At 42.2% G+C, this 135423-nt stretch overlaps 1 long non-coding RNA gene across 1 annotated transcript; it reads left to right on the top strand.

Moving 5' to 3' along the window:
* The first annotated feature begins 14889 nt into the window (after nucleotides 1-14889).
* Nucleotides 14890-75236, top strand: LOC308102564. Its single transcript, XR_013934669.1, has 3 exons — nucleotides 14890-14994; nucleotides 21073-21173; nucleotides 75122-75236. It is a non-coding gene; the product is annotated as an uncharacterized lncRNA (long non-coding RNA).
* Nucleotides 75237-135423: the final 60187 nt, after the last annotated feature.

The raw sequence follows: 135423 nt of genomic DNA, 5'->3' as shown, positions 1-135423 counted from the left end.
GGCATCACTAACCTTTCTGAGATGTGCTCTTGGAGACCGCTCAGTGGAATGTGTCAGTCCCCAGAGTAGAGGTCCTAATTAACAAGTCCCTCTTTTACGACTGCAATAACTCTTGCAGGGAGAACACGATCTTGCTGCTACTACAATATATCTGCTTCATCTAACCTTGTTAGGAGAGCAGAAGTGGAACTTGGCTCTGGGTCCCCTATGCTACAGTAACTGTGCAAACACATGCATAGTAATCTAGCACGAACTGTTCCTTGCTGAATTCACCTGATATCCACAATAACAAGAGGGACTTGTTTGGTGTGGTGATATGGTGGTGGATGCTATATGATGCATTTATGTCCGAGATGATTTGTGATATACTGTAATAGCAAAGCCAGAGGATATGATTTTCACTTGGCTTTGTATTTATTGACTGTATCTGAGTCTCTCCTAGAAAATGCTGATTTTTCCCCTTCGACCAGACACATCTTTTTTTGGGCAATCCTGTCAGAGCCTGAACAGTTCCATCCTCTGCTGTCTCATCTACACAACAGTAAACAGAGCCTGAACAGTTCTATCCTCTGCTGTCTCATCTACACAACAGTAAACAGAGCCTGAACAGTTCTATCCTTTGCTGTCCCATCTACACAACGGTAAACGATGTCAAAACACAAGGAAAATCTTTCGAGACCTACAGTATTATGGAAATAATTCACTGCTTTGGGAGACAGTTTGCAGTAGATCAACTGGCCCTGTCAGTGATAAAATAACCATGAAGAACGTTTCGACATAAAGAGATGTCTGCTTTTATGCTTAGGATTCATTGCACTTCAAAAGGACTTCAAACACTGTGTGACAGTGCGTCGTAGCCTTGAGGTGGTGACACATTTTGTACTTCAAAATACTAGACAACTAAATAGCTTGTACCCATGGAGAAAGTTTAGCACATCTACAAGCTCACAACATTGCGATGTGTTTGAGCGCTTATAGATCAGCTATTTTCGGCAATTAGATTTGGTGTAGGCGGGGAAAAGGAGGAGACCAAGTATACACCCTGGGGGACCCCAGTCAACTATTTTTTATACAGTTTAAGTGGTTATGGTCTCTCTTTCTGGGTGCCTCCTATCTAATCATAATACATAACAAGAACCTGTCTTTTCTGGACACTAATAATAACCCCCCATTCATGCATACTGTAGTTCATTTTCTCTTTACTTCAGTTCTGGGACAAACTCCTATAAAACTTCATTCCAAAGTGACCATAAAACTCTGGCCCCTTTCGTTCCCAGGTTGTAGAAGTCTGTTGTCAATCTGAAAATTATTACATGATAGACTGTTGCCATAACAACCAGGAGTCATTCTTTGCAGCCCTCTGGCGTCTAACCAATTTATACCTCCTCCTCCGCGGGGGTCTTACTGAGAAATAGTGGCAAAAGAATCCCTCTTCATGGTGCTTTGGCATGGCCCCAAAAGCAGCGGAATCCTGAATGGAAATGTCTTGTGTCTGCGGTGAGCTTTATATGGCACTGCCTCTCTGCTGTGGGAGACAGCGGGGGTCATGTTTGTGTGGATATCAACAGGATTTACTGCACAATAGCAGTCAAGACCTCTGCTTTGATCCTCAATGTGTGACACAGGGAGCACGTTGAATTTGTTTCTGCCTGACTCCCCGCTGCTTTTGTCATCTCTCTTTTGTGCGGGAGGGAGGGGGGAGAAATAATTTTGACTTGTAGCCAAGTGAAAGGGGTCATTTACTGGATGTTTTTATGTTTCTTTTTTCATTATCATGACTCAGGAACAGCTCTTAAAATATATCACTCCCCAGTGTAGCCTATCGTTATGTTGCAAAGAGCTCCCGTGCAACAGTTTTTCCTCATAATTAGCATTTAATGCCTGTGATAATGCAACATTTCATAGTAATGCAATTGTGTACTTATCTTTTATGTTCTTGGATAGTAGCAACATTATCAGATATTTTATTATATTATTATTTTCATTCTTAGGACACCAAAATATTGAAAATAACTCAAATAAACATTAAGCATCAATTTATTTAGCTTTTCACAGAAACACATATTTGACTTGATGAAAATAGTTTCGTTTTTCTGTAAATGTCATAAACTTCAGGTTAAGTTGGTCAGAATATGGATTTTTTTTGTTCCTCTCATCTAATCCATGCTGTTAATTCTACTTTCAGTGGTAGTGGAAAACAAAAGAAATAAAGATTTTATTAAAATGTACATGAGCACTGCACTGTTACACATGGCTGGGTGAAGCCTTGAATATACACTCACATGCACACCTCCTGTGGGTGTAGTGTGTCTTCTCTCACTCTCTCTCTCTCTCACTCACTCACTCACACACACACACACACACACACACACACACACACACACACACACACACACACACACACACACACACACACACACACACACACACACTCACTCACTCACTCACTCACTCACTCACTCACTCACTCACTCACTCACTCACTCACTCACTCACTCACTCACTCACTCACTCACTCACTCTCATATTCTCTCTCTCTCTTGCTCTCACCTGCATTTATTTTACCCATCATCAGGTTAAAAGGAGAGTGGAAGAGTACTGCAGGACAGAGATGCAACCAAAAAGACGCAGCAACAGTGTGGTGGGAACTTCTGTGGTTTCCCCTCTTTGTTTTTCTTGCTTTTCCTTTTCGTTTTGTTATTTTATTTTCAGGTGTGAGATCTTTGCAGTTTTTGTTTTAGTAGTTTCAGTTTTAGTTTGGTAGATTAGATTTGTTTCAGTTGTGGTAGGTTCAATTTGTTTCCATTTTGGAAGGTTTTTGGCTTGGATAAATAATTTTTCCTCTTTTGCTTTAAATAAAAGCACATTTTGCTGCTGTCTCAGTTGAGCCTGTTAAATGGAGCAGCCATAACAAGCACAGTCTTTACCCTTTACCCTGGGAATCCATGTGTGCATGAAACCCACTTTGTTGTCTGCTGGGTACTGGAAACTGTACTGTAGGTGATCATTTGCATGTTGTATAAGGCTACTGATGATTGCATGCGCAAATGACCCTCTGAGATACCACGGATACAGCCATCAGTTTTTTTGTTTTTAGATTGTTTCGGGGCTTTTTATGCCTTTATTTAGAAAGGGATAGGGAAAGTAGGCTGACTGGAAATGGGGAGAGAGATGGGGGGGGGGGTGATACGAAGCAAAGGTCGTTGGGAACGGGAGTCGAACCCGCGACACGCTGTCAGGCTGGCATTGCGGCCTAGCGTGCCTGGACCGTCACGCTACAGCCCAGGCCACATGCCATCAGTTTTGACCTTGACTTAGGCACACTATTGTACGTTTGTACATATTTGGCTAGAAGGTTGAATACTGTATTCCTCACACAAAGTACAATTTCAGTTCCTGTATTCTGTGTCATTTTTGTCTGCCCATAGTGATTGAGAGAAATAAATAAATCATCTACCGTAAGGAATCAATAATGAAAGTTCTACTTTAAGACAGGTGCTTTTCTTAACCCAGAGTCAGAAGCGGCAAGGTTTTTATGCACTGCATATCTGGAACAAACTCCCAGAAAACTGCAAGTCTGCAACAACTCTATTCTTTAAAATCAAAGCTGAAGACTTTTATGTTTGCCACTGGCTTTTATTGAGGCTCTTGATTCATCTCTTGCACTGCACTGTAACTTTATTCTTGTAATTTTATCGGTTTTATTTTAGCTTGTTCTTATGTTCTATTTTTGTAACTCTTTAATAATTTTTTTTTATTGTATTCAAATATCCTTTTGCACATGGTCTTAATGCTATTAATGCTTTATATAAAGCACTTAATTGTCTAAATGGTGTCAAAATGTGCTATGCAGTACAATTAGACTTGCCTTTCATGCCTTACTATTGATACAGTAGCTTATTAGTATTATTAGACTATGTCATATTGATCTAGCCCACCTAGACATATTTATTTTATTTTAGCTCTAGTTTGTTCTACAGCCAGTCAATTTCTTATCACACATTTATACAATATCCATCCATATATAAAATGTTCTCTATGGTTTGCGTTGCATTTATTCCATTTGCTAGCTGGGCTGGTTACGAAAATGGCACAGGTTTTCACAGCTAATACAGTATGTCTCACAGCTAAACTCTGCCACCCAAGAACATTAAGTGATAGCTATCACAACAATAACATCTGTACAGAGACAAAGGGAAACCTAATTTTTTAGTGAAAAGCTATACACATACAATTCTACATAGTAAATGGTATGTAAAAAAATAGTTTTTTTTTCTCTGAGATTTGAAATTGCTTATTTGTACAGGAGTTACAAATGGATAAATCAATACTAAGGATTTTACTGTGCAGACCTACATCTTATTCTCCATTGCTGTCTGATGCAATTTTCTTCTTAGGGCTTTCTGAGGTGAGGTGTTTTCCCTACAAAGCAGAGATAGTAAACATCAGTATTTGCTCACAGAGCGTGACCCTCTTTCATACCAATAACATTTCTCTCCTATGACTCCCTATGGCCGTGGAATGAAATAATCCTGAAATCTCACGTTTCCACAGGTGTTTCACGCTGTCTCGATACACATCAGATAGGGCCTTTTCCTCTTTGCTCTCCTGCATCTGATATAGCGTAATCCCTGTGAAAGACTGAAGGAATGCCTATTGAATCAGAAGCAATGAAGACATGCTGAGATAATATCTCTTATTATGATTATTATTAACACAGTCCTGGGTATCATATCGGGTTATCCAGTAGCTCACAGATGAGATGCCAGCACAAAAATACTTCATGGCTTAAACGGTATTGTTTTTCAAGCTTCACTGGCACCATCCATTGTCACCCTGCGATGATGAAAATAAGGACTGGATTAATGACCATAAACCTTTAGATGATAATCGGAGTGTAGAGATTAACACATTTATTGGACTGTTTATCTCTTTATGCATTTTTTTACCCAGACTGACTAGTACAGGTGACCCAGGGTAAATCCATCACTATTACATTGTCAGGTTTTTTGCATTATGCTCTTCCACTGGCCCATTCACTCGACTGTAATCTAAATCTAAGTAAGTCTCATTTTGGTTTAAAAAGCCCCTCCAGAAAATATGAATCAATTTACTGTATACACACCAAGGTATCACTATATCTCGTCTGCTTGAACACTTTAAAACCTAGGTATATATTTAAATAGACAATCTACAAGCTTGTAGATCGGCTATTTTTGCCAAATGTTTGGCACCACGCTAGGGTTCATGTGGTTAAACATCTTATATTGAGGAATGGGAAGCCAATGTTGCACTTGTGCACAAGCTGTGCATGTTTGATTTGAGTAAAGCTTCTCCCTGACATTTCTTGTCTGCGGCTTTTGATCATTCAAACTGTATTCAAAGCAAGGGTGCAGCTTCCTGGTCTGAAATTGAGTCCATGTAGGAAGTGAGTTCAAGTGACAGTTCATATGAATGGCCTGTAGTTTTGCTGTTTTACCCCTGCTGGTGTCTGAAAGAATTTCTCTCAATGCAAGTGGGTGGGTTTTTGAAGAACTTTAGACTTGATTTTCTTACCTTGATAAACATTGTCATAAATACTATATGCTTCCAGTTGCTAGTTTAAAGTCTTCTTTCAATCATCATGATATGCGTTTTGGTAAATTATGGTCCCATTTATTTTAAAATTGACGATAAAGTATGCTCTAGGAGGGGCGGGATGATTTGATTGACAAGCTACCCAACCAATAGCATTCATTTAGCGATTGATTTCCGGTTGCTTTTTTGTATATATTAAAGATAGGCTTAATTTACGGTCTGTAGAGTCTGGGGGTGTGACTTTGTCCATCTCTTTTATACAGCCTATGATTCAAAACTATCTGTTTCACTGAAAATTATTTAGGCAGCTTTTGTCAAGTTACCCAGCTACTGTACATACATGGTGAAATAAAATACCGTAATTACTTGAAAGCTACATCATTCTGAAAGTAGTGAAGCTACCAGAAAGCTACTGAGAAATGTAGTTAAGCTTGTAGCTTAACAGCTAAGCTGGTGCCCAAGACTGGTGGCTGAAGGTGTAGTTAAAATTTTATGAACTCTTACGATATGTCTTTTCAACTGAGCCTTTTTTGTGTGGTAACGTTCACCGTTGCATGGAAATGATTAGTCAAGCCATTGTGCAATAAAATTAATTGACATTAATGCACAGAGGTTGTCATCTGTTGAGTTCAAAGCATAATAACGATTGTAAAATCTGTTCAACTTCCAGGGGCATCAAAGAAAGAAACTGCCTAGGATCAAGCTGTAAAGCCTGATGTATACTTAGTTGCGCGCCTGTGTCGTGCATCAAAAAGAGCAGATCTATAAGCTCACAACGTGTCGCATCACATTGCATTATGAGCTTGTAGATTGGCTATTCGTGGTGCGCGAAGTATAAATCGGGCGTAATCTATTGCACATGTGGTTTTACCAGCATCCCAGGCACGGTAAGGCCTGCACTCCAGCAGCCTTTGTAGAGTTGAGCTACAGCGTGGCCAAAACAGGAACCCGACACACAAGGCTCATAAAAACTCACTACCCGTGGCTATAGTCATGGCAACAATGAAACAAAAATACTATCAGCGGCCATTTCTCACACAATGTGCCTGCTAATTTTACACTTCCACAGTACCGCTTTGACATCCTGTTGAAAGAAATCATGGTCCAAATGTCAGTGTTTTAGATGGAAATAATATATTTGAGATAATTTGAGAGGACTCGGTTTCTTTTCACTGTGTGTGTGTGTGTGGGGGTGTGTGTGTGTGTGTGTGTGTGTGTGTGTGTGTGTGTGTGTGTGTGTGTGTGTGTGTGTGTGTGTGTGTGTGTGTGTGTGTGTGTGTGTGTGTGTGTGTGTGTGTGTGTGTGTGTGTGTGTGTGTGTGTGTGTGTGAGACAGGGCAGGCTAAAGTCCAAGTATTATGACACTTATTAACAATGGGGAATTCCACTTACCAGCAGAACACTCAAGGGGGGTAATAGCTGTGTCCCGGTGGGGGTTACAGATTACAGAAATAAGGACTTGCTGTGCTAAACCAGTCAATGTTGAATCCCTGTGATTTAGTGCCATGCCTTCGGCCATATTATTGAACAGTATATATGCAGGTAAGCCTATTCCCTCCAACCTGCCATTTACACCGCAGGTGGATAAGCCCTCCAAGTATGTGAAGTATTTGTCACAGAGATTGGGCATGTAAAGACTAAAAAATATTTAAAACAATATCAACCGAAGCTGACAAAAGAACTAAAGGTTTTGGCACCCCTCAAATCCTGTTTATGTATGTACAGACATGGAGTGTGTGTGGGTGCACGTGTGTGTGTGCTTGCGCGCGCGCTTGCTCGTGTGTATGTGTGCGTGCGTGCGAGTGTGCATGAATGCACATGTTTATTATTTCACAGATTAATTGCATTATGTGTTACCTCTTACAACAGTGTGTGACTATAGTCCAGCACTAGCAAGGATAATGTGAGTAAAATTTATATCAGGGAAACTAGAAATACTGCATCGCAGTTGTATTCCTTCGCCAACCATTTGCCGTTTACATCCATGTCTGTCCAGACTCATATAGTATAGGTAGTGAATACTTTGAAGGAATTTAACGAATGTGTTTGTAAGATCACAGTCACCTTGACCTTTAACCTTTGACCACTTACTTATAATCCGTTCAAGTCCAAGATTATATTTGTGCCAAATGTCACCAAATTCCCTCAAGGCACTCCCGAGATATTGCTTTCACACGGTTGGGACGTACAGTAAGGCAAGGCAAGTTTATTTTTGTAGAGCACATTTCAACAGCAAAGGCAATTCAAACCTTAAGCAAAGGAAACACATTATAAAAGGACATTTGAATTTAGTAAAAACGAAGAAGAAACAAAAAAAAGAACAACTAGAAAATGTGCTCCTCGGAGCACAAGTCTCCGCCAGCGGACTTGTGCTATTTTAATCAAATGAAATCACCTACCTTATCTCTAACCATAGTTCTTTAGGAATGTTCTAATTTTTACGTAAAATAGAACATGTTACTATATCATAGCAATTATATTATCATAATACAGACTACAGACTCTTCTACTTTTTCTTCCAGAGATTGTAGCAATCTTTGCTGTGTCATATTGTCAGCATTTATGGCTAGTCTTCGTCTTTTGTCATTTAGCGATTCTTTGTCTCTGATTAATTTCATTCTTTCTCTATGTTTCTTAGCTCTGTTTAATTTCATTCCTTTTCTCTGTTTCTTAGCTTTGGCCTTCTGCGCCTTTGCGTCTTCATCAGGTTTCAGATGCTCATTTGCTGCTTCTTTAGTTTGCATAATGGGAGTTAGTTACATTGTGTGATCTCAGCCTCCTATTTATATATTTATATTACATATTATGATGTTACGTAAAACTGACCAATGTTAGGTGTTCTCAGAGGAACACACACACGCACGGACGGATGTTTACCACAGCATTTATTGCAATGTTGTCGGCCCAATCGTTTTTGCGTATCTTTTCAATGATCAATTTCATTTCTTGCTGCTGTTGGAATATGAACTCAGGTGAATCAATTGGATGTTCTTCAGCATTGGGCAATGCGAGAAATTGCATATAGTCTTTCTGGATCTCTGGGTTTTCTAGAAAGGTAACCAATTGTGTGCGCATGTCAGCACCTGTGATAGTTTGTATACCTGCTATCTCAAGGGTACACACACATGGTGTAGCAGTGAGTTGTGGTGGACTAAATCTAGTTAGGATAAATCCAATGTTATATTTATTAAATCATGGTCTGAATAATAGGTGTCTAGAACATGTGTGGAGACCTTCTGGTGTCTGTTAACATAAACATGGTCTAGGAGTGAGCCATCATCTGTAGTTGCTGTAGTGACAAATTGATAAAAGCCATACTTTAGCATGATGTGTAGAATTTCGTGTTGTGGGTCAGTGATGAGGTTGTAGTTGAAGTCACCTACAATTACTGTCAAGGTGTTTTTTTCCAGTGATTCTAGGAATGCACAAATATTCTCAATGAATCTTGAGGACTTTAATTTCGGTGGTTTATATAGTGTAATCAGGTTGATTCTAGTTGCACATTTGGAGAGTGTTAGTGCTATGTGTTCCACGTTGTTAAGTGACTTATTTAATGGTGTTGGAAAAAGGTGATTTGATACTATTGTCACGATCCCGCCTCCTTTTTCTGTTTCTCTGTCAGTTCTGAAGCACGTGGAGTTTGGTAGGATGAGGTCATCTGGATCTAAGCTGTGCTGTGATTTCAGAAATGTTTCCACGAAACATAACACATGAAATTCTGTCAGTGTTGGGTCATTTTTGAGGTCAGGTAAATGTTGCAAGTGTGATCTGATATTCAGCATGGCGATAGTTAGGGTGGAGTCATTTGGAGGAAGTGGGATCTGTTGGGATACTTGTAGTTGTGTCTTGCGTAGTCGAGTCATTTCTTCGAGTACAGCAGGGTGAGTTTTGATTTGTTTGTCATGAAAGTTGAGGAGGTACAGGCCTTGTAGTGATGTTACTCTGCTGAGTGCAACATAGACCTGACCTGGGTTAAAGATGCCCTTTTCATCTACGGTGACTACGATCTTGTCCAATGTTCTTCCTTGGACTTTATGAATTGTGCATGCCCATGCCAGAGTAAGTGGGAATTGTACTCGTATTGCTTCTACAGTGTTTTTGTTACCTGTGTAGAATTGCGCAGTGTGCCTTTGTATGGGTACTGCTTCAGGAAAGTGTTCTTTGTACTGACTGTTGATCTTTAGGTCCCCGTTTGACCAACTTGGAGGACGGGGGCAACTTCGCTGCTACAGACCTCTTCCTGCTGCTCACTGGCTCCTCTTCCTCAGCTGACGATTCTTCCTCTGAGGAGGAGGACGAATCGGAGGAAGAGGAGGAGTCCTCCTCCTTCTCCTCAGATTCCTCCTCCTCGTCTTCATCCACCTCATCAGTAGTGGAGAACTTACGGGAGGACACGGGACGGACAGAGCGCTGCTTGGGACGACAGCTTGGACAGAACCAGTCTCCTTCCAGGACAGACTTCAGTCTGGGTCTCAAACACTGCAAATGATGTCCTCGGTCACATCCCTCACACAGTAACATAGTCTCTGCGTCTCCTTTCCGTCTGCACAGTTTACAGCGAGCGTTGAAGAGAGACTTTGCCCAAATGATGCTCTTTTCCAAAGTGGACAGATGGACAAACACTTGGGAAAGACTGGAGCAGGACTGCAGAGATTCTCTCCAACGTTCCAAAACCATCTTACCACTGGCACTGCCATTGTCACTGTCACTGGACGGGTCGTCATTTTTTCTTCCTGTTTTTACCGTTCTTCTTGTCTTTCTTGGACTCCTCGCCGCCCAGAGGAACTTGGAGGAACCTGCGTTCGATTTCCTGTTCTATCTGAAACAGGGCATGAGCAAGGCAGTGGACGGTACTGTTCACTGGCTGAGAGTCATCCACCTCCATCTCCTCTCCACCATTCATCTCTCCGTTCTTTCTGCCATCAGCAGCCAGCAGTTCATATTGTCCTCTCTCCAATGCTGATCTCCATGTCTCTCTCTCCGTTATCTTCAGCGTTTCCAGATTTCCTTCGTAGATTCTTTCCTCAATGTCCAACAGCATATCTCTGAGTCGGCTCTCCACGAAACTCTCAGCTGTAGCAAGGGATTCTGGGGCCTTGGTTTTATAATTATATTTGACAGCAACAGTGTTGTTCAGTATCTGTGTGATTCTGTCTTTCTCCTGGTGTAGCGTATCCTTGAGGCTGCTCTCTCTGTGACCTCGCGGGTTCAATGCCTCCATCAGCTGCTCCACCTCCTCCACCGAGCTGTAGAAGGCCCATTGGTTGGGGCGTATGACTGGCAGGCAACTGGCAGGGATACAGGTGTGGCTATGTATGGTGTCCATCTGTGTGTCCTGCTGTCCTTCATCCTCCATCTGTTCATCCTGTAGAGATGCAGGGTGGGGTTCCAGCATGTCCTCCGTCAGCCCAAAGTAATCATTCTCCACAAACAGAGCACAGGTGGAAGGGAAAAACCAGTATTGTTTGTAGATTCTGTCTCTGCCCAGAGGAACGAGCGACGTACGACGGAAAGCCTTCTGTATACGATTCTTCTTCTTCTTGAACCTTCTGCTGTTCCTCCTCCAGCTCTTCAGCTGTGAGGCTGACAGGGGCAACTGTGGAGGAGACTGCCTGATGTCCCTGTTGTAGATGAGTATGCTTTCTTAGCTTTGGCCTTCTGCGCCTTTGCTTGACCAATGTTAGGTGTTCTCAGAGGGACACACACACGCACGGACGGGTGATTTGGACTGAAAGGTACTGTTCCAATCAAGACTGATTGATCCTGTCTTACCTCACTTCAAAAAGTAAGTCTTTTTGAAGTGACACACCTATTTATAGAATTTTATTTTGTCATGCGTCCCTCTAGCCAATCAAAGGCATTGGTGTCAACATATTGACACGTGTCACGTGGAGCTTGACCAATGTTAGCTTGGCTAACAATGTTTGCTCACACACGGCGGGACGAAGCGAAAACATATTCTCCACCTACGGCGGAGACAATAAACACCTATTCAGGACACCGAGCAGTACGGACATGTGGACGGATGTATGTACGTACATACCTACACATTATAGTGGCGACCTTCAGTCTCGAGGGGCCATGGCACATAGTGCGCACTTGGATTAGATCAGGTGGTGCTAAGGGAGCAGTGATTAGTATGGTTGTAAAGTCTCACTCGCGAACGACAGTCTCTCTGGTAGCGATTGGATTGCACTTGAATGCGCTGTTGCCTGCTGAGGCTGATTGAGGTGCTTTTTGCTGCGCTCTCCTTTCTGCTTGACTCAGCAGAGTTTCACTGTGTGCACACAATGTGTAAAAAATACAAATGAATGGCGATGGAGAATTCTCTCTTTTATGTGATGTTTCAAACTGCACTCAAAACGTATCTGCAATTTTATGTTGATGTGCCACTGAAAATGTAGATGCTTTTGTCAAGCTACCCAGCTAGTAGGCTTAGGCTTAGTTAGGCTTATTGATTCATTTGGAAAGTAGTGAAGCTACTGGGAAATGTAGAGAAGCTAGTAAACTATACTGGCCAACATTAGAGATTGGTTCTTGTGGTCTGGGATTACTAGTGAACTCTAGTGCAACACAGAGTGTGAATTCGTGTCTTGGAACAGGACCCAGAATAAGGGCTTTTGCTATGAATAGAAATATGAGTCACATTAATATTTAAAGGGATATTTCACTTTTTTTTTTATTGGCTAATTGTATCATCTACTCAGGCTTTTGTGAGCCCCCAGACAGTTTTTAAGTTGCTTGATTCAGTATTTAGATATTTGATATTCATTTTATCAGACACGCCCCCTTCCTATACAAACCCATTGTAACTTCAAACTCCATTTTTAACATGTTAGATTCATCAAAAACACCCGTCCTTGGTTCTGGTGACTCATCCTACCCTCCTAATACTTGAGTGGCCGTGTTTTCTTGATTACTTAAAAAAAAAAAAAAAATGTATTTATTATAATTTCCCCCCCCAAAAAAATATATAAAATAAATGAAAAAAGTAATTGAAAACGTATTACGTATTAGAAGGACAATATCAGTCACCAGTGTTTCCGATTAATCTAACATGGTTAAAATGAAGTTTGAAGTTACAATGGGTCTGTATAGGAAGGGGGCGTGTCTGATAAAATGAATATCAAATATCTAAATACTGAATCAAGCAACTTAAAAACTGTCCGGGGTGCTCCCAAAAGCCTGAGTAGACGATAAAATGACAAAACATTTTTTGAAGAGAAATATCCCTTTAACTATAGGCTGCATTAATCTGTCAGTTTGTTAGAGACGCCACATCAATTATCCTAATGTGTTTATTGTATCCTGATTTTGATTGGTTATTGCCAATCGTTAGTTCACTCTGATCACAGACGCTCGTCATTGTCATTAAGCTAGTCTACCAGCTGTTACTGATTGACGGTTTTCCAGTTTTGACCTGGCTGGGAGTTTGTTTCTCTCTTCAGTTTATGTAGGACGATGCACAAAGCTGAGTGTTTGTTATTGTGGACTACTAGGTATTACAGTGTTTGTTTGGTATTATGTGTAGAGTTTATAGCCTTGTTTGTATGTTATGAGCAATTTGTTTGTTACTTATCTTACAGTCCTTGGTTTCATATACAGTATGCATGCACAATATTTAGTTATTTACCATATTAATCTGATTTTTGTTTTATCATTGTTAAATTGTTGTGTCTTTATTTGCATCATTGTACATTATTTTGTTTACAGTCCTTATCAATATAGGCATATTCAGTAATATACATGCTGGATGTATGTTGTTTCAAACCACAGCTTTATATAAAGCTCCTCCATTTGGAAAATGTGTTTCTTCCGTGTCCTACACACACCCATACTGTACATACAACTCTAAGCTCCTTTTCGGAGTTCATTATTCTATTCCATTCTATTCATGATGGGTTCACATTTTCTGGACAGTGAAGCCACTAGCTAATAGTTGAAGATAATAAAGTTGTTGTTTGTGCAATTTAGCTCTAGCATTAATTCTTTTTGAAAGGTAGGCCAAGAAGAATAGTGTTTAGAGTAGGCAGCCACAGTAAGTGACAGATACAAAAACATAGATCAAATGGTTTATTCGTAGATTGGCTATTAGCTTTGGCCGTGCACAAATGTATCTTTTTACACGTTTGTGTCACAGTCAGACTTTGCCTGTCTTGTCTAGAACTAGTTCTTGTTCTAGTTTTCATGGTTCTATGTTCATGTCTTCCACAGGTGTTTCTCATGTGTAATCAGCCCTCGTGTGTATATTAGTCTTGTTCCCCAATGAGTTTTTGTCCAGTTCTTCTTTGGTGTCACATCATGTTAAGTGTTGAATCTTGTTAATTTGTGATTGTGACGTTTTCCCTGTTATTAAATCCTGCCTGCGTTTGGGTCTTCACCACACCACCAGATCGTGACAGTTTGTTGTTTTTAATTTCTTCCCCAATTTAGTAATTGCCAGTTGCCCCGTGTGTGCTGTGGTCCCTGCAGCTGACAACCTACACTGTATAGTCCTTTGGAGATTGTAGACCAGTGGTTCCCAAACGGTACGTGTGCCAAGGCGAGGCACACTGGGCTATGCTGTGGAACAAGTCCAGGTAAGCATTTGGGATTTTACATTATTATTGCCATATACTGTATATATACAACTATACAAAAAGTTGTGAATTTAGTTTTTGCTCTACAATGTATACTTTGTGCACACTAATTTCCCAATATCAGGCAATTTCTATACCATAACAAACAAATATTGTAACCACTTTCAACCTAGCCTGGAGTGGAAACCATATGAATCTGCCTGTGCAAAAAAAATAAAAAATAGCCCTCGGCAGATTAGTCTGGCCCCGCTCGGTTGTGATTGGATTTCACTGCCCCCGAAGTTGTGGGGCATTAATCATGAACCAGTATGCAAATTTGGGGCAGGTTTATCACCAGAATATTTTTTTTATCCGCCCCTTGGAAGTGCAGGTTCCACACAGAGATTCCAGACTAATATCTACGCAGTGATATTGTTCTGGCCATGCCAGGCTACTTTCAACATTGGCTATGATTTTTTTTTTGTTGCTATCAATACAGGTGTGCCTTGATATTTTCACTTGCCCATTTGTGTGCTTTGGGCACAAAAAGATAGAAAACCACTGACAACCACATGTCTGCTCCGATACACATGGAGTCCGCATGCTCCATGTGTATCCTCTTTTCAGAGTTTCACCGGAACAGCCTAATGCATTATGGATGTTTACACTATCTTCCCAGTTCTTCTCCCTGCTGAATGGGTGCCCTGACAAATCAGTAGGAGTCACTAGTGCAGCGACCAGGACACAGCCCTCTACCGGCTTCCCACCTGACAGCACTGCCAACTGTGTTCATTAGAGCGCACCGCCCAAGCTGAAGGCAACACTTCTGGGAAACAAACCCGGGTCTCTGCGGTTAGTGGGTGAGTGTTTTGTCTGTACGCCCAGTTTTTTAATGCCGTCCGTTCGCTGTGGAGCTGGGTCTGCTTTTGAAGGTCATTAGAGACACTTGAGCAGCCCATTAGGATAGGGACAAAGAACGAAAGGGCGGGGGAGAGGGAAAGAAAGGGAGAAAGAACAGCCGAGAACATGTGGTTCATGTATGTCCTCCAGCCACAGCTCCTTGTTGTGTGTGGATTTGCATACAGAGCGGCACATGAAAGCCACAGTGCAGACAAACACAGGACAGATGCCTCAGTGGAAACTCGAGGGTGCTGTTGTAGGAAGTGAGAGGAGAAAAAACATGTGCCAGTTTGAACACCCCCAACGGTGTTTACTGGAAGGAGGTGGGAATGCAAAGAATGTCTGCTGTCTGACTTTGTCCCTGAAATGAATGGTCCTTTTAAAATGTGTCCCAGCAATAATTTTGAGACAGTGTTCATTTCACTCTGTGGACGCTGGGAATTCCCATCTACAGTATCTATATTCCTTTCCATATGAAATGAAATATGTGATACATTGAGCGCATTGCTTGCATGAGACATAGAATGTAGATCAAAAAAGTACCACACATACGGGCGGATGGAAAAACTCAACTTCACCCTGACTGTGGCAATAAATTATACAATTTGTCACCTATGACCTGATGATTAAGGGCAGGTTCACAGGGGAGGAGTAGATAACGACTGGCTTAACCTAATACACGCTAAATCCGTATGGTTTAACCCTTGTGTTCGCCCCTGGTCTGGTCTCAAATTACCAGACCTCCATGTTTGAAACCTTAGGCTCACCGACACCTGGCAGAGCCAAGGCATGCCTTGGCACTGCTTATTTTATAACTCAAACGTTAGCTGTAATCTTTAGACCAAGCAAGCACTGATAAAAGCACTCACCGACATGCATCATAAGCCAAATTAAACACTTAAACACAATATAATTTATGATTTGCCCTTTCAAAGATTTTCGAAAATGTTCACTAACATTTTCTCGTGACATAGGGCTTAAGTGGTTAAGTATTGGTTAAGTATTGAGCAAAATGATGGGTCATGACTTGTTATGAAGGTTAAGGGAAGATTGTCTGTGACATCCATCATTGTATTCCAGTCTCTTACATTAGTTGAAATGCAGTTTGTCCGCGGGGGCAGGAGAGGTCCCTTGCACCGTAAATTTTCGCTTTGCTTGTATGGCGAGCCGAACTCGCTGAACCCAAGCCTAGCTCATCTTTCCCTCGTTTGTTCAGAGTCAGCCTCCCTGAAATACCTTCTGCCTGCAGCTTGTAACGGGTGGCCCCCTCATACTCACTTCATATTGTCTTTAGTTTTCATAAGCCGCTGTCCCCATTTGCCCCCCCCCTCCTCCAAAATCTTGCTTGGGATACAGTCTGATCTAAGAGATGTCGAAGAAGACACAACCACCAGACCTTACACATTCAAAAAGTCTGTTTTAAGCTTGACTTTAGGATTGTGTCATACATGTATTCTTTATTTTAAGATTTGTTAAAACTGCAATCTGTAATATATTATGTCTTACCCAGGATTCTAACTCTGGTCTCCCACAAGACCATAAAACATTCCACTGCTGAGCAGGGCATATATTATGCTTTGAGCTTATGAACAAGTAGTGGTCCTATACCGACCACCAGATCTATATTTCTCAATAGAAGAGCAGAGAAGCCCTCTCCAACCACCACATTTGTGTTAGTTTAACTCTACCATACAGGTTGGTCAAAAATAAAATGTTATTCACTTAAAAAACTTGGATTGCAGCTTTAAGTTGTGTGAACATGTGAGTAATATATATCAGACTTGCATGTTATTACATCATTTGTTAGTAATAACTACAGGGGAAGCATTAACAACCAACAGGATATTAGCCTAAGGCACAGACAGATGCTGTTGTTTCCCTTACTTTTAAATTGATTTAGCGGAAACCTCTGCAGTGATTGAGTTCAGCACGGGGAATTTAGAGATTTAGTTAAGTTACTGTATAAAGATGTTTTTCAGTCTGTTTTTTTAAATTAGTCTTTGTTCTGGAAAAGAGAAACGCATGCTCATTGCTCAACCGATTATCTTGGTTATATGTTAAAATATTTGTATTTAGGGCTGTCGTGATCATGAAATTATACTTACAAAAAAATGCGAATAACGTCAAACTCGAGTTTGAAGTCGGTTGGTCCCATACATGGCATGCCCATATACAGTATGGGCATAGCGGTCGGATTGGTGGTTCTGGACAACCGCCTATCCGACCAACTCGACCACGCGCACGGCACTCCCTCGGGTCGTCCACGATGCGCGCGGCGAGTTCGATGTTAGCCGGTTACAATCGGACGGTTCTCGAGATAACTGAGCTAGAGACGGACAGACACGAGCAGAGATTTCACGTGTCGCATAACAACATGTTTATCTGCTATTTCCAAACATTTTTATTGTATCATTAAAATGTTTGAAACATGTGAACATTTTTCAACAGATTAATTTATAGTATAAATATATATATATATATAAATTTTATACATATGAATGGTGACAATTCTGACGATAATGCGAAAATAATTGTGATTATCTCAAATAATTGCGATCAGGCGATTATGAGATTATGCGATTTGTGGCTTAGTTGTATAATGTCCTGGCCAGAGGCCGTTTCACTGCTGGGTGGTGGCAAAATATTAAACAAGGTGTGACATTGGGTCAAACTATTCAATGGCCTCAACGGCAATTCCTCTTATTTTTGCTGCATGTGAAATAGAAACATCACAGCCATGGTTTAACCACTCATTCAAACGCAAGGAAAATGAGCCATTATTACTTCACTTTCACTATTTCCTTTTTCTGATTTTAAAGGCTTGTTCCGTGCAATCCACCATGCCAGGGCGAGCGGTGCACACAGCTACTTTACAAGAGTTGGAGCACAATTAGCATCAAACCAGCTCTATGCAGCTGTAACAGTTCTCAGATGTGTCAGGGAATTTCATTACGCTGGGAACAGTACTAAAGGTAAAGAGAATTGACAGAAATATGTAATAAGTTAAACAGAGAAGGATACAATGATAAAGAGGGAAGAATATTAAGGGAGAGAGAGGGAAACTAGAAGCAGAGTTTACTGTTGATGGATCTTATTTGTTATGAGCGGTAGACAGAATAAAATAAAATGGACCATCTTAGGGCAAGAGCTTTGACCCTACTGTATTTCCCCCCCGGAATAACTCTCTTGCTTCTTGAAATTCGCAACATTCTCAAACTAATCAGGTATTGTGGAGATAAGAGGGGATTTAAATTATATGGGATCGTAACTTTGCGATCCCCTCCTTGGCGGGACTGCCATGTAAACAGAAAGCCATTCACCACGTTGTCTTGTTGAAGCTACATTCTCTCAAACAAAAACAAACTCAGTCAGGCCCTCAGTCTGCCTAATCCACCGACCACTGCCATCGCCATTCATCTTATGGAAGTTTTAGAACCAGCACAAACAGACACAGACTGTCTGTGTAGAAGACAAACTAGGGTTAGGGTGTTCTGCACTTCTCCTAACCGCCTGTGAGCTCTCATTTTGGGCATGACAGCCACCCCATAGATGGGGTTCTCCACAAATAGGGGCCAGAAAGCAGCACTCTTAAGATCAGGAACGCATTTTTCTAGTTTGAGATGGAGTTGTATTTGAGGTTGGGTGATGCACTGCAGCTCGATAGCTCTAGCTGACTCTAATCGCACACAGTCTAATCAGCTGTGTTTCACTCAAAGCTGTTTTGCCCCCTGAATGGGTGAACACCCAGTGATGTTTGTAAACAAGAAACAAAACAAGAAACCAGAGATCTATAGGGTGCCTGGAAGTCAGCCTACTGCGTATGCTATTGCTCAAACAAAAATGGTGTAACTGTAGAATGATGCCCTGAGGCATTGAACAGAAAAAACACAGTTTTGATCCAAAAGGTAGATCGCAACATAGATGGTTAAAGCCTCAAAGGGAAAGTCCGTAACACTATATATATATATATATATATATATATATATATATATATATATATAGTATATATGTATACACTGTGTGTGTGTTTGTGTGTGTGTGTGTGTGTGTGTGTGTGTGTGTGTGTGTGTGTGTGTGTGTGTGTGTGTGTGTCAAGTATCAATGCAATGCAAATAGTCAAAAAAAGTCAATCATACTGTAAGTACTCATAATGCAATCATAAAGCATTATAAAGCCTATTAGAATGACTTATAAGGTCAAGTATCATACTACTTCATAATTACTAGTCACTCACTGACTTTTTCTTTTTAATACTTTTTTTGATATACTGTTTCTCATTCTGAAATAGATTACCAGAGCTTTCTATAGTTCTGACAAGTCTGTGACATGTTAAAAAAACTAAGTTTGGCATGGATTTTGTTTTGACATGAAGTCATGAAGACACACACAGACCATTGTGTGAGTTGCGATGGGTAAAGGCAGGTGTGAAAAGGTCATTTTTCTTCACCAAACTCTTTATACTCATTTTCACCAATAGCAGGATTGAGGAAAGGGAAAGAAATTCCAGTGCACTAGCGTCCACCAGCTTTCTACTGGCCCAGGCAGGTACCCACTAAGACAGTTTCACAGCCTTAAATGATTAGCAACCCTCCCATCGCTGCTGTTAGCATCAAGTCGGAGCTGATGCTTGAGGCTCCACCATCACTCAGTCTACCAAGGCGATTAACACCGTCTACTGTACTGTCTCTCCCGCAGCTCCACATCACCGTGATGGCAGACGCCCGAGGGTTCTGACATACTGTAATCCCTATAGGTCACCTTGACGGAACAGATGTTCAGAACACAAGTGTGAGCTGATTTAGGGGCCATAACATACACGTGAGAGGAGGTACAGTACACCCTCTCTTAATTTGATGGGTTAAGGAGTGCTATTGAGGGTAATAGCCTGATTTAGGAGGGATAGGGAATGTTGACACCCCCTCATTCACAACCTAAACATGAGTTTGATGCATAGTTCTTTGTCTGGGTGGCTGCTTTCGACTCACACAGATTAGAGTTATGTTAGGGGATGCCTGGTGGGTCAGTAGGCTAAATTTATGTCTACTGACCTACATTTTGTTTGAAATGCGAAAACATGCCTGTCTTCTTTCATATTTCATAACTGTGAGGAATCCTCGTTCCTACTCTCACCTATGGTCATGAAGTGTGGGGTCATGACCGAAATAATACGATTGCGGATACAAGCTGCCGAAATGAGTTTTCTCAGACGGGTGGCCGGCCTCTCCCTTAGAGATATCGTGAGAAATTCAGTCACCCGCTGATCCCGGGCTCCTCCAGAGTTGCGGTCAAAGTGTCCTTGAGCAAGACGCCCCTAATTGCTCCCGATGAGCAGGTTGGTGCCTTGCATGGTTTCCTCCGCCATCGGTGTATGAATGTGTGTGTGAATGGGTGAATGTAACACACAATCTACAGTATGTAAAGCGCTTTGGATAAAAGCGCTATATAAATGCACCATTTACAATATAAATGCACCCAAAAATGCCATGAACTAGCTGGGCTCAGTTCAGACAAAATCAGAAGCTGACATTCTACCTCAGCTCGCTCTGAACAGCATCCTTAACAATCAGATTGTGGAGACTGAGCCACACCTCTAGGCCCTGTTTTCTTAAACTCAGTGCAGTATTGATGTATTATGTTTGGCAAGTTGGAGTTTCTGTGTTTTCCTTGCATTTTTAAAGTTGAATTCCGTAAGTTTTATGTCCTCGCCTGATGGAGAAAGGTAATTGCTACTGTCAAACCCAGGATTTAAACCCAGGTCTCCTGCGTGGGAGACCAAACATCTATCACTCATCCAAGAAGGAATCCCTGCTTGGCCAGGGGATATATGGTCAACCATTAGGTATCCTACTTGACACCCGGGGTCAAGATTTCTCAATGGAAGAGTAGGGAGTCGACCTCCAACCTCTGCAGATGTGCTAGTTACATTGTATTAACAATACAGATAGGTTAGAATAAGGGTTTATTAATTAAAATAAGTTCTGGATTGCAGCTTTAATGCCCTTTCTCCCCCTACTCCTCATTCATCCCTTGACTTCCAGGATTCTGGGGATAACCGGTTTAAGGAAACCATGCAGGGGCCAAAACAGTCTCCAAGCCGCCTGATCTGACAACTAGAGCAACATCCCATCAACTACATACTGTAAGTTGCTGCAGCCGCTGCTGCCTTTCAGACGTTTACCACTAATGACAGAGAGGGCTACCACTTTTATAATTCTGCTTGCGTTAAAGTTACAGCTTGCGTGCCTCTAGAGCATTGGATCGCCAGCTCTACATGGCTCCAGAAAAAATAGGGAAGCCACAGGAAAGTTATACGCAAACACGTTGATATGAACCAATGTATGAATGTTTTGACATGTCACTCATTTCCTTCCATTCCTTTTTTTCTTTTAACTTATTTTTGGTGCGTGGGATGTATCATTCTGTTTAAAGTTGTCGATCAAGAATTACCAGCTGTAGCTGCTGAGGTTTAAGTCTCAACTTCTGGCCTCATTTTGGTTTGCTGTGTTGTGACACAGCTGCCAGACCGCTGCGCAATTACTTCCATAAACACAAGGGTTTTAGTGATCATCTACTGCCTGAATAAGGATAGAACGTCTAAATCTAATGTGTACTATAATAGTTTGAGATTTTTTTCACTATTTATACCTTCCTCTTCCCATCATTTGGGGGGGATCAGCGAATTGACCAGGGTCAGTAGCGTTCGCTAGGGGCAATGAGGTCTGATTGTTGACATGTTGTTTATCTGTGTACAGTCAAAATGTATATTATCCATCCACGCTGTTTCGCCCCCCTTTGACTTTCTTTCTCCTCCTCTCTCCATCACTGTCCACGTCCAACAGGACAACCCTTTCTCACCCAACTCTCCCCCTCCGTTCCTCCTCTCATGTCTCTCCCCCTTCTGACAATGTGTGAGCACTGCTCAGTGCTTCTGAGATGAAAGGGCCAGTCCTTGGGTCTGGGGGTGGGGGGCAGCATTAATGTGTCTGATGATGGCGTGCCACAAGTCTGTTTACAACATGCACTCAATAACAGGAAGCCAGGAGAAATGACTTCTCCCATAATTATGCTGGGTTTCTTTTTTACGCCTTCTTCCACATGCAGAATTCTGGGGGTAAACTAACTAGCACTGAGATCAAAGGCTGGAATGTTGAATCTCTTCATCTTATATCAAGAGAGGTTTTGCAGAGCAGTCCCAAATTATTTTTTCTTTTCATAAACCCTGTTCATGAATGTGGCCCTACGTGGTCCAAATCTGGGGTCTGCTTCTCATGGACTGAAGGAGAGGACTTCACAGCACAAAGATCAGTCTGTATAGGAGCACCCGCTAAGGCGAGTGTAGGGCACGTAAACAATGTAAGCATTGATGTATATAAGCTGTTGGACAGTGTTGTGAAAATGTTGGGCAGTGTGTTGAGAGAAGCAAGCGACGTATACACACGATAGCCTAAACAGTCACACGTGACACTTATGTGTGTGGATGGATGGGTGCGCACACATTCGTGCGCACACACATCACCTCCTCAGGCATGTGCTCCAGAGGTGCTATAATCCAAGCCATCTTGTGTGTGTGTGGTCTATTAATCACTGAAACTATAACAAATAATAAATCCTATACATTTGCATGGGTGACAGTCTAATCCGATCGCAGTTATTGATTAAGGTGTCACAGTTGAATTTGAAATTGCCATCAAACTAAGTCACGTGAGCTGCCTGAGTGACATGCTGAGAGAGACCGATTTAAGGAATTGGATCCAGCTGGTTGATATGATTGGCAGAACATGCAAGTTTTAGTGCTGAAAGAGACCGCAGAATTTGTTTGGGGCTGTGGCCGTGACAAAGCAGGATTATTAACCCTTTCTCCCTTTCCATGGGGTAATGCGTATTTTAAGTTTTGTCTGAAAACTGAACTATCAACAAGAGATAGTTGATAGTTGATAACTAGAGGTTTGGGCCCCTGCGCGGCCCTCACATCTAGAATTCAGGCCGCTATGCGGCCCTCACACCTACTGTACATCGCACTGCCGATCTGACTGATATGCCCATATATGGAGATCTCTGTATCTGCCAGTCCATGTCCCTTTTATGCCCATAAATGGAGATCCCTGATGTCATCAGTATATGCCCAATTGCCCATAACCATTAACACATTGGGTGCCAAAACCGTATATATACGGTTTTGCGCATACTAACGTTGAGTGCCAAAACCGTATATATACGGTTTTTGAAAAAAAAAATTTTTTTTTTTTTTTTTTTTTCCTTCACAGCAACAGGAAATATCACTCCTACAAGATTTAGACTCCAATCCACCTCCTGGTTAACTTATGACTTCAAAAACCTGTATCTCGGCTCCTGTGCACTTTTTTTTTTTACAATGTTAATTTAACTATTTTCAACTGGCTGCAACTATGGAATGGATTTCCGAATGTTTTAAATTTTTTCCCCCCGATTGTACGAGACCTGTATGTGTGTAATGAGGGGATCACCGTGAGGACGGTGATCACTGAAAATATTTTGTGACTACTTGAAAAAGGTTCAAAATGTTTAAAAAGTCCTGGCACTCAAAGTACAATATTTTAATAAACCTCTGGCACCCAATGTGTTAATATGGGTGGGCAATATGGCAAAAATATGATTTTCTTTCAACATTAATTAATTTTTCATGTTGTTTTTTAGGATTATTTTATTATGATAATTAATATTATTATAAGATTATATATACATATATATATTCACAGACAGACAGATAATCTATTCGTTTTTATGCTGCTGTTCTGTCATGTGACACACACACACACACACACACACACACACAGACAACAGGGAAAATGAACATAGGAATGAGCGTATATCTGGACCACTGATATTGCAAATCAGTGGTCCAGTGTGACTTGTTAAGGAGGCATAGCTTTACTCAGATTGAATGCAAGGATGAACGTTTAGATATCATGAAAGAGTAATGAATGAAGTAAGTTTACAGAGCTTTGCGAGGTAAATGGAGAAATCCTTGGTACTGTAGAGATGACAACACTATACAGCATCACCATTATGCAAGTGAAGATAGCAAAATGCGAGATATATATACATCGAGTTATTAATTAATTGGTGAACACATTTAATATGGTATTGAAATGGTTGGCCATGTGTGTGCGTGAGCGGCAGTGTGTGCGCGTGCTGGACATGCCACTGGCATGTGTGTGTGTGCTTGAATTGCCACTGGCCACATTCCAAAAGGCGGCAGTAGACGCTTGCAAAGGCACAGACAACATGCAATTGAAGACACAAAAATGCGCTATATATTGTGGGTTATGAATGAACGGGCATACATATTTAGGAGATAATTTCAATCGTGGAGTGTGTCCGTGTGCTTGATGTGTGGTGTGGGTCTGCAAAGTAAAAAAAAACGGCAGTACACCAGCGCGTGCAGTACACACACACACGCGGCGTGTAGAGGGGGCGGAACCGTCATTTTCCACAAACAGACAGTGGGAGGACGGGAGTGGCGCAGAATTAAGTAGTGCAGTAGCTATACTATTATTACAAATGTTGTGCTCAGTGAAACACATGGCTACATGTTATTAAATGACAAATGGTAATCATATTTGGCAGAGCAGAGCATCTCTATACACACACACACACACACACACACACACACACACACACACACACACACACACACACACACACACACACACACACACATTCGCTTCCGTGCCCCACGTAGTGAAGTCCATTTTCTTCAAGGCATAATAACTGTCGTGGCGTTCCTTGCATATCTTCTGTACTTAAATTGTGTGTTGACTGGGCAACTACTACTGGCTGAGTGTTGCTCTGCCGCATGTGCTGTGTGAGTCCGGCGCGTGCGCAGTAGAAGGCGTGTTTACAATCCCCTCGGTGGCAAAATGAAAACCTGTAAACCTGTTTGCGCATGCGTGCCGCCTACAGAGTAAAATATGGGGATAATGGCAAACATTTTGTGATTATGAGAAGTGGAGACACATGTAAAGGTGGAAAAGTAAATGAAGTCACGTGAGCTGCCTGAGTGACATGCTGAGAGAGACCGATTTAAGGAATTGGATCCAGCTGGTTGATATGATTAGCAGAACATATGAGTTTTAGTGCTGAAAGAGACCGCAGAATTTGTTTGGGGCTGTGGCCGTGACAAAGCAGGATTATGAACCCTTTCTCCCTTTCCATGGGGTAATGCATATTTTAAGTTTTGTCTGAAAACGGAACTATCAACAAGAGCACAGTGCCAGAGGCCTAGCCAAGACGGACAGACGCCGCTAAGGGTGAAGAACGCTGGAGCTTGGGTGCAAGTGACGCTGTGAGAAACACATATTTGCCCACATATACTGTACATAGTATGGCTGTATCTGATTCTGTGTTCTGTGTTTACAGTCGAGCGCATTAACCGAAGCATTGCCAAGTACTGATTATTAAGATATTCCACTGTGGCATGAATGGGGGCAGATTTGTGGCATAAATTCGGTGTGGTGCCCAAGTGCATGGAGCTTACGGGAGTGCAGTGCCTGGTGTCTAGTCCGTCCAAGTATCGCAGAGGACCCGAAGGTGTGATGCGACGGAAGTGGGTCGGATCAGTCTCGGAAAAATATTGATAAATCCCATATACACAAATCCACGGAGCGCTGCCCAGGGCGCAGCCATTGCTGCGGTGTCAACGCTCCGCGGACGTGACACCGCAGCAATGGCCGCCTACAGGCAGCTACAGGCAGCGCGTCTGTGGATTCGTCTATATGGAGTACCCTGATGTCATCATCAATATGACGTCATTGTACTGACATCATAGACTGGCCTAGACTCCATATTTTGGCATGCCTGACACAGAACTGCCTGACACAGAACTCCATATATGGGCATAAAAGGGACAGATACAATCAGAACTCTGACAATGGGTACAATGGGTATAGCATACATAGCTGGGCGGGGATGAATTCCCAACTTGAATCGCTCTTGACTTGCATCGTTCCTGAGAAGGCCGGTGACCAACGGGGAACAGAACTGAAAGAGGGTAGTGTCTGGTTATTTTCTCATGGTTTTGGGAATAGCAGAGCTGTAGTTAGTTAGTGTGGTTGCCCGAATGGGCAACCAGACTATTGTTATAGATAAACTTTATTCTTTCTTTATAGATAAACAATATTTCTACTTGCATCACAGCCCACAGTTTATTTTTCCCAATTTAGTGCCATATGTCAAAATGACCGGCTTCACCGGGAATCGTGTGCTTGTATTTTGCTAGGAGATTGGTTGCATAGTTTTATTGATATCGATTTATTAGTGCATTAAATTTCCCCATCCACTTTAATGAAAAAGTGAAAAAACTCAAATTCAAGTATTTTTTTCTCTGAAACCGTAAGAGCTAGAGTTACCAGATTTGGTGGGGAGGTTCATGATTTAGTCCGAAATTATTTAAAAAACACATTACACCAGTCGGCCTCATGGTGGCGCTATAACAGCCCACTTTACGTTTTTGGCCTATAACTTTTGAACCGTAGGTCCTAGAATAAAAATTTTCCCCCTAGATTCCTTGGGTCATGACGCAACTCCCCATATAGGCCACGCCCATTTGCGTCAGGATAGATTTTCCGCCATTTTGAATTTTCTTCAAAACACACTTTTAGCTCCTCCTCCCACATATTTTCTCCAAATTTCACAAAAATCAGTACACATGATCTCTGGACCCATGCGATAATCTGGAGTGAAACAGAATTTTGATAGTCCGTACCGTTCGTCCGTAAATGGCTTCCGAAGTTAGTAGGAGGGGCCCGTTTTACCAAAAAGGCCAAAAATCACGAACGAAACGTCCGGTCAATCCCAAATTTGAATCAAATGTCGAGGGTGGTTTACTCAACGAATCTCCAAAAGCATTTCCACTTTGATCCACAGGGGGCGCCACAAATGCACAAAACGTAACCGTTTGATGCAAAAACATGATTTTTGGGGGGATCACTCCTCTCAAAATGAAAAGCAGGTGATCTCAGGAGTTACAGGACGATGTCATTGGCCCGCTACATTTGTGGGAGGGGCCTATTTATTTAGTGGGAGGGGCCTATTTCTTAAAATCAAAACGCCATGTATCATGAACGCAGGATCCAATCATCACCAAATTCGAATGGCACGTCACGCGGCCTCCGACGGTATTCCTCCAAGCGTATTCCTCAAGTCCCGGCGGCCGCGACCGGCGTCGGCGCAACCACACTTTGCAATTTCCCAGAATTGCGACGCGTCTAGTTGTAGTTGTTACTCAATTGTTTGGGAAATAATGGGGCTGTAATAAGGCAGCCTGTGTATTGACATTGACGATATTATGTCTGAGGTGAAGGAAATTCCAACATTGGTCAAATACATGACTAAAAGGCAGTTTAAGGGTTTAACTTTGAAGAAGGTCAGCTAATCCTTGTGGCCACGGAGGAAGCGGTTGAATTGGAAGAGAACATAACCAGACTAGACAAAAGGCTGTGGTTGTACTAGAATAGAGAAGAGAAAGGGGAAAAGGAAAGACAGGAGGAAAGGGCACGATGGGATAGAAACGAGAGGGAAGGGAAAGAGTCCATCAGGAGAGGATGTCCAGGATAAAGTTGAAGAAAACTGTTGTGGGCAAACGAACAGCCGTGCAGAAGTTTGAGCCGTGTAAGCGTGCAGTTTCCTGCCTACTTTTGAAGAAAGTGCCATTGACTTCATCTTCTGCGGCGGGTGGTGGAGCTGGCCGATAGCTATGGCGGCCAATGGTGGGACATATGCCGGGCCAGTTGATAGGACCATGAAGAAACAGATGGGTTATAGGGCCAACAGAGATCGGTGCCCTCCAGTGGCTGAGATTGTCTCAAATTTTCCATCAAGGGGGCCCCAGCAAGGAAGTTAATTTCCACCACAGATTGTAATACCACAGCCATGACAGAGCTTAGGTGCTTCTGGTGTTATAAGTTGGCCAGATGGGTTAGTGTCGGTGAAAGAGGGGTGGTATATGACTTCTTGCTGATTCTTGGTTATTTATTTCCATTAGATCAGTTTCTGAGCAGGAAGCTGCGGTTGTCAGCAAAGAGGAGCCAGTAGATGTTTCAGTTAGGCTGGACGCTGAGGCCTTAGAAGTAGCCGTAGGAGAAGAGGTTACCCCAGAGGAGGTTAGGAGTCAGAAGCCACTGTTGGCAGGGAGCCGAAGTCAGTGTGCCAAAAGAATGTGGTGGCTCATGAGGGTGAGTCAAGTCACCTCTTCCAAATGTGTGTGGCTGAGGCTGCACTGTCTATTGATCAGGGAAATGTCGCGGGCGAATTTAAACCAGGTCACATGGGCTGCCTAAGTGATGTCATGAGAGAGATTGATTTAAGGAATTGGATCAGATCCACCCCGGTCGAGATGATGAATAGAACATGGGAGTTTTAGTAGGGAAAGATTCGTTTGGGGCTGTAGTCGTGACAAAGTAGAATTATGAACCCTTTCCCTGTTCCATGGAGTAATGTGTGTTTTGTCCACGTCTAAAGCTGAACTATCAAGCCAGAGACCAGGGCTGGCCAAGAAGGACAGACGTCGCTAAGGGTGACGAACGCTGGAGCTTGCGGGGTGCAAGTGACACTGTAGGAAACAGTTATTTTCCAACATACTGTATACATACATATGCCTGTATCTATGCTTAAGCCTGATTTATACGCACCGCAAAGACACTTCATTTAAATTAATTTATCTGCGATGTGTTATGAGCCTAAATCAGCTGTTTTTGGTGTACGACGTGATGCGCAACCAAGTATAAATCAGGCTTAATGAATTTTAACTTTTTCTTTTTTTTTGTGTGTTTTTGGTCTCCCCTACCTCTCTCCTATCCCCAAAAATACCCCAGTTTGAACACTCAGGCTTTCACAGCAAATCTGGGGTTTTCTGTAAATTGGTCTCAAAACAGGCCAAACTGATTTGCACCCTGACGTGACGTCACGTCAGGGTACAATCCCTCCCGTTTTTCAATTTAAAAAATGTATACAATATTTGTATTTATTTTTTATTTTTATTAAATGTTTCTTATTTATTTGTTTTTCTTTTTCCACACCGAACCAGGAGATAACATGCATACAAACTGTCTCAATAGCGCCCCGTGCCAAACAGGACAATGTGGTATTGTCCTAAGTAAGTGCTTTATAAGCCAGAGAGAAGTTAGTTGGAATGAGTATATCTGAAGCTTGATTTAGGCTCAAACCTTTTGAAAAACGTTTGAGGGACATAAACAATATGATATTAAATTTATATATTTCTTTTAAATCATGGTGTAGATACTTTAAGCTAAATGAGTTCCGACTGTGTTTACAGCCGAATGTGTTGAATGTGCCAAAATGAGTGCTGATTATTAAGATAATAATATCATACTGATTTGATCATAGTGATTTGGCTGTGACACCTGCAGGTGCATTAACCTTTACTCACCATAACCTTTAGTGTTAATAAAAATAAGTCATTTAGCAGTTTTGTATGAGTTGTCACTTGCACAATCAATCAACATAAATGCCTGCAGGCTGGCGTTGACATTTGAGACACAAAAATCACCAATTCTCCGCCATCCATTTAAAAAGTTCTCACCTGGACAATGGGAAAGACTGCGAGTAGACAAACTGTTTTGGAGCATGTGCTGTTTCATTCTGTGAAGCCAGATTGTGTGGAAATAAAGTCATTGGATATGAGAAGTGCAGGACTACATCTGGAGAACAGATAGATGTGTTACTGGCTGGAGGCGATTGGTTTCATTTTCATTTCAATCACACAGGCAAAAGACTCAGATAGGCACATGTACTCGTGCACATGCAAGTGTGCCCACTGCCCACACACAAACAGTACAGCGGTAGCACTTCACACGAACATCCTATTAACAAGCATTAATTAACAGTTAATAAGATACTTATAAGTCCTCATAAGATGCTTTTTAACCTTGTTATTTGTTATTAAAGGCAATTTAATTGTTTATAATAATAATAATTATTAACTGTTAATTAATGCTTGTTAATAGGATGTTTGTTTGAAGTGTTACCCGGCAATAAACCCCACCAAAGAGGCACTGTTAAAATGACTTGACCTAACCTAAACCTAACACTAATGCCTAATCCTATATGTAAAATCCTGAGTTGGATTTTAATTGAATTAATTAAACTATGAGAGGGTGCAAATGTACACTAAAGGGTCAGTTTCCAAACTCTCAGAATTAAATGAATGTGTTATACCGTATGTGTTAACCCGTCCTTAACCCCAACCTGAATATTTTCCAATTGTAACCCTCACTCTAAAAATCAGGAAAATTATCCCTTTCCTCATTTGGAATAGAAAAAGATCCTCATGAGGTTTATTTCTTTTCTGGTTTCACGAACATTGTGTGGACATAATTTGGTCCCCAAAGAGATGATAAAACGAAAGACACACATACACTGCTGAGCACACTCCCTCCCGAATCCGGTTAATATCCCAGGTGGAATCCCCTGCGATTGCAGTCATTCGCTGATGTCCTTAACCACGTCTGCTCCATGTTAGGCGTGTTTGATCCTCCGCCACATTTGAGCCCTTTTGTACTCTGATTACATAATGCGGGGATCAGGCATCTCATTAGGAGAGCTTGGCGTGCACGGCATAGGGGGATTACCGTTTGAATGGGGAGCCTGTGCAGGTACGCGGAGCAGGGCAGACGACTCTAAGTAAATAAACCATTAAGGGCAAACGTGAGCTGACAGCGTGTCTGAAGCCTCTGTATCTGCCGCCACTTACAGGCTAACACTTGTCTCGTACCAGGCCAGGGGCCTATTCGTTTTTTTCCTCCTTGATGTCTGTTATGTTTGTGTTACACACATATATGTGTTTGCATACATGCGTGCCTTTTCATGTGCGCACACATGCACTTGTATGTTTTTGCACGTGTTTATTGCAGAGCAACGGGGCTGTTACAAGCTAAGAGCCCATTAGCGAGTGCTACAGGCACAGTCCTTGACAGTAGAATGTCACTGGAGACAGATTAGACCCCCGTCTGTCTGAGGCTAAGGGTTAGGGGCGTTAGTCTCAAGGATGCACTCAAAGGGCTGGTCCTTGGAGAGGAGGGAAGAGGGGAGCTGACAACCTAATCGTCGTCTCTTGACCTTTTCACTTGCTCACAGTAAAATCCCCAGTGTTAATTTAACTCTGAGAGTGTAGTAATGTAAAACGGGCCAATTTAGTTACATTTTACACTCTCAGAGTTACAATTGGATTTTGTGTGTGTGTGGCTGTGTGTGCGTGCATGTGTGTGTGGAGTGCATGCATGTGTACCTGCCTGCATTCAGAAGTGATTGTGGCAGTGTTCTGTAGAACTAAAGACAGTGATGAGGGATTTTTCTTTTTTTGAAAAACATTGCCCTAACAGAATCATTTTTGAAAGTAATGACTACATACTTACTATACAAACTATCTGTGTCTCTGAATGACACAGAAAACCAGTACAGATGCTGTCACAATGGAGGTTCTTCCTTGTGCGCACGCACGCACGCACGCACACACACACACACACACACACACACACACACACACACACACACACACACACACACACACACACACACACACACACACACACACACACACACACACACACACACACACACACACACACACACACACACACACACACACACACCCTTGTGCTTCTATCTTGACTGATTTCCATTGACTACAATCATTCCATAACCTCTAACCCTAACTTGTCATGACCTGTGTACTTTTACTGTGAAGTTGTGTTGTTGCTTCTGTCTTGTCTCACCTAGCGTGGGACCATTTTCGTGTTTCTGATTCAGTCAGGCGGCCGGAACCCGCACAAGCCGGAACCACGGGTGCCTGTGAGAATACATTTTAATTTTAGGGCCTACCCAATAAAACCCTTGATGGGCCGTAGTTTAGCTTATGGAATTGTTTGTTGTGTGGTATATCCATCCTTTATTCCAACTCGTATCGACTGGCGAGACTAAACTAGTAGTTATACTCGATTTAGCATTTAAATGCTAACAGGGGGAACCAAAACAAAGCAGCGCCGAAAAAACGGAATCCACACACCCGGAAACCACAGGGTTTTTTCCCTTTTTTTCCCCCAGTAGGCGTGACCAGACTTTCCTCCTTGGTGGAAAGTCTTATATGTCTCACCTACCCTGCTAACTTGAGTCCACCTGTGTCCTGTTTGTTCCAGTCAATCATGAGTTGATTGTGGTTATGTTCACCTGTGTGATAGTTAGTCTTTGTCTATTTATACCCTTTTCATTGGTGTTCCCATGCCAGTCTGTAGTTGATGTCATGTGTTCCTGCCCTTGTGGGATGAATGGCTCCCGGGTTGCCAGATCATGTGCGCATATCCCCCCACGGATGCGTCGACCGGGTATGGACTAGTTTGTTAATAAATCATCATTGGACTTGCCTGCCTGTGTGGTTCTGCACTTGGGTCCAACATTCTTGTCTCATATCGTGACATAACTTCACGCATCACCACTGCACCTACCTTAAATCTTTACCCTGACCTTAACCTTCTAGCTCTGACCCTAAACATAAGTCCATCCATCTTCAACCTCTTATCCGAAGTCGGGTCACAGAGGTAGCAGTTCCAGCAGTGACTTATTGCAGAGAACCTTGTCACAGCTATTGCTTTGGGTGTACAGAGTTTGGATGGCCCTCAGTAGAAACCTCTTCACCCCATACTCCCACAGCACCTTCCACAATATATTAAAGGGAAGTACAAGTACACACACTAACTTCCCTGGTAGGTTTCCTCAGTCTGTTTCCTCGCCTCAACCCTGGTGGCTCTGCTGTGAGTTTGTTTTAAAAACTGTGGAACCTCCCCGTGTCAAAAGAGAACGTCGTCTAATCCTTCTGCCTGCCATTTTGACAGAGAGGCAGAGACGGTGATGGTCAGGGAGAGCGAGACTGTGACTGTCAGGGAGAGAGACAGTGACAGTCACAGAGAGAGAGAGACAGTGACAGTTACAGAGAGAGAGACAGTGAAGGTCAGGGAGACAGTGAAGGTCAGGGAGAGAGACAGTGAAGGTGAAAGGAGATAGAGTGAGAGGGGTAGAGGTCTAAAACCACCTTTGAATTGGTGCTGAAGGTGGTCAGAAGAGGTCATGAGAGGTCAAGATGTGGACGTGAAGAGAGATGAGATAAAGAGACAGAAAGAGAACGCACACTTAAATTTAACATTCAACAAAGTAAGGAACCAAAGTTAGCTAAAAAGAAGGGATGAAGGAATAAAAATCTTGTATAGAAATAATCCACCAAATAAACCTAACCCTTGCATAAATGTCTGAAGTACTGTATATTGATGGGCAAGTTTGTTGTGACAGTGACAGTGTTTACAGGATCTATACAGAACATGCACTTTAGTGACATGTTTATAGTATACAAGATTATACAGAACAATTGTGCTGGAATTATACGAAATGTACTTAATTTAATAACTTCACTATCAGTACTTTTTCCGTACAGGGATCGTTCTGTTATACTGACAGTATGTCATTTCGAATGATGCCATATTTTAGAACACTCAATTTTTGATAATCTATCAGATTGTTTCATTTTCCACGTCATAAAGTTGTAATCACAGAAACAGAAGCTCTGGAGCATGATCAGAGCTGCAGGCGTACATATTTTACAATCCTCCGCAACACGCTTTTGATCTTGTTAATAGTTTTATGTAACAATAAACTTTACCTTTGATTCAACTTCAGCATTGTCACTGCCATGATTTAAAACCTCAAAGCAAAGCAGCAATTAATCGCATTGGGAACTCTTTAAGAAGTGACACTGCTCCACTTTGAAATCATTCACGCCTTCGTGCGTCGTTAAAGCACTTAATGGTCTATCCAGCCATTTAGGAGAGACTGACGGGCTGGGAGCAGAATGGACCTGTTGTGTGCCTGACCTGCATGGGGAACAGAAAGAGAGCGAGAGAAACGAGAAGGGTGACGAGGGGGTGAAACGTGTCACCGAGTTCTCTCTTGCTGTCAGAGACGAGAATGGGGATTAGAAAGTGAATAGCGATTACCTCCACGTTGACCTGCCAGCCACCGTAATCAAGGAACGATGTGAGTGATGCCATGATTGGCTGAAAGGAAGAGGTCAGTGACAGTAATCCTTTGGGAAAACGTGGGACACAATGACAGGTCACACTGAAAGACTAGACTGCCACCCCTCCATCGGGTTTCGGAGACCATGTTCAAGAGGCGAGGAAAGACTGAGCACTTCCTCTGCCCTCAAAACCGTGGAACCTCGCCGCGTCGTTCCAAAGAGGCCGTCTAATCCTTCTGCCCACCATTTTGACGAGGCTGAGGGAGAGAGAGAGACAGAAAGAGATGGAGACATGCTGTGATAGAAAAGGCTGCTCCCACAATATGCTGGGACTGGTATTATATACAGTTAGGTTCACGAAACACACAATGGTCACTGCAATCAGAGCGGTAGAATTAAATTATTTTGTATGATGGTATCTAATGGGACCAGGCCAAGCAGCAGCTTATTCTTGACCACCCACATGATTAACTAATTACTGCTGTTGGCAATGCCAAACTAATCACAATACCCCCACCTTTCTGTTTCAGAGGAGAAGGAGGCAGATCAAACCTGTTCCTCTTAAGGCGCACCGATATTGTCCCGACTCGGCCACGGAAGGCGGTGGAAAGTTTCTCCTGCTGACAACCTGTTGTAGATAGCGCCGTGTCGTCGGGTCGGGACTCTAGATTACCGCCGATGTACGACCGAGCAGGTTCGGTCATGTCCCAACCGGGAGAGCCGTTTATATCCGTTGGATAGTGAAGAGGGGTAAGAGAGGGGGGGGTAAAGGTTTGGTCCGAGCTGCAGTCCGAGCTGGCTCCAGTGTTGCCAGATTCTGTGAGTGAAACAAGCAACCAGGTCTATGAAAACAAGCCCAAACGAAGCGACCAGTTTCACCACTTGGGCCCTATTACATCAGCTATTTAAAAAAATAATTTAAGCAACTACACTTCAGAAACAAGCCCGAACAAAAGTAACCCGATATTACGAATATTCACAGGAAAACAAGCCCAAAGTCGCTTATAATAAGCAGACCTGGCAACACTGGCAGGATCTTGTAGACCAGCGCTGCCAGCTCTAACGCATGCGTACAACAATGTGCGCATCGGCAATTTGTGCTGAACTAATGCCGACTGCCAGTCTGTTGTAGTCTGAAGTAGTCTGTTGGGTGGAGAGTCACCTTTATACTCAAGGCTGGGTAATGTAATCTAAACAATGATTACCTGCTCTGTGGATCCACCAGATCAGTCAAATGCAAGTCAATTTAAGGACCACTTAACCCATTTTCAACCTATCTTCATATTATTGGTCCTCACAATGCTCATTATAAGATGGTACCATTTCTGTCTACTTGGTCTGTCTCAGAGGAGGGCTATAGATATTTCAGAATCCTGCCTACCAAAGTTTTTTTCTTTTCTTTTTTCTTTTTATTGATAAAAGAACAATAGCTTGTATTTCAGTGTGCTAACTTTCCAGTAATAGGCTGTTGTTTCTATTAGCTTGCAATCCCCATCGGTGATTTCACTGGTAGGCAGGTTTCTGAACTGTCCATAGCCCTCCAATGAGACGTGTGAGTAGACAGAAATGGTGCCGTTTTAAGGCCAATACATACTCCTTCCGACGTCGGAAAATCTTCTGATAGTTCGGAGAGTCCGGACATCTGGAAGTGCACAGGTTTCAAAGCAAAGTTCTGAGACTGCCTTTCCGAAGCTATAGGAATGACATAAAGATTTTTTTTAATATCACCTGTATAGGGTGTGCGTTTTTTTGTTGTTGCTAATGCTAATTGAATTTAAAATGTATAATAATATTGTATCATATCTATATCGTAAGCACAATATCTATTGTGTATCGTATCACATCCCTAATCACCCCCCTTTCCAAAGAAAAGTTTGGAAGGAGTATGTATTGCACTTTATAATGAATATTAGTGAGGACCAATTATATGAAGATAAGGATGAAAACGGGTGCTCCTTTAAATGTCATTGGTGTCACAATCTACATGCCTTTCCCCTCAAAACATATTTAAAACCAGAAATCTTTGTTATTTTTTAAAGAATCTGTGATCTGAGTACTTTTACATTTTTTCTAATCAGATTACATTGATTCAATTACATGTAATCCATTAATCTGTTTCTGCGGGTCCCGAGTGAAAGGTGCCCTTGATGTCAGGGTGGGGGGCGAGGGGTGAAAAGGCTGTGTGTAAAGCTAAGGAGAGAGTTACAGAAAAGGGGAGGAGAACAGTTATAAGAATTCAACCCATATGTATTTGAAACCAGGGGGAGGAGAGGGTTTAAAAAGCATCATATTCCTCTGGACCATGGTTATTTATAGTTAACTAAAACTAACGAAATATCTAAAACTATAGAATTGTGGGGAAAAAAATAACATTTGTCAACTGAAATAAAGATAAAAACGAGGCTTTACAAAAAAACTTACAAGTGAACTAACTGAAACTTTTTTGTGTTTATACAAAACTAAATACTAACTAAAATTGTAGACAAAATTGCAAAAAAAATGCAATAATAGCAGATCTACGTGCAGATCTACAAGCAATGCTTCTGACCTTGTTGAGTCTTGCCCCTGACTAAACCAGACTACAGAAAAAAAAAAGACAAATAAAAAATTACACACTATAATAACCTCGACATGCACCTCCAGGGCGAGTTCCATCAGTGGGTGTTGTTATGGCAACGGGGTCATTGTTGCATATAAAGCCTCGGGAAATCAAGTGTGTCTCTTTGCATGCAAACGTACTGTACACACTGCACGCACGCTCACAAGCACGTGCTCACACAAACACACACACATACATGTACATACACATAAATATACACAGGAAAAATCTCAGTGTTAATTTATCCATTTGTAACGCCAAGAGTGTGTAACCACGTGGTTACATTTGTTCACTCTCTGTTAAATTAACACTGACGATTTAGTCAACACACACACACACACACACACACACACACACACACACACACACACGTGCGTGCACACACACACACACACACACACACACACACACACACACACACACACACACACACACACACACACACACACACACACACACACACACACACACACACACACGAACACACACACACACACTTCACCACATCCCTTGCTCTTGTGAACAAAGCAGGTCTATTGACTCCTGGGGTCATTCATTCAGGGACATCGATGGGAAGATTATATGGAGCAGCTCTTATGCTTGCTGTCCGCTGTGTTTCTGGACACAGAGGGCATTGCTTTATCCGTTTAAATGAACTTAAAGAGGGACATTGTTCTGCTGTAATCCAGCTTCAAAACAAGTGGACTCAGAGCCTGCGAGAGAGCGAGAGAGAGAGAGGGGGGGGGGGGGGGGGATATAGAGTACAGTAATTTATGAACACAGTAAGTTGTCTTGTGAATTTATTGTCATAGGTGTAGCTTAGAGCCAGCAATGCCCTTTGGTCGTTTAGCAGTAAGGTTACATTACATTTTAATGTGTGAAGGAATGGGGCTCATCCAGTTGCAGAGTCCAACAGTACAGTAGCCACAATAGCAACCGGACGGGGGGGGGGGGGGGCATAGAGAATGAGAGGGGAGGGAGGAGGGAGGGGTTGGGGGTGGCTCAAGAGAGAGACTGAGAAAAAGAGAAAGTGATATACAGTATTTATAGAGCTTTCTGTACATTACTCCTTGTTTTTCTGTGGTCACTGTAGACATTTTCTTCTCCATTCGTGCAGCATTAACAAACCACAGAAGCCACATATTGTCAAACCCCTCCCCTACATTTTACAGTGGAGTTGGAGTTGACAGCAGCTAAATTGATTGTTGTTTAGTGAGGTCACGTGTGTGGTTGCAAAGATTTAGTTTGGACTGGCTCTCCAAGTGTAGCCAAAATTCAAAGCAGTTTGACAAAGAAAAATATGAAGGTGCTAAAAGTGTGTCCTTAATTTGCACATAATAGACGTTCACCAAACATTTGTCACATTCAAGTTACCATTGAAATGTATTGCCCTAAAAAATGATGACATAGAAATAACTAAAACAAAACAAAATGTCTTTCTCTTTTGAGGCACCACATATTTGGGTTTGTTATTGATGAGTCAGATGTTCTCTGCAGCTGAAGCCTCTTGGAACAAAGAGTCGGGACACGCTTATAGGCGTTGGTTTCAGCCATAATCCCTTACTCTTACCAACTCGGGTGAAGTGGTACCCCTGCGGCACCTGATAGCCCACTGCATTACTTGCATGCTTGACCGTTCCCAGGTGCTCGCTTACATAATGCAAGCCACAGACGCCCATCCTTTCCCTTTCACCAAACCCAGATATGCCCGGAATGGAGTTTTTTAATTAAGTTCTCTCTCTCGCTCTTTCTTCTAAATCATGGCACATGCAGATTATGCCTATACTTAGAAGATTTTAGGAAGAAGAGAATAAACTACAATGACAGTTTTACCTGCAGCCCCCAGAGGTCGTGCTGCTCCTTACACCCAACTGGCCAAAGGGTGGCACTAGAGGAAAAGCGATGGAGTCGCTAGAATCAGCGCAGTTCATCCTTTAATCATCCTGTAATCAGGTTATGAGATATCTTGCGTTAAAATGTTGACATTTTGGCCTGAGGGTGATGCTAGAGAAAAGGTCATGGGAGCACTATAGGATTCTTCCTCCAGGGAGCATGCAGTATAAATGCACGATGAATGCACTCAGCAAGTTTCATGGAAATCCACCCAATCAATTTTGCACTAGATCGGCCACTGGGATAGAAGCTCTTCTGTATGAACGGGCCTCATGGGCCACTTCTACATATTGTACTACACACACACATACATGAGCGCACACTCGTCTCAGACGCACACACACGCGCACACACACAGACATGCACATGAAGCTTTATGTGTCTGTTCCTTTTGGTACAACAAATCAGGCTGTTCTCGGAGTCCCCACAGGGTAGCTGAGCAAGGTATCATTTCCCTCAGGCCAGTTAAAAAAAATATCCTAAATTAAAAGGTTCCTCAGTAAAATAATAAAATGTAATACCCTTTTTTTTCATGGCAGCAGATACACTGTAAATTATAAATGGTCATTACGAGTTTTAGTGCAGATGATTTTCTCTCTCCCTCTCACTCTCTTTTGGGCCCCTGTTTTTTTAAAGTCCCACTGCATGTCAGTCTGTGATTTTGAGGGACAGTTTTATCTACAGTACAGCAGTGCGTTTCGGGCATGCACACCTTATCCTCCCGCTCGGTGATGGCAAGTCTCTCCACAGCCTCTTGGTTTTCAAGTACATGTAACATTAACCCTGTTGCCTGCGGTGGGTCTCCGAGCAGGCGGGCTGGCTTTCCGTTTTACTCCCGTGCTATTATATCCTCCTCATTTAGGCTACTCAATAAGAGCTGAAAATGTCAGAGCTAAAATGCTTTACATCAAACTTACACAAGGGTTCCATTATGAGTGGTTAATTGTTGCGTTCTCTTCAACCTGTTGTCTCCGAGGTAATTAACGAAGTTATGTAATGGCACTCTGGAGCAGAACTGCCTCCCGGACAGCTCGTCAGTCTGCCATAGTGATTATTTTTATACCTCCACCGAGAGGAAGTGTGGTAAATGACGGGGTGCCACTCCTCTCAGTTATACATATGTTATCTCGCTTTGGCTCAATTTGTTGAGATTGAAGATTTTCGGCCCATCCATCTTCCCTAACTGACAGGCAGGATTACGTAACATGCAAAAAAACAGAGAGGGGAGCTGTGGACTTGAAGGGGAGAGCAGTGGAAACATCCACACATCAAAGAATCCCTCTGCAGAAAAATGTCGATGGACTCTCCCGAAAAAAGCGGTCAGTCGCTCTGTGGACAAAGGTGGGTTTTGTGCAATGAAGAAAATGTTCCATAAAGGCCCATTGAGGAGCAGATGAGGAGAATAAATATGAGCTGACTGAGAAAAGGCTTGTTGTGACGGGACAGGAGGATGTGTTTGGAACAGGAGCTCTGTGAGACGGCCAGTATGAAAATGTCCATCCTGGGAGAGCTGTGACAGGAGACACAGGAATGTAAAAAATCTGCATGTGTGTGTGTGTGTGTTTGTGTGTGCGGCTGCATGGGTCGTTGGGTCGTGCATGTGTCCGCTTCACGTGTTTGTGGTTATGGATCGGGGTTTTTTGGCACTAGTCTGCTGGTGGCTTAAAATGAGCTAGTATTCCAGGTGATGAATCACTAGCCAAGTTTTATTCATATTTTTTATGTTATGAATATTGGAATTGTGCTGCACTTACAGTAAAGATCCACTATGCAGTCAGGCTTGCAAGGCACTAAACTTTACCACTTAAGCCCTACATACCTGGTACGACCAATAGCGAATATACCCAGTCTATTGTAGATAGGCTATTTCACTATTTCTGAATTTTCTTTTAAATGTTTTGAAAATGTTTGATTATAATGTCCCATTATGTTATAACATGCCCAAAATATAGGGACTTAGTGGCCATTCGTCAAATACTCTGGTTATAGGTCCCATGAGAATGTGTAACATGTCATAGAGCTTTGTTGAAAAAAATAAGTGTTTGCAATCAGCCTTGTACGTCTCAATTAAGTAAAAATGAAAAAAGGCCAGAAGAACTGCATCATCTCTGAACACATACGGACAATGTATGTTCGATTATAGTAGAGATCGTCAGACAGTGATAACTCAAGCCAAACACAGTGTCCTTTGTTGCTACTGCAGTATCAGTCATGACATTCTCCAGAGCTTTAATTCAGTTTTCTATTTTAGTCGCAGTCGCTGATCAGTCAGCAGATTGTCACCACTGCAGGATGCCTTCTTTGGATCACTCGTCTACGATCTATGCCAGTGAATCATCAGACTGGAATTTCCTGAGTATCGCTCTGTGTTCTTCATAGCCAAATAATGTTCAGTCAGAATGACGGAGTAGTTTCAATTGGCACAGACGGATTTGATCACTTGCAACCATAATTAACCATGTATGCAAAAGCATACACGACACACCACATACGTACGTATGCACACACGCACCTGTGGAAATACACTCTTGCATGCACACTAACAAATGCAAGAGTGCAGACACACACACACACACACACACACACACACACACACACAGAAAGAAAGAGGAATTGATCAAAGACACATATGCACTGATTACCAACTCACACCAACTCTATCCAAGCCTCCATCCCAACCACAGCTCACCACAGACCAAACCAATACTATATAAGCCTCAGTGGGATCATAAAGCAGGAAACGAGGTGCTTATTTCAGCCACATGCTCCTGGTCTTCTGTTACTGCTGTAGGTATGTGAATGTGTCAATCAAGGAATTGGTGCATGCAATACTAAAGAGATGAGGAGAGAAGTTAGTGCTAATAAGCAGAAGTTTTTGGAATGGCTTACAGACTATTACTGACTTTAAACCCACTCTACAGTATGAGCAGCGTGAAGGTCTCCTCCTTGCTCTGAGATAAACCCCTTCTACTCCAGATTTGAAAAGTCGGACATAAAAATCGCCTACGTCGATACACGTCTAGCTGAGAGGTATGTCACCAGCAGTGTGACTGGTGAAGCCGTGGTGACTGGCATTTCATGCATGCACGATGCCCCGATGCCCCGGAAATCACCGGAACAGCAAACCAAAGATGGACAGGCATTGATGAGGATGTCATCAATTCCGTAATAGCTGAATATGGAGTGTGAACGAATTAACATGCGCAACACACCAGGACCAGACGGCATTCCGGGAAGGGTGTTCAGAACTTCAGAGAGCATGCCATGTGCTATCAGGAATTTTGATGGATGATGATGCATGATTTTCATGGATATTTTCAACTAATCCCTCCTTGAGGGTAGAGTAACCTATGTTTCAAATCAGCAACAGTAATTCCAGTGCCTGGAAGGTAACTGATTGAAATGACTGGCGACCCGTAGCACTCGCCCCCGTTGTGAGCAAATGCTGCGGGAAGCATGTCAGAAAGCTGATCAACTGCAGGTTGCCACCCACCCACCAATTCAACTATCAACAAAACGGATCCACAGATGACGCCATATAGCCACAACACTATCTCCAACCTGGAGAAAAGTAACTCCTATGTGAGTATGCTGTTGATAGATTACAGCTCAGTGTTGAACACCACAGCCCCCTATTGACTGGATCCTGGACTTTCCGTCAGAACGACTCCAGGTGGGAAAGATGACCCTCGACACAGGAGCCCTGCAGGGCTGTGTATAGAAAATAGACAGACAGACAGATACATTTATTGATCCTGCAAGGGAAATTCAGGCACCAGAGACAGCAGTTTAAGTTACGGATACAGATACAGGAAGAGTAACATCACATTTTTATTAAAAGTATACAAACGTCGGTATACACACTATACAATCCTCTCAAGAAAGAGAGTAAGCATAGTTGTGACATCAGCACAAACCACAGGTAACATTACAGATGACAACGGAGTGGATGTTACAATAGTCACACACCGGCGTGTTGCTGCTGAGTCACGGAAAGTCAATTACCGTTGACCCTTGTGTGCATCGTTGTACATTCTCATAGCAAATGGCACAAAGGACTGACGAAGTCCCTCCAACCTCATCTTGGGGTAAAGCAGTGGTTTTCAACCCTTTTCATATCAAGGTCCATTATTTATTTGGCATTTGAGCCATGGACCACCATTTGATGAGATTTAGACTCTCAGACCCTAAGACTCTAAGACTATTTTGTTATCGTTGGATAAGATTTTGTCCACAATTCCATGCTGTATTGATGTTGGTACCATAGGAGAGACACCAGGCAAACGTTGATCAAAATAACAATTCTTCGACATTCTCTAATTGTGTAGACTTCTTGTAAATTAAGTAATGTTTAACGATAATGTAACTCTTGGGAACGTAAAATGAAACCAAATGGATCCGTTTCATTTTACGCTCTTAAGAGTTAAAGATCTATAAGGGGTCCATTTGGTTACCAACTCGCCATCATTTAGCTGGGGACCACCTGGAATCCCCTCGAGGACCACTGGTTGAGAACCAACTGGGGGTAAAGGAACAAGTCCTTCCTCTTGCTCACTCGCTCCTCGACCTCTTGTGTGGAGTGGGTGGGAGTGGCCCGTCAGAGGAGGAGAGGAGAGGAGAGAAAACATGAGATGAGAGCAGACAGGAGAAGAGAGGGGCGGACAAGAGACGAGAGGGCATGAAAGGAGAGGAGGAGACGACAGGAGAGGAGAGAAGAAGAGAGGACAACTAAGCAGACACAAGGCATGTTTCGGGTCAAGAGGTCAAGGCACGCAGAGGGCCAGCAGACAGAGCATGACCTACTTGGTTGACAGGAGACGCAACTTGACCTTAAGACGGATCACCATCAGGAATAGAGGCGACATTGTTCCATGAGACGAACAACACGATCGAGTGCTCAACAGACTGTTTGCCTTCATCTGCAAAACAGTTTAGTGTTAAATTTTTGCAACCGGATAAGTTCCCCTATAACACGGTCATGTGTGTCGTCTGAACAAGTCACACATAAATTAGTGATTGATGGGAGACAGCCCTGCAACCTGAACTGTTATGTCTGCTCAGCTGCACAGAAGTATAATTCATTTACGCACTCTTAACCACTTATATACTTCGTTGGCCGGCGTCCCCCAGGGGTCTACTGTATACTGGGCCCCCCCTTTTTTTTTCGCTCTACACCATCTGTCTTCACTGAAAATAGCTGATCTACAAGCTCACAACACAACGCCTTGCATTGCAATATGTTGGAGCTTGTAGATCGGCTATTTTTGCCGAATGTTCACCTATTATGACATGCCCGGAATAGGGAGGATGCGATGAAATTCCCCTTCCTACAAACAAATGAAGTTGGAGTGACAATCTGAGATCTCATGAGAGAAACTCATTACTGGACATAAAGTATAAAAAAGTATAAAAAAAACGTGAGCGTCAATTTATATTAACACAGGATTTTGCAGTAATACCATAACCACTTATAGTGATATACCTTATCCCTACAGTATATATGTTACAGGTAAATTGGCATTCCAGGTAAATTGGAAAAGAAGCGCTTGTTTTCACCGCCCCCCAGGCAACTCTGTAGAATCAACGCTAGAGGGCAATGCAAGCCAGACATGAGCCCCACACCACACATGCACGCACACACGCATGCGCACACACACGCACACGCACACACACACACACACACACACACACACACACACACACACACACACACACACACACACACACACACACACACACACACACACACACACACACCCGCGAACAGCCTTATTCCATGCAGTTGAAGCACAAGGTGGCGGTGCTGGCGGGCTATGTTAGTGCAGTGAGTGGCAGTTGGGGCAAACGCAGTCCCCACAACATCATTTACGATTCTGTGCCTATCGGTACATAACTCGGACGGCGCTTAGTCGACTAGCAGACCATCGGCCGGTCGGCGCGGGCACTCGCGCCTGGAGGCGCTCGGGCGCGACTCCTCGGCCTCAAGGTCTGCTGAGTCGGCGCGCCTCCGTCATGGTCCAAAACTATACTTTATCGGCGAAAAAAAGTAGTCCGCGGTTGTTTGAAAAAGTAATGTCCCAAGCGGGAGTCAAACCCAAACTCCCAGTGGTAGTGGATGGGGGAGTCCAATGATTATCGAAGTGCGCCACAGAGGCCGGTGCTTGCTTTTCCTGGTTGCTATTTTGTTGTTGTCGTCCTCGCATCAAAGCCCCGCCTCGCAGCCCCGCGCCTAAAAACAAGCGCTCCCCTTCCAATTTCCCTGGAATGCCAATTTACCTGTGACATATATACTTTGTCGTATGACGAATAGGCCTAGTGAAAAACATGGGCTATTCTAGCTATTTTTGAAAACTTGGGACAGGGAGGCCAGGGTTAACACATTCAATGCCAAGTAAATAAAAAAATAATTGCCCATAGCGCCAGCGATCAATATCGTACCTTTTTAAGTAGTCACAGAATATTTATCTTTAGTATGATCGATCCTCTGATGGTTGGTAATCACAGGGGCTTTCACTGTGCTTCCGTGACCTGCCGCTCAGTTGCTATAGAGTACAGAAGTCCTGACGTCACTCGTCCATCCCCTGGTGGTTTGTAAAGTAATTTCGCTATGGAGAATAACATTGGGTCATCTTAGAATCGTCTCATATAAGAATTGTGGTCCAAAAATAAACAAACCGTCTCGGCGATATTGTCAGGGAGGTGGCTCTGTATCGTTTATGATAGTCAGTCACTCATATTTGAAACAGTCTGTTTCTGGCGAAAATTTAACTAATTTGTCGGAAGTAACGTTAGCGTTTTCTCACCGTCAGTTGATGGTTCATATCCATAAGAGTAAAACCACCGGGGTCATTTGTTTATTTTTGGAACACAGTTCTTAAGTGACGCGATATTAAACACGTCTATGGGAATTCTGAACGGGGGGGAAAAAAACGCGACCCAGGTAGGATGTGTAAATTACGTCAGACTTCGGTGCTCTATGCGCCATTGAGAACAGCATGTCTGGCCAACAATGCAGGGGAAAAAATACAACTCAAGTTACAGCTGTTTCCCCGCAGCCCCTAACAAGGAAGCGGATGGAGGAGGAAATCTTGGGATCAGTGATCTCCTGGATCTGTGTGACTAGACGATGAAAAAGTTAACTCGTGTGATAGAGAACAGCGCCATCTGGTGGTAAACACTGAAAACACAGTTTGGACGTTGTTGACATCAATGGCGCTCTGGGCTTTTAAAAAATTGGATGTCAATGGCACTGTGCTTAAAACACTTCTTCAACCAGTCTACTTCACTGCCAAACACCCACACTTTGGACATTCTCTTGTGGTTATCCAGCAACACATCTTGACAAGGACACTGATTTGTAGAGGCAGATGAGACTATTTATTGCACGTCATGCATGGAGTTCCTTTGTCAACCCCCTTCCATTATTGTTTTATCAAAAGACCAAAGGCCTGGCAGGAAAGGGGCTATAAGTTGAGGTTTGAGGCTTGCATTCATCACATAGTGTGATTTATGGTAAAACAAATCAAATAATAAAAAAATAAAATAAATCAACAATCAAGGATGACAAACATTGTCAATAATAAGCATCTGTTAACCACATGAAGGATTTTGTGGATTAGCAGGTTAATGCTGCTTGGCCTCAAAGAGTCATTGCGCAACAGCTTATTGTTTGGGGGTCAGTGGTATTTGCAGGGGTCTATTAAACTTGAAGGTCTCTGGGACCAGTGTATCTGTTTGTGTAAATAAGCCTGTGATGGGACTGGGAGAGAGGAAAGCAGTTGGGCAGGTCCAAGACGCACGCACGCACACACACACGCAAACACCAGCTGTTGGCACTTGTAATTAAACCACCTGTAACTTTATTACGCTATAAATGTATTCATAGTGCTTAATTTCACACCGTAATACACTTTACTGCAAGATAATTTCTTTCTAAGGTTAGAATCATTCGACAGAGCCCTGTGGATTCTTATAAAAAAACCCAATGAAAGTCTGGTCCTGTGCTGTCATTGTCTCAAGGCCAGAGTGACCCTAGCCTCAGGTGGCATTGGGCGTTCGCCTCATATGCCCTTGCTGGTGCGATGTTTAGGCTGAATCCGTGGGGTTAAGTAAGTCCAGATGCTATCTGCGAATGAGGGCTCTGTCTGGAGCACTGACGAGCAGCATAGTTCAGTGGCAGCGCCGGCCCAGATAAAGCTAATAACGCAAGGCGTTGAGCAAATCACAGCAGCCCCACCGTTACAGGCTGCGGACGAGGAAATGTGATGGAATGTGTTGCTTTTCAACACTCACTCCCAGTATGATTCTATCGAAACCAAAACAGCTACCAGTTTTCATAGTCGGTGCGGGAGAGGCGAGTGCCTGCCAATTCCCTCCGTCCCCTTCCTCCCTCTTTTTATCTCTCTCTCTCTATCTCTCACTCTCTCTCATTCCCCTCTCTCTACTGATCATATTCACTTCATAATTTGAAAGAGCTCATGATCGAAGTGGATCAGAGTCAAGCTGGCAGCCTAAAAGAATCGATGCGGTGCACTTTCATGGCGTCTCTATTTATATATGTCAATTTATGTGAACAAATGAATGTTAAAAAATAACTAATAGCATCCCATGCCTATAATGCTTTATAAACATACTTGCAATGCATTATATTAAAACACTGTATAATTATTGTTATAAGAACTCATAAATACTCATAACGCTTTATAACAAAAATCATAACACATTATAGGCCTAAAGCATTTTATAATGACTTATAAGGTCAAGTATAAAAGCATTGTAATCGGCTTTTAACACTGTATAATCACAGTTATAAGCACTCATAAGTACTCAAAATGCAATCATAACACATAAAGCTTTTCATAATTACTTATAAGGTCAAGTATCATAATACTACATAATTACTGGTCACTCACAGACCTTTTGTTTTGGCCAGGATCATGGTGTTATTATAATTCTCATAGTTGTAATACATTATAATACATCATACTCACTGTTATAATGCATTATAGTGTGATTATAAGTCACTATAAGTGGTCATTGGGTGCTTTAAGTATAGTAAAAAATATATATAGTATTCAATTTGAATTTATGCAAGAACAATACAAAACGTTTCTGCCTACACCTTCAGGAATGTAATTAATTACGTTATTTAAAGTCCAATGGGTAAGGGCTTAAGTGGTTAATAATATGAATAATCCTACTATAAATGCGTGACATTTTTGTCCGGTGTCTATCGTTCACGTATCTCAAGAACCATCCGACTGACCCACTTCAAACTCGTGTGCACGCTGCCAACGACCTGAGAGAGTGCCATGCCTGGCCTCGAGTTGGTTGGATAGGCGGTTGTCCAGAACCGCTATGCACATAAATGGGCATGCCTATATGCCTATATGGGCATCGATCTAATTAACACACACAGGATAAATCAGCACATTCAGGGAAGAGCCTCTCTCTGGAAAGCATACATCTGCTCTTATGGGTGCCATTTGATTGCTGTGTTTACTACCACAAGTTTATGTCTGAGGCATGGCAAGCAGTTTCTATAATCACCAGCAATAAAAGAGGTCTTTGATCCGAAATCCTGCTGTCATGTGTCACCTGCTGCTGAGCCCCGTCACTGCCCTCTTTACAACATAACATTATAAAAGCAGTTTCACTCCATTCCTCATGAACCACACTGACTGCTGTGCATATCTCCAATTCAGACCTGAATGATGGAGGGAGTATTGTATAACACCGAGGGGGAATTTACTTTCCTGCATTCACCGAGCAGATGCTTGTTCCCTGTTGAGTGCTCAGTATGGGAGCTGTTGAGGGTTAAGTGTCCTGCTCAGAGCCACTTCGACACATAGACTTGCCGGGGCGGGGGGACCAGGGAAATTTCGGATTCTCTACCAATTAAGCTATGGCTGCCTGCCACCTGAAGGATCAGATTTATTTGACTTTTGATTGTCTATGTAGATCATGGTGGTGGTCTGATGTGGAGGGACTGGAGACACACACAGTTCATGTAATGTTCATATATACATTAACAGACTGGTGGCCTCTCGAGGGCTCCCAATGCGTTCAGCTTGTATATAGCCTCTAAAGCTTTGTTACGTAAACCCAATTTCCTATCCTGGCACTGGCAGGGGATTCCTTGGAAGCAGCATTGTACTCAATTTAGCTAAATTGCTGCCCTTTTTTTTCTATTTAGACTTTCCATAGCCAGTGAAGCGGGCTGTAAGGTTCATAGTGCTGTAACGCATTTTATTGGTGCACAGGGATTATTGGGCCTTCATCCTCTTGGTCCAACAGTCACCTTGAACCACCTTACAATCCTCCATTGCTCACTGGAGAAAAGACTAACCAAAAAAAAAAAACGGTCAATTACTTTCTATTAGGTAGAGAAAATGGATGGAGACCAATTTTCCTCCTTGACAATTACATTGCATAACCATGTCCCATATGATCTTTGATTGTTCTTCATACAACTATGTATCTCTCAGGGGGACTATTTAAGACTTTGGTGAGCAATGTGAGACATTGCTCACCTATCTGTACAATATCAGACTTGCTTTCACCCTTAAACAGAGGCAGGTGGGCCATATATGTGTGTAATCTCGGCATCATTGTAAATGCGGGTCTCCCTCAATGATCTCTCAGAGAATCTTAAATAAAGGTTGAATGAATGAATCTTAAAACACAAAGCAACCCCCCCCCCCCGACCCCCAAACACCCCCCCCCACACACACACACACACACACACGCGCACACACACACACACACTTACACACACACACACACACACACACACACACACACACACACACACACACACACACACACACACACACACACACACACACACACACACACACACACACACACACACACTTGTTTATATATAAATACACTTTTCCTCATCTGTGCAGACATGTTGCAGATCACTGCCAAGTTGGGCTGCAAATTACCCCTAAATCCTGATGCTGGAGATTGCCATATGCATTCAATCATAATATAAACACTACTGTATGGGTTAAAGGCTTCTCCCAACCAAGGATTCCTTCCTCCTCTGAATGTTGTATTTTTCTAAGATCTATAAGGACTTATCCAAAGCCAGGTTTAACAACTTAGTCGACTCATTCATTAAAATGTGTGCCTTTTTCAGAGTATTGAACTTAATCCCCCTCAAATGACTCAGAGGTTTCAAGGCTATACGTCAATCATGTGATCTAAACAATTGTGTAGAATATTGGCACGCTACAGTATACTATGCGTATGTTTGCTCACGAATCAAGATGCAGCAGAGACTGATTCGACACAATCAACAAACTGTCGGGTCAAAAACACAAACCAAGCAACACGAAGTAAACTCATTTATCCAGTGGTGTAAAGTAACATTTACTCAAGGACTGTACTTAAGTACACTTTTGATGAATTTTTTTTCACTTCTACTCCACTACATCTCAGAGGCAAATATTATACTTCTACTCCACTACAATTATTTGAAAACTTTAGTTACTAGTTACTTTGCAGATATACATTATTATATTATAAAACACACATTAACCACTTTAGCCCTATTTTATACATAGGATATTTGAAAATGGCTGATCTACAAGCACACAGCGCGTCGCATCGCGACGCGTTGTAGATCTGCTATTTTCAAACATTTTAGTACCTTTTTTTTTTTTTACTTTTAAGTATATTTTGATGCCAATACTTTTGTACTTTTACTCAAGTAACATTTTGAACACAGGCCTTTTACTTGTAACAGAGTACTTCTACATTGTGGTATTGATACTTTTACTTAAGTAAAAAAATTCAGTACTTTTTCCACCACTGCATTTATCTTAGGAGATGATTGTTATGGAACTCATCAGGTCGCGTAAATATTACATAACGAGGAGTGGGTAGAGGTTTTGGTGGACGTGCGCTGAGATGAAGCAGATGTCATTTCCTTTGGTTTTGAAAATACACTGGATTTATTCAGGGCCCATAAGCGAGTCCCACACTCTCGGCCCACAGGGGCTGTGTGTGTGTGTTCTGCATCACACCGCAGTGCCAAAGAGTTTCTCAAAAACTTGCTAACTGAGTGTGCTTTGTTGCATGCTTTTCTGTGGCCGTTCATCCATGATTTATTTAGGATAAGGTGAGATATTTGCTACCTTGGACCACAGGTCCTGGGATGTATCTGGGACAAAGGAGATATTGACTGATAGCACCCAAACTGTTCTGTTCACCATCTTCATTCTTCATTCCACCCTCTCCTGAGCACCTGTGTGTTGGCCGACCTTAAATCCTCGATAAGCTCACAGCATGTCGTGTGATGAAAGATTCATATTGGGAGGTGACACTGACCGACGGAATGACTGGTCAGTGTCAGACAGCTGCTTGGAAGGATCTTTGCAGAGATGGTACAATGAAATGATGGTGATAGTACAACCAACATCATCAAGTGCATGGGTCAAAGCCACAGTAGACGCTGACAACAGATCTAACAAATAATTAACCACTTAAACCTTTATATACTTTGAGGTCCCCCGGGGGTCCATCCTTGGCCCTACACCAAATCTCGAAAGCGTAAAAAATCAGCTATTTTCATTGTATATATTTTGTCCCATGTTCACCTATTATGACACATCCAGAATAGGGATGCTAGGGTTCATGCACTTGATAATCATGAATGAGTGTGAAAGTAAGGAAACGGGCTATTTAATCAAGTCAGTCCCTGGTGTCCTTGGCAAGAACTGGGATCGGACACATCAGCCCAAGTATCCATTGGACAGTCTATCTGAATGCTGGGTTTAACTTGACACTTGTTGGAAGGAAGGAATGGGGACATGCAACTGGGACAAATTGTGCACTGATAGCATAATTGGATAAAAAGGAACACATTTGAAAGATAAATACTTTTGAGTCATAACTTGGCAAGACTTTGCACAAAATACAGCGCATGACCTCAGAACGTTTCTTACAGCTTTTAGCCAGGGTAAATCCATCACAGAGCAGTTCCCAGACCAGGCGACAGCTGGGGGAATGCAAACGGCAATCAGCTGGTAGTGATAGCTGACACATGTAGAAAACAGAATTTCTCTTTGTAACGAGCAGGCGGAGAAGGTCTCTTCATGTCTGTATGATTTCTAGCACTCAGTTTTTTGCATGAGAGATTTGCTGACTGATAAAAGACAGACTGTTGCTGGGGTTAGACCTGGGCCACAAAAGAGTACTGCACACATTTCTTTCTACTGGTTTGAGAAATGACATAACATAACATAATAGTAACAAGTATGGTGTTACCTTGCTACTGTACTCTACTATATCACGTAATGCCACAATGATGGACTGGCATTTTGCCGTTCTTCCATAAAACCATGTGGGCCGTAGTTGTGGGCTTGCTTCAGCAAGCACACTCATGTCCTCCTCGCTATTTGTATAGTATAGCATATTAGGTATCTTCAGTTCAGTTTATTTTTGAAAATGTTGAGTTAATTTTTTTGACCCATGACCCTGTGGTTCAGAATCAAGAGCTCTATCAACTGAGCTACCCTGACACTAGAAACAAAGTACATTGACATTACATGAACGTGATGGGTCATTCCCCCACGCACACCCCTCACCCTCAGGGGCCAAGTACTATAACTACAAATACTGTATATAGTTTAAAAAATACGTTCTAAGTGGACGGCAGAGTCCACACCACAACTATAACGATGTCGGTGATTAATTATATAGTTACACTACTTGGTGTGGACAGCCCTTTAGACCTGCTTCTAGTCACACACAGCTTCTCTGTGATGGATAGCGTGATGGTTAGTCGGACACCAAGCCAGCTTTAAAACTGGCAGCTTGGAAGACATACTGTTTTCCCCCTGGGGAAAAAAAACGGCATCTGATTCAACATCCACCGCTGCAGGACTAACGTCGATGGTGTGGCCGTAAATCTACAAAGTTTCCCCTATGAAGGGCTTGTCTCTCCCTGGGGAAGACCTGCACGCTACTGGGTACTGGGAATTAGGAGCAGATGCCAGAGGGAACATCAGGTACAGTACAGGCAAACCTGAGAAAACGCACTCGTGCCCCCACCAGAGCCTTGTTATTCAATACTTACTACTGTAAACCAGAGGTTACCAAACGGTGTGCTGAGGCACGCTGGTGTGCCTTGGTATTTTGTGACGACCACACATTATTATTGCAATTCAAAAGTTATTAAAATCAATTATTCACTTTGTGCACACTCATTTCCCAATACAGAGGCAAATCCCCCCCCCCCCCCCCCATAATTAAAACAAAAAAAACACTTTCAACCTGACATCTAAATTATGGGCTAAATGTTTAATTAAAATATTTTTTATTTTTTATTTAATAATATTATTGACATTTTTTTAAATACCACAAAGAGCAGATCTACAAGCTCACAACATGTTGCATCGCGACCACTTAACCACGGCTCTATTCTTGGTTCGCTCCATTTTCCCTCTACACCACATCTCTTCTACGAAAATAGCCGATCTAGAAGCTCACAACGCATTGCTACGTGAGCTGGTAGATTGGCTATTTGTGCTGAATGTTTGCCCCAGAATATGGTATACTATGGTTTAAGTGGTTAACTATTTCCATTTAGCATGTCATTTCTTGCATTCCTCCAAACAGCTTTTTAACCCTCCATATGTACAGTAGCTTCAGCCCTCAATAGTGACCAGACCACTGCTGAATCCATGACTCATGTATTTACGTTGAACATTTTTGTCATACTTGTCCCTCTCTGACCTCTCCCAGGCGTCCTACTCTTCCTCTGTTTGTTTGTTTTTGGAGGGGGGTTTAGTCTGTCTTCATGAAGTCGACATGAGGAGTCTAAGGCCTTTGCTCCTGTTTGCTTGTGAAGATGAGTTGTGTTTAGATGCTGCGGAGGCGGATGTAGAATCTGTTTCTTTGGTTAGGGGATGGCAATAGAGGGTTCTTTGTATGTCAGGGCTTTGAATAAGTAAGCCAAAGCTGGTAGGTCCGTTTTAAACACTTTTTTTTTTAAATGTTGTTGCAAGTGCTAACCCTCTGCTGGATATTTCTCTGGCCAAGAAGCAGCAATGCAAATATTAGTGTGCCTGTGTTTTCCAAGCGTTTAAGATTAGATACACTTCTGATGTACTATGCTTCCGAGGTTTTCTTCTTTTTCGCTGCCTGCTGTGTCGCCAAGTTTCCAACAGGACTCCCTCTGAAGATTGACACGTTCCAGTGATCTGACAGAACATTCCGCTTGTAAAAAAAACATGGAAAACGACACTTCAACAGGCACTGACTTATATCACAAAGTTAATCACTGGATATTTAGCTAATTTAAATAGAGACAAAACATATAGATGTAATATTGTGTATAGATTATTTGTTAATTACGCAGGGGAAAGACAGTATCAACTTCAGCCAATTGATGGCTTCTCAGCTGTTAGGGGTTAAGTGTCTTGCTCAAAGAGACACGTAGACATGGGCAGGCTGGGCAGCAAACCGGTGACATGCTAGGATGCTACTGGATAGGCTAGGGTGTTAAACCACAGCTTATTTTACCGGACACAGAGCTTTACAGAGGCAGTGAAGTTGTTGCAAAGCCACAGCCCTGGCACCAATGAAACTCGTTCGCCATCCATGCCTTTGTGGCTTATTATCAAACAACTGAAACACAATAGATCCAGACAGTTGAAGTTGATACCTCAACAGCATTTTTTTAATCTTTTCCTAGGCCTACTCTTTTTATTGTTTGATACGCCATTGCCCATGGGACATCAGTTTGGATATGCTGTAGACAGGATTTTAACTGTACAATCGTTCACCAAACCCTATATACTTCATTGACCGGAGTGCCCCAGGGCTCTATACCAGGTCTGCTCCTTATTTCCCTCTATACCAAATCTCTTTGCTGAAAAAAAGATGGTCTGCAAGCTCACAACACGTTGCAACGCGCCTAATTTTTTTACCACCTACTGTAGATAGTGGTGGTAAGAACGATCAGCTCTCTGCCATATGATACTGCTATACCATTCACACATCTCTCCTTTACCAATATTAAATAGGTCAAGTCACAAATCGCTAGTGAGCCAGAACACTAAACAAATGGATTGAGGGATGGCTACTAACATTAGCTGGTACTAGCCAACTATCTTGCAAATAAAACTATGCCTATATTTCTCCATTGCAATTAAGTGTGTATAGCTAATTGCATTTATTTTCACATGTTTATTAAGGGGAAAATATCCACTTCGTTAAGCTGAAGCCATACTCCTGACCTACGGCATTTAGTGTTACATGCATGCATACCTGCTGTTGCGCAAGTTTGGGAAGAAAGCAATATCATAGGGGAAGGGAGTGTGTGACTTTTTGAGGGATGATCTATGGCAAAATGACATTGACTCGTAATATAAAATGATTATAACTACATATTATAAAAAATAATTGTACGATGATAAATCCAGATATCAAAAATCTGGTGGGACTCGCCTAGCTTGGATGGGCATGATGCCACAGGGACTAATCATTTAGCACCTCTGAGATGAAGTGGAATGAATTTGTATGTGTGTGCGTGTGCGTGTGCGTGTGTATGTGTGTGTGTGTGTGTGTGTGTGTGTGTGCGTGCGCGTGTGTGTGTGTGTGTGTGTGCAGTACATGTGTGTACATGTGCATATGTGTGCATGTAGTAGCATTATAGTGTTGGAAAGTAACTCAAGTAATATGTAACTTCAAGTAATATTATTACTTTTTTCCAGTAACTAGTAAAGTAACTAATTACTTTTGGCAGGGAGTAATAAGTAAAGTAACTATATTACTTTTTAAACAAGTAATATGTAATGAGTAATATATTACTATGTTTTAGTAACTTTTCCAACACAGTGTTGGAAAGTAATGTTTTAGTAACTTTTCCAACACAGTGTTGGAAAGTAACTATAAAGTAATATGTAACTTAAAGTAATATATTACTTTTTTCCAGTATCTAGTAAAGTAACTAATTACTTTTGGCAGGGAGTAATAAGTAAAGTAACTATATTACTTTTTTAAACAAGTAATATGTAATAAGTAATATATTACTGTGTTTTAGTAACTTTTCCAACACTAGCATATATGTGCCAGTGTGCAGTGTAGCATAGATAAGAGTGTAAATAAACAGAGTGCACAGAAAATGGAGCCAGACATGGAAGGAGACAGAAGCAGTGGCTTTTGACAGAAAGGGCCCGGGCCTCCAAATATTGACCGTTACGTCAGAATTCCCAGGGTCAGACCTCACAAAACCCCAGTGCTCTCGTAAAGACCTGAAATAGCTCACTGTTGTTGGATTCCTCCACAGGTCTCTCTGTCTGTCTGTCTCCCTTCTTGGGGAAGAGGAACCAAACAATGCTGTAACTGTGTTTTGAAGACACAGAAGTGTCTGTGTGTGTGTGTGTCCCTACTGTATGTTTGTTTGCCATAGGGCCGATTAAAAAGTTGCCAACAGCCGTGTGTGTGTGTGTGTGTGTGTGTGTGTGTGTGTGTGTGTGTGTGTGTGTGTGTGTGTGTGTGTGTGTGTGTGTGTGTGTGTGTGTGTGTGTGTGTGTGTGTGTGTGTGTGTGTGTGTGTGTGTGTGTGTGTGTGTGTGTGTGTGTGTTACAATCCCTAAGAAGAAAACTCTCAACTATAACCTTTACAGGTAGCACTTTACAATAATGACCTGTTATAAAGCATTTATAAACGTTTATAAGCAGTTTGTAGACTATTAACAAATCATTAACAACCTGTTTGTTGACATTCGTAAATGATTACTAAAACCTTTATAACTGCAGTTACAAATCATTTATAAGGTATTAGTAAGTAGTGAACTATTCATGAATAAGCCATTTATATACATTTGTAAATGATTATTAAATGATTTGTAACTGACGTTATATAATATATACAAGCTATTTGTGGATAAAGAACTAATCATAGACAAACTGTTTATATACATTGGTTAATGATTATGAAATCATTTATAATAACATTGTAGAACATTTAAGAATCATTTAAACATTATTTAAAACACATTAAAACATTATTTATACTTGATCTAGTTCATCATTAAATAATGCAATTTAATGTGTAGGAAATCATTTGGAAATGATTCATATAGTGGTATAAATGTAGTTTTTTAGGGAGTTTTTTTTTCATGTTTAGCAAATGATGCGTAAGACATTCGTAAAGAGTATGTAAACCATTTGCAGACGTTATCATGGGCCTGAGCCTAGTTGCTTCTTTTGGGCTTGTTTTCATAGACCTGGCCGCTTGTTTCTTTTGCAAAATCTGGCAACACACTGATTACCTGCATTCCACCTGCAGTAGCCTACTAGGGAGGAAGTGAACAGTGATGCAGTTGCAGACTGGACAGAAATATGTCTAATTCATGTTTTATGTGTTTTAACTGTCTTGTTGCAGGTGATCGAGGTAACATAAAATGGCTAATCTTACACACATGAAGTAGCATTATGACCAGGGGGTATTTTGATGGTGGCCGTTTGTATCCACAATGTTTGTTTTGATGTGTAGGCTAGTGCTTAGCAGTTTAGCTTAGCAGCTAAAGCTAACTTGCACTGGGAGGTGGTGACTGCAGAGGCTCTAAGCTGCTACTCTGTGATTCTGTTGTGATGAATTTCTTTGTTTAAATGTCAGTGTGTTTGCTGTGTCCAAGAGTTGCTACATGTTATATCTTAATACATTGTTTTATACTTTTATACTCTATAACGTTACTTCTGCCACTTTTTGATGTCACATGTTTTACTAATCATTGTTAAACATGAAATAATAATGCATAGTCTTCACTTTACAACAAGGCCCATGATAACGTTTGCAAATGGTCTACATACTCTTTACGAATGTCTTACGAATCATTTATTAAACATGAAAGATAATTCTAGTAATTGTTTGGTGTCTGCATTCATGAAAGCCAGGTAGTTTGCAACAGGTAAGGACAAAGTCACATTAACAGACAGTTGTAAATGATGAACTGTCTTCACTTTACTATAGGGCACATAATAACATGTAATAAGGATTTATAGATATGTTAGGAATGTTTTACAAAGCATATGTTAAACATGAACAAACACATTAACAGACAGTTGTAAATTATGAACTGTCTTCACTTTACTATAGGGCACATAATAACATGTACTAAGGATTTATAGATATTTTAGGAATGTTTTACAAAGCATATGTTAAACATGAACAAACACATTAACAGACAGTTGTAAATGATGAACTGTCTTCACTTTACTATAGGGCACATAATAACATGTACTAAGGATTTCTAGATATTTTAGGAATGTTTTAAAAAGCATATGTTAAACATGAACAAACACATTTCCCTAATTACCGACAAGGAAAATTGATCATGTGGAAATAATGATCTGCAGATAATTTTTTAATGTTTAATTTGTACATTTAGAAAATATGTAATAATTGCATAGAAATGGTTTGTTGTTCATGCCTTGGGCTAGAACAAAGATTTAACACATGATTTATGAAGTCTTAATACATGTTTAAAGAGATGTCCTATAACCACGAAAAAACTCAATTTATATCACTTTATAAATCATTTACAAATGATTTCCTAAAGTTTAAATGACATTATTTAATGATGAACAAACTTGAGTATAAATAATGTTTTAATGTGTTTTAGATAAATGATTCTTAAATATTCTACAACGTTATTATAAATTATTTGATAATCATTAACCAATGTATATAAATAGTTTGTCTATGATTAGTTCTTTATCTACAAATAACTTGTAGATATTATATAACATCAGTTACAAATGATTTAATAATCATTTACATATGTATTATACATGGCTTATTCATGAATATTTGTACTACTTACTAATGCCTTATAAACGATTTGTAACCGTAGTTATAAAGGTTTTAGTAATCATTTACAAATGTCAACAAACAGGTTGTTAATGACTTGTTAATAGTCTACAAACTGCTTATAAACGTTTATAAATGCTTTATAATGGGTCATTACAAATGATTTAATAATAATTTACAGATGTATATAAATGGCTTATTAATGAATAGCTTACTACTTACTAATACCTTATAAATGATTTGTAACCATAGTTATAAAGGTTTTAGTAATCATTTATGAATGTCAACAAACAGGTTGTTAATGATTTGTTAATAGTCTACAAACTGTTTATAAACGTTTATAAATGCTTTATAACGGGTCATTATTGTAAAGTGCTACCCATTTACATATTGCACATTAATGAAAGTGCATGTTTCACTCAAGTCCCTTGAAGCGGTTGTTATAACTCAGTATCTGGAACAGGATAAAGTGGTAGTTTGGCATTCACAGGCATCAACAAATAATTACATTTGATTGCATTGTGTTAAACAAAACATTGCGAGAGAGAGAGAGAGAGAGTTAAGGCAAGCAATGGCAACAACGCTTTAAGTAATCATCAGTCAGAGAGAAGGAACATGACGCCCAGTGCCTGACAAATAATGTTTTTTGTTCACTTAATTGGGGAATAGAACTGCGGGCACGTCAAGTCCTGTCCCGACCACGTCTTTGCTTATTTCTGTTGGGGTATGACCCATACACAAACACAGCCGTTGAATATTTTTCACTGGAAAATCATTAGCAGGCTATTTGTGTTTGTTCTTCCCCCCGATTATCGCTTTTTGGCAATCGGCAAGATATGCCGAACTTATTACACTGGTTAATGGAGAGGATTCTGGACGAGTTGTTTTGCCTCCAGGGGCAACATATTTCTAGACTTTAATATCTCAGCATCTCAGGTATCTGTACTAGATGAAAGGATATAATGAGGGGTGAAGCAGCTGTGAGTCAATCTCTGACACATTCTCTTCTCACGCTGGCTATATATTGCTCAAGGCAAAACACACCCTGGCCAGCATTAAAGAACAAATTGGTTGAAAATGGTTTTCATTGTTGGAATTCTCTGTTAATTTTAGGCCTTTTATCTATTTTGGACAGGTCATGATTGTAGGTGGAAATTTTGAAAACGTCCTTTTTAAAATCATTTTCAAATAGTTAAAGTAGCCGATCTACAAGCTCACAACACGTCGCAGTGTGATGCATTGTGAGGCTGTAGATCAGCTATTTTTGCTGTGCAACAAAGTAAAACATAGGACTTAAGTGGATTAAATTTGAATTTAGCATTATTGATTAGATATTCTTGACCATATAGTAACAAAATCTCTGAAGGGCATATATAATTTTAATTCAAACTAGAAAGGTACGCACCACAGAGTGCAGTGCATTCTCCGCCTGTTGTTGATTTGAAAACAAGCTTGTAAATTAACTCTGTGTTCTTACTTGATTCAGTGCTTGAACTTTTATTTCTTGTTGGAATGGGCAGCATCTGTTGCAGGCCATTGTCTTTTAGTAGCCTATAGAGGTGAAACTCCTGGCATGTGCAGCTGTACTTCACCTTCATATGTCGCTTTTGTTGAGATCATGTTAGCTCTCTCTCTCTCTCTCTCTCTCTCTCTCTCTCACTCTCACTCTCTCTCTTAACTGAAGCTTTGTCTGTCTTTCTGTTTATTTGTGTTGCGGGCCGCACGCATGCGGGTTGCGTTATGTACTGTATCTGTGTGTGTAGGGCATACACGCTTGCACACATCATAGTTAACACTTGCTATGTGTGCGTTGTTGTGTTGGTCGCTGTGTGTGTGTGTCTATGTGTGTCTGAGGAATTGTAAAACTGTTGTCAGATGTGCTTCCAAGTCTAAATGAAAGATAATCTCTGACATTTCCACCCCATTCTTGGACCGGTATGTGTCGCTGATAGAAGCTCTTCTGTATGAACGGGCCTCATGGGCCACCTCTACATAAATGTATGTATATGTATATGCACACACACACACACACACACACACACACACACACACACACACACACACACACACACACACACACACACACACACACACACACACACACACACACACACACACGGACAGGGGCGAAAACATTATCACCCCGCCTTTGGCTGGCGGAGATAATTATACTTGATGGTCTATGATATCATTGATTAACTTAATTGTATGTAATTAAATTTGAGTTTTAAATTGAGGCAGTAACTTTTACTGTGCTACGCTCTCTCTCCTGGACAGGCATCACTCCTCAAAAACACTGTGGCCTTTTATAATCCAGAGAGAGAGAGAGAGAGACTTTAGTGCAGTATGTTTTCTCACAGTTTGGAAATACAATGCTTCTTCCCTAATGTCAACAGTCCCCCTGAATTCGTTAAGGCTGATTTATAACAACTGTGTCGTGTAACAGAATTGTCATATTTTCAAATGAAAGGTTTTGATGCGTTGCATCAACACATTTTTCAGTTGAAAATACATTTTGGTCCTTCATTGAAGAATACATTTGCCTTTACTTTGGTATAAAAGATAGTTTTTCTGTCTGTTTATTATTACAGCTTTTCTTCCATCAGCTCTTTGCAAATTCCCATGAGATGGTAGATGTTAGAGACATGACACACTCAGGGATAGTAGAAGATGTGCAAACATACAAAAATGTTCCCTGTCGCAGCCTGATGGTGGCGCTATAATTATATAATTATATATTATTAATTATATAAACTATAATTAAAGTTTAAAATGTGGAACATTTTAAAGGCCATATCTCCCCGACCATAAATGTGATTGAGGCATAATTCTCCACACCTTTGCCAATTGGACCATCAAGCTCTGCCCATAAAATCATCCAAACGATTTAGAATGTTTTTGACATTCTAATTTAACATTTTCAAGTTTCATCGCAGATTTTGGACACATTTTTCATCACATCTCATAATTGGATTGAGCAATCATCAGCTAGTTGTGAGGGTGGAAAATGCTTAACAGCACAAAATATGACCTAACCCCTTGAACAATTAACTACTCAATGTGTGACTGTCAAATTCAAGATCAAATGCATGGTCTGAATTGGCATGTCTTTGAAATGAATTCAGTTGTTTACCTGAGAATTATCAGATTCCCCCAGAGGATAAACAAACACATTTGTTGAAAGGCAGACATTGTGCATTCGGCTCCCTTCTATTTCAGTACCTTTTGGTTTTTGGCTCGAGCCTACCTGAATCCATGCCACATGTGTGGAAACGCATTCAGCTTGATTTTATGATGAGCAATAAAAAAAGGCGACAGCCACAGACAAAAGCAACCGACAGCTGTCTAGCTTGCTGTCTGTTCACTGCCCGACGGTCCACAAAGCCGAATGGCCTCCTAAATCTCATCTGGAGCATCTGTGGATCATGTGTACACGTGCATGCATGTGCATACAGTATGTGGAAGTGTGTATGTACCATCCATGCTTCGATGCACAGTAGATGTGTGTGCACTTAAAGGGGGATTCCACTGTGAAGTGACATTAAACCCCTGAACTGATTAAGTATCCCTAATATGCTCTGCACACTAAATACGGTAGGAGTGGATGTGGTAGAGGATACCTCTACCCAAGCTAAATTTTGAAGAAATATTTTGCCATCTAGATGCCTACAAAAAAGCTAGGGAGAAATCAAGTGATTATCATTATCATGTTTGATTTTTATGACATGGCCCTGCAGTAGGCTAGCCGTGTGTGTGTGTGTGTGTGTGTGTGTGTGTGTGTGTGTGTGTGTGTGTGTGTGTGTGTGTGTGTGTGTGTGTGTGTGTGTGTGTGTGTGTGTGTGTGTGTGTGTGTGTGTGTGTGTGTGTGTGTGTGTGTGTGTGTGTGTGTGTGTGTGCGCGCGCTGAGCGTGTGGACGTGAGTGTTCTGAGCTAATCTTGCTAACCACTGGACCGATCAGTGCGACATTTCCTGAGATCCTCATGATTTGATTTTCCGGTTTTGATCAGAGCCCAAATATACAAATACTGTTTGAGAGAGCCACAGAGGGGCTTTCCCCATTATTAGTGTACTGTAACTGTTTTGTGTTAAGCTCTGTGACTCTGTATGTTAGCAATGTGCTTGTGTACACAGTAAAATCCTGTGAAATAGTTTATTGCAGTACAGTGCTAGTTTGCAATGAATGTGTTGTTCACATAGACATTGCATGCTGTATGTGATTCTCTTCATGCATAGATGCATGCATCATGTGTAGGGTAACCATTATTACTGTTTCCTGAGAGGAAGAGATCATGCTAGAATGACCAGTATAGGTGATTCTTGTATGTGTGCCTCTCTCAGTGGCCTGTGAGACTGATACTCATGGGAATTAACCCAGAAGCCCTCAGAAGATGAAAGAGCGCTGTCTCAACCCTGATGATCAGACTGGCTGGCTGCTCTGTCTTTGTCCCTGTGGCGCCCTGTCATCATAGTCATATAGCCTTACCTCAACCTGACTACAGTACCTACTGTAGTCCCTTTTGTCTGGGACCACATCCAGACATTACTTGGGGATGGTGGCTATGTCTCGGGTTGTCACCACTTTCCAACACGAAAATAATTAAGAATCCGGGGATTGAATTCCATTTTAAAACAAAGCGCAAAACCTTCACCTTCACTTTCACAGTTTAGTATATTCATTTTTTTTTTGTGCCGGACGAAAAAAAATACAGACATTATAGCCAAACATTTATCCTCTCAACCAAATTATCTTGACTATTGTGCCACTTCTGTATGGTGTGTGTACTGTAGCGTAAGCCCTGAATATCACGGTGTATGGAAATCCAAGTGAAAATGGCGAGAAGACCCTGTTCTGTTTTTTGGTTTTTGACACAAACCTCCGCCGTCATCTCGCTCCATGTTTTTGGAACCAAGGCTAGCTTAACAGCCATTTACTGTGACAGAGGGACCGTTTCATCTCTGGTTACAATTAACCGATTTTGAAAATCTGGCTTAATCCTCCGCTGGGTCTCTGTGTTATTTCTACCCTTCTCGTTCTCTCCCCTTTCTTCTCTCAAGCCTGATTTATGTGTAGTTGTAGCCTTGTAGGCCGGTGTCCTGCACCAAAAAAAATCAGATCTACAAGCTTACAATGCATCGCTTTGTGAGCAGTATAAATCAGGCATCACTCTTTTACTGTAAAGGGAATCATGATGGCAGACACGTGTGCAGCAGTTGCCAATTCACACACTGGTTTTTGTTTGGAGTGGAGTCGTAGGCCTGAAGTCAAAGCAGGTAATTTCTACTGTAAACTCTGTACACTGGAACATTGTACTGTACTCTGTGGAAGCAAAAACATATACCTCTGCAGGCTAAATATTGCTTGTTCACTTGGAACTGATTACGTAATTCATGGATACCTTTAAAACAGCCAGCATCGGCCATCAGACATGGGGTGCATACTGTTGTCATTTGCTCTGATTAAAATGTTACATTTCAATTTCCCCCAAAAGAACCATTGCACGTGGCGGCACGCTGCATTTGCACCACTTTCAGCGTGGCTCTTGATAATCCAGCCTTTACAGATACACATCCTCCTCTCATCACCCCTGGAGTGAGTTTCAACATGTGCACATTCATCATAATTTGTGTGACAGGAGGTGTACAGGTACGTACTGTTCCCTTTGAACATCACTGTTTTGAGTTCAGGAAGGAGTACAGTTCCGTTATGTAACGAAAGTTCCCCTGCTAAGTAAGGATGGGTATGAGCAGGGAAAACAATAGAAATAAATACAATGTGTATGATTGCAGCACTTCAGCCCCGAAGTTCAAACGGGGAAAGAACAGAATGTTGTTCTTGTGGTTGTGAAGTAATTAGTTATGAAACACACATCGGGTTTAGGTTATTCACTGAACTATAAACAATTGAATGCGATTTCAATGGAATTTAGGAAGGAATTGATTTTCTACTTAACCACCCCCACATCAACCACAAAATCGCGGCCCTACGGAGATTTGGCAGGTACAACTAGATCAGTAAGCCTCTCTCTCTCTCTCTCTCTCTCTCTCTCTCATGGGTTCTCTCTCTCTCATGGGTTCTCTTTCTTAACACACACATGCATACCGTACACAGAGACTCTAGAGCTAGTTTCACTGAATCATTCCCAGTGGGTGCATCTGCGTGGCTGATAGGGAGTCAGCCTGTCATATTATTATGAAGGTGGCGATATTACATGTGATGTTTAAGCGTCACATCCGACACCAAGTAGCTGGTGTCTGCAGATAAACCTGGGAACTGACAATGTTTCCTGATTATGTCAGAACACTTCCGCCTCACAGTAGTGAAATAAATACACATACACCATATACACACATGCTCAAACACACTCTTTCAGGCAATATGCAAATACGTTCACCCAAACAGTCATACTCATAATTATTTTATAGCAAGCTGGTTTTGTATAGACACAGGGAAATGGAGATGTCACACCCTGGAATGACTTAAGTCTAAAACACAGTGCAGCATGGTCGAGGTACCGTAAATTTCGGACTATAAGCCGCGACTTTTTCCCCATTTTTCGACCCTGCGGCTTATATAACGGTGCGGCTTATCTATGGATTTTTACAGCTAACGGCCACTAGGGGACCTCCTAAATCTATGGATTTTCCACCCGCGGCTTATAGTCCAGTGCGGCTTATATATGTACAAATCATTCAATTTAGCTGCTGCGGCTTATATTCAGGTGCGGCTTATAGTGCGAAAATTACGGTAGTTCAGAAGGTCTATGCACTATGATACAGCTCTAAAATACATTTAAACTAAATGTTGCTATAGGGACATACACCTGCCTGCACTCTCAACTATGCTATTGATAGACATAAAAAAAAAATCATGCATTTGTTCAGTCGACACAGTTTGACAAGTCACTTTGAAGATGGGAATTAAAGAAGCGAAAGTGGAAATATCTTTACTAACAGTATCCTCATCAATCATGCGTTGGCGGCAGCGCTTATGTGTGCAAACAAGCTTAGATTATCATCATATTACTATGGTACTGTATGTATTCATCATTGTCTCCGCCAGGCCGAAAGGCATGGCGAGAGAGTATGTTTTGCCCCCTGTCCGTCCGTCCATGTGTCCGTCCGTGTGTCCGTGTGTCCGTCATTCTGTCATTTTGTGTACAGCTAATCTCCGGCACCGTTGGCTTGATCGCAGCAAAACTGTGCACACACACTCCCTGGATGCCAGAGCAGAACCTCTGCCCCAAATTTTTCAAATTAGCCTTTTATAGCGCCACCAGGAGGCCGCTTTTTGCAAAACACATTTCTTGACAGTACTCCTACAGATTTTATCCAAACATCACGCAAATCAGTACACAGTATCTCTATAGTCATGTGATCAACACGGATTTGTCCAATTTTCCATATTTCATCCTGATTGGCTAAGGTTGGCTTCCAAAGTTTGCAGAAATGCCTCAAATCATGAACGCAGCTTGCGATTTCCGTGAGATTTCACACGCACATTCCCACTAGGCCGAGGAAGAAATGCCACTTGAAAATGTTCAAATCAGCCTCATGATGGCGCTATAAATGGACGATTTGTGTTTTTAACTATAACTGCACCGATCTGCATGAAACTTTGCACGCACACTCCCTAGAGGCCAAGGAAAAACAACTGCCCTGCATTTTTCACATTTGCCTTTCATAGCGCCACCAGGAGGCCGACTTATGTAAAACACATTTTTTGATATTCAGAATTTCAGAATGTATCCAAATTTCATGCACATCGGTACACATGATCTCTATAGTCATGTGATCACGATGGATCTTTTAAAATTTTCATATTCCATCCTGATTGGCTAACATTGACATCTAAAGTTTGCAGGAGTGGCCGGTTTTGAACAAAATGCCACAAATCATGAATGCAGCGTCCGATTGTGGTGACACTTTGCACGCACATTCGCACTACATTGAAGAACAAATACCACCCTTTTAACATTGCCCTATTATAGCGCCACCAGGAGGCCAATTTTGCAACACTTTTCTTTTTATATTACTCCTACAAATTCAAACATCATGCACATTGGTACACATATAATCAAGTGATCAAGATGGTTCCGTCCAATTTTTCATATTCCATCCTGATTGGCTAATTCCGAACATTGCTGCCCCACAATAACCTACCTGACCTGGTGGAGACCTGTGCTCCGAGGAGCACTTTTTCTAGTTCATCATGTACCAATTCCAACCTCAAATACTGGCTTCGACTTCCCAGCTTCTGCTGCACTGACTTACTGTACAAGCTGCCAATCACAGTGGTCTATCACCAATATTTGAGGTCAGCAGTAGGAAAAGCATACAGCATCACATACTGTAAGTCAGGGGTCTTCAACAGGGGGTCCGGGACCCCTAGGGGGTCCTCAGAGTAACTACAGGGCGTCCGCCAAATCTTTTTGTGGTGGGGAACATTAGCACAACTCGAGGCGTTGTGAGCTTGTAGATCTGCTATTTTCGGAGAGTTGGTGTAGAGGGAAAAAGAGCAGACCAAGTACAGAGCCAATGGTCTAGTTGACTAAATATTGAGGGTTTAAAAGCTTAACTTCCTGAAAATACACATTAGCATGAATCCAACTATCTATGAAAAAGTGTAATCTGCAACACAATCCTAATATACAATAGAGAGTCGCGCGCATGCGTGACTGTCTGTCTGCGTCTCCAAGCTGTTTGCGTGTCTGGGTTAGGTGTTGCGTCGCTTTCGGTTTGCATGTTGCAGTTTGCTTTCGCTTTCGGTTTGCGTCTCGAAACAAACACCGCTGTTGCAATGAACGTCTGCACGCTGTACTGTCTCCGTGTCCGATGTGCAGGCCAGGCGAGCCCCGCGCAGCAGCGGGACGGGAGGCCCGAACCTCTAGTTTTATACAATTATGTAGTGGGGTTCTTTGCTTCATCTCTCTCTCAGCTAAGGGGTCTTTGGTCTGAAAAACGTTGAAGACCCCTGCTGTAAGTAGTTTGTTTTCCTCGAGGCACAGTGGCTTTCATTCAAGTAGGAAGGCCTGTAGGAATCTGTCCTGAACGCATTTTATTGTCACAGGCCATAATTTCATTGTTACCGTCAGTTCTTCTATCAGCCATGATGGAAGCACTCTTCCTTGATCACGGCCAGAGTACAGAGGCCTGAGAGGCTGATAAGGCCCTGCTGGTTCATTATCAGATGGAGCCCTAATAGCTCAGAGGTTATTATTGTGTCTGAGCGATAAATGCTGCGTCAAGGCATTCCATCGCTGATCGACCTAGACAGCCTTGTCCCAGATAGTTGGTCTTATTCACTTTTTGTCCCAGCCTGGAGCTACAATTTAGTCAGGCAGCGCTGGATGACATGGCATTTCTTACGTTGCAAAATTCTAAGTGTTAATTGAACTAAGAGTATGACCCATTTTTACACTCTCACAGTTAAATTAACATTCAGGATTTTGCAGAGTTGTTTGGCCTAGATTCCTCACATTTGACATTCTCAAGGTGCGCTTTAATGGTATTTAAGTGCTAAAAAGGTAATGCTGCATGTCAATATTATTTGCTAATGTCCAAATCCACCTTGGCCTGTTTCTGTCCATTAGGATTAGGCTAGGACTTGGGGGACAGCTGAGAGTGTGAAATGATTCGGGTCCTTCAGGAACTAAAGATTTAAAAGACGTTCATGGTTAATGTAAATGCTGCGACTGCAAAGTGAGCAGAATTCTCTAAAGCAGTCTAAACTGTTGTTACATAATGGCCCTAATATGTCACAGAAGCTGGAGTAAATCACCGTATTACCGTCCAGATTGGACAAGTATGCCTTTGATCCAGGGAAATTGGAATGCTGCTTCTGAATAGGAAAAACTGGGGACAGCAGTCACAGTCAGCACTTTGGCTGATCTGCCTGATACTGGCTTTACAGTGAGATCATAACATTTCCTACAGTATATTCCAATCGTGATGTTCTAATCAGTGCGTCACTATTGATTAAGGGAAATATGTGAATATGTCCCAATCGAATAATCATATTCCATGATTCATAGTCAGTTGATTAACCACATGAACCCTAGCGTCCCTATTCTGGGTTGAACATTCAACGAAAATAGCAGATCTATCTACAAAAAAGAGATTTGGTGTAGAGGGAAAAAAGGAGGGGGACAGCTATAGACCCCTGGTGGACTCTGGTCAATGACGTATAGTGCGTAGCAAAAAATCCTGAAGGGGGCGTCAACAAGTGTAATTTGGAGCGGCGGACATCTTGGTGGGGGATAAACAGGTTGACTTAACATTGACCCCCACCAATAATGTCTGCAGCTACTATGCCACGCCCCCCATGGTGACGACACATTGCCATGAACTATAGGTTTTAAGTGTTTGAATTGCTGTATCTAGGCAGGTTATGTGGTCTACCTGTATTACTTGACATTGGCTGTTGTGAGAACTGATAATGACTGATGAGTTGCAGCTGCGAGAGATCCTCACAAACACTGAAACACATTCAAGCGCAGAGAAGCACAGAGGTGCTGAGTGCCCATGGGATTTAGGGATTGTTGACCCTTTCTTGCCATTGGAAATTGTTTGGACCTTTCCTCGTTCCTTCTGTCCGCTTCCATAAAGTGAACTGTAGCCAAGAGCTGGCCCCAGAGCTGGCCCCAGACGGACAAAGCGTAGAGCATAGAGCTTTACAATAACCTGGAGAGGGCACAGAAAATCCCTGCCCACTCATTTCAATTAATTTGTTCACCCAGCGCATACTACCCCCCCCCCCTCCCCCGCAGAAGTATCTCTGTTTGAGGCATTTTGAGGCCATGGATTAGAACATGCACATATCTATGCATCTTACGTCACCATGCTTGCTTGTACACATTGTAATGGCAAAGCTTACTGTACCAGAGTTGGCCACTTGACAACTTTTGCCTCAGCCAACCTTCCTGGTCCTGGGGCTTGGCAACGAGGGAGTCGAGTGTCAAACCGGGTGTGCATGTGATGCTGAGAAGCAGGTGGCACAATATGCAATATATGTGATATGCCAAGTTGAATGCAGTCTATGCTTTAAACCGAGTGCTGTTGTGCTGAGACCACGACGAGCTGATTAGTGAGTCAGTGATATTAAACACACTGGGTTCTAAACAGAGTGCATAGTTAAATCAGAATGCCTGGAAGCTGGACGAGCGGGAGTTTATTAGATAACATTCTTAATACGTAGGGTTCTGATCTGACATAATTTTTTATTTACTACTGCACCGGCCACACCCCAGGTGATGTTCATTGGATAGCCCTTTATGATATAGTGCCGCCCACCCCAGGCTCGCCCGGGGTGTTGTAGTCTAGACTAGAGGAACAAATGTATGCCGACTGTGACACATAGGCTTATGCTTATCTTCCTATGTGTGTTACTCCTATGTATGTATACTCTGTTCAGACATGTAAAATGTCATTGTAAATGTTTGTGTGTAGGACACCCCCCAGTCTCCGTAGGACTCCATGCTTAAAAAGATTAAATAAAATACAAAAATAATTAATAATAATAAAATAAAACCACCATGGAGATATCCACTTACTAATACTGTTGTCAAATCATACCAAAACTGAATGAGGGCAGGCTCGTGAACAGTTGAATTTGTATTTACAGTAATGTACTGTGTGTGTGTGTGTGTGTGTGTGTGTGTGTGTGTGTGTGTGTGTGTGTGTGTGTGTGTGTGTGTGTGTGTGTGTGTGTGTGTGTGCATATGCAAATTTTATTCGCATGCACGCTCGCGCGAGCGTGTGCATGCGAATAAATTAATGGATGAAATTGATGCAATCCTTGTTTCCACCCAATAGTCCACACATGGTTCTCTTCTGAAATTCTGGACCCCAAAATGTCAAGGTCACCATGGTGGAACTCCTGCCTGTCATCGCCCTTTTAGGAACGTTTCTCGTTTTGGGAAGCTTTCTGTCATTGGCATCCATCTCCTCTTGTCATAGACATGACATAGCTAATGCCTGCCAGTGCTATGTCTATGGAAAGCTGCTCATCAATACTTCCACTCATAGTCTAGTTAGTACAGTACATGTGGTATTCTGATTTTTTTATTTAAGTAAAAGTACAGCAGATATACTAAAATGTGAAATACTCTGTTACATGTAAAAGTCCTGCGTATTCTACATGTTTGAATTCAAAACTTTTAAAAAGCAACCGATCTACAAGCTCACAACGCGCTGCGATGCAAGGCGGTGTGAGCTTGTAGATCAGCTGTGGTTGATCTATGTTTTATAATAATAATCAAAATCTACAAAGTAACTAGTAACTAAAATTCTCAAATATTCGTAGTGGAGTAAAAAAAGGACAATGTTTGCCTCTGAGATGTAGTGGAGTAGAAGTATAAAGTGTCACGGTCTGAGTCCGGATGGAATGTAGGACCCAAGAAAGAGCAGGAGAGACAGAGGCATAACGGATCGGTTTAAGGGGTTTATTAACTCAAAAGGTAGGTATACAAACAGGAACTGAAACCAAGACAATACTACACGTGACATGAGATGATGAACAAGCAAAGACATGGTGCAAACACAGGGCTTAAATAGACAGGGAAACAATAAGACACAGGTGAACTGAACAGACAATAACACTGGGATAGGCTGAGGAACACAACAACAGCAGGGCAACAACAACAGAGTAACAGAACTAGAAAAAGTGCTCCTCGGAGCACAGGTCTCCGCCAGGTCAGGTAGGTTATTGTGGGCCAGCAATGTTCGCAATTCGCCAATCAGGATGGAATACAAAATATTGGACAGAACCATCTTGATCACTTAGATTCTGTGATTTTTTTTTTTGAAAACGGCAAAACAAAGGGTATTTATTAAATATAGTATATCATATAATTAAATATAAAATAAAAAAAAATCACAGAAAAAAACGTTTTATGGTCATGATTCATGTCATGTCATGATGGCTTGATTCGAGGCTTAAATTAATAGATATAAATATTTTTGCAAATGTCAATGGGAAAAATGCATTGAGTTTTTCCTTCCGGCACCAGGAAAAACCAGGAAGTGGGCGGGAACTGCGATGCTCTATAGGGCAATGTTAAAAGGCTGGCATTTGTTTCTCAACGTAGTGCAAATGTGTGTGCAAAGGTTCACCGCAATGGGGCGCTGCATGATTTGCGGCATTTTGTTCAAAACGGGCCACTCCTGTCAATCTTAGCCAATCAGGATGGACTATAGAAAATCAAACAGATCCGTCTTTATCACATGACTATAGAGATCATGTGTACCGATTTGCGTGAAATTTGGATAACATCTTTAGCATTAATATCGAAAAATTTGTTTTACATAAGTCGGCCTCCTGGTGGCGCTATAAAAGGCAAATGTGAAAAATGCAGGGCAAAGGTTTTTCCTTGGCCTCTAGAGAGTGTGCATACAAAGTTTTACACAGATCGGTGTAGTTATAGGTAAAAACACAAATCGGCCTGTTATAGCGCCACCATGAGGCTGATTTGAAAATATTTAAGTGGCATTTCTTCCTCGGCATAGTGGAAATATGTGTGCAGAATTTCACGGAGATTGCATGCTGTGTTCATGATTTCAGGCATTTTGTTCAAAACGGAGCACTCCTGCAAACTTTGGAAGCCATTTTTAGCCAATCAGGATGAAATATGAAAAATCTGAAAGATCTGTTTCGTTTAATGTCTATAGAGATACTGTGTACCGATTTGCGTGATGTTTGGAAAAAATCTGTAGGAGTACTGTGAAAAAATGTGTTTTGCACAAATCGGCCTCCTGGTGGCGCTATAAAAGGCCAATGTGAAAAATTTGGGGCAGAGGTTCTGCTGTGGCATCCAGGGAGTGTGTGTGCACAGTTTCGCTGCGATCAAGCCAACGGTGCGGGAGATTAGCTGTCCACAGACAGAATGACGGACGGGCGGAGGGACGGACGGACGGACACACGGACGGACGGACAGGGGGCAAAACATACTCTCTCGCCATGCCTTTCGGCCTGGCGGAGACAATAACAAGACTAGAGACAGAACAGAACAAAGGCCGAATATGTCCAAGACCTTATAAGGGCAGGAAGGTCTAAATAATCTAGTGCAGTATTCAAAACATCTGTGGACTTCTATCACAAGATGGAGGCCCCTATACCATTCAATAAATCATACCAGCAGTGTGTGTGATTTATTTGGAATTGTCAGTGGGAAAAGGTATTCTGTTACTACCGAAAACTATTGAATAATTAAGATTTTTTTAACACAAATCTTCTCTTCTGGGGATCCTTGGCATAAAACATTTTCAGGTGGGGTTCGCGGCCAAATATATATCCATTTGGTTGTGTATCCTTGGCACGAAAAAGTTTGAGAACTACTGATTTAAAAGGCATTTGTGGAATCGGCCTCAGGTCTTAATGGTTTAAAATAAAGAAAAAATACCTGAAGGACAAAGTGATGTGAATGGCATCATTCTCCTCCTCATGAACTTTTTGGAGCCCTTGCACCCGGCAAGTTTGTTTTATCGTTCATTTTTGATTGAGGTTGTGCTCGCATTCCTTCTAGTTTACTTATATAACCTGATTGGTTCCAGTTAAGTTTCTGCTATTCTTTCTCTAACATTCGCAATTATAGCATATCAGTAGAAAAGACCACACACCTTTAAACATAATACATTGTTTGAAGGTTAAACAACCCATGATTTGAGTTGTTTATTTATTGAATATGAAATTGATGAGGTGATCGCCTGCAGTGGTGGAAAGTAACTTAAAATCTTTAAGCATTTTTGCTTTACTTGAGTATTAGCATTTTTCAATACTTCTACTCCACTACATCTGAGAGGCAAATATTGTGCTTTTTACTCAACTACAATTATTTGATCTACAACATGGGTCTTCAACACAGGGTCTGGGATTTTCTTTTTTTGTATTAACCACTTGAACCCTAGCATCGCTGTTGTGGGGGGATTCTTCTTGTTGTGTGCCAATACTTGTGTGCTTTACTCAAGTAAAATTTGGAATGTAGGCCTTTTTTGTGCATCAGAGTGCTCCTCCCTCCACTGATCCCCTGTATGGAGATATATACGAACCACAAATGACAGGTAGACATGGCGAGGTATCACGATTCCACACTGATTGATGTGATGGGAGGAGATAAGGGAGGAGTTGTTAGCAGAAGTGTAGTCTTCCCTCCTGAACATACGTTGTTCCAAAATATATTTAATGTAAAATAATTCATTATCAAAATGAATTACTTAATAATTCAACTAGTAGTTATCGTTCAAAGTCACATGTCTGTAATATGATGATTGTTTAGTTTTTTTCAAATTGTATTCGTGTTATTTTATGCTCCAAAAGATGCGTCACGCCATTCAAATAGGCGCAAGTGCCCTTTAGATGTGAATGTCACCCAGCCGGCTTCGCTTAGGAAATCTGATTAGACATCGGGCCAAGCACTCTGAAGGTTTACACACTATGTCCAGCTACACAGTACGGTATGTGGATCCAAACTAAACGTGTCATAATTCCTTCCACTTTACCTGTCCAACAGTGAAGACCTATCCCCTGTCTCGGGTTCTGCCATGCTGACAGTTTAGACGGCGTTACATAAGTTGAGTGTGTGTCTTATATTAGTGAAGTGATTGGGGGAGAGGGAGCGTGAGGCCAACAACTTCCAGAGAAAATCGAAAGCCCTGCGGGGCCCGTTAGTGTGTGATCCATGGGTCCCTTGGGGACACTTTTCTCAGATCATGTGCATGAGGCAGGCCAGAGCACCTAAGCCTCTGTCGGTTCACACACTTATATTAGTCATCCCTGTCTCTGACCAGACAAGGGGACGTACGAAGCCCCCGGAGTGGCGCCGGGCCCCTCTTATTTCCACTATGCGAAAGAGAAAAAAAGTTGCATAATTTCTTCCGTTTGGAAACTTATTTCTGGCAAATTTACAAATCAACTTTTTCTCCTGCTTTTTTTTTCATTCACTTCCAACTGCATCCCAAAGTCAGGCTCATTTTATGTGATTTTCCTTCGTCAGGTTATTTGCCAAAGGCCTTTTGGTCCATTTGCTCCTAATTTTTACGGGTTGTAGCACCTCCCGCTCACTGAACTCTGCAGTGTTAATACTGTTTAAATGAAGTCACCGTTAGCGGGACTCTGGATGAAAAGTTCAGCACCCAGCTTCAACCCTCAGGGTACGGACAGACCAAAGTTTGATCCTGCCTATGCTGCGGATTCTGTCAATGCTTTTCAATGGGAACAGAGCGGAAAGCCGCGCAATGGCAGCAAAACGCTCCCATTGAAAAGCATTGGCAGAATCCGCCGCATAGGCAGAATCAAACTCTGGTGTATGTGTCCGTACTCTTAAGGAGAAAGCACAACATTGCTTGTTTAATTGCAATAAGAAGTGGATTCAGGCTTGAATGAGGTTTCATCAACGTTTCATGAAAATAAATAAATCTAAAGATATTTTGTCAAAAATATATATATATATATTTTTTAGCAAAAAAAATATAAAATGTGAAAAAAGTATTCTCGCAATTCCCTTATATCCACAGTGTGTTTTTTTCAATTCGCTATGATGTCTGTCACAGGGTGAGCATATGAAAGTGCCTGTTAACTGGTGAAATCTAGCATTAAGTGTGGTGGCCCCTATGGTGCCCCCTATGGTGTAAGTGAAATCCCTTTTGGCTCTGTCTAGAGGCCCCTCAATGTGCCAAAAAATATTTATTTTGCTGTTGTCTTCTGCACAGGGCCTGCATATCAGAGATGGTAGGACGTCCTCCTGCCTTCCACCCTGACTTCGCCGTCTTCATGTGTCATCATCGTCCATCTGGTGGCTGCCTTTCCTCTGAAAAACAGCTCCAGGTAAAATGCCTCCCAGCATATTATGTGCCAGACGGGGATCTGCTGGATTTACAGACAGCTGCTGAAGGGAAGTCTGCTTGACTGGTCTGGTCCGCACTGAACACACAGACTTATGCCCCATTTAAGATCTGTTGTACTTGTAGATCTGCAATTTTCAGTGCTTGACAATGTCGTACAACAACAACAACAGTATAAATCATGTTTGAGGAGGAGTAAGGGGACAGGGAGGAGGGATTGAGTAAGTAATATGAGAGAAGGGCATACAGTAATAATTTTTTCTTTCTTTTTTTATATTGTACGCCTTTGGCTTGGCATCAAATGTAAATGAAGCACAGCTGCAGTGGCATTCACATTTACTACTTGTTTTTTTTTAATGCTCCAAATGATAAAAAATGTAACAATTTGACAATTACTCGCATTATGGAGACATGCAGCCTCCAAGGAGACGACTCTTGTTCTTAACAACCAAATGGCTGGCTATCACGAAACGCTACTCCTATGAGTTATGAAACATAATATGGTTTCTGAAACAGTATCTTCACTGGACCATGACTCTTTCTTGCAGCATTACTTACAACTAGAGCCAGACTGAAATATCGGGTGAATTGTTATTCTACCTTTTTAAAGGGACTACACCATGAATTGTAACTTGCCTTTTTTTTGTGTGTTTTTGGTCTCCCCTACCTCTCTTCTATCCCCAAAAATACCCCAGTTTGAGCACTCAGGCTTTCACAGCATATCTGGGGTTTTATGTAAATTGGTCTCAAAACAGGCCAAACCGATTTGGCCCCGAAAGTCACGTCACTAGCGGTACAATCCCTCCCGTATTTCAGTTCTCCCTTTTTTTTTTTTTTTTACTTTTTACTTTTTTCACTCAGAACCAGGAGATAAGATGCATACAAACTGGCTCAATAGCGCCACGTGCAAATCAGGACAATGTGGTATTGCAGGTGAAAGTGCTTTATAAGCCAGAGAAGTTAGTTGGAATGAGTATATCTGAGGCTTGATTTAGGGTCAAACCTTTTGAAAAACGTTTGAGGGACATAAACAATATGATATTGCATTTTATTTTTATTTTTTTATTCATGGTGTAGATCCTTTAAGTAGATTTTTTTCTAAACTTTCTAAAAGTTTTGACTTTTTTATATTTAGAAATTTTGCACAAAATAACGGTCAAAACATTGGTAATCGGTGGGCTAAGACTAAGGACTGGTGTCGGACCCAGACATCTGGCATTGGCCAGCGGCTATACTTACAACCTTAACGTGGTTATTTTCCAGTCAATCTGACAGTAAAAGTTACTACATCATTCTGGTACACTGTCCTTTCTGTTGATTTAGAACACCCATTGCTGCACTGTACTTTACGTTACTGTAAAGCCAGGCAAATGCCCCCTCCTTGTGCTCAGATAATTGGCTCCGGGTCCACTGTGGGTCCGCTGTGCTGACTGCCTACAGCTGACAGAGTTGGTTTTGTTCGACCAATGCTGTGGGTGGCCCAGGCAGGTCATGGTGGGTCGAGCTTCGGGTGTGTGTGTGTGTGTGTGTGTGTGTGTGTGTGTGTGTGTGTGTGTGTGTGCGGGCAAGCACCCGCAGCCGAGTAATACCACAACGGCATACAGTATACAAGAGATAACATTGTAGGCCTTTTAATGTGCCAATAATTACACACTGCTGCCCGATAAAGCATTGGGTGTACATGGGTGGGAGCCCAGTGACCACTGGCCCTCAAGACCCTCATCTTTTGTACAGTACCTTCATCAGACCGCCACCAGGACATGTCCCTCAGATGTGAAGAATCCTGCATCCTTTTTGAGCTTGGCTTCTAACGGAACTTAAGTCTCTCTCTCTCTCACTCACTCACTCACTCACTCACTCACTCTCACACACACACACACACACACACACACACACACACACACACACACACACACACACACACACACACACACACACACACACACACACACACACACACACACACACACACACAGATCAGCTAATTCAACCGGGCAACACCGTCGTATGACAAAGAATAAAATAGGGTTTTGCAGTTAACTTGCCACGGCCACGGCATTGGTGGATTCCACTTGTGTGCCTGCCAGAGTTACATCTTACCTTACGTCTCCATGTCTCTATTCTTTGTGACACACAAAATCTGCCATTGGAGATGCACAACACAGGTGTCCCAGTGTACTTTTTCTTTCCTAATGCAAAACTATTGTTAAGTATGAAAGATGAACACGGGATGTCCAAATATTTGCTTTTCAAGCTCCCGAGACACAAAAAGGAGTCAAATGCATGCACTGCAAGAAGCACCTTTGTTTGCACCCCCAACACACTTAAGTGACATTGATTCCCTTCAAATACTAGGGCGTGACGTTACTGCAGCTAAAAGAATCAGCTGCGTGAGAACGTTACGTGAATGTCTGTTTACCTGTTTTTGTGAGGACCCTAGGGGGCTCTGCAGGAAGCTGTGTAGGAGCTGTGCAGGGCCCTTCCACTGTTCTCTTTGTTTGGGTCCTGCTGCTGCATTCATTGCGGCTTGGCCACGACATGCATTGACAAGTCACTCGGAGGGCCCCGCGTGGGGACAGATAGACCAACAGACACTTGAAAATGTCAGAGACCGTGGAGGAGAAAGTAAACGAGCGCTGTTCCCCGTCCAGCCCCCAAAATGTGGCTCCAATTACTGTCAGGAGAATTTCCTTGTGGGGCGTGATGAACACAACCAGGGGCCTGCTGTTGTACCGGCAGTTAGACAGAGGAGGCCGTCTGACTGCCTGCTACCAAAAATCCTGCTCCCCTACGCCTTGGTGGACAGGGAGATCAAAGACGGGAGAGAGGAGGAGAAGAGAGTCAGACGCTTCCCTCCCGCTTACAGTGTAAATAAAGAGGGAGCTCTATCTTCCTAAAAAGACGATTAGATAGAGGACCCCTGTGTATATCTGAGTAAACTCTACAGTTGCCATAGGGATGCCTATGGAATCTTCATCACTGGCACACACAGTGTTGTGGTGAGGAATGGTGGGACTTTTTCAGATGGGTTGAGAGATGTGATCTCATAGGGTGCTGTAAAAGTTTTTGTTTTGTTTTGTTTGTCTAGTTTGGCTATTTACACAATCTAAATATTTTGTGTGTGTGTAAATATTCAGTGCTGTATGTCCATATTTGAGAAAATACTTTGAGTCATTTTGTACTGTTGTTGGGACATGGTAATAAGTAAAAACTTGCAAATCGCTATTGTCAATGACCACAAATGTGTACAGTATTTAACGATATTGCTATTAATAAGATTGTGTATTTATATTTATTTTCCCAAGATCAGTGAATGTGATTCAGACCTGCCTGTTATTTAGCTTAGCTCTTAAAGAAGTAACACAGTTAGTCAAATTGTTATTGCTGGAGCTTTGGCAGTTTTGTCTTGTTTTTCTTTCTCACAATTTGTTTCTTTTTTTTAATTGGTTACAGAAAATATATGTATTTATTTTTTACAGCTGCTCAGAAAGAACATTTCATCACCTGTCATAACCGCGCAATTACCTGACGTCAACCATTCCTAGGATTAAAACAAACAGAAAGAAAAAACAAAAACACCCACATTGCCACAAACAAGCCTTCTGGGGAATTCAGCGTTGTACAAATCTTTTTATCTTGTCCCTACATGAGTCTAAATGTGTCCTACATATGTGCTGGTTAGTATCTGTGGATGTACAGCATCCGCATTAAGTCTTGGCTTGCCACCAAGTGCAGTTCAGAGGAAGAGCCGGTCGTTACAAGCTGACAGCAGCTATTAAAGGTTATCAGATACTTTGTAAAGAAACAGCACAGTAATATCCTGAGTGTTAATTCATTTATCCACTTAAGCCTGACTCCATCATACGCCGAAAATAGACGATCTAAAAACAAGCAACGCGCTGCGACCTTCTAGATATGCTATTTTTTCTACGAAATATCACCATACAATGTTTATGAATTAAGCATATAAGCCTAAGCTATTTTTGAGAATTGTTGCCTATAACGACTTTCCCAAAATAGTTGCGTCAATGTGGATAATTAATTGAAATATATTTAAAACAAGTACCTTCTTGTCGTATGTTAGGTAAAGCAGGCCTGCAGGATGTGTGTGTGTGTGTGTGTGTGTGTGTGTGTGTGTGTGTGTGTGTGTGTGTGTGTGTGTGTGTGTGTGTGTGTGTGTGTGTGTGTGTGTGTGTGTGTGTGTGTGTGTGTGTGTGTGTGTGTGTGTGTGTGTGTGTGTGTGTGTGTGTGTGTGTGTGTGTGTGTGTTATGAGGATTTTGTCACTGGTTACTGTAGCTACACTTTAAAGTTAGCCTACACATTTCACATTCCCTGTAATTTTGGTGGCCATGGTAATTTTTTCTCATGCTTAACCACATAAGCCTAAAGGCTTATTTACTGTACATTGTTGTACGATGGGTAGAGAAAATAGCTGATCTACAAGCTCACAGCCTGTCACAGTGCATCGCACCACGATGCGTTGTGAGCTTGTAGATCAGCTATTTTAGCTATTTTCTTTAAATTAGGAAACATTTCACCTATCATGACATGCCCAAGTGAGGGATGCCAGGTTGAATGTGGTTAATTTATACACCGCCGTATGACAAATTACAAATCAGTCTTCACTGTAACACTAAGCCTGTGTCTCATTTAACAGACTGAACTCTCATGTCATCTTTATTCCCATGACAGACAGAAAAATTACAGTCAGTTCTTTACTCATCATCGGTTCTTTTAGATTGTCATCTCTGTTCTGGACAAACTGATGACTCAGCTTGGCCTGAGACATTTCTTCTGTCCTTAAATGCTTTTGTTTCAAAGCATTCTCAATTTGGTGTAGGTTTTAGTACCCTGAGGGATGGAAAATCTTACTTTAAACTTGCTTTTTATATCAACTGGATGTCCTCAGAGCACCTCTGAATGTCTGCTACCACTTTATTTGTTTAGAATTTTTCTTGTAACTCCTGTAAGTACAGTACCATGGCTCAGGCCTTCGATACATCTTACATCAAGAGGGGGGGGATTTTCGGACATGTTTGTTTAGCTTAGTTACATTAAATGTGATGTATTACTGCCGCAGTTTTGATACATCAGTCAGAATAAATTTTATTGTCACTCACATCACACGATTGCAGGTGTAAAAGAGAATAATAAATGAAGCAGTAAAGAAAAAAAATTGGTACAATCTCTCAACATTTGCATTTTGCAGTTACAAGGAAGAGTTAGAATAGAGAAAGAAAATGTTTTGAAGAAACAAACAAAGAAGAAGTCAAATAACAGGAAGGCGCATAGTCAAATAAAATAAAACAATATACAATATACATAAGGTGCATGATTACAAAATACCTAATAATTCTTTTTATGTGGGAGGAAAACATCCAGCTGATAAATAGCAGCAGGTTCATGTGCATGGTTAAAGTGGCATGGTTAAAGAAAAACAAAGAAATATGTATCGAGTCACCATCTCCATCTGTTGTGCATGCATGATTTCAAAGCTCCATGGTGCCATAATCTACTCAGGATTGATGATTCAGTGGTCCAGCAAGGACAAATACATACAGTACAGTAACATTTGTGGGAAAGTATCCTGGTCCGATCAAATGCATAGAGGATGTGTTATTAATATTGAATGTAACCTTCACACCACTGCTTATCTTGAACTTGGACTATTGCCAGTATTCTGCATCACAGTATGACATTTGATGTGCTTTTTAACCCATTTAGACCAGAGGCTGATTTTAAAAAGCCTTCTAAATCCTAACCTAAGTTTTCAGAAAATCTTTATTTCTTAATAAATATTTTTCCTTTTTTTATATTCCTCTTGCTATACTGTATATAGCAACATAAAAAAATGACACAGATGCTTTCCCGGTTTTGAAGGTATAACAATTCATAGGCTTTCCTGGTCTTAATGGGTTATGGAAATCTCTATCGGATGGTCTGCTGGCAACGAAGTATGATGTTTTTGTTTATAAATAATGTATGTTATGAAGCAATGCATCTTAGATTTTAATTTTCCCCTTTCTTTCATTTTCTGCCCACTATGGGTGGCAATGCTGGTTGGGTCAAACCACTTTGGGTGTAAAGAGCAGCACAGCCAGCAAAGCTTAGACTTGATAATACTAATGTGGTTTTAGAGTACGTATAAGATAGATACTTTATTTGTCCTTGCGGAAATTCATTTTGTGCCAAGCAGTCATCAGGATACAAAAAAATCACAAACACATAACATAATTACAAAATACATACAAGCTAGACAAGGCCACCAGTCATGGTTCAAGAGGCATCACATTACATTTTATGCACAGAACTGAGATGGGGCCTGTTTGTTTATAAGAAACTTAAAATTGTTCCAATTAAAAAAAAAATTATAATAATCCTTTCAGGTCTCTATAGTAGCCTCCCTCCTTTTTCCCCTCTACACCAAATGGCTTCGCCCCAGAATAGGGACACTACTAGGGTTCACTTCCCACATCTACCTACAGTTAGTTTTTAACAAAGAGCATGTGGTCACAAAAAAGTCGCTGTGGTGGCAGTTGCACGTTTTATGGAATACACATAATGTAACCTTACCACCTGGAGTCTAGACAACTTCATACAAAGATAGTGATAATTACTTGGCTGGGACATTAGGCAAGGCACGTTTATTTGTATAGCACATTTATAGTTACAGTGCAGCGCAATAATTTTTTATTCCCACTTTAATGTTATTTCCACATTTTATGTTCAGCACTTGGAGTTGCATCTGATATATAACTTGTGCTATATAAATAAAGTTTGATTGATTGAAGAAATTAATCAAAAGAAAACTCAACTAGAAAAAGTGCTCCTCGGAGCACAGGTCTCCGCCAGGTCAGGTACGTTATTCTGGCCTCCTGGTGGCGCTATAATAGGCCAATGTGAAAAGGGTGCCATTTATTCTTAGGTCTTTCACGGCAATCAGACACTGCATTCATGATTTGAGGCATTTTGTTCCAAAAAATTGTTTTGCTAAATTAGACCTGCTGGTGGCGCTATAACAGGCCAATGTGAAAAGGGTGGCATTTCTTCCTCAGCCTAGTGGGAATGTGCGTGTGAAAATTCACGGAAATCGCAAGCTGCGTGCATAGTTTGAGGCTTTTGTTCAAAACGGACCAATCCTGCAAACTTTGGAAGCCAACCTTAGGCAATGAGGAGAATATGGGAAATCGGACAGATTTGTGTTGATCACATGACTATAGAGATACTGTGTACCGATTTGCATGACGTTTGGATAAAATCTGTAGGAGTAATGTAAAAAAATGGGTTTTGCACAAATCGGCCTCCTGGTGGCGCTATAACAGGCCCATGTGAAAAAGGGGGGGCAGAGGTTCTGAATTGGCATCCAGGGAGTGTGTGTGCACAGTTTCGGAGCGACCGGGCCAACGGTGCCGGAGATTAGCTGCTAACACACAGACAGGACGGACACACACACACACACGGACACACACACACACACACACACACACACACACACACACACACACACACACACACACACACACACACACACACACACACGGACGGACGGACAGGGGGCAAAACATACTCTCTCGCCATGCCTTTCGGCCTGGCGGAGACACCCATTTCTTTCGGCCTGGCGGAGACAATAAAAGGTAGCAGCTTTGGTTTAAGTAACTAAGAGTTGTAGCAGACCTGAAAGTTTGTTCCAGATATGTGGTGCTGCTTCTCCACATCTAGTCTCCGATGACCTGAGACTGGATGGTTTATAGTGTAGCAGAAGATAAGACAGGGAGTCGGTGTAAAGATCAGAAAAGTGATATGATCCACAGTAAAGCTTGAACAGCGGTATTCTGAATCTGAAGCTGATTGTTTTTTTTAGGGAAACTTGTAAAGACACAGTTACAGTAGTCGAGTCTCTGAAGATGAAAGAATGGACAGGTTTTTCCATATCCCGCTGAGGCAGTCCTTTAAGCCTTGATATACTGTATTCTTAAGGTGATAGTAGGCTGGCTTTGTAATTGACTTAATGTTGAAATTCAGGCCTGAGTCCATGGCTACACCAAGATTTCTGCCTAGTTACTTACATTACCAATGTATGTTCAGTGCATCATCTATGCTCCTTGCACCCGATTTGTGTTATAACTCACTTGGCTAAAGAACTTGTGTGGAATTGTCCTTTGGTATAAACTCACTCCAAAGTTGAATTACCTCTGCTTCTCCACTTGAGTTGGATCTTTTAAATGGTGCAGTGGATATTGGATAAGACCATGCATACTTAACTTTTGCTGTCATGTGGTGCTGGTGAGTGGTGTGTTCATGGTATGAGCCCAGACTGCGGAAAAGTGTATCCAAGTGCCTGCCAGTGGCCATTTGACCACTTGTTTATACCAGCATTCTGGGAATGATTTCCTCTTTCATTGTGTTTTCTTTTATTCCTTCCATCCTGTGATAATGTACAATAGGGTAAAGCCCTGTGGTACAACGTCAAGCTTATGAATGAGACATATTTGTTACCTAACTTCATGAAGGGCGTGATTACATAAAGCAGTGTGACATAGGGCTTGAAATCTGTATTCACTACACAGTCAGATTGGACCAATGAACTATGATCAGACCACTTATTTTTATGTCCTTACTTCTTTTACTAAGAGCTGCTTTTCACTGTTGGCTACTAATTGGTCAGTGGGGCTCTTTTACAACTTCTCCAGATGTGGGGCTTTAGTGTCTCAGGAGAGAGTGGCCATCTGGAAGTTACCGGTTCAGTCCCTGGCTCCTTGTATAGAAGTGTCCTTGAGCAAGACAATGAGCTTGATTCACTAAGCTGTTTACGCCCATATGTTGTACGTACCGGCATTTACGAAAGTTCCTGTGTCTGATCCTGTGCCTCTATCTTTTTCTGTCCGTGAATTTTTCTAACTCACGACTGCTCGGAGGCAGACTTATTCCTGGGACCAAAGCTTGCGCATACAGTATGTCATTAGAATGCCTTATTCTTCATGCAAAATCAATTACAATAGTGCCAAACCTCAAATAAAATATGTATGTGCCCAACATTGTCAACACACATATGTCAAACGATCTTTGTATGCATATGATAGACATGATGCAAATTCAGTTGACGCATTTAGGGCTGAATTATTAGGCGTCTTTGCCTTTTTTGCAAATGTGGCCACAGTTTCGCCTATTGGACTTTCATGCCAACTCCAATGTCACGCTATTAATTTGTAATAATGACCATCACATGAACGCAGTCTTACATTGATGAGGATACAGTATGGATGAAATCTAACTGTGTCCATTACTCCATTTCCAATTGCGATGTAGGAGTCGGACAGTGGAGGGTTTGTTCAAAGACAAATTACCCTCAGTATTCAATAAAGAAAGCTCTGATAAAAATTATCGGATATTGGCGGATTCCAGCATCATCTTTTTACCTCGGTAAAGGTGAGTGAGTAGAAAGGGCTTATATAATAGCCGTTCCAAGTTTTATTAGCCTTCGGTCGTGAGGTTAAACTTCGTAAATTAACTTCTTACTGTCATTACACGAGAGAGTTGGCTATTACTTCATAAACGTTCACTTGACAACTGATCTACAAGTTTTCAAGTGGGTGCGTCCCGCCGCGTTGTAAGCATGTAGATCTGTCCATTTTGAGGAGTGGTGACGTCATAGGACGTTTTTGGTTGCCTTTTATGGGGCGGGAAGGAATGCAAACTAGAAAAAGTGCTCCTCGGAGCACAGGTCTCCGCCAGGTCAAGTAAGTTATTGTGGCCTCCTGGTGGCGCTATAATAGGCCAATGTGAAAAGGGTGGCATTTCTTCCTCGGCCTAGTGGGAATGTGCATGCAAATTTTCACGGAAATCGCACGCCACGTTCATGATTTCAGACATTTTGTTCAAAACGGACCAATCCTGCAAACTTTGGAAGTCAACCTTAGCCAATCAGGATGGAATATGAAATATCGGACAGATGCGTCTTGATCACATGACTATAGAGATACTGTGTACCGATGTGCGTGATGTTTGGAGAAAATCTGAAGGATTAATATCCAAAAATGTATTTGACATAAGTCGGCCTCCTGGTGGCGCTGTAAAAAGCAGATGTGAAAAATGCAGTGCAGATGTTTTTCCTTGGCCTGTAGGGAGTAGGCGTGCAAAGTTTCACGCAGATCGGTGCAGTTATAGTTAAAAATGCAAATCGGCCTGTTATAGCGCCACCATGAGGCTGATGTGAATAGTTTTAAGTGCCATTTCTTCCTCGGCCTAGTGGGAATGTGCGTGTGCAATTTTATGGAAATGGCAAGCTGCGTTCATGGTTTGAGGCAAAATTTGTTCAAAACGGACCAATCCTGCAAACTTTGGATGGTAACCTTAGCCAATGAGGATGGAATATGGGAAATCGGACAGATCAGGGTTGATCACATGACTATAGAGATACTGTGTACCGATTTGCATGAGGTTTGGTTAAAAACTGTAGGAGTAATGGGGAAAAATGGGTTTTGCACAAATCGGCCTCCTGGTGGCGCTATGACAGGCCTATGTGAAAAAATTGAGGCAGAGGTTCTGAATTGGCATCCAGGGAGAGTGTGTGCACAGTTTCGCAGCGACCGGGCCAACGGTGCCTGAGATTTGGTGCTAACACACAGACAGGACGGACGGACGGACGGACGGACGGACACACGGACGGACGGACAGGGGGCAAAACATACTCTCTCGCCATGCCTTTCGGCCTGGCGGAGACAATGATGCAAATGGTTCTCCACGCGAAAGCGCCGCTGACTGTCAGACAAAAATGAGGAGCACCTGCGATACACACATATCAGGGAATCACACACGTTTGTGAATCGCACGTCAGTTTGTGCTTAGAGAAAATACACCCTCCTTTAGTCACTTTATTTACACTTTATTTTACGACCAGCTTAGTGAATCAGGGCCATTGAACCCCTAACTGCTCCCGATCAAAATAATTATCTTCACAAAGTAGTAGTAACAACTAGCAGATACTAGAAATGCAGACCTACATTACTTCTGCATCTCAGAAGACATTACTCCTGCATCTCTCCCTCTTTCCGTGGGCGAGACAGCTTCTGCTCCCTGTTCTGTATCCTCATGAGAACATATATTTCTTTTGATACTCCGCTATCAGCCAGGATTTCAAACAGAAGCAGGACGCCTGTTTTTTCACTAAACAGATGTAAGACCCCCCCCCCCCCCCCCCACACACACACACACACACACACACACACACACACACACACACACACACACACACACACACACACACGCACACGCACACACACTGTATGTTATACATCATCCTGATACAGGCAGACATGTGTCTTTAACTTAAATGACGTTCTCCTCCAGCCACTCACTGATGTCATGAGTGGGAACCTTTGTAAAAGACAGAGTTGCTCTAAAAGTAGTAGTCTAGTCATTCCATTCATAGCGGTCCCCTGTGTACCTGCTGGTATGTATGGCCCACTCAGAGCCAAGATGGTCAAACATTCCCCTTGGGTGGAATGATATCACTGATTATCATGCCGCTAATCGGTGCTCGCCTGTCTGGCGCTCTTTTTAAGCTAGATGCTGTCGGAGGCCTTGGCCTCCCTCCATATCATCACCCCTTGTCCTCATGTGCCACCCGCATGCCAGTCTGCTCCACTGCGGGATGATGTCATGAGAGAGACTCGCTGTAGGAGGTCTGAACTCGCAACACTATACACAACAAGCTTGTGTGCTGCGACGGTTTGAAGAGCATTGACAACAGTCAGGCATGCTGTGTATCTGAGTTGGTGTGTGTCCATGTGAGGCAAAACAAACAAATGAATAAATACGTGTAAGTGAAAAATTCCTTTCACCCAAAGGCTAGACTTTGAACAAATATAGAAAACCAATCACATGTGAAAACCACTGTGAATATAATAAACACCATCAACAACAACAGTCAGCTCACTGACTTGGTTAAACTTGCATTCTGTTATTCAATACCAGTGTTTATTAATGGTTAGATGAAGGCACAGCGTGGGAGATGTCTGGGCTTGTGCAGAAGACATTAACAACAACTTTGTAGAGGATGACGTGGACCATTTAGCCATTTAGAGGAACCGCAGGGCCAGAATGAGGACTTTATAGCGTGGCCTGAAAATGTGCCTACTACAGTCAAATATGCACAACGTGATGCAGACTGTAAACCAATTGCATTTATTGCATGCTCGCCCACAGACTCGGCACATTGGACCCCCTCGAAAATACCTGACCAAACTGACATTGTTGTGTGTTTGCTTGTTTACATCTCACAGTATGCGACAGTGACATGGTTTGTGACATCTTAAATGAGCACATAATTCAGAAATTACTGTTGTGTTCTAGATCTGAAGTGGCCTACATGGGCTGAGGACATGAGGCTGAACAACAACAAAAATCACAACTGCCTCATTAACGAGGCATCCTTCCGGAACCATAAGTAGTGTAATAACCATTGGGTTTCTGCTTTGAAGGAGGACTTTTGATATGAACACTGTTTCATGTCTGTCTCCAAACAACTCACTCAAATGTTCAGCACTGAATGGAGGGTGCTTGTGGTAAGCAATAAGCATCCATACCACTCATGGTGTGACACATATAAAATAAAGGGTAACATACCCCCCACCCCCCATTCCTATAGCAAACAACTTAATTAAACAACAATAAGACAATAAAGGCATGCATGGGAAGTCCCTCCATTGTCTAATGCACACCCTGGGACGCTACAGTAGTAAAGCGAATGTTTTAGACTTGGCTCTGGTATGTGGGCCCTGGCCCACTGACCTATGAGGACCCCGTGCCAGCGCCTAATCACTCTTGGCCAGAACAGTTCTTGCCAGCCACCACAGCCAACACCAATGGGAAGCGAGAAGTTTTCCACCACACTTAATCTAAATGCTTTCAGATGAAAGGTACTCTTGACGTAGGCAGGCAGCTCTCTGACACGCGTCAATTTCAAACACACGCACTGGTCTGAAAGCGTTTTCCATCTTGCTACAGCGGCCCGGACTAATTATGGCACAATAGTTTAATTCTTATTTTTTTATTTGAGTCTTTTCAGAAAATCAATTCCCACCCACAGTGGAGCTTGCCGAGTGTTTGGTTGACCCAAGTAAAACAGAGCCTTTTTTTTTATCAACCGGGATGGGGATTATTTGATCAACCCGTGAATTGGGATGGGTATGATGAAATTATGACAATTCCATACACAAATCATTGTGAGTTATTGCTTTGTGCCACTCGTCAGCCATGTGAAAGCCCTGCTTGTTTTCTTTTGACCCCTTTAATAAGCTCCATCAATATTAACCCCAGCTATGGCAGATTCATGCATGAGTGTGGCAATAATTTTGAGACAGCTTGGACCGATTACCCGCATGCTTTCTCTGCATCAGCATTTTGTTCATCGTCTTAATGATTCACACACACTGGTTTCTCAGTCACGCACAAAAAGGTAGACAATAAAATAAACGTTTGTCATGTTAATAATTAGCACTTAACATGGTATAAGTGGGGCAAGTGTTGTGTGGACACACTAGGATGTTTTGGCTGGCTCAAAAACTAGGCATTATGCCTCTGGAAAAGACAAAACTCTGAAACACAAACTTGTGCACTGTCGGCAGTGGGTTAGGATCATACCCGGGTAGGGGGGACAATAGTTTTTTGTCCGCCCGCTGTAGCTGGACAGTCACACTATGTTCCTCTGCCACCTCCCGCAGCTCTGCTCTGTGAGCATTCCAGGCATTCTCCAAGACATTCTCCATTCTGACAAGAAGATAGAAGCATGGGCTCGCTCACGCACGCATACACGCACTCACACACAGATGGCATGCAGTACATGCACACACACACACACACGCGCACACATGCACACATGCACGTACGCACGCACGCACACACGCAAATGCATGAACACTCGCATACACAGATAGACCCCTCACCATCGCCACCACGTTGCCAAGTCATTATGTAATTGATGTCTTCCTCTCTGTCCTGCGGCCCGCCCACAGTTTGATGCAACTAACGCTCTTCTCATACCACAGCCCCACCCACCCACCCCCCGCCCCATCCCATCCATATAAGGACAAGGCACACACGGCCCTGCTAAAGGGAAGCTGGCGTTTCCCACGGAGGTCACTGAGCTGAGACGGCGTATACCCAGAGGACCTTGATCAAGGCCTGACATTTCTCTCTCGCTCTCTCTCTCTCTCTCTCTCTAAACTCTTCCAATGAGGGGTCTCTCTTAGTCCTCCTCGTTTCAGTCAAATAGTCACATCGTCGTGGAAAATTAAGCATTGCTTGCTTCGGAAGACACCAAGCAACCCGCCCCTTCTCTCTGCCCTTCATTCATTTTTTTTCTCTCTCTTGCGCTCTCTCTCCCCCGCTTCCTGTCTCAGATGAGGTCATCAAATAAAAATGTTTCATAAACAAGTTTTCATCAGTTCCCTTTTAAGCCAGGTACAAAGACGCTGACTTGACTGATTACCATGAAAAATGATTCAAGACATTAAAGAGAGCTTCTTGATATGATACATTAAGTGTATCTGGTACGTCCCTGCCTCCCCTTTTCATCATCATTCTATTTGTGCTTTTCCAGGAGCCTTACAAAGAACCCAGCGATGCAGGCACATGCACATTCATTCACTCTGTCCTCTTGACCGTTTACTCCACCTCTGCGCCCGCTGTGGGGCTTCCAATAACCTCTCGCTCCATATCATCGTCTCAGTGTCTCACCATTAACCCGAAGTCTCTCTTGGCGTTTCTGTTCATTTCTCTGTTTTATGGTCGCTATGTTTGAGATGGAAATGGCGGCGTCTTTGATGGAAACTTGTTTCACCTGTGATTGCCATAAGGGAGCATTTTGTTTAGGTCAATGGGCCTACGGTGAACATTTTGTGCCAAAGTCCTAACTAGATAAAGTTGAACAAAAAATGTAATGTACACTACAGTGTAGAGGAGAGGAATCCACCTAAAGTTTGGGCAGTTGATCAGTAATAGTTGAGGTCTCACATTCCTGACAGCTGGTTTACAAACTATCAAGAACGTGGACACCATTCAAAGTAATAGGGAGACAGAAAAGAACATGGCGTCCATTGAGGTCAATGGAGAAGTGGCGCCCTGTGAAATTCAGTTCCTCAAGCTATATAGAATGACTAAATGGCCGTCCACATCAAACACTAAACTAAATCTATATCTATATTGTTCACATGTCATCGTTATAGTTGTGGTGTGGACTCTGCCATCCACTTGAGTTGGACTTTTTTATAATCTCATTATAGTTATAGTGCGGTATGAGTTTTTGGATATGCTATTTTTGCCAAATGTTCACCCCAGATTATGGACGGTAAGGCTTTATGTGGGTATAAGTGCATAGCAGTGGTCCCCACACTGGCAACGTTTTATATCATTGCCTATTTTGGCATCTGCAGTATTTTCTCTGTGACAACAATCAAACAATGCTATTCACATAGCCTCAGGCATATCTGTCACATCTGGTGAGAAATGGTTTAACTCTTGATTGTTTCCATGGAAGCATTTTTTGGGGGGACAAAGTTTTTGCTTTGATTTCTCCGAAAGTTAATAAGCCAAGTGAGGCATAACAACGATAGCATCTAAATCCACCCACTTACATGCCTGGAGAGAGGGAACAAATTCAATATATAACCAAATCCAATGTAAACCCATACGAGTCACGACACAGTTTAAATTGATGAATCCTGTGTGTGTGTGTGTGTGTGTGTGTGTGTGTGTGTGTGTGTGTGTGTGTGTGTGTGTGTGTGTGTGTGTGTGTGTGTGTGTGTGTGTGTGTGTGTGTGTGTGTGTGTGTGTGTGTGTGTGTGTGTGTGTCTGTGTGTCTGTGTGTGTGCGTGCGTGCGCGCGCGGTCATGGAGTCATATTACACACATTTCATACAACAATCAATTTGCTCTCCAAAAAAGTTTGTATAATTTAGTAACATTTTGAGCAGAAAATGTTGAAACATGTCACAGTAGCGGAGTAGCCCATTCATTTTGTGTTTGTGGTGTTTAATATTTTACTGTTGTAGTATTTGGCCTTGCTCTTGACAGTTCTTAAGCCCAAACAATACCCTGATTAGTAATTAATGCCTATAAAAACGGGATTCAAAGGGTATTTCCTGTATAAATGGCTCCCAACTTGGCCCACGAACCCTCGATAGTAAACTAATACTTACCTGTAGTTGACCGGGGTCGGCTCTGAACTTGGTCCGGTCTTTTTTTCCCCCTCTACACCAAATCTCTTCACAGACAATTTCCGACCAAAGCTCACAAGGTGTTGCGTTGCGATCCATTGTGAGCTTGTAGATCGACTATTTTTGCGGATCTACCAAATTAGGGATGCTAGGGTTCAAGTTGTTACGGACAAAAACTAGGTACTCCATGGTCCAGCATTCTCCCATACTGTTGGTTAGAAGATCATATGCTGTTTACAATCATCCTGTTGCTGTCATGGGGCCAGTTCCATCTACTATAGGTTCCAGGAACTGGGAGCCCCTAGCTCCATATTGTTTTTATTAGCAGTAAAGCCTTTAATAGTCCTCCGAGAGACAACCCTGCTTTAGCAGGAGTCTCTCTACTTTAATCAGGAAATAAAACATTAGCCTGGCAACAGGGACGTGGGTTGTGTGTTCGTTATATGCCATAATCGACATCAGTGAGGAGGTTGAGGGGTTCATAAATGCGTTTGAGCTGGCACAAGACAGACCTATCCTGTAGCTGTAGCATATACAGTACTGTATCAGATTATGCAGAGATCCAGACAAATATACTGTATTACATGCCTGTGAGGTTTAATTGTGCTCATTAGTAATAATAAGTAATCTTCCCTATGTGGCCTGATTTTGAATGATGCCAGATACGTTTAAAACGGGCACAACAGAAACGTTTAAATTATATGAATTATTATTATTTCAAAAAGTGGTTTTGGGTTGCCTTGGAAAGGCATTGACATCAGTGATTGTCCTAGAGAGGAACAGCCAGGCTTTTTAAATTTCTCGTAAATACCACAATGTACCACCGGACCTGTTTACGTCAGATGCCAACTGCATGGCTTGGTAACCTTAATGGCACCTCACTAAAACGTGAATGTTTTATTCGAGGCTGAATGGGGGACCAGTTGGCCACGAATAGTTTCAAGCCTGTGATCATTGCACTCCACGGGCTTCGGATCAGCAGTTTCAGCCTGGCATTCTGAGAAAGTAATTCCTCCGCTTTTATAAGTCAAAGCCTGTGTTTTTGGCCATCAAGGGACACACTGTGCCGTGTGAGCCTGCCCTCGCTTGGCTCAATCTGCTCTCTAACACCTTTTTTCCCTCCCTGTGAGGGAAGGGTCACCTACAGTGCCTCTCGTGTTCCTTTGCCCTTTGAAGCACCACGATTTTGACGAGGAGACTTCAGGAGGGATGGTGTTTTCCGCATGTTAAGAACATTTCAAAGGAAGGGCGGCAAGGGAGTGATCAAAGTGAGTTTGTGGGCACATCATGGACCCCGCCGCACCCTGCCCCCCCCCCCTCACCCCTCCCAGCACTATAAACCAGAGAGGTAAAGATGTTTTGGTGGTTCTTTCTTTAGAACTTTCTCTCCTCTGTTTTTTCAGTTGCCCGTGCCTGATCTACGTTAACGACGCAGGACCGATTGACCATGTTCACACGATGGCCATTTTGTTCTGCTTTATCTTAGTCACACTCTGAAAATAGCCAACCTACAAGCTCACAGCATACGTATAAATCAGAGATTACGTCATATTGAGTATGACTAAGAGTAAGCGCAAAATAGACGCTGTGTTAACATGGTCATTTATGACACCTGCTCACCGCCCTAGCTCCTGATTGATAATAAAGTCAGGGGGCTTTCCTTGGGAATCTGCCCAGGATGGCTCTCCAACCCTGCCTTTTGAACACACATCAGGATCCCATTAGGAAGCCTTATGAAGTCCCTCCCACCCCATTCATATTGTCTTGAGAGGAAAATGAAGAGTGCAGGGGCTGTAATCCAGGAGCTGTAGAGTAGGACAGAACAGATGCATGGGATTCCTCAGGCCTAAAGATGTTTGAACTCTGACACGTGGAGAAGCTTGGAGATGATGGGAAGAATTGAGGAACGTTAAGGCCAGAGAGATTGCTGGAGAGCGGTTATGACGGTTGTGGCGATAGTCATGAAAGGCTTTTCTCAATGCTTTCCCTGTGGTAATATTAGACTCGACTACGTTTCAAACTTTGGCTGAACTGATGATGGAAACCATTCATCTCCATCTTATGCACTTAAACCCCATATACTTTGTCATGTCAAATAGCGAAAATAGCCGATCTGCTATTTTTGGAGAAAGTTTGCCTATTTTTGCTGAATGTTGATCTGTTTTTCCAAATGTTCATCTATTATGACATGCCAAGAATAGCAGGGTAGGGTTCATGTGGTTAGTGTAGAAGTGGGCTTTTCTGTCTGGATCCGACACTTCAAGTGAATTATTCTGTCACTTACGGTCCGCTCCTCAGCCCTTGGACTTTGACTGTGTTGTTTAGTTTTTGGTCTTTTACTCTTGTATTCCTGTTCTGTTTGGTTTTGGTCTTCTAGTTCTGTGTAGTTTGTTGCCTTGGTGTTCTGTATCTTATTTTGTTGTATCGTTCCTAGTGTTTCCTGTCTGCCTAGTTACTGTTTACATGCCTTGTCTCACCTCCCTGTGATTATTTAGTTATCTCCACCTGTGTCCTGTTAGTCCCTCTGCCAATTGTGTCTTGGTTGTATTTTGAGTTCACCTGTGTCCTGTTAATCCCTGTGTCTATTTAAGCCCTCTGTTTCCTTGTATTTGTGTTGGTCTGTAGACCTATGTCGTATGAGTTCTGATTTCTGTAATTCAATCTACCGGCTTTGTTAAATAAACGTTTTGAAAAGCATTGGCAGAATCCCCCCTCATAGGCAGAATTAAAGTAAACCTAAGGGTTTCCTTTTCCTTAAACTACACATCCATGTTATCCAGTCTTTCTTGTAATGCATTCACTCTATTGTAAGTTGCTTATAATTCTTCCCAGTTTACTTTTTGACTTTAAGGGGAGATCAAATGATTAAAGACAAGATAAGTGTCTTTAAGATATTTTAAGACCTTTATTGATCCCAGTGTGGAAATTCAGGTGCCGTTGCAGCAACTGTAGTAAGCATAAAACACAGGATAGCTACCGGTTATAGTAGAGAGATAAGAATAAGATGACATATTAAAATATAATAAAACAAATAGACTTAGTATAGACTTTGAGTCTGGCTCTATAGCCATCTGCACTGGGTCTGACCACACTGGGCAAGACCTAGCCGGTTGAGTGTCTAAACGTAAGTACCGGAATTTGGCGGAAGTACAGTACCACCCAAGGAAATGACGTTGTGGCTTTACAAATCTGTTTACATTCTCTGTGAATGAAACGAGTATTGTGATTGGCCGAAAAATATAATTTCCGGGGGAAATATGTACAGTGGAAGTAGGTCGTGACCAGGCTTTTCTTTTCGCAGATATAAGGCTGGGAACGAGGCTAGGGTCTGACTGAGTTAACATACTGTATGAAGGAAAGCACTGGAGCAGCTCAGACTGTTTAAATGCCTTTTTTTATTAGTAAAGGTGCTAAGTACAAACACAGCAGACGTTTCAATGTCACTGCATCTTCGTCAGAGTCATGACTCTGATAGAAGCTGTGACACCAAAACGGTGGCAGAGGGTATCTGTCCGGGATGATTGATTTGTCCACCTGGCATAAATCCACACAAATGCAGAGTCCCCCGTTGTTTTCTTTGCAACCTCCAGGTTCGACATTCAAGGTGCTACATTTATTTGGCTTGATGATGCCCTCTTCCAGTAGGGAGGTGAGCTTAGCTGAAGGTGAGTGGCAGGCACGTGAGGGGCTGAATGAAAGGCGCCACAGCAGGGTCAGCTAGGGGTGAGTGAGTGCTGTCAAGCAGCTTAGGCCATCAAACAGGGCTGGCCACATTATAGCCCTTCCACAACATGTTCCTTATATATTGAAATGTTTTATTAGGAATATCCCCTTGAGATTCAGGATCTCGTTTTCGAGGGGGTCCTTATAGAGAAGCCCAGCTCTTTGAAGAGGTCCACATCTAGTAAGCTGGCTCCCCGCTGTGGCCCATTAAAGTGGAAGGAGGGTAGGTACTGTACCTTGTACAATATTGGACAGGCATATGGACGTTTGCATACCCCCGCAGGCTTGTGGATGGAGGTCCTAGTGGGACATGGGGAAATCATTTCTCGTTTGTGGCCAGATTGAGGAGTGATGCTGCAGCTGCAGTATTCCCGATGAGTGGCACACTAACTTCCTCCCACTGTACTGTGCATGTTTTAAATGATACTTGTGTGGAACGGACATTACTCATTTCTGTGCTGTCAGAACTGGATTTGGGGAGCCTGTGTTGTGGTGGCACATTGGTTGGGGATGAATGGCAGACTTTAGCAAAATGATTCAAATTAGAACAAAATCAGGCTCCATTAACAGTCTCTCCAGAGTATTGTGCCTTCTAGTTCGTCTCAGATCATAGTTGCAGGCTCGAGCAAGCTTGTGCAGATCAGCCACAAAAGCTCGTACTGACTCACTGGGTCCTTTTTTTTCTATAGTCTATATCGCCTTAGCAGGACTCGTTGTTTGCCAGAAAAATGGTTTGTCAGCAACGTGACTGCAGCATCGAACATCCATGTGCACATGTGCCACATATGGAGCTAGTAATCCACGGACAGAACATATGGGGACTTGGTTGTAGAGCCTGATGGCTACTGGCACAAAGGACTGTCCAAGTTGCTTTGTGGTGTGCAAAGCAGGGCTGAGTCTGTGGCTGAATGTGCTCCTCATCCCCGCTAGCTCATCATAGAGAGGATGAGAGGGGTTCATCAGGATAATGTCCAGCTTCCTCCTCATCCTCCCCTCTGGAACCACCTCCAGATTGTACAGTTTAACTCTAAAAGTAAAAAAAATTAAAAGTACATTCCTTTCCCTATGGGACAGTCTATTTAACATTTTTCACCAACAACAATCCCTCCAAAGTGGATCAATTCAAGAATGTATTTCAGTAAATAGCCTTTGCTTTTATGGGGGGATGAAAAAACACACTGGTGACAACGGCATGTGTTGTGTCAGCCTGGCTGCATGTGATAAAGGTTAGCCATTGTTCCTCCAACAGCAATAATTACCATCAATAAGAAATTGATGAACAGATTCCAGATGTTGAATTAAACACTCCCAGCTTTTCCGTGCTGTTTGATTCACATTTTGGGTCTGCCATTTTGCAACCTCACATTGTCATCCCTGCTCAGCATCTCTTGCGCACAGGGGACCGTGGCATTCCTGTATAGTCATAACAGGGGATGGTGTGTGCATTCGACTGATAACAGATGCTCAGCTGTGGAGGGGCTGAGAGAGTCTCAAGATTTCAGAAATTAGATGCTGCGATGAAATACACGTCGTCCCCGCTATCTTCCGTCTGAATTGTCTCAGCTGCATAAGTAGCGGGTAGGAAGGAAATGCATAGCAACTTGGCACATTTCTAAGGTACTTGTGTCAGACCGTATTAACGTTCATCGTGTCTGATTGTACGTGGCACGCCACCCTATGTGTCTGTGGTGTCCTTGTGATGACTCCTCGCTGAACATTTGGCATCAAGGGCTGTCATCATTAAACATCAGCACGCTGTCAGTTCAGTCAGACACGCTGGTCAAGATGAGAATAATTTATTGCAATGACATTGCATTGTATTTGGTGGTGTGGCTCTGCTCCTGTGTTGCTCCAGAACAATCTGTGCAAGCATGACACAGAACAAGATCGCAAACCTCCCCTGAAGCAGAGCCTAAATACACAGTACACAATTGACATAGACACAAACTTCTCATAGGGAGGGAAACCTACAGATACACAGAAATTAAAAGAACATGATGAAATACAACGCGAGGTAGGTGTAATGGCCCTCACATCGAGTAAATACTAGTTCCATATGCGGGGATGTGAGCACTCAAAACATTTGCAGACTTTGGGTTATGCCCTGTGTGTATTGATTCTGAATATTTAGAGTTTCAAAACTCATTTGGCGAAATATAACAGCCGTGTGTTCCTATGACTCATCTCTGCCTAGCTCCGACAGTTAAACACACACACACACACACACACACACACACACACACACACACACACACACACACACACACACACACACACACACACACACACACGGTGCAACTGAGCTGCACCTTCGTTCCCATTCGTCTCATTTCTCAACTTCAAAATACTTGAAATAATGTACTTTCTGGAATATTGGAGCTGCATCGCTCACCAACGCTCTGCTCTGTTGTATCAATGAGTAAACAATGTCCACGCTAACGCTATTAGCACCAGGGGTTACGTTGTCTCTTGCCGGTGTGTGTGTGTGTGTGTGTGTGTAAGCCATATCAAAGACAAATAGCAATATGCCATCTCCGGTTTACTTCCCGTATCTGTGTGAAGTGGGCGGACGCCTTTTTAGGAGACCAGAAGCAGGTTGGAGTCTATTAATTCTAATGGAAGAGTGAACGTGAACCCAGCTCCTGAACCATTCTTTAGCCCCATGGTCACTGAACTAAATATTGGACCCGATCGTCACAAGCCACACAATATTCCCAAGATTTTCATTAAAAAAAAGTATTCAGAGAGACAAATCAGGAGAAAATCAACTTTATTAGCGACCTTTCTCTGTCCCAGCAACACACTCCCGCGGGATTTAGCACCAGTAAACATAGGACGTTTGCGAGATGTGCCGTCAGACGCCGGCGGCCACTTAGGAGACCATTTGTAGGAGTGTACCATTTTGCCTCTAGTGGCTCCAATTGGGATGGCATAGCTTCCTAAATTAACCATCTTTGGCCATATGTAGCCAGCGTCCGTCCCATGGCCTGCGGGGCTGTAACCATTACGACAGATCCCACAGCCCAAACTCCCAATCTCCGGTGTTTACACAAAAACAGCAATAACTAGAAAATGTGCTCCTCGGAGCACAAGTCTCCACCAGCAGACTATAGCAATTATATTATCATAGCAATAACTAATGAGATACAGTAGAGTAAAAGATATATATTTTAGTTAAATAAAAAGGTGTATGTTAAAGAAATATTTATTTAAAAAAAAAAGGTTTATAAATCATATTTTGTCTTCTAATGTTTAAAAAATGTTTAAAAAAATGTTTAAAAAAATGTTTAAAAAAAGATAGGATGAAAAAAAGAGATCCAACAAAATTATTTATTTATGTATTTCTTACAAAAATCTATATACTATGACGCATCTGATATATATCAATTATATTATCATAGCAATAACTAATGAGATACAGTAGGGTAAAATATATATCTTTTAGTTAAACAAAAAGTTCTAATACTTGTCTTCCAATGTTAAAAATAAAATAAGATGGAAAAAAGAGATTAAAAAAAGATTCATATATTTACGTAATATTTACGTATTCCTTAAAATAGAACAGACAATAATATTAATTGTCAGAAATGTATTACTATATTACAAAAATGTATATATACTATGACGCATCTTCTGAATGGTTTTCTGGTAATATCTTAATAACAGTCGTCTGTAATGTTGTTTCATCATTGTAATTGTTCGGTCCGACTTTATTATAAAAAATGTGTGTTGTAGACGTTAGGTTCTGAAATATGTCTTTGAATGCAGACAGATCTTTGTCTCTTCTTTGTATCATAGAATCCGCGTCGTAACCTAATAATCTTTCAGCTGTGTCATTGAAACAGGTGACCCACTGCTTGTCTGTATAATCAGTAATTAAGACCTTTAATACAAATCGATAAATATAGTTTTTAACCTCTTTGCATTTCTTACAATAAAAATCCTGTGTTTCAGTTATTTTTGTTTTACAATTCGGACACGATTTATAAAAACTCCGCCAAATACACTATGTAGCACTAGAGAAAATTGACATAGATCAAACACACCAATCAACTGCTGAAACTGTTCAAGACAATGAAGATGAAGAAGACAGACAAGCATTTGAACAAACCAGTCAATTACGAGGACTCCCATATGATACATTGCTTCAAGAAGAACATTTTTTAGATGCAGACACTACATATTCAGTCGCCCCTGCAGAACACCAAAACCCACGCGCATTCTATCTAGACGACAAGTTTGAAGAATTGGCAAACCCATCAAAGTACCCTTATGGCCGTGGTGGTTTAAAAACAGAAAGAGAAAAAGATATCACACAGAGAAAATATTTTAACCAACGCCTTTTGCATTATGATGGCCGTTTTGCTTGACCAATGTTAGGTGTTCTCAGAGGGACACACACACGCACGGACGGGTGATTTGGACTAGAAGATACTGTTCCAATCAAGACTGATTGATCCTGTCTTACCTCGTTCAAAAACGTAAACGGCTTTTTGAAGTGACACACCTATTTATAGGATTGTATTTCGTCATGCGTCCCTCTAGCCAATCAGAGACATTGATGTCAACATATTGACACGTATTAAGACTTCGGCTTTGTTGTGGGATCATTTCAACTCTAGTCCTCTTCTGTGTTACAATTGTAGATGAGTATGCTTTCTTAGCTTTGGCCTTCTGCGCCTTTGCTTGACCAATGTTAGGTGTTCTCAGAGGGAAACACACACGCACAGACGGGTGATTTGGACTTACTGAAGGTACTGTTCCAATCAAGTCTGATTGATCCTGTTTTACCTCACTTCAAAAAGTAGGGGCTTTTTGAAGTGACACACCTATTTATAGAATTTTATTTCGTCACGCGTCCCTCTAGCCAATCAGAGGCATTGGTGTCAACAAATTGACACGTGTCACGTGGAGCTTGCCCAATGTTAGCTTGGCTAACAATGTTTGCTCACACACGGCGGGACGAAGCGAAAACATATTGTTTTGCATATTGTTTTACATATGTAGCACTAGAGAAAAGTGACATAGATCAAACACACCAATCAACTGCTGAAACTGTTCAAGACAATGAAGATGAAGAAGACAGACAAATATTTGAACAAACCAGTCAATTACGACCACTCCCATATGATAGATTGCTTCAATGTAAACAGAGCATTGAATCATAAAGAAAGAATGAGATTAATCAGAGACAAAGAATCGCTAAATGACAAAAGACGAAGACTAGCCATGAATGCTGACAATATGACACAGCAAAGATTGCTACAATCTCTGGAAGAAAAAGTAGAAGAGTCTGAAGAGAACATCGAAAGGAAAAAAAGGAACTGGTCAAAGTATTCAATAATGTATTTGATAATACATAATAATGTATTTGATCAAGGTGTATTTGATCAAGGTGGCCAATTGTTATAGTATTAAGACTTCGGCCTTGTTGTGGGATCAATTCAACTCTAGTCCTCTTCTGTGTTACTGTTGTAGATAAGTATGCTTTCTTAGCTTTGGCCTTCTGCGCCTTTGTTTGACCAATGTTACACACATACGCACGAGGGACACACACACGCACGGACGGGTGATTTGGACTAGAAGATACTGTTCCAATCAAGACTGATTGATCCTGTCTTACCTCGCTTCAAAAACGTAAACGGATTTTTGAAGTGACACACCTATTTATAGAATTGTATTTCGTCATGCATCCCTCTAGCCAATCAAAGGCATTGGTGTCAACATATTAACACGTATTAAGACTTCGGCCTTGTTGTGGGATCAATTCAACTCTAGTCCTCTTCTGTGTTACTGTTGTAGATGAGTATGCTTTCTTAGCTTTGGCCTTCTGCACCTTTGCTTGACCAATGTTAGGTGTTCTCAGAGGGACACACACACGCACGGACGGGTGATTTGGACTAGAAGATACTGTTCCAATCAAGACTGATTGATCCTGTCTTACCTCGCTTCAAAAACGTAAACGGCTTTTTGAAGTGACACACCTATTTATAGGATTGTATTTCGTCATGCGTCCCTCTAGCCAATCAGAGACATTGATGTCAACATATTGACACGTATTAAGACTTCGGCTTTGTTGTGGGATCATTTCAACTCTAGTCCTCTTCTGTGTTACAATTGTAGATGAGTATGCTTTCTTAGCTTTGGCCTTCTGCGCCTTTGCTTGACCAATGTTAGGTGTTCTCAGAGGGAAACACACACGCACAGACGGGTGATTTGGACTTACTGAAGGTACTGTTCCAATCAAGTCTGATTGATCCTGTTTTACCTCACTTCAAAAAGTAAGGACTTTTTGAAGTGACACACCTATTTATAGAATTTTATTTCGTCACGCGTCCCTCTAGCCAATCAGAGGCATTGGTGTCAACAAATTGACACGTGTCACGTGGAGCTTGCCCAATGTTAGCTTGGCTAACAATGTTTGTGGACACAAACTCATGTAAAACTATTGCCCGTGGACACATTGGTTAATCTCAAATGCAAAGGGGCTACAGGGCTGACAAGAGCCTAGTAGAGCCTAATAGAGCCTGTTAGAGTCTAGTAAGGCATAGAACACCCTAGTTTAGCCTATTCCAGCCGGACCCAGCCCTGTATAGCCTAGTACAGTCATCTAACTACCCCCATACCCTATGCTATTCTCACACTGGGCTGGACTTGGGTGTGCTGGAATGTCCTGGGCTGTGCTGGGCTCTGGTGGGCTGTGCTGGGCTCTGTTAGGTTGTACGGGGCAATACTGCGCTATAGCCTATACATTTTCATGTAAAACTATTGCCGGTGGACACAAACTCATGTAAAACTATTGCCCGTGGACACAGTGGTTAATCTCAAGTGCAAAGGGAATACAGGGCTGAAAAGAGCCTAGTACAGCCTAATGAAGCCTGTTAGAGTCTAGTAAGGCATAGAACACCCTAATTTAGCCTATTCCAGCCGGACCCAGCCCTGTTTAGCCTAGTATAGTCATTTAACTACCCCCATACCCTATGCTATTTTCCCACTGGACTGGACTTGGGTGTGCTGGAATGTCATGGGCTGTGCTGGGCTCTGGTGGGCTGTAATGGACTCTGGTGGGCTGTGCTGGGCTCTGGTGGGCTCTGCTGGGCTCTGTTAGGTTGTACGGGGCAATACTGCACTATAGCCTAGAAATTTTCATGTAAAACTATTGCCGGTGGACACAAACTCATTTAAAACTATTGCCCGTGGACACAGTGGTTAATCTCAAGTGCAAAGGGGCTACAGCGCTGAAATGAGCCTAGGACAGCCTAATAGAGCCGATTAGACTCTAGTATGGCATAGAACATTCTATTCTAGCCTATTCCAGTCGGACCCAGCCCTGTATAGCCTAGTACAGTCATCTAACTACCCCCATACCCTTTGCTATTCTCCCACTGGGATGAACTTGGGTGTGCTGTAATGTGCTGGGCGGTGCTGGGCTCTGGTGGGCTTTAATGGGCTCTGGTGGGCTGTGCTGGGCTCTGTTAGGTTGTACGGGGCAGTACTGCACTATAGTTTAGACATTTTCATGTAAAACTATTGCCGGTGGACACAAACTCATGTAAAACTATTGCCCGTGGACACATTGGTTAATCTCAAATGCAAAGGGGCTACAGGGCTGACAAGAGCCTAGTACAGCCTAATGGAGCCTATTAGAGTCTAGTAAGGCATAGAACACCCTAGTTTAGCCTATTCCAGCCGGACCCAGCCCTGTATAGCCTAGTACAGTCATCTAACTACCCACATACCCAATAGGCTATTCTCCCACTGGGCTGGACTTGGGTGTGCTGGAATGTCCTGGGCTGTGCTGGGCTCTGGTGGGCTGTAATGGGCTCTGGGGGGCTGTGCTGGGCTCTGTTAGGTTGTACGGGGCAATACTGCGCTATAGCCTAGAAATGTTCATGTAAAACTATTGCCGGTGGACACAAACTCATGTAAAACTATTGCCCGTGGACACATTGGTTAATATCAAGTGCAAAGGGGCCACAGGGCTGACAAGAGCCTAGTACAGCCTAATAGAGCCTGTTAGAGTCTAGTAAGGCATAGAACACCCTAGTTTAGCCTATTCCAGCCGGACCCAGCCCTGTATAGCCTAGTACAGTCATCTAACTACCCCCATACCCTATGCTATTCTCCCACTGGGCTGAACTTGGGTGTGCTGGAATGTGCTGGGCTGTGCTGGGCTCTGGTGGGCTGTAATGGGCTCTGGTGGGCTGTGCTGGGCTCTGTTAGGTTGTACGGGGTAGTACTGCACTATAGCTTAGACATTTTCATGTAAATCTATTGCCGGTGGACACAAACTCATGTAAAACTATTGCCCGTGGACAAATTGGTTAATCTCAAGTGCAAAGGGGCTACAGGGCTGACAAGAGCCCAGTACAGCCTAATAGAGCCTGTTAGAGTCTAGTAAGGCATAGAACACCCTAGTTTAATCTATTCCTGCCGGACCCAGCCCTGTATACCCTAGTACAGTCATCTAACTACCCACATACCCTAAAGGCTATTCTCCCACTGGCCTGGACTTGGGTATTGTGGAATGTGCTGGGCCGTGCTGGGCTCTGGTGGAATTTAATGGGCTCTGGTGGGCTGTGCTGGGCTCTGTTAGGTTGTACGGGGCAGTACTGCACTATAGCCTAGAAATGTTATTGTAAAACTATTGCCGGTGGACACAAACTCATGTAAAACTATTGCCCGTGGACACAGTGGTTAATCTCAAGTGCAAAGGGGCTACAGCGCTGACATGAGCCTAGGACAGCCTAATAGAGCCTATTAGACTCTAGTATGGCATAGAACATTCTATTCTAGCCTATTCCAGCTGGACCCAGCCCTTTATAGCCTAGTACAGTCGTATAACTACCCCCATAACCTAGGCTATTCTCCCACTGGGCTGGTCTTGGGTGTGCTGGAATGTGCTGGGCTGTTTTGGGCTCTGATGGACTATAATGGGCTCTGGTGGGCTGTGCTGGGCTCTGTTTGGCTGTACAAGGCAGTACTGCACTATAGCCTAGACATGTTCATGTAAAACCATTGCCGGTGGACACGAACTCATGTAAAACTAGAAAATGTGCTCCTCGGAGCACAAGTCTCCGCCAGCAGACTATAGCAATTATATTATCATAGCAATAACTAATGAGATACAGTAGAGTAAAAGATATATACTGTAGTTAAATAAAAAGGTGTATGTTAAAGAAATATTTATTAAAAAAAAAATGATTTAAAAATCATATTTTGTAGAATATGTTTAAAAAAATGTTTAAAAAAATGTTTAAAAAAAGATAGGATGAAAAAAAGAGATCCAAAAAATTATTTATTTATGTATTTCTTACAAAAATTTAATTAATTTCATTCTTTCTTTATGATTCTTAGCTCTGTTTAATTGAAGCAATGCTCTGTTTACATTGAAGCAATCTATCATATGGGAGTCGTCATAATTGACTGGTTTGTTCAAATACTTGTCTGTCTTCTTCATCTTCATTGTCTTGAACAGTTTCAGCAGTTGATTGGTGTGTTTGATCAGCTTTGGCCTTCTGCGCCTTTGTTTGACCAATGTTAGGTGTTCTCAGAGGGACACACACACGCACGGACGGGTGATTTGGACTAGAAGATACTGTTCCAATCAAGACTGATTGATCCTGTCTTACCTCGCTTCAAAAACGTAAACGGCTTTTTGAAGTGACACACCTTTTTATTATAGGATTGTATTTCGTCATGCGTCCCTCTAGCCAACATATTGACACGTATTAAGAGTTCGGCTTTGTTGTGGGATCATGTGTTGTTGTGGGATCATTCAACTCTAGTCCTCTTCTACGTTACAATTGTAGATGAGTATGCTTTCTTAGCTTTGGCCTTCTGCGCCTTTGCTTGACCAATGTTAGGTGTTCTCAGAGGGAAACACACACGCACAGACGGGTGACTTGGACTTACTGAAGGTACTGTTCCAATCAAGTCTGATTGATCCTGTTTTACCTCACTTTAAAGTAGTGGCTTTTTTGAAGTGACACACCTATTTATAGAATTTTATTTCGTCACGCGTCCCTCTAGCCAATCAGAGGCATTGGTGTCAACAAATTGACACGTGTCACGTGGAGCTTGCCCAATGTTAGCTTGGCTAACAATGTTTGCTCACACAAAGCGAAAACATATTCTCCACCTTCGGCGGAGACAATAAACAGCTTATATTTTGGGAAAGTGCAAAACGGGCTTCCTCAGTGTCTGCATGTGCTAATGCTCAATGCCCGTGTGCAAGTTGAGATCAATTGCTCAACCCACTGAGGAGAACCATGCAGGACAGAGTGTGAAGGACCGAGGTCCTTATTCATAATCGTTGCTGTCGTTGCTCAATTTTTCCACTTTTGCATTTTTTTCCATATATCAGTAGTGCTATTGAACACCCTTTACGTCTGTGTGTTGATAAAAAAAATATTGAACCAATGAAAAGTATTGTAGGTAAGTAAGTCCAGCAAAGGGGGGTGGAGTTAGCTGGTTTGGCTGACTCCAGGCTCCACCCCCTTTTGACCTCTGACCTCATTGTGAGCTTGGAGGTCCATTTAGCTGTTATTATCAATGATGAACAAAACCTCCTAACTCCACTTTTTGTTTTGTTTTTGTCATTTCCTGAAAAATGAACATTTTGGAGTTAGCTGGTTGCTGCCGGACAGCAGAGATATAATAAAAATTAAAACCTGAGCCAAATGAGCCAAAAAACAAATCCGTAATGAAGCACTGGAAGGTTCAGTCAAAATAAAATCCACATTTTGAATATGTAATGCACGTAATTGTTCATAATATGCTATGCTCCAAATTATCAGAGAGTGTGCTTTACGTAAGATTATGCAAACCTTTGTGAGAATACGTTGAGTACTTGAACAGAGTACTTGCTCCAAGTTACTTTCCACTCCTGCTAGCAGGGCATGTACTGAATATTTTCTGGCAATACATAAATGGGGATTTTTTTTTACGTTTCACAGCTGGCTCCCATGAAGTTGAAATCACCTGAGCCCACACCATCTACTCTCGACCTGCATTTACATTTACAGTACAGGCCCTGAATGAGATGGGGCCCACTCCATGTATCCACTTTGCTTACATATTCTCATTCAGCTGCACCGGTCCAGACAGGCCATATACAGTTTAATTGCTCCCGAGCACCTGAGTGAAATCTACTAGTCTGAAATGTGGCTTTACTTTATTTAGCGTCCCGTCGATAAGGACAGAGCGATCATTGTGAGAGTGAAATCCTGCTTTGCAATCTCGACTGGAAATAGGTGTTTACTTAAAATAGTTGCAGAAGGTTAGCAAAATACCTTCCATGACCAGCAAAGGGTGGGCCTGTGCAATCTGGCTGGAAAAGCTGCTGAGTCTGTGAGAGAGAGTTTAACCACATACTGTAGCGCTAGCCCTGTGTAAGACAGAGCTGATAGTGTATGATTCCTGCTGAAAAACATCTCTCTATGCCGGCGTTGGGTCTGAGTGACCCTAGCCTAGACCCCAGCCATACAGGGACATTCATATTCATACTTTTTGTATTCATTAAATCTGTGCAACAAACTTGTTTTGTAACTTCAAAGGGCTTGAAATGACTTAAACATATAAACCATGAATATCAAATGACGACATAATTTCAAGGCCAAGTTACCATGTATGTGCTCAGAGGGATGCTACAGTAAAATGCTATAATCCTATAATACAGGGCTAAACTTTGACCTTGAACTGTGACATTGAACTTTGACAGATTTGAGGGTGTCCTGACCCTTAAATCTGAGTTATTGCCATGAAAGGCGATCAAACTGATGCCAACAATATACAATACACTACTCCGCTGGGCGTGGGTGTAACTCGATTATGGCCTTTTCCCCACGGATCTTCAATGCATGACACTGACTAAAATGGACTGAGGTGAGCTGAAGAGAGCATTTAACCCATGGATTAAATAATAATTTCATACAGTGCAACCTTCCACAAATCATCAGTGAAACTATTTCCAGTGTCAAGTAATCCACGCTTTTTCACACACTTGAGGGGGGGGGGGGTGGTTGGTGGATTGGGGGCGAGGTTAAAGAAGGGTGGATGTAGGGACGGAGACTGCTGGCTTTCTGATGTTTACAAGAGAACTGGGGTTCCCTGTGCAGTCACGCAAGAGCAGTCCTTTCTCACACGTGAGCCACTCCCCCTCTGTCACAAGATTACAGATCATTACATTCTCTATTCAGAGAAAGGGGCAAGAGAAGGGTAGGCCGGAGATACAGTACAGAGAGAGAGAGAGAGAAAGACCAAGAGGAAGAATGTGTTACACACCGGGAAGAGGTTAAGAGACAGTAATACATAGTTTTAAAAGAAGTAGTTCTAAATGGGTATTCTGTCAATGAGAGGGCAATTAGTGGGCAATTAACTGTGATTTGAGTTATTGTCTCCGCTAGGCCGGAACTGCCGGGGTTGGGTGATTATGTTTTCGCTCCATCCGTGTGTCCCTCTGTGTGTCTGTTTGTCTGTACAGCTGATTGCTAATTAACTAATGTTGCCATTTTCATCTCTTAAAAATCCATTCAATTCATCCCATGTATAAGCAAGGGATAATGAATGTGATTAGACCCTGACGTGAAGTGGATGTCTTTAAGGCAGAGATATTCACTCAGAGGAGCTCATTTTTCTAGTTTGATCCCTGTAGCTAATAATGCAGTTGCCTGTTTTAGAGAGTTGTTAACTCTAGGTCCGGTGTCCAGTGTGGACTTTCAGAATTAACTTTCAGAGTTAACCCAACATGCCCTTGCTGCCTCAATGCAGTGTGTTTTGGCTCCGTAGTCTTGACTCGTTGCCCACATCCGGTGGCAGTTCCTACAGTGTGGTGCCAACATCCAATGGTCAGAGCTGTGATCCGTATGGAGGTCCGGACCTCCGGTTCCAGCCTAAGTAGACTCGGCCCTGCCAGGTATGGCTTGATAAAAATGGGTGACTGTCTCTTTCAGAACCTGGTCGGAACCTCCAGTATTTTCTCCGTCCTGGAGATAGAAAACAAGTTACTTGTGGGCGGTCTGCCTGGGTTTGGATCCAGCACAGAAAAGCAAAGTACGAATTGAGTTTCCACACAGATGTGTGGGGCTTTTGACTGTTTTCCTATGTACATAGCGAGGGTTTGATATGTAAAACAAAAAACATTTGCTTAACCACTTTTACAACATACTGTAAAAAATAAGAAGAAGCCAAAATAGCCAACCCACAAGCCCATAATGTGTCGTGTATACTGTAGATCTGCTATTTACAAATGTTTGGAAATACAAACGTCAAATTTGGTAAAATTTGGACACATTTGGAAAAAATGCCCAAAATATATATACATTATCTCGGTATACATTATCTCTAGTCATGTGATCAAGATGGATCTGTCCGATTCTTCATATTCCATCAACATTGCTGGCGCACAATAACCTACCTGACCTGGCGGAGACCTGTGCTCCTCTAGTTAAATTATGTTATCAAACATATCAGTCTACATTTCCCAAAATGAAATGCAGGTATTTCATTTAGTCTGACCAGAAGAGGGGTATATCAAGGCATTGATCCCCCACCATGCCACGAGAAAACCTGCATATAACTCAACGGAAGCTATTATCCAGTGTTCTGTGAGCTTCACGTAAACAAAATTTCGCCTGACACAAACAGAGCCATTCGACAATACTAATTCCTTCTTGCGTCTCCTCCAGCCATTATCATGCAGACAAAATTCCCAGTATCCCTTTGCCGTTTTTATTAGTTGCGATGTCTTTTACTGTCTGCTTCGTTTAGAGACTCTGCCAGTCTTCTCCCATTGAGCCAAAGTCGTATTTTCCTTTCTGTACTTTCTCCCTTCCTGTCTTCTCTTCTTAACTCCCTTTGCCTTTTTCTTTTAAGGGTAGCAATCACTTGTTGGCCAGCTCTTTATTTATATTTCACCACCATGAAAGCAAGGGCTAAATTCATAGATAAGGGATACGTTCTGTGTTCACAGCTGCCCCATGCTGAAGCTATTGACTTAAGTACTTTTCCTGTCAGGAAAATGGGTAAAAGATGATAATGTAACAGCAGTAAGTGATGCAGCCTTGAAGAGACAGTCACATGCTGTGACACGTTGAGGGGCGAACATCTAGAGTTGGGGCTGATATGCGGCCCTCACACCTACTTTTCACCACCGACCGACTGATATGCCCATATATGGAGATCTCTGTATCTGTCAGTCCCTGTCCATTTTATGCCTATACAGTATATAGATATATATAGAGATCTCTGTATATGTCAGTTCATGTCCCTTTTATGCCTATATGGAGATCTCTGCATCTGTCAGTCCCTGTCCATTTTATGCCTATATATAGAGATATATAGAGATCTCTGTATATGTCAGTCCATGTCCCTTTTATGCCCATTTATGGAGATCCCTGATGTCATTGGCATATGCCCTGTATATGGGCATGGTGATATGCTTATTTATGGAGATCTCTGTATCTGTCAGTCCTTGTTGTCTCCGCCAGAGGTGGAGAGTATGTTTTCGTTCTTGTCCTTCCGTGTGTCCCCCCGTCTCAGCCAAGCTAACATTGGTCAAGCTTCGCGTGACACGTGACAATATGTTGTCACCAATGCTTTTGATTGGCTAGCGAGACGCATGACGAAATAAAAACCTATAAATAGGTGTGTCACTTCAAAAAATCATTTATATTTTTTGAAGTGAGCTTCCATCAGCCAAGCTAACATTGGTCAAGTGACACGTGACAATATGTAATATAAATAGGTAAGACTAATTTAGAATATATGGTAGCACTTGCTATGCATCCCATGTGTATAACGCATTATACACATACTTATAAGGCATTGTAATGCTGATCATAATCCGTTATAATCACATTTATAAGAGCTTATAAATAATCATAATGCTTTATAACCATAACCATGACACATTATAAAGCTTATTATAAGTTCTAAGTTCAAGAAGTTATAAGTTCTAAGTTCAAGTGTAAATGGATTGTATTATGCTTATAACATAATAATTCATTATAATAATTATAATAATGCATTATAATAATTATGACACATTATAACAGTGATAATAAAGCATTATTAATTGATTATAATGGATTATAACTATGAGAAATAATTTGGGATGCGTAGCAATTGTTACCAGTTTGGCAGCAATTATGAAGTATTATAACACTTGATACTTTAAGTCATTATAAAATGCCTTATAATGTGTTATGGTTATGGTAATAAAGCATTATGAGTATTTATGAGCTCTTATAAATCTGATTATACAGGGTTATGAGAAGATTATAATGCCGTATAAGTATGTTCATGATGCATTATACACAGGATGCATAGCAAGTGCTACCGAATATATATATATATATTTTTACACACAAAACAAAACATTTTCAGACAGGTAGACAGACGGCTGACAAAAACTAAATTAAAACAAAATTAAAACTAAGCTATGATGACTAAAACTACAACTAAATATATTGACAATTTTGTCAACAAATAAAAACGTGTTAGTGAGGGATCTAGTGGAGAAGAGATCCAGTAGAACTAAAAGACAAGTCATTTTATCTTTGGTTTGCGCTCGGGTGTTGCGCTCTGAAAGTATCCGATCCACAATCTCACAACGCGTCACAGGCAACGCATTATGAGCTTGTAGATCATCTATTTTCAGTATGCAACCAAGTGTAAAATCAGCCATTACGACTCCATCAAGGCACCGCCAAAATACATTTTTGTCGACCAAATCAACTGTAGATTTAGTCGACCAAAATCTTAGTCGACTAAAACTAAAACTTTTCAGATGACCAAAATATACAAAAACTAAATTAAATTTTATTCAAAAGGCTATGACTAAACTAAATCAAAATTAACACTCCAATGGGAAGTCAGTGGGAAGTCTGAGCATTGTCACGGAGAAAGGGTGACATTTTTTCAGGTGAGGGAGACATTTCTGCCTATAATGAAATGTCCAAAATAGTGACGCCAAGGTTAATATATTTAACGACGTGTTGATGTTCTGTTGACAGCGTCCAGACGGCAGTCTGTTGGAGTAACATCATTGGGTAATTCTACACAATGATGTCATGACTCAACAACATCACCATGTACATCATCACAACCCGGTCCTTTAAAATGACTCGACAAACAACTTTTACCAACAAATCCAGCTGCCCATAGCATCTTCCTTTGAAATGTATTCGTCACCACTGTGATCTGCTGTGTAGCGCGGGAGGATTCAATTTGCCATATTAGGAGATCAACAATCATCGGCTTTCTTGATTGGCCAACCCAGCTGATCGGCTGTGTGGATTGGCCAAGCTTTGTGTGACATTTATGGCACTGAACCAATATAAGCGATGACACACATTAGGACTTGTTTGTTTCTCAGTGCAAGGCTTTACAGATTTAATACAGTGTGAGAAATGTTTTGCTGGACGGTACATCTGACTGGAGAACCAAAGAAGGGCTGTTATGCTGCTGTTGCCGTGGAGCACAAGGTGTACGCCTTTGGAGGGCTCTCTGATGGCAACACGGCTCAGATTGATGTTGACATTTTCAACACAGTGTCTTTACGCTGGAGTAAGTTGCCCATGGTGACAACAGGAAGAGGAGAAGGTCACCTTGAGGGTCCATCCATGCGGTTTGGCCACACAGCCGTGCTGATAGAAGATATCATCTACATCTGGGGAGGTTGTCAGAATTACTCTGTTGAGTACTGCAACGTGCTTTATGCTTTTGATGTGGACACCCACAGATGGCTCAAACCCAGGGTGTCTGGGACTGTTCCAGAAGGAAGCTTCCTCCACTCAGCCTGGGTCATGGGGAAGGTCATGTTTATCTATGGAGGATTGAAACAACTGACTGGATGGACTAATGACATCTACAAGTTGGAGACCACCACGATGGTCTGGTCTGTAATTAATACCAGAGGCACTCCACCACGTGGTGAAGGGCATCACTCAGCCACCTTCATCGGGACAAAGATGTTTGTATTTTGTGGCTGGAGTTGCTACAGGGGACGAATATTACGCCACTATGATCAGAGTGTTTGACACAGAGACCAACTGCTGGCTGGACACGCCTTCTGCACAGCTTTTTCCAGCAACACATTCAGGTTATTCAGACTTGGTTGGTCATTCAGCCTTTGCCTACAATGGAGAGCTGTACATATGTGGTGGTAAATACCGGGACCGGACCGTCAGTGATCTGTGGAAATTCAATCCAGATACCATCTCGCGGAAGAATATGGATATGTGCTGTTGCATGGTGGGAGATCGTTTCATCCTCTTTGACACATTCAACACACCCAATGACCTGTACATCCTAGACTTAAGTCCTTCTTTGAAGACGTTATGCAAGCTTGCGGTCATTCAGTACGGTGTGGAGCAGTCTGAACTCCCACATGATGTCAGGTGGGAACTGGCAGCCATGACTACCAACAGCAACTGAAACGGAAAATCAGTCACTAAAGAATAAGCCTATTTTAAGGCATTTAGATTTTTGTCTCCGCCAGGCCGAAGGCATGGTGGAGAGTATGTTTTCACTTTGTCCGTCCGTGTGTGTGTCCGTCCAGCTCCATACATGGGCACATGGTCTGTGAACACCTAACATTGGTCAAGCTTCATGTGACATCACAATATGTAATATAAATAGGTAAGACAGAATTAATCAGGAACAGTTTTACCACCTCGCCTGGCGGAGACCTGTGCTCCGAGGAGCACATTTTCTAGTTCCTTTTGTGCCCATATATGGAGCTGACTGATTTGTTTGCGCCTAATGCCATGACGACACATTGAGGTTAGACAACACACTCCACATTTGGGCGTAGCCCATAGAGGTATAATATAACTAGAGGGCGGATTGCCCCGCCCCCAGCTATCATTTCAATGAATGTGCTCAGTGGCGTTTTGAAGCACTCGGAAGCCTGCCGGAAGTAGAATTATTGAGTCGTTTTTGGACACACCATAGAGTTATGAGCATACGCACTAGTGTCCTTTTTGCGTCCTACGGCAGCCCGGTTGCCAAGGAATGAACACGAGATATTTATTAAATACACTCGAGATGCATATTTATATGTAAATGCATATGTATTTATGTATAATATGTTTACATATTTATATTTATATATATAAATATCTCTCAGTATGTTTTGCTCGTGCATGTATTTCTCCCCGCCTGCAGTTCCAGCTTTGGCCACTGGGGTGGCGGCTTCAATGTTTCTCAGCAACTCTGGGGGCTTGGCGTAGCCGCACTCCTTATTATGTTATGGCTGAGTCATGGGGACATGAGAGTGATGGCAGAGGTCCACCGCCCTTAAGCCAATTTTAATATAGGATTGTTCAGTTCAAATCAATTCAGTTCAATTTGAATAGTTATTTAGATTTAACAAACACAATATATCATAAACTGCATGAAGCATTACCCATATATGTGTGTAAATAATTAAGAGAGTGCAAGAATAAAGATAGTTCAGTCAGATAACTCACGAATATTTTGAATCAATATTTATTTGAATGTGAATACAAGTGTGATATAATAATTTATCTTGGCGTTCAGGCTCTGCAACCTAATTTTCTCCCTGCTCAACATAATCATACAGCCATCATTACCATTAAGAGCAGGGAGATAGATATCATAACATAACATCCCCCATGGGGAACAGAACCAATAGCAGAGCCCACTGGTGGTGCTGGGGTGGTGGTGGGAGAAACAGTTGCATACAACAGACCAGGGGACAAATGACAGCAGAATGAACAGAGACTTGAGGTGAGCTTAAATAACCCGCTGATTGGTCAGCTGATGTCACGTCAGCTATGACGTATGGTCTGAGAAATAGTATTGTAGTAAGCGCCGTAAGCGCCTGCATAACCGCAGTGTGTAACCTCTCGAGTGTATACTGCCTGAACTAACTCGCAGGCTACGTATCATTTCAGTCAGATAACTCACGAATATTTTGAATCAATATTTATTTGAATGTGAATACAAGTGTGATATAATAATTTATCTTGGCGTTCAGGCTCTGCAACCTAATTTTCTCCCTGCTCAACATAATCATACAGCCATCATTACCATTAAGAGCAGGGAGATAGATAACATAACATAACATAACATAACATCCCCCAACACGCGGAACCAAGAACGCCCTACGGTGAACGCTCACCGATTCATCCAAGCAGATATCCCACTAGACTCCTTCAGGAGACAGTGACGAATATGCCGCTAGCAATTCTGGATCATGCTAGGATATTCTAACATTATGTGATCTTGAATGTGAAGCCATTTGCCGTAAGCCTTATTCTATATGATAGGAAAACTATGTGTGGGGTGAATTCTCAAACCCATACCAATTGACCAAGCTGATATCCCATCCACCACAGACCAGCGTCTGGGATCAGCGAGGACATACTAACTTTATGTGAACTAAAACTATGTGTGGGGTGAATTCTCAAACCCATACCAATTGACCAAGCTGATATCCCATCCACCACAGACCAGCGTCTGGGATCGGCTAGGACATACTAACTTTATGTGAACTAAAAGGCCTTAGCTGCCATGCACAGGCAGCACTTAACCATTCCTCTAATAGCCACATAGAGGAATATACTACATAAACTTAACATGCCTAGTGTTAAGAGTTGATGCCCCCAACCGCATCCTACTGATGCCCCCAACCGCATCAACTCTTATGCAAGCCAACTGCATCACCGTGATGCTATACCAACCGCATCAACCTGATGCACGCATCAACCATGATGCAATGAAAACGCTGATAGACATTGCTACCATTCACCGATCTAATAATCCATAATTTATTTGAATGTGAATACAAGTGTGATATAATAATTTATCTTGGCGTTCAGGCTCTGCAACCTAATTTTCTCCCTGCTCAACATAATCATACAGCCATCATTAACCATTAAGAGCAGGGAGATAGATAACATAACATAACATCCCCCAACATGCGGAACCAAGAACGCCCTACGGTGAACGCTCACCGATTCATCCAAGCAGATATCCCACTAGACTCCTTCAGGAGACAGTGACGAATATGCCGCTAGCAATTCTGGATCATGCTAGGATATTCTAACATTATGTGATCTTGAATGTGAAGCCATGGCTACGCTTGCCGTAAGCCTTATTCTATATGATAGGAAAACTATGTGTGGGGTGAATTCTCAAACCCATACCAATTGACCAAGCTGATATCCCATCCACCACAGACCAGCGTCTGGGATCAGCGAGGACATACTAACTTTATGTGAACTAAAACTATGTGTGGGGTGAATTCTCAAACCCATACCAATTGACCAAGCTGATATCCCATCCACCACAGACCAGCGTCTGGGATCAGCGAGGACATACTAACTTTATGTGAACTAAAAGGCCTTAGCTGCCATGCACAGGCAGCACTTAACCATTCCTCTAATAGCCACATAGAAGAATATACTACATAAACTTAACATGCCTAGTGTTAAGAGTTGATGCCCCCAACCGCATCCTACTGATGCCCCCAACCGCATCAACTCTTATGCAAGCCGACTGCATCACCGTGATGCACGCATCAACCATGATGCAATAAACCCATGAGAACGCTGATAGACCTTGCTGACCTTGCTACCATTCACCATTCTAATAATACCATTATAAAGCGCCATCTACAGAACTATTTTACATGAATTCTGAGATAAACTACCAATGAATTCCACCAGCAACCACCAGATATGCATAATAACAGTATTTTACAACACACTTGCACTCATTAGATTCTGAGCTAAATGATCTCCCCGGTTTAAGCGCACATATCGTTCATAAGCAGCTGAGGACCACCGGCCCAGTGATTTTAAGGTGGTGACAGCACTTTCATGGCTGCAGTAGTGACCGCTCCGATGCGAAGGGAGTGAGGAGAGTAGAGTTCTGGAGACAGCCCGCAGTACTGGCACAGTGTTTTTAGCTTTTCAGCAACCAGGATCTCGTCATAGGTTTGCCACCGGGGATGAGAAACAGGGGATCATGAGGATGATGCCGGGCTCGGCATTGCAGGTAGACAGACATAGAAGAAAAGGGGCAAAACGGAATTAGACTTAGCTATGATAACAGGTACTCCTTTTTTAAATGTATCAGATTATTATTATTATTATTATTATTATTATTTTTTTTAAGAGTAAATAAATGATCTTCAAAAGTTAAATCAGAAATTGAGAGATCATGCTGAGATCAAAAGAGAGAGACCGAGTGGTGAATTCCCCACAACTTAAGAAACCATAAAAAGCGGTGAGTTTTTTTCCACCAACTGGTGCACCAAATTAATCGTAAGAGGCAATCTTTTATCTTCCCTTGAGGTTGCTCTTTTTTGAGCCCGTTGAGCAGCAGGCGAACGGAAGGATGACTGAGAAGACTGCATGATGAAGGGTCCAGGCATCGCAAATGAAATTGAACGCCAGCTAACATAGCCCACATGAGCCCATTTATCCTGTTGCATAAATTTACTCCTGAAAGCTTGACACACATAGCATGACATCAATTGTCAACCGGCTTTTCATAGTAGCATTACATCCGGGGATCTGGAACATATGTTGATCCCGAGATAAGACATGAGTGCCCTCATGAATTGATCCCCTCCCCGCCCTGAGAGCATGAATTCCCTCTGCTGGACTGGCTGCATTCGCAATTAGCAGTTATAACCATTTCAAAATCACAATGACCATTTAGATAGCTGCTATTGCTAAAGATAAAAGAAGAGCCTTTGCTTTCCTTCAGAGCGTTTCAAGATTACTTAAGAAACCCCAGCAACCTACCAACCTGTTATCCAAGGTGTATTCAGCAAATGTAAATCACCTTTAAAGCAAGTTTAGCTTAATTAGCTTTGCAATACAAGAGCATAGGCAACGTAGAATGCAACAAGTACATCTAAACAGCATTGCGAGCCAACACAATATAAACCTACTATAATTTACATGATTGCAGATAAATGAAAACAGAAGCAGTGTGAATTCAGCAATGAATAACCCTTTACAATGACATGGTTAGCTAAAAATGAAGTAACATGCAAATACTTCAGTGCACTAATGAATCCGCTCCCTGCATCTAAGCCATAATAGTAATACTGATAGGAATTGAAGCAGCAGAGAATCAGATTAACCTTTGTTTGCCCTCTAAATGGCACCCCCTGGAGGACAACCCACACCAATTGAAGCAATCGCCCCATTTCTCAAGACTTCGAATCCACCATGAAGTAATTATCTATTTAAACATCTGCAAACTAATCCACCCACATAATAGTTACCTGATAAATTAAGTGAATAGAACAGAAATGCAGAAATAACAGCTTCACTGAGTGGATTATATTAACTTGAATATCCATGATAGTTGTGTACCTATTTAACATGACAGTTACACTGCCATAATGCCTGCACATGACCAGTTAAGAAAGAAACACCCTTGCCCTTTCACCTTATTCTCACACGGTAGCATTGAACTGATCTGACCATGATATGACTGTGTCAGTTGCATAGACTTCAATACCCAAGATGCATTGCTGTATTGAATGAGACTTCCTGATTACTCCCAAGGAGTAGTCACTTGACACCACCACGCCGTGTTGCCAGATTGTAAGAGAAACAAGCGCCAAGTCTATAAAAACAAGTCGCACCATGCTTACATATGAATCTGGGGTTCCTTCACATGAACCCTGTTTAGTAATCATATTTGCTAGTGACTTAACAGAACACAATCCCAAAGTCGCTTATAATAAGCAGACATGGCAACACTGATTTGATACACATGCTGCTTTTTCCTTTCCTGGCTTGAGTACATGTCTGAATTTGACTTCTTGTCTTAAATCATGCCCCGTTGCACACAGATTGTCTACTACAGCCTTGATAAGTATAAACATATAATAAAAACATTTGTGCTAGCAGAGCATTACAACTGTTGGAAGCTCTGCTTGAAGCTTCAGAGCCAACTAGATGGTACTGCACCATGTATTGTGGGTATTCCCATAGTTAAGAGTGCCTCAGCAGAACAGCATTAGAACTTAGAAGCATTACTTATTTTGGAAAAAGATCAACTTCCGGCCCAAATTAGCTCCATATACTTCTATACCTGAAGCAATAAAAATGCTAAAATAGCCAAGTTTCATTACCTGATGAAGCTCTTTAAACCACTGGAATGTTTTCTGCTGGGAATAAAAGGGAGTAGCCTACATGGGAAGCAAGGCTGCTGTGTTAACTTTGCAGTGCTGTACAACAAATCAAAGCTTTTACATGGCAGCAAGCATGCTATGTTAGCTTTAAGCTACAAACAATTCAAGCTTCCACATGGGAAGGAAGCATGCTATGATAACTGTGCAGTGCTGAATAACACAAAGATTCTACATGCAGCAGCATGCTGTGTTAGCTTTAAGCTACAAACAATTGAAGCTTTCCACATGGGAAGCAAGCATGCTATGTAGTGCTGTATAACAAACAAAGCTTCTAAACACATGGCAGCAAGCATACTATGTTAGCTTTAAGCTACAATAATTCAACTTCCATGAGGTAAAAAAGTAGCCTACAACCAAATCAAGCTTCTACTGTCTGGCAGCAAGCATGCTGTATTAGCTTTGTGCTACAAACAATTCCGAACTCCTACATGACAGCAAGCATGCTATTAGCTTAAGCTATGAGCACATTAGTGTTTAGCAGAAATAATAGAAGAAGCATTGCTGCTGTAGCAGTGGTAAAAGTCAGCATCATTAGCAGACTCATCTCATCTAACACCAAAAGAGCAGCGCACAAGCAGTAAATAAGCAGCAGAAGAAGCTCGCAGCAGCTAGCAAAATGCATTGGTTCAGCAACCAGCAGAAACAGTTGCATACCAACAGACCAGGGGACAAATGACAGCAGAATGAACAGAGACTTGAGGTGAGCTTAAATAACCCGCTGATTGGTCAGCTGATGTCACGTCAGCTATGACGTATGGTCTGAGAAATAGTATTGTAGTAAGCGCCGTAAGCGCCTGCATAACCGCAGTGTGTAACCTCTCGAGTGTATACTGCCTGAACTAACTCGCAGGCTACGTATCATATATGGAATCTGTAGAAAACACGTATGAGTGCAAAATACATGCAAAGTTACATCGACATCAAAAGGTAGAGCACTGTATTGTGTCGATTTGAAAATGTTTTTATGAAATCCCACTAATAATCACATTTGTAATCAGATATTAACTGCTTTTCAAAATGCACTGTGCAAGTTTGAGTTAGTAAATACAGATTGAAGTACAACGACCTTCTTAAAAATGTTTGAGAAATTTAAATATGATTTGTAGACATAGTGACACCGTTCAAAATAACTGGCATACGTGTTGAAGATTACTTAATGCAAGTGGGACATTGCCAGTTCAAATAAGTCATGATTCTCTCATATTAGTTTTTTTGACATGCTTTTTGCTCAGATGAAGATGCATTGATCTCTAGTGTCTAATTATGTGAGGACAGACCTCCCTTGTTATTAAACAGTCCTGGGAAAAAGATCTGGGCATCTCTATTGATGATGTGGATTGGCAGGAAATGTGGACTTATGCGAAGGAGATTTCTGTTTGTAACCGAACGAAATCTATTCAGTTCAGAATATTACATCGTGTTCATATAACCCCTGCCCTCAAAAACAAAATGGATGCTAGTGCATCCCCATTGTGTTTTAAATGCAAGACAGAGACTGGTAATTACATTCACTGCCTTTGGTCCTGTGTGAAGCTTCGGAACTACTGGTCTGATATTGTAGAAGAACTATCTTCTATCTTTGGTGTTCCCATCGATTTAAATCCCTTGTGTCTTATACTTGGTCTCCCAGATGGTCACGTTGTAAATGTTAAACATAGAAGGTTATTTAACTTGTTCGCTGCCAGAAAGAACATTCTTATGTTCTGGATCAAGGACGTTGCTCCCTGCAAAAGAGCGTGGCATAATATTGTGATGGATTGTATTCCTTGTGAATACATTACATGTATGCTGCATTCCAAATTGGACACCTTTTATCAAATCTGGGATCCATATTTAACTTATATTGGACCTACACTGTCCGCCACTGTGCTTGGGGGATTCCCATACCAGCCCTAGCCTTCCTGTAGGCCAGCATTTTGACCTGACTTAATGTCCTTGTGCCACTGGTAACCGATGTTTTTGCATATACTGAATCACTGTATATGTTATAGGTAGATTGGCATTCCAGGTAGAATGGAAAATAAGCGCTTGTTTTCACCGCCCGTCCGCCCCCCAGGCAATTCTGTAGAACCAACGCCAGAGGGCAATGCAAGCCACACATGAGTCCCACACCACACACGCACGCATGCACACGCACACAAACGAGCACGCATACGCGCACATGCACGCGCGCGCGCACACACCCTCGAACAAGGGGGCGAGACTGAGGAGGCGGGGCTGGCGGGCTATGTTAGTGCAGTGAGTGGCAGTTGGGGCAAACCATAGCGGGGCAAACGCAGTCCCCACAACATCATTTACTATTCTGTGCCTATCGGTACATAACTCGGACGGCGCTTAGTCGACTAGGAGACCATCGGCCGGTCGTCGCGGGCACTCGCGCCTGGAGGCGCTCGGGTGCGACTCCTTGGCCTCAAGGTCTCCTTAGTCGGAGCGCCTCCGTCATGGTCCAAAACTATACTTTATCGGCGAAAAAAAATAGTCCGCGGTTGTTTGAAAAAGTAATGTCCCGAGCGGGAGTCAAACCCAGACTCCCAGTGGTAGTGGATGGGGAGTCCAATGATTTTCGAAGTGCGCCACTGAGGCCAGTAAGTATGTATATTCATGTTGTCGTTGTCGTCGTCCTCGCATCGCAGCCCCGCCCCGAGCCTAAAAACAAGCGCTCCACTTCCAATCTACCTGGAATGCCAATCTACCTGTGACATATACACTCATTCCTTTCCTTGTTGAGAGGTTGTCAATGACCGGGAGGTGTTCCCTTTGATCATGTTCTTGCTTTATCTTTATACACTTGTCAATTTATTTTATGAATGTTGTGTCTGAGCTGTTTTTGTTTTATTATTTATTGTTTGTTTGTCTATGTCTGTATTTTGTATGTCTTGAAAAAAGCAAATAAACATATTTTGCAAAAAAAATATGTGAGGACAGACTTTCGCTGATAAACATTTTCCTGGCGCTCAGGGAGTATCTTCATTTGGCCAAATTACTGAAAGTCCCTAACTTGCGTCATTTTAAGTACAGGACATGACTATGGGCTATCCAATAAACAAGTATTCGGAAATATTGCCAATATTTGTCAAAGAGCAAATACTGTAGAGGGGTCTTAGCGTCATCTCCAATAACAACTTGTATTGACAGTCCATAGGTGTTATTTTTATTTACTCATTTTCTAGTTATTTAACAAATTCCCCTCATGAACTGGTTGAGTGTTCTCCAGCAACTGAGTGGCAACTAACCCTATACATAGTTGGCCCTATGTGCTCCAGTCTGGGGAATACAGGTCCACTGTAGCAAGCTGTTGACCCCAGTCTCCTCCGCCTACATCCCCCTGACGGACAGTGCGGCTCCCCTGCAGGTGTGCATCAGCCTCATAAAGGGATGTCTGTACGAACGTCATGTTTGCCCTCTGCCCGTTTCATCATTAAGGGCCTCGGGATGAGAAAATAAGCGCTGTGGGGGAAAGTGGCCAGGCTTCTAGGTTTACCAAATTATGAAGCACCTTTCATGATTGAGGGATGCCCACCCCCTCTCTCTCTCTCTCTCTCTCTCTCTCTCTCTCTCTCTCTCTCTCTCTCTCTCTCTCTCTCTCTCTCTCTCTCTCTCTCTCTCTCTTTCTCCACTTCCTGCCAAACACACAGCTGTCTGTTTGAGACGGAGAGTGCTCGTGGTCGCTCCCCGTCCTGGCTCACTGCCCTGTGTCCGTGCACTCCTCCTGGACATCCTGATATGTGCGCCACTAACGGTAAACACACTAGTTTTCTGTCTTCAACACCTCCCCATGGCCTGATGTCCCTTTTTACCCCCCCACCCCCCTGGAATGTTTTTCCACAAGGCTTGGTTCGGAGGCAAAATAAACCATCTACCAGTGCACGGTACCCACTTCCTCTCACATCTTCCGTTTTGGGTATGATTCCGGGGGGCGAGGTTGAGGTAGAGGAGGGGACCCCAGGAAGAGTGCAGTGCCCCCCCACGAGCGATTTTAAGCCAAAGGAAATGCTGTGGAGAGACTGTTCAGATGTCTCATACTTTCCTTGGGTGTTGCTGTTCCCCTCCCTGCACTCACAGAATGGTGTCTTTGTCAGGGAGGGTTCAACTCTCCCTGAGCTAGAAACGCTTCAGCTGGGAATCGGTCAAATGTTTTTTTCCCCCCAAACCCCCACCCCCACACGCGCGAAGGTGGTCACCTCAACCTCTGTTTTGCTGAAGTCTGTTTCAGAAACGCTTTTAAACATCCCACTAATTATCCCCTCCATGCATGTGTTTTCCTAGTTTAACCGGGAGGAAGTTTATGTCGATTGCATTTACCTGCTCAGATCACTCTTGCTGATTTCAAAGGGAATAGCTTTTTAAGATCTTGTGCGTTAGAAATTGAAAAAAAACAAAACACCAAGAGGTGAATGCATGGTTAGGAATGGGGGAGGAATTAGTCATTGCCAAACTTATTTCACCACTATATTTATTTACTTGAAGAGGCAGATGCTTCCAGAGGTTTTTCAGTATTTCTTTGGTCACAAGGCATTTGGCTGCACTGCGCTGTTCTGTTCATTTTGGATTGGTTCATTCTGTTCTTTCTCCAGGCTTGGAGCAGGTTCACTGCAAGTGTGTGAAAAAAAGGTTTTCACAACATTTCCATTTTATTTCTATCGCTGCCATTATCGAAATTTGGGAAAAACTATTTATTTATGCCTTCGTGGTTCAGGTAGAGGTCATGACGAACTATGTATAGAGACACTGCTTGGGGGGTTTTCCTCGGATAACTTTTTGTTGTTGTTTACCTTTCCCCCAGTGCTGCTGGGAAAACATTTTTACAAGCGGCATCAGCTTTGGTTTTACACCAGTGTCCAAACAAAATAGGAAAGAGACGCTGCTGTGTGAGATGTTGAGCGATCAAATGAAAAGCTGTGTTTTCTGCCACAAGTAAAATAGTTGCTTAACAACTCTTTCCTGAGCAGAACCTGTGCATTGAAAGAATATTATTGCTCATTCTTTTTATTTTATTTTTATAGAACCTTCTATAAGACCTGCACAGCAATGATAATTCATTAGCATGTAATATCCGCTGACAGGCTTTACCGCTGACTTTCCAGCAGGGCTGCATAGCGCCCCCTGGACTCCTGAGTTACATAGCAAGCGTTCCCAAAAGTCAGGTTCCACATGGGCAGGTGGGAATGCCGTGTGAATCATTACGTTTCTAGACGTCCCGAGATAGTCATCAAAAAAGCAATGACGCTGGGGCCACAAGCCTTGGGGCCTGGGAGTCTCAGAGGGCCTCAAGGGGCACATCATATCCCTGAACTACGGCTAGCTGGGGTCAATTTACCAGCCAGCAGTACTACAGTATAGACGAGGGCCCATCAGATAAGATGTCCCAGGACATTCCTGAGTTGTTGCCCCTCTCCTCTAGGGCTTTTGTGGGGATTCATCCGTAACGTCGGGGGGAAACGTCTCCTCCGGAATGAGATTTTCAATGGGATCCGGGACACTGGCTAAACCTGGAAGAGTTCAGGTGGTTATGAGAAGGTTCCCAGTTCGATCCCCGGCTACCCATCGCTTTATGTCGAAGTGTCCTTGAGCAAGATATACACCGAACCCGTAACTGCTCTCGATGAGCAGGTTGCTGCCTTGCATGGTTTCTTCCACCATCGGCGTCTGAATGGGTGTGAGAATGGGTGAATGTAACGCATATGTAAAGCACTTTGTATAAAGGCATCATAGAAATGTAGACCATTTCCTGCTTTATTTGTGCGGTTAACCATTTCCACAACTTAAAAAAAAAAGTTTACCAATCAGTTCTACCCAGACGTCAACAAGAAGAAGTGAACAGCCATTTACGTCAATGATGCCTTCCGTTCAATATACGGTAGGTCATGCAGAATTAAGTGCCAAATCAGTTACCAAAAAAAAGCTGTGTTCAAACCCCTTTCCTTTTTTCCCCTTTATCGTTTTCCTGTAACACTCTTGGATGTAAGTGGCACGTTGGGAGTCTTCCTCCGCGTCTGGATCAGCGGGTTCATGGCATGTCTGCTGTCTGGCCTCTCCCCGTCCCCTGAGCCCCACCGCTACCGGCTGCATAAGAGTATCTTTGTGATATGTGCATGCATGGAACAGGCTGATACTGTGCCGCACTAACAGCTCACGTCTAGTCTGGTAGCCATCTCTCAACCCTGTGTGCTTGCGTTGGTGCGAGCATGCGTACTTGCATGTGTGTATGTATACATCTGTCTGTCTGTCTGTCTGTCTGATGGTGTCTGTCTGTCTGTCTATCTGTCTGTCTGTCTGTCTCTCACTCACTCGCTCTCTCTCTCTCTCTCTCTTTCTCCCTCTCTCTCTCTCTCTCTCTCTCTCTCTCTCTCTCTCTCTCTCTCTCTTTCTTCCTTTCTCTCTCTCTCTCTCTCTCTCTACTTTGCCATTTTTGTCACTGGAGGAGAGAAGAGAGAGGAGATTATTGAAAAAGTCCCCTGCACTGTGAGTCATACGTACTGGGCAATCTAGAATTACTGTCACAATGTGGACAAATGTCAACATTTGTGCTCCAACCGGGCAATGGCATACATGCTTTCATCTCGGTTCCAGCTGTCCACTGCGTGTCAGTGGCTCCGCATCTGCCAAACACCAGCGTTTGTTGTCTGTTATTCCCCAACACACAGAAAAAGAAAGCTCTGTAACAGCTGCATTGCAGTGTTGGTTGAAAACAAAGGGGCACAGATGTCTGAACGGATCTCGATCATTTTCGCCTTTTTTGGCGGTTCAATCCCCAGACAATGGTTCCGCCGGTTCCAGGGGTTGCAGGGGCATGGTCTGTGGTCGGTGTCAGAAGTGGGTCTCAAAGTGATTTGTTTTCAGAGCTATATCCGGCCTCTTGTGTTCTGGACGGTCATTAAGGAACTTCCTGTCATTCCTGAGTGACAGATTACATGTTAATGGATTGAGATATTGAGTGTTTTCTGGAAAAAAGTAGATGGAGATCAGAGGCACATTCCATTTCATCACTCCTTTGTCCGAAAGCTAGGGAATGTCACTCGTAATTAAAGCAGCACTTACATTTCTGAGTTGACAGTCAAAAGAAGTTGGTGTTACTGTACTACTTTTTGCGGTGTAACGTAACTAGTTACTTTTTCCCATATCAGTAATGCATTATAGTTACTGACATTTTAATGGCCACGTTACTCGTTACTTTATGTGAAACGAGCCAACAACTTAAATTGTTATTAAAGGTTCATTATGATCTGACTTCTACTCTCACACTAGCCATATCTGTGACTTCCCCCTCCGCTCGCCACAGCTGCGGGCAATGGGGCTACTCGCTCGGTGTTCAAACTGTTGTTAAGAGGGGATGATTGGCACAATCAATTCATACCTTTTTCTGTATTGTATCAAAAAAGGAAAGGTATAATCCCGTTATACTACAGATGCCTGTAGTTCCGACCGTCTGGAAAAAAGTTGGTGGGTTGAATGGGTTGAAACAACCTTTTAAACCAGGTTGTTTGCCAGCCTGCCACTCCATATTGAATATAGACGCACGTTCATGACCGGTGTAATGGCCTGACGAAAATAGAAGAAACTAAAATACTCCTAATTTCTACTACTCTCGATAGTTTCAGCAAAACCTATAAACCCTATGAATTTAAACCCAATAAGTGTAACTGTGCCGTTGCACCCCAGATAGCGCATGCCCCGCGCCGAGAAGTTTTCAGACCAAATGTAGCTGTGAAACTATTAACCTCTCTGCACTAGGAAACACACTCTAAAATGCCTATTTCTAATTATAGTAACCTCTGTTGCATAATTATTCTCTCACTCACCAAAGTGTCCGTTGATAAGATCGAGAAGCTCGTATGAAGAAATCCTCTTAAGACTTCTCTCGTAGAAAAGGGTTTTTATTTAACACTCAAGCTAATACAGGCTTTTAGCAATAATACAAATATATGTATGAAAAGGCAGATTTTCTGATAAGACAGACAACAGACCCCTAAGCTCTATCTCCTCATTTCCTAAATCTAAGGTGCCTGGCACAGACAGAAAAATATCTCCAAATTCAACTTAATTCATCCAAGATACGGGCAATGCCAAGAATTCTTGTTTGAATGTTAAATCTGGATAATATTCCTCAATTCCTGCAAACTACACGGTCATTGACAAACACATCCCCAGACCAGATCTGGAAATAATCTATCATTTCCCATGCAATAAGGCTACCTAAGATTAGGCGACCAAGCAATCGGTAATGCTAGGAGCTGACAAAATTCTCTGTTTATTCAACCAGATTATGGGCAATGCCAAGGTCCCAGTCGAATACAGCAGAATCCACTATCGCTCCCCGCAACCTCGTTGCAGTGTGGCCGCCAAAAGGAACTAATCAGAGAGAGCTAAAATGGGAGAAGTCCGCGCAAGGCTATGTCCGTCGCCCGGTAAAAGGCACAAACAAGTGACACCTCGCACAAGCTTCTCTACCAAACCCCCCCAGAACAGAGATATACAGCAGTATTTATACAATTTTGGCTCCATCCGACACACCAAATATGGGACCGCCTCCCTCCGGGTTAGATCATTTCAGTAACTAAACCTTATATGGTGCTGGTTAGATTATTTCGATAGGAAAAACCTAATATGGTTTTTCCTTCTACCAGTTAAAACATTTCAGCTGTTGCCAGGGCAAGTTGATCATGTGAGCAAAAAGTACAGTTTCTAGCAAGTCATTGCGTATGAGGAAGTTGTGGCTGTGGTGTGACTGCTGGCATCAAGGAGCAGAGTTGGTGTCCACAGCAACAGTGAGTTGATTGGCGTTCCAACGCCTACGTTGACGCCCCCCGCGCTCGTTCCTCTTCTTGAGCAGAGCGTGTTGCTTGGCAAGGTCACCCAGCTGCTGCGGGGTCAACAAAGGCCGCGGAATGACTAGGCCATATCTTAGCCCCACCATGTCACCGGGAACACGCATGCACTGCACGTTCGTCAACATGGAGGCGGATTCAAGATCACGCTGAGCCGTCTACTCCAGTCTAGAGCCAGGCAGAACTAAAATGACATGGTTTCAATGTTGTTGTTGAAGACTTTATTCTTGTCTACTAGTTTTCATCATAGTGAGCTATAGATGAAAGTTGAGAGCTGTCACCATGAAAATGTATACATACATTTTGAAGCAAAATAAATAATTAAAACACAAAAGTAACTGAAGTAAAGTAACTAGTTACAGTACTTTTAAAATGTAGTAACTAGTAAAGTAACTTTTTGAGAGCTATAACTAGTTACTTTTTTAAAGTAACGATCCCAACACTCGTGTGTACATATACATATATTTACATGTGATGCGACGCATTGTGGGCTTGCAGATAGGCAATTTTCATGTCATGAAGTATAAATCAAGCTAATAGTCTAGGACCTGGCTAAGATATGTATGCACTTCATTTAGGAGAGAACATCTCAACTGTTCTTGGCTAATATGACCCCAGGGAACAACTTAGGAACTGTGACTAATTCTCTATCCGGGGCGAAATACCCGAAAATGACCACGCCCTTTTTAAAATGACCATAACCGGTGCACTACTTCCAACATGGCTCTATCTGCTAAACCGTTGGAGCTACAGATTTACTGAGGTGCTCAAAATGTTCAGAATACTTATGTTTAGGGAAACATAGTAAAGTGTAATATTTCTAATTTTATATTTTATGACAGAACAGCTAAAAAAATGCAAAATAAACTGCCAACATATTACAGTCCAGGGCTATAGGAATAATTTTGTGTGAATCAGTCTAGAAGCACCTACATTGATGTAACCCAGGGCATGCTCTAATGATTTAGCAAGGGTACCTGAGCCATTAACGCTCTGGGTCATCATTGTGGCCAAATCCAATATGGCCACCACCTGAAAAAGGTTTTGGCTAAAGCTTTTGAACCAGATGAGCTATAAATGAGCAAACTTTGTGTCTAAATCATGTTTTTTGACAATTAGAAACATGTTGGAATGCTTATCTTTATGACTGGGTGTGGCTGGACCTCCATTTTGCATATTTCAAAGAAAGAAATGGAGGATGGCGCAAGCTTTACTGGCATCTGCAAGATGGGTCCAGTAAGGTTCCCAGGTTCTGACATGCTGAATCAGTGCAGCTTAGGTGGGAGGAAGGTTCTCAAGGGACCTGGTACCATTTGACCAACATCAGCCTTCCCTGATATGGGAAAAGGAGTGCAGGTATCTCAAAGAAACTCTCGTCACCCTTACTTAGGAGCCTGAAAAGATCGACTTTCCATGTCCAAAGATTGGAGTATATGGTCATCATCATATACTGTACGGCAAGAGCCGTGGTGGCCACAGCAGAGTAGATGAATCCTGACAGTGGCTTTTCTCAGTCCCTCAAGAACATTCCTCCCACCCAATCTGCACTGATTCAGCATGTAAAAACTGCTGCAGACCAGCTCCTATTGGAATCAGACAACCTCCGTCCAACAAAATATCCCAGATTTCAAATTGGGCTGGTACTGGGACTCCATGACTAGTGTGAACCTTACTGGACCTATCTTGCCAGTAAAGCTGTTGCTGTTGTAACACCAAGACCATAATGTGATATAAACATATTGTAAACAATTCTATACACCTTTGACTATAGTACTGTATGATATCATACTAGTCAATGGTGTATAGAATAGTAATACTATATAGTATTACATTTTATGCTGAGCATTGTTGAACATACTGTATTAGCTGTAGCTGTAGGCCCATCATCATAGGAATTAGTTCTACTGTTAAATCATTCTTGTTTCAATACAATTACAATCGTAAGATAGATTGGTTGTTTCATAACATAGTGGCCATATTTGTGATAATCAAATTAGTGTCCTCTAGATGGATTAAATCATAAAGATAAGCATTCAAACATGTTTCTAATTGTCAAAAAACATGATTTAGACACCAAGTTTGCATTCATAGCTCAAAATGTGGTTTTAACGTTATAGCCAAAAATGTTGTCAGGTGGCGGCCATATTGGATTTGGCCACTATGATGACCCTGAAGGTCGCTGGCTCGGGCGCCCTTGCTAAATCATTAGAGCATGCCCTGGGTTAAATCTGGGACAAATGTGGTGCTCGTAGATTGATTTGCGCAAAAATATTCCTATGGCCCTGGACTGGACATTTTTAGCGGTTTCTTTTAGCTGTTCTGTCAAATATCAAATTAGAAATTTTACACTTTACTATGTTTCCCTAAACATAAGTATTCTGAAAATTTTGAGCACCTCAGTAAATCTGTAGCTCCAACGGTTTAGCAGATAGAGCCATGTTGGAAGTAGTGCACCGGTTATGGTCATTTTAAAAAGGGTGTGGTCATTTTCGGGTATTTCGCCCCGGATAGAGAATTAGTCACAGTTCCTAAGTTGTTCCCTGGGGTCATATTAGCCAAGAACAGTTGAGATATTCTCTCTTAAATGAAGTGCATACATATCTTAGCCAGGTCCTACACTATAAGTCAGGGGTTGCAATCATCCTTGTTTTTAGTGGCCCTGCTTGCACAAAACACAACTAGGATGGCCAGTGTGCCCGGGTTATGAAAGAATGACTGGCATGTTCTTTCCTGATGATGAGAAGTCTATTGATGTAGCATTCCTTTTGATGCCTGCGTTTGGAATGTTGTCTTTTAGTGAAGCTGTAAGGAGGACAAAGGATTTATTTCTGCATTCCGACACAGAACTTGTATCTCAGTGCACAAGGTCATACTTAATGCTACACGTGAGTCTTTGAAAACCGTGAATTGTTCCATCTGTCCATCATCATGCCTAAAAGAGCTGTTGAAATGTCACTTCAATCTTTGTGCGTAAGGATTTAAATGCTTACAGGAGGCAGCCTTTTTCAATACCAAATCATTTAAAAAGGCAAATGGTATTGTTTAGTTGTTAAACAGAGAGATTACAGATGCTTGTAATATTTTTGTCAGAGGAGCACACTAAACTGAAACAGCTCTGGTCAGCTTGCTGAAAAGCGATTGTTTAAGATGGGAAGCTTGGATCAGTGAATGCCTCGCCACCACATATGAACTTCACCATGGATTTTCATCATACCATTACCTGCAGGCACATCTGCCCCAATGTTTACACAAACATACTGTACAACATAACCTAAAGTAAACTATCCTCACAATCCATCCTTTAGTGATTCACACAAATGTATCAGACCAAACGAAGAGTATGTCTGCTACCTGTTTTGTCATACAGTAGGTAAACCTCTCTTGCCCCCTATGTGTCCTCTCTATGCCCTTCATTTGCACATCTGTCCCTTCTCTCCCCCTCTGGCGTTCACGCAAGGCAACCGTGAGTGTCAGGCCGTGTGTTCATCAGCAGCTCCTGGCAGCGAGAAGACTGATCCCTGTTGACACGTGAGGTAATCAGTGGATGAGAGACGGCCGTCTAATGTGTTGCTGAGACACGGGTTGCAGGCCCCATGGCTGATATTCACTCCTTCCGGTGCCACGCTACCCAGCGAGAGCTGTGCCTTGGACTGTGTTTGAAGGTGGAGTCGAACAGAGGTAGTGCAGGGGTGGATCCCTGGGTGCTACGAAGAGCGTGTTGTAAGCCAGGGCGTTTTTCAGGCCAAGGACCCCCCTCTATATTATACAATATAGAGGGGGGTCCCTCTATATTGTATAAAATTGTGTTTGAGATGAAACTTCTTTTTATTTTTACTTGCACTGCTCTTTTTTCCATCTACAGCACCAAACCTCTTTGCCAAAAAGAGCCGATCTACAAGCTCACAACGCCTCGCAGCGCCTCGCAGACTTGTAGATCTGCTATTTTTATTTTTTTAAGTTCTCCTCAGGAAAGGGATGCTAGGGTTCAAGTGGTTAATGTAAAAAAAGACCTAGGGGTCCCGGGCCCCCTGTTGAGGACCCCTGTTGTAAGCAGATTAGCGCGCTGTCATGTCATTGCTATACGCTTCCATCCAGCTGCGGATTTAAGCATGTGTTTCATACGGCGCAAGTCACCTATATATACTGTGAGTGATATATAACAGATTAGAGATATTGTTTTTCATATTACTTACTAATGTGATTTCCCAATCGTGTTTTTCTCTCCTTGTCCTATGTGTTACAGTGGACAGACAAATAAGTCTTCACACAAATGTCACTATGGTTCACATTCACTCTAGTTTACATTAAGTTTATTGCTCAGTGAGTGTACAATATGGAAATACTGTAGGTAAGTCCTGCAATCTAAAAATTACCCAGGATCAGTCCTCAAACAGTGGGTGTCCAAAATAGCTTCCGAAATTACAGAAATTTGTAATAGTATCCCATGAGGGCAACCTATCACATTTTGGTCCTTGGCTGGAAACACAGGAGAATCCCTGCCCATAATGGCAGCAGCTGTGTGAGGGAAAATATGTCTTCTTTGTGACCTGAACTGAAATGATCCTATGTTTAACTCACGCCTTAAAACAAGGTGGAATGGATTATGAACCACTGTGCCCTCCAACACTGTCTCCAGTCCATTCAAATATGATGAGAACAAGGCATAAAGTGCCAAAGCATGGATGTAGCCAAGAAGCTTGTATGTCATCACAAGGTATCCTAGAGGCTACATTCATACTGTATGTTGGAACAGTATTTTTTTAAACAGGTGTTGATCTAATTCACAGAAAGTGAAAGAAAAAAAAAACGCATTATCCAATAGGGTTGTGGGAAAGTAGTCATGCATTGCAGGCAATTATTTTGATGGAGGGACTGCATTTTCCACAGTAATTACAACGATACAGTGACTCGGTAATGTAATCTGAACACAGAGACCTTTCACTTTCTCTTTTGGATGCCTCTGAAAGGAGAACACATATATTTTACCCCGGCACCTGGAAAGCCCTACAGTAAAATATGAATGTATAAGTCAAAAAATTGGAGAAACAGAGCTCAGCACTCTCCTCAGGCCAAACCCCTGCTTCCATTTGCCAATGACGTCTGGGCCCCCGACAACGCATCAAGGGCATCTTTGTAGGAGAGCAATGCAGTAGAATCAACTCTTTGATTTGGCCCATTTCATGTGCAGCATGTCGTACGGTATGGTCGGTGTTCCTACCGTACATGTCGGTGCTCGGCAGTCCTGCAAGCGGGAGGACCCCACGAGCTGTCTGCGAGGTCAAAGTGCCTGTGAACAAGTTGAGCCACTGTCAAACGTGGCGACTTCTTGCATCGTGACACGCCAGCATTCCGACTAGGCCAAGTCTTAGAGGGGGCCAGATATTTCTGGAGGGGGGGGGGGGGGCACAGAATGGTTCAGAAGAGGGAGGGCGGATGGGCTTGCGTTAGGAGTGTGTCTCAGCCAAGTGAACCATCCCCTCCAAAAACAATATTGAACAAGAAGGTCAGGTTTGACATGCTACTGGCCTGGGTTCAGACTGGGGGAGCAGCTCGGCCTCGGACCCAGGGAGCACAAGTTTAATGTAATTAAAATTAACCTTTGCTTAGAGACGCCAGGGCTCTCCAACTCCCACTCCTGGTTAAATCATCAGCTAAGCATTACCAGATTGTTAAAGTGTGTTAGTGTAATACAGTGTACTCTCGCTTAGACAGGTTGTGTGGACCCCTTTGTGATGTAATCTCTCGCCCTAAATCAACCATCATTAAATAATAGCGCATGACGAGGCACACTTGAGCAGTGGTTCGAGGCATGCTGGTGTGCTGCCTGATTTTATGACAACCACACATTACTACTGCAATATACAGTATACAACTATACAAGAAGTTATGAATGATGTTTTTAATTGACTTAATCAGTACTTTTCCCAATACAGGCATATTCTATTTATTGTATTTTTAAAACACTTTCAATCTGGATCTGGCTTCCCTTTTGGTTATGTTGTTATAGATGGCAATTTTAAAGTCAGGGGTATATACCAAATTAACTAATAGTAAGCATATTTATAGCATTATGTCAGCATGCCTCCTGTTTGTGATCTTAACAAGGTTGGTGGTTGGTGGCCATTGCTATGTGTTGTTGCATTTAACTAGTTATTTCAACCACCTCTTTGAGCTCCCTGTGAGACTGAGAGAAAGAGAGAAAAAAAGAGCAGACGGGCACAGAAATGTTTCCTTATTAATCTGTACCTGGGTGCACTCAAGTATTTATGAGGCTTATGACCATCCAGTGATGGCCAGGTTATGCACCTTGTGGAGTTGACAATTTTATTTTTGTATTTGTAAAGTTATATTGTCATTGCAATAGCAGCCAATGCTATAGGGTATGATGGCATCATACAAGCTTACACATTATGATTCTTATTATTCATATGACAACTGATAACTGGATGAATAGTCCAGGGGGAACGTCCCATGTTCATGGATGTCTGTTATGTGCTGTTCCATGGTGGGAGATTGTATAATCTTCTTTGGAGGACACAGAATCACATCTGAACATCTGTTAATCCTAGACTTAAGTCCTAGGCTGAAGACGTTATGGAAGCTAGCAGTTAGTCACTCCATATATGGGAATAAAAGGGACAGAGACACACAAACGGGTACAACGGGTACTCTGACAACAGGTACAAGGGGTATGGCATAAACCGGGTGGGGCATGCATTTCCAACTTAACGTCGTTCCCGACTTGCATCGTTCCCGAGTATTTTACAGATAGATTTGCACATAATGGTGCAGATATACTGTTAAAAAGGAATTGAGTATTAAAATGTGCAGGAGAGGTAGGAAAACGAAGTGGGTTCACTGAAAAGACAACAAGAAACGTTAAAACACGTGACAAAGAATCATGAGAATCCCCTTGTCGATGACAAATTCCCAGATAATGTATGATTTACAGTAAATGTGTGGCAGAGTCCCAGTCCTTCACATTTCCTGCAAACGCCATGAACAGCATATGAATCACATGCAGTTTTTCATCACATACTGTACGGCATGTGAGGCTTTGCAGTCTTCAGATGTGGGTCAGTGCTGTCTCAGGGGCTCATATCTCACTCTCTCATATTTACTAACTGCTGTAAAACGCTGTGGCACGTGTGGGTCTGCGAGCGCACACTGCCACACTGCCCTCCTCCACAGAGGTCGTCGTGATGTCTGGAAATGCCTCCAAAACTGGCCTCTTTTCCTTGCTGGCATCTGCCAAAGATCACCTGGGTCTGTTTGGGTCTTCTGTTATCGGGGCCGGGGGGGGGGGGGGGGGGGGGGGGGCGGGGTAGTGGATCACCGGGTGAGTGAGGGAGTGGGCAGCCTCCTAATGCCTCCCAAACACTGTAGCATACAATAACACGAGGGCCTGGTGTCTGCTCCACAGTCACACAAACACACTCACTTGCAGTCAGCTGTAGCAGCTTGGCAAGTGCCCGGTTTTGCCGTACCTGACAAATCACAGGCCTGTCTGTCTTACAGCAGCCTCCCCATACGTTTACTTTATCCACTACCCATTTCATTTGGAAAAGAGGACGGAAGAGCAGTGGGTCTGCTTCAAAGAGGCCCCGACCTCGGCCAGTCCAGAGCCCTCGCCAAGGGGCAGTCTGAACGACCCTGCTGGAGAGATGTTGTTACATTTCTCAGGCCAAGGAATAAGGATCCTTTAGCTGAAAGAGAGACAAAGCAGAGACCCCCACCATATTATGTAGAATTGTGTTGTATATTAAGATTTTTCTTTTTTTGTTAAGGCTTCCATATGCTACTTTATGAGGCTTTCAATGCTAGAATCTACAGTGAGGATTATTAGGATGTGACAAATAAATAGAATCAACTTTTCAGAATCAACTTTATTGTCACATGATGAGACTAAGTGGGTGAATTTTTGTTTTGTTTTTGCAAGCTCTAGGAAGTGTCTGTCTCTATTCTCGGGTTCACGCTCCCATCACGTCATGAATAGCGCAACACGTCAATGACATATATAGGGTTTAAGTGGTTTTAAAGGTAGGGTAAGTGATATTTTTTGGTTAAAACAAAAAGTATTTTGTTAAAAGGTTAAAGCACTATATTCTGATAGTAATCATTGCTATAGAGTGTTTGTTCGGTAGAAGGAGTCTCCTTGTCTCTCCAGCTCTTTATAAAACAGAAACAGTTTCATTTCCAATTTTGTTTGTTCAGTAA

Source organism: Gymnoscopelus braueri (assembly GCF_963280865.1).
Source record: "Gymnoscopelus braueri genome assembly, chromosome: 16".
NCBI classification, from domain to species: domain Eukaryota; kingdom Metazoa; phylum Chordata; class Actinopteri; order Myctophiformes; family Myctophidae; genus Gymnoscopelus; species Gymnoscopelus braueri.
The sequence above is the reverse complement of the archived record's forward strand: the minus strand, read 5'-3'. Positions and strand labels throughout refer to the sequence as shown.